The 121,896-nt window shown below is 45.4% G+C and overlaps 2 protein-coding genes across 3 annotated transcripts; both read left to right on the forward strand.

Moving 5' to 3' along the window:
- Positions 1-40,787: 40,787 nt before the first annotated feature.
- Positions 40,788-96,589, forward strand: MAPK4 (mitogen-activated protein kinase 4). 2 transcript variants are annotated; one of them, XM_033163833.1, is made up of 6 exons: positions 40,788-41,710; positions 67,264-67,429; positions 77,539-77,700; positions 78,459-78,660; positions 79,403-80,090; positions 96,572-96,589. In XM_033163833.1, exons 1-5 carry the CDS (start codon positions 41,165-41,167, stop codon positions 80,088-80,090), a joined length of 1,764 nt encoding a protein of 587 aa, XP_033019724.1. In that variant the 5' UTR covers positions 40,788-41,164; the 3' UTR covers positions 96,572-96,589. The 2 variants fall into 2 exon arrangements, with proteins under 2 accessions (XP_033019724.1, XP_033019725.1); XM_033163834.1 differs by having other exon boundaries at positions 40,789-41,710; positions 67,264-67,408.
- Positions 89,909-121,686, forward strand: ME2 (malic enzyme 2). The gene is made up of 16 exons (XM_033163835.1): positions 89,909-90,011; positions 101,551-101,672; positions 106,686-106,819; positions 108,138-108,287; positions 110,391-110,466; positions 111,233-111,394; positions 113,493-113,596; positions 113,840-113,949; positions 114,057-114,154; positions 115,059-115,172; positions 115,271-115,385; positions 116,998-117,140; positions 119,139-119,241; positions 119,885-119,955; positions 120,376-120,474; positions 121,267-121,686. Exons 2-16 carry the CDS (start codon positions 101,565-101,567, stop codon positions 121,429-121,431), a joined length of 1,752 nt encoding a protein of 583 aa, XP_033019726.1. The 5' UTR covers positions 89,909-90,011; positions 101,551-101,564; the 3' UTR covers positions 121,432-121,686.
- The last annotated feature ends 210 nt before the right edge of the window (positions 121,687-121,896 follow it).

The following is a 121,896-nucleotide window of genomic DNA, read 5'->3' on the forward strand; positions in this document are numbered from 1 at the left end:
GGTGAGAACTTCAATACATAACAGGACACGACTGAGTGACTGAACAACAACAACATCGATGCCATGAAGGCTGGTGATGGCAGTTGCCACCTGTCTGTCTCGAGAGACAATGAAGTGCGCCTCCGAGGGTGAAGTCAAACCGCTGTGTTAGCAGCACCAAAGTGACCTCCCCGGGGGTACAAGCCTGGGCAGTGTGTCTGGAGGTTCTGGGCTGCCCAGACGACAAGACCCCACCCTCTGGCCTTGCTGATGTGGTCCAAAGGAAAGCAGAGCAATATGTTTGGCACCAGCTTGGCTTGCAGGAGTTGCCAGAAGGAGGCGTACAAGGTGCCACCCAACTGCCTTAGGGACTCCACTCAGGATTTGTTGTAGGGTTTACTCCTTTGCCATTTCTTCTCCTGAAGATGTCTGGCAAGGCAGCACAGGTTTAGGACCAGAGTTTTCCTTCTAAATGGACTGCCTTCCCAGGTGGATGAGCCCCATCTGCCCCTCACTTCCCTCTACAGCACATGCAGAAACCACCCTCTTGACTGTTGGACCCACTATGGGTCTCCACTTCCAAGGCAAGAAGGTGACTAGCTGTATGTTTTCTTGGACACAACAATAGTGTATTGTAAGGACTGGGATACATGATAACAACCTGGTTCAAGAAAGACTGCTAATGCCTTGGGAGTTAACAGTGCAGCCCTAAACCATGTCTATTCAGAAGTTAATTCCCATCAAGTTCAATGGGGAAGTGGGTCTAGGGTTGCAACCTTAGAGCAATGTACGGGTGAACTGGGACTTTGCTGGCTCAACACTAAGCTCTTCACCGAGCATTTTTCCAGTGGTCTGGGGAATGAGCTGTCGGCCCCAGCAATTCATCTGCACTATGGAGGCAGTTTTGGGTTGCCTGACAGCAGCCTTCCCCAATCTGGGACTCTCCCTAGCCTGCAAAATTCACCAGTCCTTCTTCATGTCCTTCTTGAGTGGTTTTACCTGGCTGGAATGTGTCTTTGAATTTGGGCAATGCCTTTTGTTTGCCTGGATGGTGGATAGAGAGGTCTGTTTAGGAACCAGAGCAGCCTACTGTATGAAGATTACATTTACATTTGCTGCTGCACTCACTTCCACCTCTGCCCCTGCTCCCCACCGGCATATGCCCCCCTCCGAAGGTGCCAAGAAGGGAGTGGGTTCCTCGGTGTGAAAAAGGTCCCCCACTTGAGCCGTAGATTCAGGGGCAGTTTACCTCTGAGAGCAAGTTGCTAGGGAACAAGATCAGGAGCAGTCCCTCATGCCCTTATCTCAGTTTGCTTCTTGCAGATCAGTTCTCACACCCCAGTGCCTAAGCAAATGTGTTCAGCGAGGTAAAAAAAAAAAAAAGTTAAATAAATGCGCACCTGTATTTCACGGACCTGACAGGTATTGTACAGACATTAAACAAGAATCAAATTGCTTATGAAGTTGGCTGCAGACACACCAGACAGCAGTTTTAAAGAAGTGGAGTCACTGCTGCTTACCGGGAGGGAGAGTGGAAGAGGCGAGGTTGCAAGGAGAACCAGCACTGTGCATTTCCACAGCACCAGCCAGTCCTCTGCCTTGTCCGTCCCACTCTCTGTCTGGTACGCAGGAGCAACCTGCCTGCCTGGAGGTCAGGTGAGTGTCATTGCCCAGCTGCACCACCTGCCACTGTGTTTGGCTAGAGGTAGCCAACATGGGCGCTCGGTTGAACTGCAGCTCCCGTGTCACAAGGGTACCTTAGCAAGCAGAGAGAGGGTAGGCACCTGACAGAGTGGGCTCCGATCCATGAAAGCTTCTGCCACCACAAATCTTTCAGATGCCACAAAGGACTCCGTTGTTCTTGCTGCAACAGGCAAATAGGCACCACAGGGTTGCAAGGAATACTGGACTAGGTTCCTCCTCTCCTCTAGTCCAGTATTCCTTGCAACCCTGTTGTTCAGAGGATACTTGCAAAATTATGTTGAAAAGTGAAATCTCCTTTTATAATAAACAAGTTCCGTTATAACTATTGGATATTAAGCAAGTTAGACAACAAAGGGGAATTGTAAATAATTGTAAATAAACAAGAAATTGGAATAATAGTGTGTTAGAAGAAAGAAAAAGGAGAAACAGAAAGAAATTACAGCTGAGTTGATTGGAAGTCATGAACAGTGTGGGGTGTTGAAAGGTGGTGGGAAGAGGCAGTAGAGTATGATGATGATAAGGAAGAGTATGATGGAGTGTTTGGTTTTTAAGATGTCTGGAAAGAATGTTGGTATGTTGTGTATGTCTTGTCGGTAATATGTGAGTGTATTATAAATTGAAACAATAAAATAAAGTATTTATTTTCAAAAAAAAAAAAAAAAAAAAAGGAATACTGGACTAGGTTGACCTTACTGTGCTCTGGCAAGCACTTCAGAGGCCAGATTGTTTATGCATTGACTCCTGAATTTGGGACCTTCGCTTTATAAATGAAATATATATATATAAGCAGACCTCATGGGGATTCTGTTTCGTTTTTTAAAGCAGATAGCACAAGTCATCAACTAGTTTCAACATTGCTGTTGCATTGGCGGCCCCCAGACCACTCATGCCCCTGCCTCCATATATATATGATGTCTAATCCAGTCTCTCTCTCTCTCTCTCCCCCCCCCCCCCCCGCTCATGCTATAAGCCTGCTTTGCTTGCACATTGTTTTTCCTTTGCTGGCTCTCCTGCGCTTTAAAAGCCAGCGTTCCTACAAAACCAGACCTCATGCCTACAGCTTACGAATGCTTCTGTTGCAAATAACTGATTTACATTTGTATGAATGAATTCTGTTATGCTGTAAGTGCACGTAGCAGCTCGCCCATTGGCTGAGTGCATCCTTTGCTGCGCTCATGCTTTCAGATCTACAGAAGAATCCCTTTTTGGTAGTCACTGCACCTAGTGAGGTCTGTGCTGGAGGGGGCTGTGGGAGTGTGTTCTCTGTGGTTGCTCCACACCTGCGGAATGACCTTTTGTCTGAGGTATATCATGCTCCAACATCGCTGCTTTCATTTCACCAGTGGGTGAAAGACACAACTCTTTACCCAAGCCTTTGAGGAGTACCAGGACATGGAGAGTCTGTGACTGTTTTTTAGTGTGTTTCCACTGCAATTTGATGAATGTTGTGTTTAGTCTAGCTTATTATTATTATTATTATTATTATTATTATTATTATTATTGGCAATTGTTGGTTTTCAATGCCTATGCATTTACCTTCCTAGGACCTTTGGGCCAAAGGTGAATTATAAACGCTTGTAATAAAGATTCATAAACGACAGGTTTCCAAGGGAGCAACCTGTTTATTGAGTATTCATTCTGTTTGATTTGTGGGGAGATTTGACGATGCTGGCTGTTTAAGGAGCCTTCGTTCTTATTTGTTTCCGGGGAGGTTAGTCAACATGGTTTCAGACCATTTCCCCATGGCTGTCCTTACTGTAAACATTTGAGGAAGAGGGGTTGTCGCGCAAGGCCTCCCAATAAATCTTTGAGTTCGCACACCTGAATTTGCTGCTAGGTGACTGGAACCCACCTGAAAATAGTGAGTCTGGAACTGTGTGAGTGGACTGAGAACATGACACCACACTAACCAAGCCAGCACTCTTTGCATGCACCCAGGAGCATGGGAATTGGGTGCTGTTGCATGGCTATCAACGCACAAACTGTATTGATGTTGTTGTTGTTCAGTCGTTCAGTCGTGTCCGACTCTTCGTGACCCCATGGACCAGAGCACGCCAGGCACGCCTATCCTTCACTGCCTCTCGCAGTTTGGCCAAACTCATGTTAGTAGCTTCAAGAACACTGTCCAACCATCTCATCCTCTGTCGTCCCCTTCTCCTTGTGCCCTCCATCTTTCCCAACATCAGGGTCTTTTCTAGGGAGTCTTCTCTTCTCATGAGGTGGCCAAAGTACTGGAGCCTCAACTTCAGGATCTGTCCTTCTAGTGAGTACTCAGGGCTGATTTCTTTGAGAATGGATAGGTTTGATCTTCTTGCAGTCCATGGGACTCTCAAGAGTCTCCTCCAGCACCATAATTCAAAAGCATCAATTCTACGGCGATCAGCCTTCTTTATGGTCCAGCTCTCACTTCCGTACATTACTACTGGGAAAACCATAGCTTTAACTATACGGACCTTTGTCGGCAAGGTGATGTCTTTGCTTTTTAAGATGCTGTCTAGGTTTGTCATTGCTTTTCTCCCAAGAAGCAGGCGTCTTCTAATTTCGTGACTGCTGTCACCATCTGCAGTGATCATGGAACCCAAGAAAGTGAAATCTCTCACTGCCTCCATTTCTTCCCCTTCTATTTGCCAGGAGGTGATGGGACCAGTGGCCATGATCTTAGTTTTTTTGATGTTGAGCTTCAGACCATATTTTGCGCTCTCCTCTTTCACCCTCATTAAAAGGTTCTTTAATTCTTCCTCACTTTCTGCCATCAAGGTAGTATCATCAGCATATCTGAGGTTGTTGATATTTTTTCCGGCAATCTTAATTCCGGTTGGGGATTCATCCAGTCCAGCCTTTCGCATGATGAATTCTGCATATAAGTTAAATAAGCAGGGAGACAATATACAGCCTTGTCGTACGCCTTGCCCAATTTTGAACCAATCAGTTGTTCCATATCCAGTTCTAACTGTAGCTTCTTGTCCCACATAGAGATTTCTCAGGAGACAAATGAGGTGATCCGGCACTCCCATTTCTTTAAGAACTTGCCATAGTTTGCTGTGGTCGACTGTATTGATACTGGTGTTCATTGACAAGCTGCTGCATACAAATTTGCCACTTAAACTAATAAAGCAAAGGTAAAGGTAAAGGGACCCCTGAACATTAGGTCCAGTCATGTCCGACTTTGGGGTTGTGGTGCTCATTTCGCATTACTGGCTGAGGGAGCTGGCTTACAGCTTCCGGGTCATGTGGCCAGCATGACAAAGCCGCTTCTGTTGAACCAGAGCAGCGCACGGAAACGCCGTTTACCTTCCCGCCAGAGTGGTACCTATTTATCTACTTCCACTTTGACGTGCTTTTGAACTGCTAGGTTGGCAGCAGCAGGGACTGAGCGACGGGAGCTCACCCTGTCATGGGGATTCAAACTGCTGACCTTCTGATCAGCAAGTCCTAGGCTCTGTGGTTTAACCCACAGCGCCACCTGCGTCCCTAATAAAGCAGCAAGGTATTTATGTGCATCCCAAACTTAAAAGGAGCTTACTTGCAGCAGATGCATCCCATTTGTGGCACACAAATTTATGATAAATTCTGCAATAGCAACTGTGTTAGTCTGCCATGGCAAGAAGCAAAGAAGAAACTCGACCCCCCCCCCCCTAAAGACTGCGATTTCAGACTATAAGATCTAGTGTGGAGTAGTGGATAGCTTGTCACACCAGAATTTGGAAGACCAATTCAAATCCCCTCTTGACTATTGGGTATCCTTGGGCCTCTCTCTCTCTCTCTCTCTCTCTCTCTCTCTGCCTGACCTACTTCACAGGGTTGTTGTGATGTTTAAATTTTGGGGGTGTTGAGGAGAATTATATATGCTACCTTGAACTCCTTGGGGGAAACATGAGATGTAAAGGCAATAAATAATTGCTAGACACTTGTAACCAGAGAACGGGAAGCTTAGTTCAAACCAGCCTCTGAAATTTGGGCCCAGGTGCAGATTTCTGCTGCTTACTGCTTCTTAGAGGGACGCGGGTGGCGCTGTGGTCTAAACCACTGAGCCTAGGGCTTGCCGATCAGAAGGTCGGCGATTTGAATCCCCGCGACGGGGTGAGCTCCCGTTGCTCAGTCCCGGCTCCTGCCCACCTAGCAGTTTGAAAGCACATCAAAGTGCAAGTAGATAAATAGTTACCGCTCCAGTGGGAAGGTAAACAGTGTTTCCGTGCGCTGCTCTAGTTCGCCAGAAGTGGCTTTGTCATGCTGGCCACATGACCCGGAAGCTGTATGCCGGCTCCCTTGGCCTATAGAGCCCTTTAGCTTTACGTTTACTGCTTCTTAGTCCTTGTTGACAGATCACAGTGTGAAAGTGGCAGTGAAAAACATTAAGTGCAGGAGTTGCGCCAAACTTCAGTAGTACAGGTAGGTAGTTTTGTGCCTGGACTTAGTGGTCTTCATTGTGTCACCTTTAGGCAGGTGTAGGAAACATAGTCTGACTAAACTGTGGGAGGCAGTGGAAGACAGGAGTGCCTGGCGTGCTCTGGTCCATGGGGTCACGAAGAGTCGGACACGACTGAACGACTGAACAACAACAAAAATATTGGGCTGGATCCAGGAAATGGCTTGCTCTGCTGCTGAGCTGCTGTTCTTCTCTATACGTAACCCTTTGCTTGTGAAACATGCAAATAATAATATTTCTTCCCATGCTTTGCTACCCTATGGGAGTTCTTCTTGCGTTGCATTGAAAAATATTTAAAGAATTGCTTTTAGGATGGGTTTTTAATTTTTTTTAAAAAAGGTTAATTTTTTAAAAAGACGGGGGTACAACACCCCCTCTAAGGGTGATGAGAGGACAATTAATTTTGTTAACATGCCAGCATTTGAGACAGAAAAGTTCTGAGCACTAGTATAGCTCTTAGTACTATTGCCCCCAACAACCACACCACACAAAATTGCTCTCCTGTGTTGCGATTTGGAAGCTTTCTGAGTGTGCAAATGCCTAAAACGATCCCTGTTCCATGTGGTGTGAATAGCCAGCAAAATAGCAGATGAAATTGAAATTAATTGGCGTTCTAGTGTAAGCTGCCTAACTATGGTTTTGGGGTTTTGTTTTCGTTTGTTTGTTTTTTAAAGTGTGCTAATATTAAGCTGAGTTATCTGGCTTTGGCTTTCACTTGTTTGGCCTTTTTCTGGATATGCAAAGCTGGCGACCAAATCCTCTTAAATAAATCTTCATCAGTGTCTCTTAGAATGCGCAGCCCAGTTTGCAAGAAAGTCAATTACATCATCGCTCCTGTGAAGGAGTCCTCCTGGACGCTTATATATCAATGCTCAACGGCACGCCATGGGTTCAGAGCCCTGCACAAACATGGATCGCAACAAGGCCCCCGTGACAGCTGTCAGGGTTGCAAACCTTGTTTTACAGACATTTTGGAAGGTGAAATGTCTTGCCTGAGGCTATACTGGCGGGGGGGGGGGGGGTGGGAGAAAGCAAAATTTATGGAGGTTAACCTCCACCAGTGATTCTCAAGCAATAGGGCAGCCATGGCGGCATGAGGGGTTCAGCAGAGGTAGTTTTGATGTTCCAGGGAAGGAAGAGATCATCTGATGGGGCATGGCAATGCCAAATTTAGCATGCCCGCAGCTAGCTCCCACTTACCTCCTTACTTACAGCCAGTCCCAGAGGGAGGTGGCAATAGATGTCAGCTTTCTCCTCCTCCTCTCTGTCAGTATTGTCCTTGCAGAACTCAAGAGGGAGGAGGATAGGGAGAAAGCTAGAATTAGTTTTGAGTATATTAAAAAGCAGAGACATCACCTTGCCGACAAAGGTCCGTATAGTTAAAGCTATAGCTTTCCCAGTAGTGATGTATGGAAGTGAGAGCTGGACCACAAAGAAGGCTGATCGCCGAAGAATTGATGCTTCTGAATTATGGTGCTGGAGGAGACTCTTGAGAGTCCCGTGGACTGCAAGAAGTTCAAACCTATCCATTCTGAAGGAAATCAGCCCTGAGTGCTCACTGGAAGGACAGATCCTGAAGCTGAGGCTCCAATACATTGGCCACCTCATGAGAAGAGAAGACTCCCTGGAAAAGTCCCTGATGTTGTGAAAGTTGGAGGGCACAAGGAGAAGGGGACAACAGAGGACGAAGTGGTTGGACAGTGTTCTTGAAGCTACCAACATGAGTCTGACCAAACTGTGGGAGGCAGTGGAAGACAGGAGTGCCTGGCAACAACATATTGGACTCCATGACATTTATGTAGGAAAGCCCTGCCCAATAGGTGTTAAATGTTGAGAAGGCTTGAAGGAACGGAAGAAGGAAAAAAACATATAGGGACAGAACTACCTAAAATGTATAGAAACGTATTTATGGATTCTACTACAGTGGCAAGAATGTTACTTGCCCAAAAGTGGAAAGAAGCTGAAGTCTCAGCAAAGGAAGAATGAATATAAAAACTTATGGAATATGCAGAAATGGCAAAACTTACCAGAAGAATAAGAAATCAAGATAATTATATATATATATATATATATATATATATATATATATATATATATATATATATATATTTAATAAAAGAATGGAAATGGTCCGTTGAATATTTACAGATAAATTATAAACAGATAAAAACATTGGCAGGGTTATTGTAATAACCTGAAGTTTTATACGAGTGCAGTGGAATCTCGGTTGTCAAATGTAATCCATTCTGGAAGACCGTTCGACTTCCGAAACGTTTGACAACCAAGGCACAATTGCCGGCCGGCAAAATCCATTGAAAAAATGGAGAAATGCGCCTCGGAAGCGCGTTTGAAAATGGAAGCATTCACTTCTGGGTCAAAACATTTGGGTCAAAACATCTGGGTCAAAACACTTGACTTCCGAAGCGTTCGACAACCGAGGTTCCACTGTATATATTTAAAGAAGACGAACAAATGAGTAAATTAAGTTAATTTGGATATGCAGAAGATATTAAAAACAAATTTAAGGAACCACAGAAAGAGGGGGAAGGAAGTCAAGTTTTGAAATGTCAAAAGGATTGTAAAATTAGTGAAATGTGTAAAATTAGTGAAATGTATCTAGTCTAGTCCAGCATACTGTTCTCACAGTGGCTGACCTGATGCCTGTGGGAAACCTGCAAGCAAGACCTGAGCACAAGATCACTCTCCCCTCCTGCGGTTTCCAGCAACTGGTATTCAGTAAGATACTCCTGCTAATAGCAATTCATAGTCTTGTGCCCCATGGAGTTGTCTAATCCAACCCCCTTTTTAAAAAGCCATTCAAGTTGGTGGCCATCACTGCCTCCCTTGGGAGTGAGTGCCATAGTTTAACCATGCACTGCCTGAAGCTGCTATCCACATCAATCCTTGATATTTGCAGATGTTCATGTACCGTGCTTTTAAATTATATTCCTGTAGTAAGGGGGAGTTAATGGGAGGACACCAAAAGTGGACTTTGCAAGCCTTTCTTGTTGCTAACAGACTTTGCCCACCATCTGTTATGTAATGGTCTGAGGACCTCGCTGCCCTGGCTATATATGTAGGATGCATGTATACTGATAATATTATTATTCATACACTATTTTTATTTTCTTCTTCTCCTTCCCCTCCCTTCCCTTGTTAAATTTGCAAAAAATAAAATAATAATAATAATAATAAAAAGGTTGCACTGAATCCAGTGAGTCAGCCAGGGCTACACTATACCACACTGTGGAAGATAAGGCTATTGATGATTTCTAGCTTTGATAGCTGCGTAGGACCTCCAGTGTCAGGGACTGCATGCCCCTCTGACTATCAGCTGCTGGGGAACACAAGTGGGGAGAGAGCTGGCTTTGTGAGAGCAGGATGTTGGACCAGATGGGCCTTTGGGTCTGATGTAGCAAGGATCTTCTTATAGGTGGCTGCCCAACTACACTTCATACAGATGAATGACACAGTAAACACATGAAATGAATACGGCTAATATTCAACTTGAATCGGTTCTCACCACTCAAGTAACTTATCTTCCAAAACTCGATCAATCACATATGCCCGCTGAGAGGACACAATGAATTCCATTCCCCAAATTTATTTTCCACGTTGATATGCGTAGCAGAAACCAAAACCACAATTCCAGCTCGTTTCATGGTGGATTTTATCTTCTTCTCTTTCCCAACGGTGAAGTGCAGTAAATACAAAGCCTATCTTTCTAATCTCAGACTCAGTCTCTGTGTGTGCACATGGAGAGAGAGAGAGAGAGAGAGAGAGAGAGAGAGAGAGAGAGAGAAGGGTGGAATGCTGTTTTGGATAAGCACATAAGAAAATGCAGTCATGGATTTTTGAGCCCCACACTGGGCAAAAAAATTCCTGTATCGTAGCAGGTTCCACTAGATGATCCTTGTGGTCCCTTCCAACTTTAGAAATTCTATGAGTCTACATGAAGTGTAGGTGGGTTCCCATGAGACAAGACACAGTGACAGAACAGCAATAACCTTTATGGAACTAATAGAACTGGACAACAGTGGCAAAACAACTGCTTATATACATTTTTGAAGGCCTGGGCCGCTCCCAACTTGATTGGCTATCTAAACTTCCAAGCTGCGAATCATGACTCAGAGTTTAAGGGCCAATGGCAGAGGTCCAAATTCTGAAATGTTCTGTGATCGAACCAGAACACAGGGTCTCAGAATCTTTAGTCCAGACTCAAGCTCAGGCAAACACAGACTACTGAAGTATATAACACTTCGAGAAACTGCAAAGGTCCTCACCAGCACCCTTGTGGAGAAAAGTTGTGAGAAACCATAGAAACAGCTTGGTTCTTTGTGCTGCCCACTATACCGTACGTCACGTAGCCAAAGATTTATGCTATGGAATGACTACACAGAAGAAGCAACAGTTATTACTGATAGCTGACCCCGGTGGATGAGCCCCATCTGCTTCTCTCTTCCCTCTACAGCACATGAAGAAACGGCCTTCTTGATTGTTGGGTCCTCTCTTGGTCTTGCTCACTCAATCTGCCAGAGCCCGTGTTTACATGCAGGGGAAGTCCCTAACTCACCAAGGGTTTGAGACCCATCAGATCCCCTCACATGGTTTAACTGGCCAGATACAGTGCTATCCAGGGTGTGGCCACTGTCACATGCTGACAGCTTCTAGGAGCCACAGGTGAGAGTAGGTTGGGGACCAAAGGTGGGCAACCTGCCCCAAAGGTAGCACCTCTCCCCTAAAGCCCTATAAACCCCTGAGGCATCATAGCAGGAAAAATAACACTTCTCATACACCTCTACTAAAGAGGGTATTTGGAGCAGGGGTTTCTGTGGAAGATCTTAAGAAATGTAATTGCAATTATAAATGGCTTTAAAAAAAATCAAAAATCCCCTTTGTCTGCATGCCTGATGAACCCATGGTGAGCATTCTTTGCAAAACCAAGTATGCAAAGCAGATTGAAAATGAGGAAGGAGAAAAATGGTAGATAGTTCTGGATACTACTCCAGTAGGGAAAGTAATTTTTTTAGTACATTTGAGTTAATTATTATTGGAAACCTTTCTCGCCCCCGCCCCCCCCACTGTCCTTTTTGCTTGTACTCTGAGTTTTGTTTCATCTCCTTTTGCATGCCACCCACTGTGATTTTCACTACTCATTAAGTGAATTTCTCAGGCAGCTGGAATGCTAACTGGCATTTCTGAAGATTCCTTTCCCCCTTTGCACCCCCCCCCAAAAGCAACTGTTAATTCGTGGCATCAAAAAAGACAATGAATTAATGAGGGCAAGATGGGTGAATGAAGGTGAGGATCAAAGATACCGCAGAATGCAAAAGAAGAAAGAAAAAAGGGGGAAAGAAAGGTTATCAGGATTGATAACAGGACTACTAAGCATGTTATGGGCCATACCCAAACTCAATTACTTGCCTATTTTGGCTAGAGATAAATTAAAACAGGCTTTTAGAATATGGAAAGCTATACTAGTTGGTGACATATATTTTAAAATGAGTGTCGGGCTGCAAAGGAAGAACCAAACACTATGCCTTGTTTGTTTATATTTACTGCATTTATATCCCACCCTATTATCCAAGGAGGGGTGTGGGTGGTGCTGTGGGTTAAACCATAGAGCCTAGGGCGGGGGTCAGCAACCTGCGGCTCCAGAGCCGCATGCGGCTCTCTGACAGGTCTCCTGCGGCTCCGGCATGCCCCCTTTCAATGCCCTTTCAATAATAATTAAATGGTTATCGGCAAAAAAAAAAAGGGCCAAAAAAACCATGAATAATCCGCATCAACGTTGAACAGCTGGGCGGTCTTTCTCAGCCCTCTCGGGGTTCCCGAGGACAGACCCAAGATTGATGTCCACCTTGACCACTCCCAGAGAGAGGAAGCGACTTCTTCAAACCAATAAGCGTGTGGGGAGGGCTGAGCTTTTACCACCTCGGCGTGCCAATTGGCAGGACAGATCGCCTGCCTTGGCGCATAGGCTCGGAGCCGGGGCCTTACCGCCGAGGTAGCCACTGAGGATGAAGGCGGGAGGCGGGCACGGGAGAGCGACGCTTCATCCGGCCAATGAGCCGCCAGGATGCCTGTTCCTGTTTGAGGGGAACGTGCCAATGAGGGTGGCGTTAGGGCGGGGAGAAGAAGGAGCTGGGCTTTGCGAGTTATCGAGAGAGAGAGAGAGAGAGAGAGAGAGAGAGAGAGAAAAGAGTCGGGATAATAAAGGCGGCTGGAGGTGGCGGCGGCGATTGGAGCGGCCCCTGTTCTGAGCGGCCCCTGTCGGGCGGAATCCTTTTCAAAGCGGCCGCGCGGAGGGCGGAGCAGGCGTCGCCGTGACGGGAGGGCGGTGATGGTCACTGACAGGATGAAGTAGAGCTGCTTTGGGGTGGCGGCGGCGAAAACATCCGGGCTGCTTCTGAAACCTCCGCCAACCGGTGCTTCGCCAGCGCTTGCTGCGGGCGGTGTACATGCACAACAACGGCCCCAAGGGCGGATCGGGGGCCTGGAGCCCCGAGGCCGGTGCGCTGCAGTGCCTGGCGCGATTCCCCCCCCTCAAACCTGTTTTTTGCTTTTTGGCTTTTTGCCTTGCTCTCCCACCCCCCCTCTCTTTTTCTTCCTCCCCTCCTTTTTTAATCCAAGGGGAGAAATCCCATTTTTAAAACAAACAAACAAACGAAAAACAAACACCCCCCACAGCTGCTGCAGCCACTCTATTTGAATTTTTATTATTACCCTTTTCTCCCTCTATCCCCCCTTTTTCTTTTCTCTTCCCCTTTTGTTTTTGTTTTCAAAAAAAGGAAAAAGAAGAAAAAGATTTTCCCCCTTTATTTTTATTTTTTAAACTACTACATATTTTTAATAGATATCCTCCCCACCCCACCCCACCCCCAATTTATATTTTTCCACCCTACTTTTCCATTCCCACCCCCCTTTTTCTTTCTTTATTAGTTCGCTTGCCAACCTATCTTAGAGGGGGAAGCCCTCTCTCCCACCCACCACACCTCCCCCCAAAAACAACTTTGAGCTGAACCCCCCAAAACGGGGGTAGATCACTGCTGAAAGTAGATCACAGTTTCTTGGGTGTTGGCCACCCCTGGTATAAGACATGTAACTAGAATAAAAATTTTAAAAAACCAAGCAAATAATTGTAATAACTACTGTAATAAAGCACTGCTATAATTATATATAATTTCCCTAAAATTTTGGTTTCATTCGCCTTTCCGTGCTGAAATGTCACAACCTGAACGACCCTGGCTCCCCCCCCCCCCAGTTTTGATCCTGGGTACGCCCCTGAGTCAATGCAAAAAAGTAAGAACTTATTCTTGTTGTTTTTACTAATTATACTTTGCATTGGCTCCTATATGTTATTTATTATTATTGCATTAAGGTAAGAAACAATATATGCAGCGTTATATTTGTTTTAAATGTCACAATGGTTTTGCGGCTCCCAGTTGTTGTTTTTTCCTTTGGAAACGGGTCCAAGTGGCTCTTTGTGTCTTAAAGGTTGCAGACCCCTGGCCTAGGGCTTGCTGATCAGAAGGTCGGCGGTTCGAACCCCCACAACGGGGTGAGCTCCTGTTGTTCAGTCCCAGCCCCTTCCCACCTAGCAGTTCAAAAGCACGTCAAAAGTGCAAGTAGATAAATAGGTACCACTCCGGCAGGAAGGTAAACGGCATTTCCGTGCGCTGCTCTGGTTCGCCAGAAGCGGCTTTGTCATGCTGGCCACATGACCCGGAAGCTGTACGCCGGCTCCCTCGGCCAGTAACGCGAGATGAGTGCCGCAACCCCGGAGTCGGACACGACTGAACCTAATGGTCAGGGGTCCCTTTACCTTTATTATCCAAGGACCTCAAGGGGGTGTCCATGGTTCTCCCCTGTCCCACAACAACCCTGTGAAGTAGGTCAGCCTGAGAGGAAGTGACTGGCCAAAGGTCACCCAGTGAGCTTCATGGCTGAGTGGGGATTCGAACCCTGGTCTCCCAGGTCCTTGTCCTGCACTCAAACCACTGCACCACACTGGCTCCTTAAGTCTTGTGCCTTTCAAGAAGAGCCTTAGGGACGCAGGTCAGACCATTGGTTCATCTATATTAGTATCGTCTACACTGAATGGCAGCAATTATCCACTATTTTAGGCAGGAGCTCTTTCCAAGTTGCATTTCAAGATGACAGGAATTGAACCTGTTATTTTCTGCATGCAAGGCAGGTGCTCTCCCATTTTGCAGTGTCCTTTCCCTATTATGTCCATTGCACAAGTGGAAAACTGAGGGCGAGGCGTACTTTAAAAGAAGATTAGACAAATTCCTGGCTATTCATTAGCATGGTGGCTATTTCTCTGCTATATTGACTAGGGGAGGGTGGGTTATTGGTTTGTTTTTGTTCTTGTTTTTTATTGTGGATTTTGTGTTTTTTCTTTTAATCTTGCATTGCTTTGTTGTAAACTCCCCTGAAATCTACAGATGCATGCAAAGCACCTGCTCTGCCTGTGGACAATGGCCACTTCTTCCCTTTCCTAGCAAGTGAGGCCTTTACCCTTCATGTTTTTCTCTGGTTTCTGCTGCTTTTTGATGTTCCCTAGAAAAGGCTGTTGACACACTTATCTGAGATGCTTGTGCATTTATTTTCTGTTTGTGCAGAGAGCAATTTAGGGTGACAGAATAGAGCAAGGCTCCATGGCAGACTGGAGATGGAAAAAATACGTACCCCCCCCCCCCCCATGCATAATGCATACACAATTATCTATCCATAAGCCCTTCTGAAATGAGCTGTTTTATAGCTGGGTTAGAGCTTCCCCTCTTCATTGATCCACCAAAGGTGGGCAGTCCCATCATCAACACCCAATGTATTTAGAGCAAGCTCCAACTGTACGAAGGGACGCGGGTGGCGCTGTGGGTTAAACCACAGAGCCTAGGGCTTGCCGATCAGAAGGTTGGCGGTTCGAATCCCCGCAACGGGGTGAGCTCCTGTTGCTCGGTCTCTGTTCCTGCCAACCTAGCAGCGGATCTCAAGGCCCAGGAGGATTTGCATGGGTGCAGGCAGTACTTCACATAACCTGAAGCCCCACTTGAAAGCTCATTAACCCTCTACTCTTCAAACGAAGGAGGCAGATGCCTCCTGTAATATGCACAATGTCCTTTCATCCATCTCCAAAATGCCTCAAATTTCGCATGCTTCAGATTGTGCCTGGGAAATTAACATAACCAAAAAAGCCTGAGAGGCAGAAACAATAAAGAAAACGCCCTACCTCTGAATTCTTTCTTGAATGGGGAAAATGCTATTTTCAACTAAATGCACCCTATAGTGACAGTAATAACACAAACGACTTAGCTTTTCATCTGACGTACATTTTAAGGAAATTAGTCAAGTCTGCTTCACAGGATTTGTTTCATTTATCACAGAGAAATATATTGCATAAAAAAAAATCCTGTCCTTCCATGTACAAACCTAAGAAGAACAATGCTGGATTGGGCCAAAGGCCCACCTAGTCCAATAGCTTGTTTTTGCCATGACCAACTAGATGCCTCTAGGAAGCCCACAAGCTAATGCGTTTAGGGTGTTGTTCAGAGTCTCCCCCTCATATCCTCACATCGACCTTGTGAGGTAGACTAGGATGAGAGAGCATGACTTCCCAACTATGCTTCTTTAACAGACTGTTACATGCCACCCCAATCCCTAAGCCAAGTGGGTTCCATAATTGCTTCCTTGGAATGAAGGTCAGCAGACACTGACATCCTTAGAATATATGGTTTTATTTACACCTATATGCAACCTGAGTACAGAATGGAGGGGCTCACAGCATTAACACCCCACAGCATCAACAGCCCCAAAGATCTTCCTTCTCCATTAGTCAGTTTTGGGTCCAGCATGGAGCAAGCATGTCTCTGTGTCTCCAGCTTCTAGCCTGCATTCTGCTCAGCTCAACCCTGGCTGTTATTCTCCTACCCAGCAACTAGGTGAGGTGTGGTGGAGGAAAGACCCCCCCCCCAATTATCCTTAAGGGCACCATCACATAGTTGTAGCTCTTGCAACCTAGCTCATTTTTGGGTGGGGGGAACCTGATAAGGACACTTAAGTGGCCAGCTAAGGTCGTTGTTGTTATGTATTGAAGTTCTCACCCTAGGGGTGTGTGTGTATATAAAGTTCATTCTGCTGCAGTTCTCACTCAGGTCCGCACATGCAAATGTGGGATTGAAAGTGACGTTCAGGGATTGGGTAACTACAGAAAGTTGTTACTGTTGCTTGTAGCTGAGTTCTATATAAGCAGGCTGCTGAGCCTGAGAACAGTTCAGTTCTGTTCCAGCCTGAGAATAAACAAGAGCTGCTTGGAGGATCACTGTGTCATCTGCTATGTCCACCCACTATTTAATAGTTGTCTTACAAAGAAACTTGTCTGGCCGGTTCAGCAAACTTCCGTTAGGCTCTAACCCTCACAGGGTACATTGCCCTAAGATTGGAAGGAACTCAGGGTATCACCTAACCGACCCCCCCACAAACCTACAACAATATTTACACACCAATCTTTAGCAGAATCATTAATTAAATTTGTATACCGTTCCATATCTGTAGATCTCAGGGTGGTACACAACACAAAACTACTACTGTATATCATCTCTATCTCTATCATCTATCTATCTATCTATCTATCTATCTATCTATCTATCATCTATCTATAATACGTAATAAAAACAGAAACAACCCAATAATTGCCCTTCCACAACATTTAAAAGGGCATTGGCTGTCAATCAGCCAGAGGCCTGGCTGCAGAGGAACATTTTCAGCTAGATCCTAAGGGTGTATAATGAAGGCACCAGCCAAACCGCCCTGGGGAGAGCATTCTGCAGCTGGGGCTCACTGCAGAAAAGGCCCGTTCTTGTGTTGCCACCTTCTGGACCTCTCGAGGAGGAGGCACACAAATAAGGGCCTCAGAGGATGATCTCAGGGTCCAGGTAGGCTCATATGGAGAGAGGCAGTCCTTGAGGTATTGCAGTCCTTGAGTCGGGTAAGGTTTTTTAGGTCAAAAGCAGCACTTTGAACTGGGGCCAGAAACGAATTGGTAGCCAGTGCAGTTGGCTCAGGACCGGTGTAATATGCTCAACCCGCCTTTAACCCGGTGAGCAACCTGGCTGCTGAATTCTGCACCAGCTGAAGCTTCCGAACTGTCTTCAGAGACATCCCTATTATAGGGTTAGGCTATCCCTGTCGAGATAGGGGCATAGCTGGACCACCAGCCATAGCTGATGGGAGGCACTCTGCGCCACTGAGGCCACCTGAGCCTGGCACAGCTGAGAAGAAGAGTTCAGATGCTTCATTTTCTCTGTTTTGTTAATAGGGAGGCTGTGATTGGGAATGCTAGGAATATACCAGTGCAGAAATAGGACTGAATAAACCTTTGTGAGAGGTGACACTAACTCAAGCTGATTGACGCCAAGGGCCTGTCACTGGGACCACAGTAGACTGTTCTGCTGCTTGGAGGTCACTTCTTATCTGTCCACCTCGCACGTGTAAGACTATTTAGAGAGACTCTTCCTTAAGTACAGACAGCTGGCTGGAGTCCTCTTGTCTGCTTGGCTCACCATGTAGCACCAAAAATGCAGCACAGATGGGTTACCCGTTTTAGCGATGTTCCTTTTTAATTCCCCCTGCCTCCCTGCAAAGGATAATGCTCCTAATCTCATTATTGCTGTAGGTGATTGCTCTGGGTTCCTGCTAAAGCTGGTTCCTTGGTGCAACCTTTGATTCCCCACCAGTGTGTCATGGGAACGGCGAAAAAGTCACTGGGTATATACAGTGCGTTCCTGTGCTATTTTAGGATTTTGATTTATGATGCAGAGCTCTCCCTCTTTTCTTCTTATTCTTCTAAAAATTTAATTCCTATAAGGAGATTGTGCAGTATTATTTATTAAAATGCACACTGTATGGAGGAATCTGCTTGGGAAGATAATGTTTCATCTAAAGATGCATCTCTGTGTGTTGTTCCATGTTTGTGCCTTCTTGGAAACCCCCTTTTTCTAATCTCTCAAGTGTGAGGACTGTCTGTAGTTATTTAGGGAGGGGGATATATTCTGCATGTTCTCAGAGGCACCCTTGTCTCTTGTTCCACACACGTCAGCGCTGCTAAACTTTAGCCCCACAGATAGGAGCTGGCTGGGGCTGATGGAAGTTGGAAGGACTTGTCTTCATTTGAGGTTTTAAAGCAGGGGTTGGATGGCCACCTGTGAGGGATTCTTTAGTTGTTATTCCTGCAATGCAGGGGGTTGGACTAGATGACCCTTGGGAGACCCTTCCAACTCTTCTATGATTCTGAAGGCCACAGATCCCCTCCCTTCCTTGATTTAAACCCATTTCCCACCACCCACAAAGGGCAAAAAGCAGTCTGGTGCTATATTGCTTGGGGGAACAACCCAGGAGGATAGGATTAAGAACCTTTCTTCACCCGCTGTTTTAACTCAATATACTCCCAGCTGCAGTTCGGTGCTTTTAAAAGTTGGGAGATGGAATCTCGCGTTTTGTTCCTCTGAGTGGGTTAGGGTTAATGGCACATTCCGAGACACCGTCTTCCAGAAATATATCCAGATATAGACTCAACTGTTTCTGTAGAGGAACTTCAAAAGTTCCCATCGGTGAGCTGTTTTGGAGCAACGGCTCCAGTTATGTAAAAGTTTACGAGATTACGAAAGACAAAAGAGTGCCTGCTGGCTCAGGGAAAATGTATTTCTGAGACTCTATTGCAATTTAGGTTGAAAACTCGGTCAGGTTACTGGTGCCAGTTACCTTCTTACATAAGATGAGGGGTGGGCAGCAAGCATTTTTTCAGCAGCATGGGTGATCTGAACTGTACTTTTCCTCTTCTGAGTAGGTTGGCCATGTGTCTTACATTAGAGCAGACAGTCCTATCTCTGGTGGAAGGCTGTCCAGCACAGTATGTTTGTAGGATTGCCACATGTCCTCTTTTCCCAGGACACGTCCTCTTTCTCATGGGTAGAGTCATCAAGAGATCCATAGAAGTCAACAAATGTGCCCTCATTTTCCTCTTCAAAATATGGCAACCCTAGATGTGACAAGGGGAAACCTTTGGCCCTTTGGAGGTTGCTGAACTACAACTCCCATAACCCCTGGCCATTGGCCATGTTTGTTGGCAATGATGGGAGTTGTAGTTCAGCAACGTCTAAAGGCATAGGTGCGAATTCCCTGGGGCCCTGGGTGCCCAAGCACCCACAAAATTATTCATGAAGCGACCCACAACTTTCAGGGTCAGGGTCATGCATGCTGCATGGGACCCATGGCCCCGGACACTCATGGTTGTGGGGCCAAGCTGGCACTCCTTTCTCAAGGGTCAAAGATTCTCCACACCTGAAGTTCCCTCTCAGTCGCTGGAGCAATTTGTATTTAGTTAGTTAGTTAGTTAGTTAGTTAGTTAGTTAGTTTGTAGAATTATTGGATCATGAGGAATTGCCAAAGTTAACAGCCAAAATAAGGGAACCTAATTATTTTGTGGAAGAATGGAATGGATTTTTTTTAATTACTTAAATAAATAATATAGTATGAATTTTTGAGCGGGATTCGAACTATGAACAGAAGGGATTTGAGATTTTGTATTGTTGTTATGGTATAAGATATAGAAGACAGGGCGCAGCAAGGGGGGAGAAATGAAAAAAAAACCACCATGGAAAATGGGATGGGAAGTCGACAAAACAAAAGGAAAAAAATATTATGTATTGGAGTGTCTGTGTTAAACTTCGGAAAATTTAATCAAATATAACCGAGAAAGAAAGAAAGAAAGAAAGAAAGAAAGAAAGAAAGAAAGAAAAGAAAACCTAGACTCAGAAGGCTTGTTGGAAGGGGAGAGTTTTTTTTAATTTTATTTTTTTAAGAATCCTTTTAAACAAAAAAGAATACTTTGGCGGCTAAGGAATGGCTAATCGTATGAGTGTTCTTGGGGGGTGAGGGGCAATTTTGACTCCTGAGCCAATGTCTGATTTGCTGCTATAAGTGTCTGCCAGTATTGCCCCTTCCTTTTTCACCTGGAGAAGCTGATGAATGGAAAGCCCAGGTTGTTCACAGAAACATCACAGGCATCTTGACAACAGTGGGGGCCTCTGGGGATGGAAGGAAAGTTCTTATTTAGGCAATGACCCCCCCCCCCCGAAATCTGACTCAGGATTTCCCAGCATGTAACTTTGGTCAAGCCGTTTATGGGTATAGTTCTCCTGCCCATCACCTTCAGCCTGCGAAGCTCAGGTGACAGGACCTGTCTCACTGGCGCCATCTTGGCAGTTTCCTTACCTCACGAAGAGTGTGAAAAACTAGGGCAGCCGACTGACTGACTAAAAGACTTTTACAGCACGGTCCTAACCATTTCTACTCAGAAGCAAGCCCCCTTGAGTTCAGTTGGATTTTCTTCCAGGTAAACGAGTAGAGGATGACAGACAACTATAGTCAGCTTGTATCACTTTTTAACAGCTCGATCCTAATCATGTCTACTCAGAGAAGCAAGTCCTGTTGACTTAAATGAGGCTTGCTTTCAGGCAAGGGAGGATCGCAACCTCGCATACATGGTGTGACACGTCAGTAAAAGTGTTTCTGAGGATCCCGAACGAAGTCTGATAATAATAATAATACTTAAGGAGAAAATGCACCCTCCTTTGCTAAGGGAAATTAAAATCTCCCAGGCTCCATAAAAGTGACCTGGATGCCTGTTGCTTTGAGGTGCTTGAGTTAAAAAAAACCACCATGTGCGTGGGACCAAACTGCACTGAAACTGTGCTGCGATATATTCCATTTTATGTATGCTATATTACATAAATAGTATATGATAGCATCTAGGTCAAAACAGCATCTTTGATCAACAATTCATGGGTAATTGGCAAAAGGAACAGAGTACATTTACACTGGTGGGGGCGGCAGTGGTGAGAGGGAGACAGAAAAACCCAGAAAACTGCTGCTCTAGCTTCTACTGGGGAGCTTTTCTTGAAAACCATCTAGAATTTGGTTTGGGTATGGCTGCCATATGTCCAGATTTCCCTGGGAGGAATTTCTGAAAGGCAGCGCTTTGTCCTGGATCTTAGGCAACTCAATCAAAAAATCGTGTTTTGAAGGTGTGTGTGGGGGGGAGCTCAACAACTTTCGGGGTGTGTGTGTGATGACCTGGTTTTTTTACTTTTTGAAATATGGCAGCCCTGGGTTTGGGGAGAGGCCGTAGCTCAGGCAGCATGCATGATTTGCACACAGAATGTCTCCGGTTCAATCTCTGGCATCTCTCCACTGAAAAGCATAGGGTAAGGTGAGAGGAAATAAAGATTCCCCCCCCCCCGCCGCCTAGGACAGAAATGAGTTAAAAGGGGGGGGGAAGGGCACTACTTTTGGCTTTAGCTATATTTCCCCCCTGCACTTCTTTAAACCCAGCTGTGTGATCAAAATGGAACGGGACGGGGAAGAGAGGGTGGTTTCCTGTAGAAGGGCTGTAGCTCTTAATGAAAGAGCATAAGAATGTAAGAATAGTCTGCTGGATCAGGCCAATGGCCCCTCTAGTCTAGCATCCTGTTCTCACAGCGGCCAACCAGATCCTTCAAGCAGGATCCAAGCACAAGAGCAACTCCTGTGGTTTCCAGCAACTGGTATTTGAAAGTGTTGCTGCCTCCAACTGTGGAGGTGGCACATAGCCATTACGGCTTGTAGCCATTGATAGCCTGCCTCAGGAATTTGTCTAATCTTCTTGGATGCAATCCCTGGCCTCTCTAGTGGTGAATCTATATAAGGGGTGGGGACGACGCTATAAATAAGTCAGAAATTTAATCGTTATAACAAAAGGGTGAAAAAACACGCTATGGAAAATCACAAAGATTTTTCCCCCTGCTCTCCAGCACCATCTGGTGTTGCATGCTTATATTGCATTCAAAGCCCTGTTTTTTGTTTTTTTTACTAATGTAGCTGAGTCCAAGGAAGGAAGGGTTGGGAACACACACACACACACACACCCTGCCTGAAATTATGGGCAGCTGATGCTGGTCAGTGCACTGAACATTTAGAATAGAGCTAGATGTGCCACAATAAGTGTGGCTCAGTGGGGGGAATTTAGTGCAGTGCTAAAGAGATCGCCTCTACTTGCCTGATGGAACCACCTCTCCTCTTCTCCTACTAAGCATGATTCTGGGCAGTGGTGGTGGGGAGGTTCTCCTGACCCCCGCTGAGCCAGTTTGGGAGTGCAGTAGGAAAAGGAAAGGAAGCCCCATTGTTCTAGTGGACACCCCTGTGTGAGATTCTACTAGAATTGTGGAGTTGGAAGGGACCCCAAGGGTCATCTAGTCCAACGCCCTGCAATGCAGGAATTTCAACTAAAGTATTCGTGACAGATGGCCATCCAACCTCTGCTTAAAAACCTTCTGGCTGCCAGGACCACAGAATCATACAATTGTAGAGTAGGAAGGGATTCCAATCTTTTGCAATGCAAGAATCTCAGCTAAAACATCCATGACAGATGGCCATCCTACCTCTGCTTAAAAACATACAAGGAAGGAGAGTCCACCACCTTCTGAGGGAGCTCGTTCCACTGTCAAACAACTCTTACTGTCAGAAAGTTTTTTCCTGATGTTTAGTCGGAATCTCCTTACTTGTAACTTGAAGCCATTGGTTCGAGTTCTACCCTCCAGAGCAGGAGAAAACAAGCTTGCTCCCTCTTCCATGGGACAGCCCTTAAGAGGTTTGAAGATGGCTATCCTATCTCCTCCCGGTCTCCTCTTTTCCAGGCTAAACATACCCAGCTCTTTCAACCATTCCTCATAAGGCTTAGTTTCCAGGCTCTTGATCATCTTGGTCGCCCTCCTCTGCACACGTTCCAGCTTGACAACATCCTTCTTCAATTGTGGTGCCCAGAATTGGACACAGTATTCCAGATGTGGTCTGACCAAGGTAGAATAGAGTGGTACTATTACTTCCCTTGGTCTGGACCGGGGGTCAGCAACCCGCGGCTCCAGAGCCGCATGCGGCTCTTTTACATGGCTGCCGCGGCTCCGGAACTCCGGGGCAGATACGCCCGCCCACTTCTCCAGCTGGCCAGCGGCAGCGACCGCCCTCCAGCTGGCTGCCGGCCCGCCCTCCGGAGGGTGAGGGCGCTACTCATGGGCGTACCCAGGATCACCTGGCCTTGAACAGTGGGGCAGTGGGGCTCGGAGGCGGTGGGGACGCAGTAGAGGCGGCACAGCTCAGCCGAGGGCTCTGGCGGGGAGCGCGCCTGAGGCGCGCGTGCTCCTTCAGGAAGAGATGGAGCTGGGCGAGCGGGAGGGGGAACTTTGAAGACCCCGCCTCCGCCTCCGAAGCAGGCGCCCATGGGAGAAGCCGCCCCCCCGAGCCTGCCTGGCGGGACCAACCCTGCCCAGCTCCGGGAGTCTTCCTAGCGTGGGAGGCGGCCTCGGGGCGGACAGGGGAGCTCAGGGGTCGGTGGCTATGTGGGACCCCACGGCATCCAGAGGCAGCTGGGAGGCGGGACAGGATGGGGTCAGGAAGGGGGCCTTCAGATGCGTGCCTGCACGGGCACTGGAGGCCAGGACTCCTCGGCTGGGTCATGGGACCGCGGGGGCGGGCTGGCCGTGGTTCCTCTCGGAAGGCTGCTGGCTGCTGCATCGAGGCGACGAGGAGGTAGGCAGCTTTGGGCTGGGCCAGGGGCGGTGGGTGGAGGGTGAGGGGGGAAGCCCTCTTTTTAAAAATGGTCGAGGAAGCGGCGCCTGTTTCCCTGCTGCTGCCTCCTTCGCTCCTGGTTCCGCTCGCAGCCTCAGACCGCGTTCTCACGGGCGCGCGTCTCTCTCCGCCCCGGAGCAAGGCCGGGACATTTTGCAGTTTTTCCTCTGTCCTGAGTGTGTGTTAGGGGAGCCTTGAAAAAGCACCTGTTGGCGTGGAAGAGAGGAGTCCTAACTTGGATCTGTGTTCATGTGCAAAATCTATCGCCATTGTCATTAAGGGGGCAGGGAACTCCCCTAAAAAGGTTTGAACACTACGAACTACTACAGCCACCTGTATGCAAGTCAGCACAAACATCACAGGCTTCTCTGGTGCAATTCTGTGCTTTATTTAGCAAGAGAGGAGGTTGGAAGAGGTGAACATAGCCTCTGGTCTGGTATATTAAGGGTAAAAGACACTAAGATTATTGTAAAAGCCAGCAGTCTTCAATTAGACATGGGACAAACATTTAACACAAGTGTGCAGTTGAGGACTCATTTTTTTTAAAAAACAACAACAAATCAAATATTTGTATGCTGTTGCAACCCACCTTGGATCAGGCTGTGACCTGGTAGTGGTCCCCAGGTTGGATAAAAATGAATGATTTTTTTAATGGATTTTTTTTTATTTAAATCGGATTTTTTTTATTTAAATCGGATTTTTTTTTATTTAAATCGGATTTTTTTATTTAAATCGGATTTTTTAAAATTTAAATCGGATTTTTAAAAATAAAATGCAGTGTTATATTTGTTTTAAATGTCGCAATGGTTTTGCGGCTCCCATTTGTTTTTTTTTCCTTCGGAAACGGGTCCAAGTGGCTCTTTTGGTCTTAAAGGTTGCAGACCCCTGGTCTGGACAATACACTTCTCTTGATGCAGCCTAGAATAGCATTACCCTTTTTCCCCACTAGTGGGGCTGGTTGGTTGAATTTGGCAGTTTAAGATGTTGCTGGACTTCAGCTCCCATCACCCTTGACTTCAAACCATGCTGGCTGGAACTGATGGGAGTTGGAGTGCAACAACCTCTGGAGGGCCACATTCCCCCTACCCCTGCCATAGAAGGACCCAGGGGGTCTGACCCTGTATAAGGCAGCTTCCTGCACCAACACTAAAGCAAAAGAATCAGCTGTTGGTTACGTCTGTTCTGCTCGGCTGCTTGTTGCACTATTCTTGTTTGTTGCATGTTGACATGGCATATTGACTAGCTTAAATGGGTGTTGAGAAACAACCTGCCTCTTGGCAAATCTTGACGCTTTGCCTTGAGCAGAGGTCGGTAGTCGCTTACTCTTCCTGATGATTTGCAAGTGGTGATTTGTAGGTGCAATTGCTTTGAGCGGTAACTGATTGGATTGATTTTGCCGTTGCAGATGCCCAAGAGCCCCCCCCCACCCCCACCCCCATTCCCAAGTCCCTTTCTTGGACCACTCTGCTTTCCATGCAGTAACAGCAAAGCCTATTTTTATGGCCAGGATAACTAAGGCTGCCATAAATAGCCTCTGAGCATCACTCCCCCCCTTTTTTGCTGCTTGAAAGCAAATAGTTTTTGCAGGGCTCCTGTTGATGGATAGGGAGCCTTTTAAGTTAATTAAGGGTGCATCCATGAGGCTCTTACTTTCTCAGTTAGGGGCACTTAAGCAACTCAGATCATTGCTGCTTTTTCTGCTATCTACCCTGGGTGCAGGCCTTCTTCCCTGCACTGTGCTTGCCTGCATTGGTCCTGGAACTGCTTTATATGGTCAGGAAAAAAGCAGACAGTCTTGGACTATATACCAATTCAGAATGCAGGTGGGGATGAGGGTTGCATGACTGAGTATCCCCCAACTTTTTTTTTTAAAAAAGCCTCTTTTCCTCGGCAAAGCTAGCTAGCTTGCCTGGACAGTGATGATAGCATGCCTGCTTCCTGAGATGCTAGTTTTCAGCAGTGGGGGTGGGGGTGGGAGAGGAGAATTGTTTTCTTTTCTTCAACGTATCATAGCGTAGGGTTACATTCAACAAGATCATAACTTGGGCCTGAACTCACGAACAGCGTGGAGTGCTCGTTATTTTATTATTTATTCATTAACAGCATTTATCCGCCACCCCTAGCAGTTTCCCTGCTTACAGTAACATCCAACTGCAAACAAACAAACAAACAAAGTCCTAACTTAGCCCCTACAAGACAATAGAAAGAACTTTCTGGCAGTAAGTGCTGTTCGACAGTGGAATGGGTTCCCACGGTGAATGGTTGTAGACTCTCTTTCCTTGGAGGTTTTTAAGCAGAGCTTGCATAGCCCTCGGTCGTGGATACTTCAGCTGATATTCCTGCATTGCAGGGGGGGTTGGACTAGATGGCTCTCGGGTGTCCCTTCCAACTCTACGGTTCTGTGATTCTCTGTCCTCCATCCAGGGCATGATCAAAGTCCAGCCGGACAAAAACAGTCTACACAGATGTGAAACGAGGACAATGAGGTTCGGGAGAGCCTATGTGGTTGGGAAGGGGGAGGGCAAACTCCCAAGGGCCAAGTAGAGAAACCTGGGGGACACCTTTGGCCCTTGAGCTTGAGCTTCCCCAATCCTGTCCTAACACATCCCTTCCTGGCAATGTGCAAATCGGTCCTGAGCTTGCTGGATTTCGTTGTCTCTGCTCTGAGCTTCTGCGGGCTGCAGCTTCCCACTCACTTCTAGACATTGAAAGAGACACGGACCTTCCAGCGCTGCTGCTGCGCACATCAGCAGATCTTCACAGATTCTCCTTCCCACGCCTGACGGATATCGATCCAGGGAAGGCTGTTTGCTAACATCACCTTGTCGAGCCCTCGACTGTTGATGTTACGGCTGATTATTCCTCTCTGCCAGCGCTGGATTCAGCATGTGTGTTTTACTTCTCTCCAGAGGAAGCGGAGGACTTGCTTTGGAAAAATGCGACCTATTGCCCCCTCTGGGCTGGGCTTCGCCCTTTGAAAGCGCAACCAGCTATATCGCATGCTGCGTCCTTATAAATTGGAGAGAAAATCCTAAACTTCGCATTTGTTGTGGTATTCTCAACAATGCCGTTGGGTTGCCATAGAAACATATTTCCGAGCATGTTCTGGAGAGAAAAGTTGCCCAGGGAGAATAGGGGGGGGGGGAGGCAATGGGAAGAAGAAGACAGGTTTGGCTCAGGTCAGATCTGAAGGATGAACTTTGCAGGTCAGTTTCCCAAATCATACTTAGAGTAAACTCATTGAAATCAATTGACAATCTAATTTTAAGAACATTAAGGAGAGCCCGTTAGATCAGGCCAGTGGACCATCTAGTCTAGCATCCTGTTCTCAGTGTGGCTGTCTGTGGCAAACCCACAAGCAGGATCCGACCACAAGAGCACTCTCTCCTGTGGTTTCCAGCAAGTGGTATTTGGAAGCATTTCTCGGTAGGGGCGCCCGCCCTGTGGAACACCCTCCCATCAGATGTCAAGGTAATAAACAACTATCTGACTTTTAGAAGACATCTGAAGGCAACCTTGTTTAGGGAAGTTTTTAATGTTTATGTTTTATCGTGTTTTTAATATTCTGCTGGGAGCCACCCAGAATGGCTGGGGAAACCCAGCCAGATGGGCAGGGTATTAATAATAATAATAATAATAATAATAATAATAATAATAATAATAATTTTGGACCAGAGACCCACCTCTGATTCCCAGGCTGCAACATGGGACCCACTTTCACTTTTGTTTCATACTTAATACAGTGGTACCTCTGGTTATGAACTTAATTCGTTCTGGAGGTCCGTTCTCAACTCGAAACCGTTCTTAACCTGAGGTGCGCTTTCACTAATGGGGCCTCCTGCTGCGCACACGCCTCTGGCATGTGATTTCCACTCGTATCCCGGGGCAAAGTTCGCAACCAGGAGGTCCTACCTCTGGGTTAGCGGAGCTCATAATCCGAAGTATTCACAAGGAGGATGGTTCGTAACCAGAGGTATTACTGTAGTGCTAATAACACACATTATTCATCTTGAAAAGGCAATTCACAGAGCAGTATGCCTGGTGTTAGGTAAAGGCGATAAAGGGACCCCTGACCGTTAAGTCCAGTCACGAACGACTCTGGGGTTGTGGCGCTCATCTCACTTTATTGGCCGAGGGAGCCGGCATACAGCTTCCGAGTCATGTGGCCAGCATGACAAAGCCGCTTCTGGCGAACCAGAGCAGCGCACGGAAATGCCGTTTACCTTCCCACTGGAGCGGTACCTATTTATCTACTTGCACTTTGATGTGCTTTCAAACTGCTAGGTGGGCAGGAGCTCGGACCGAGCAATGAGAGCTCACCCCATTGCAGGGATTCGAACCGCCGACCTTCCAATCGGCAAGCGCTAGCCTCAGTGGTTTAGACCACAGCGCCACCTGCATCCCTATGCCTAGTGTTAGTTCAGCATTAATACTGAAGGAAAAGTAGTCCTGCAATGTGACAAGAGAAATACACAAGCATTTGGCCAGAAATGTGTATCTTATTAAAAAAAAAAAGCTCCTGCCTTTCTCCCATCATGTTGCAGCACTTGTGGAAATATATAAAATGAGTATCTCATCAAAATAATGTCTTCTAGTCCAGACACACATGTAGTGCTCCTTTGGTCTGGTCGGCCTAAGATGGAATCCAGCCTGGTAGCAACAGCTGTGTTGCGGCACATCTGAAGTGGCCTTGCGACCCACCCATGCATCCCCATAGGTTGAGGACCTATGCATTAGACCTGGCTACAAATTTCCAGCATATAAATGAGTTGTGCACATACCAAGAATACAAGAGTCAACAATCTCTGGTTTAAATAAGAAATGGAATGAATGAATGAGTCATAATAATGATACACTGCTTTAGGGTGTAGCTGTATTTTCCATTAAGGCCTTAATGCATTTCATAAACCCAGTTGCGGGATCAAAATGGAAGGGGAGGTGGAACGAGAGAGTGGGTGGAATTCAGTGTCGTGTCTCAGCTTGCCAGACGGATCGATCCCACCGTCCTCCCCACCCTAGTACTGTTCTGGGGCTTCATCTGCCCAATTTCAGGAAGCACACAGGGAGAAGAGAGGAAGGCGAAGTCCTATTGTGCAAGCTCAGTTTCCTTGACGGCACCAGGTCCATTGGCAGACCAACTCTGCATTGCAAAGATGTTTGCAGATGTGACATGAAGGCTGGCAACATCAACCCCGCCTTGTGGAAATCCCTTGTAGACGACTGCAGTGCCTAGGGACAGTCAGATCATGCAACCACAGCAATGACCAGAGGAGGAGGAGGAATGCAGGGAGAAGAAATTCCGTGGTGCATCTGCAGCAGTGCAACCGGACGCCTTCAGCTGCCCCAGCTGCAACAAAACATGTCTCTACCACATTGGTCTCTACAGCCATAACAAGTGCTGTAACCTTCCAGTGGTTTGACTTCACCCCCCAAAGGCACACTCCTCTGTTGTCTCCTGAGACAGACGGATGTCAACAGCTCTGCTGTCGGAGCTCATAGGGCGAATACTGACCAGTGTCTTTCTTGGGGAAGGCTTGCTTTGTGTGCAGGAGTCCTAAGGATAAATCAGCACCACATCCAAGAAGGGCTGGGAATGTCCCCAATGCTCCTACAAAATGATATTGTTTCTAGGAGTCTAAAGATTATGTGGGAGATGGATAATTCTCAGCCTTGCATTAGGGGAATTGAAAGCTGCGCATGGCGTGATGCTTTTAAAAGATTCTGTGAGATCATGGATGTTTGCAGAAATGTTTGTAAATCTGATAAAGAACATTTTCCCGGCAAAGCAGCTGCCGTTCCTGCCGAAGGCTGCTCTTTACCAATCTAATTTGTGCCGCACACTCTCTGCATAGGCGGGTGAGATATACACAAGCCAATATCTGTGCCAAACCCTCAGCGATAGAACAAGTCTGGGTGGGGAAACCCAACAGAATTATTTCAAGGAAAGCTTTGGCTTTGATACCAGTTCTCTTTCCATTGGTTATTACCAACAACAACAACAACAACAACAACAACAATTTATTATTTATACCCTGCCCATCTGGCTGCTTTCAGATGTCTCCTAAAAGTCTGGTAGTTGGTTTTCTCTTTGACACCTGGTGGGAGGGCGTTCCACAGGGCGGGTGCCACTACCGAGAAGGCCCTCTGCTTGGTTCCCTGTAACTTGGCTTCTCGCAGCGAGGGAACCGCCAGAAGGCCCTCAGCACTGGACCTCAGTGTCCGGGCAGAATGATGGGGGTGGAGACGCTCCTTCAGGTATACTGGACCGAGGCCGTTTAGGGCAGTGTTTTTCAACCACTGTTCCGCGGCACACTAGTGTGCCGCGAGATGTTGCCTGGTGTTCCGTGGGAAAACATGGGCAGGCGGTTGCGGCACTGGCGGGAGGTGGCGACGCTGCTGCTAGCGGCAGGTGGGCTGGGCGCGTCTCCCCCTCGGCCCACGGCGGCGGCGGGCGCCTTTGACTATGAGCTGCTCCTCCTGCGGCGGAGCCCGCGGAGCGCCTTCCTGCCCAGTGCTCACGTCTTCGCGGGCGGCGTGGCGGACGCGGCCGACTTCTCGTCCGACTGGCTGCAGCTGCTGGCAGGCGGGCCGCGCTGCGGACTGGGCTCAGTGCGGGGCGAGTGCCCGAGGGCGCCGCTCTTCGCTGCTGAGCGCCCGGAGCTGGGCTCGCCGCTGCCGGGAGACGTGGCCTTCCGCCTCTGCGCCATCCGCGAGGCCTTCGAAGAAGCCGGAGTCCTCTTGGTACTGCCCGGGCCGGTGGCTGATGCCGCCGCCGCCGCTACCACCGCGGGCCCGGCCCGCCTGCTGCCAGCCGAGCACCTCCCGCCGTCCTCGGGACTGGCTGAGTGGCGGCTGCGGGTGCAGCGGCAGCCCGGCAGCTTCTTGCAGCTGTGCCGACACCTGAGCTGCGTGCCCAACATCTGGGCACTGCGCGAGTGGAGCAACTGGCTGACCCCCGTGGGCCGTGCGGGGCGAGGCGGCCGCCGCTACGACACCGCCTCCTACCTCTGCTGCCTACCTAGCATTGGGGCATCTGCTGCTACCAATGCTATTTTTCTAGAAAAAGAGGTGCTGGAGCCTGGAACTCATCACGGACGCCTTCCCTCGTTCTCTTATAATGGCGAAGGCGCCCACCTGAGAGGTGCCAGAACTGAGTTCCTGTGGCTGGGGGGAGAGTCCTGACTAGTACTATAGTTGTTATTTATTATTATTAGCCTGGTGGGGCCGGGGCAAGGTGCGCCATCTTCACATGCTCAATTCAGACATGAGAAGAATTATCATTTTTATTATTACTACTACTACTATTATTGTTATCTAATGGTGGTGTGCCTCGTGATTTTTTTCATGAAACAAGTGTGCCTTTGCCCAAAAAAGGTTGAAAAACACTGGTTTAGGGCTTTAAAGGTCAGCACCAACACTTTGAATTGTGCTTGGATATATCCCAGTGCCATTCCAAGGCAGGGATGGGGACCTCCAGATGTTGATAGACTACAAGTCCCATCACCCTGGACCATTGGCCTTATGCTGGCTGCAGTCTAGTAACATCTGGAGGGTGGTGGGTTTTCAAGCCCTGCTGTAAGGAGCCGAAGGCAGCTCATAACACCACACATTCAAAGCACATTCCCCACTCCCCAGAAAAGAATCCGTGGGCTTTCTTTAGATTTGAAGGGTTGTATTCAACTAACTGTTATTCAGAGTAGACCAATTAAAATAAACGGCAGCAACTACGTAGTTAGGGCTATTAATTCCGGTGCGTCTGCTCTAAGTAAAAGTTAGTTGAATACAACCCGAAGTAATTGACATTCTCAGCCTTAGCAAAACACAGCCTCTTCCCGGAACCCTTTTTCTGCAAAGCCACCAGCCGTGACATCATTAGCAGCTCTGCCTCTGTTTCCTCTTTGTCTGCTTGGCCAGCCTGTCTTAGTAAGTAAGTAAGTAAGTAAGTAAGTAAGTAAGTAAGTAAGTAAGTAAGATAAAGTAAGTAAGTAGGTTAAAAAAATAAAAAAATAAATATCTGCATGATGTAATGGTTTGGCTTCCCTGACAAAGCCTGCAGGCTTGCAGCCAAGAGTCAGGCTGAAGCCCTGTGCTTTGGGATGATTTACTGCTGAACCTTGAATTCAGTGGAAGCTCTGCCCGGTTATTATGCCTTCGATGTATTAGGCCAGACACCCTTTTAAAAAGCTGTAGGGGGGGGGAAGCCCAGGATGGACAGCTCGTAATGCAGAGCCCATTAGCCAAGTGTGACAGGGCCTTTGGCTGGAGTGTTTAGGGATTCGGCAATCTCACAAGGCACAAGGACAGGAGATTTAAAAGGCAGCTGGACCTTCGTCAGTTCAACCTGATGGCTGCAGCCATAAATCTCCTCTGTAGGTGAAGAACTGGCCAGAGAGGTGGAAATGCTGGAAAGGAGATACATAATTGGGTTCCACTTGAGGAGATGGACCGTTCAGGGGCATAGCAAGGGGGGCAGGGGGCGGGCTGCCCCGGGTTCCATAATGGAGGGGGTGACAAATTATCAAGGAACATTTTTTTTTTTGAAAAAAAATATTGAATTTTTTTTTGATAATGCCTGCTCTGAAGGTCTTAGGGATCATATAGCTATATATGAAATTTCATGCATATTGGTTAATATCTTGACCCTCCTCCACCAAAATAGCTGTTCACTTGGAAGTTTTCCTATGTCATGAAGGCTGAAATTTCAGTTCAGAGAACACTTACTGTTCCCAACCCTAACCCTGTGGAAAGCCATCTAATTAGACTTTAATTTGATTTTGAGATGTTTTTAGGAGGTAATTTAATTATTGTTTGATTTTATACCAGTGTTATGTATCTGATGTTAGCCACCCTGAGCCCGACTTCAGCCGGGGAGGGTGGGATATAAATAAAAGTTTTTTATTATTATTACTTGTTATTATTCCTTTGTAAGAAAATATGAAATAACGTAAAACCATTTTTGCGGGGGGGGGGTGTCAATGGGGGGGTTGACAAGAAATTTTCCGCATCGGGTACCACCTGACCTTCCCATGCCGGGGGGGGGGTTCCACAATTTTTTTTTTTGCCCCTGGGTACCAATTTACTTTGCTACGCCCCTGGGACCATTGCCTCTATGGAACACTTTCCATCAGTTTCTGTCATTGTCAACAGGTTGCTGTTGTTGGCATCCATTTGTCTTGAGAGATAATGGAGTGTGCTTCTTGGGGTGAAGTCAAAATGGTGCATTAGCAACACCAAAGTGACTTCCCTGGGGTGCAAGCCAGAGCAATGTGTATGGAGGTCCTGGGCTGCCCAGATGACAGGATCAGCCTCACTGATGTGGTCCAAAGGAAAGCAGAGTGATACGTTTGGCACCAGCTTGGCTGCAGAAGTTGCCAGAAGGAGGCCAACAAGGCGCCACCCAACCGTCTTAGGGATTCCACTCCAGATTTACTCCTTAGCTGTCAGGATACGTTGCACGGATCCGCCATAGGATCCACATTTATTTATTTGTTTGATGAGGTTTTCGGGAACTACTTTTGGTATCGCTACGCGCAAAAGCGAAAGCGAAAGTAAGAATGAATAGTTTGGTTCACCAATGAGATTAATCCGCCTTTATTTTGTAGTCCCGGTCATGTTCAAAGTTATTAATGAGCGTTAAACTTGCTTCCCGCCTTTTTGGAGGGCAGCAACAGTAATTTTATTGGTTGAGGCATTGATCATGATGTCACGTTTGTTCCTAAATAAAAGGCTGAGGCTCCCCCGCTTAGGCACGTTTTTCCTATGTTCTTTTGGTTCAGTTAGACGACGTTCTGCCTTAGTTTAGTTTAAGGGTATTGGGAGCGGGCTGGATGGGTTGGATGGGTTTTTCCTTTAGTTAGAGTTAGATCGCGGAAGATCATTCGGTTTAGCTTTAGTTAGGTTTCTTTTAGGTTTAGCCTAGGGCTAGGCTTGCGGAAGATATTTCGGTTTTAGTATTATTTAGTTAGCCTCGCGGAAGATTGGGCGCGCAGGGACTTTGAGCTTAGGAGAATTTAGCTTAGGGGACGAGCCTACGCGGGTTCTGCCAAAGCCACTAAAGATATAACCGGTGTCTGTCTTTCTTTGGGGTAAAAAGGGGAGTAAAAGGTTTAAGGTAAATTTTTTAATTTCCTTGAGTTGATCTATCTATTCAGAGTCAGGGTATCCTCTATTTCTCGAGGCATTGTTTTAGTTAGAAGGCAATTAAGAACTCATGCACCTTCGGAGTCATCACCCGGCTTACTCAGCTTCCTTCGGATTGTGAGACTTGGCCGGCGCCCGTGCTCAAAAGCACGCGGAACGCTGGCCGCTTTCCCCGCTACTGGTACCTCGTGCATGAGCAGTCCAAGTTTGTGCACGAGGAGCTCCAGCACCCAAACCCCGACACTTAGCCTTTTCTTCCTCTGAAGATACTGTAAGTGTGATATAATTAAGTGTCCCTTGTGAAAACAGTACACCTCCTCAAGGGACTGAATCCAAAAGCCAGCCACAACCCGTTGACTATGCTCCCTGGGATTCTCATGTCCAGCCTCTGACTTATTGTTTGACCTTGGGGAAGTGATAAACAGCATGGAGTCCTATCTCCCAAATGGCTTCTACACTTAGAAGTGTGCTGAGTTCCAACAATTAAATCCAGGGCTTCCCTAGCACCAGACAACCAGCTGGTGGCTGGGCACTTGGGAACTGCAGCGCAAAGCTGGAATAGCTTGTCCAAAATGGTGTCGTGGGCCAAATGGGGAGCAGGCCTGAGGGATGGAGGTTCCCTCCTGTTGGTGTAATAACCCTGGTCTACTTTGCACCTTGTTGCCTTGCATACCTGCAGCGTTGGTGATATCTAATGAGAAGTGGGACACCGTAGATCTTCACCAACCTGCATGACTTACTGATGTGGGTCAGTGTAAGGTGGGAGAGCTATTTCAGCCCGAGGATGAATGTGGGCATGGCAAGAGCCTGAGGCGAAAAGTAGGTGGGGCCACAAAGGTAAATATTACCTGTGTGACGTAGGATAGCTTCTGAACTCACACGTCCGTCTCTGCTCTACATCCAGCCAAGCAAAAAGCGTTACCAGATCTCAAGGGCTGGATCTACTTTCCACAAGAAAGGAGATTCCAACTAGACATCAGGAAAAACTTTCTGATAGTAAGAGCTGTTTGACAGTGGAACAGTCTCCCTCAGAGGTTGTAGACTCTCCTTCTTTAGAGGTTTAGAAGCAGAGGTTAGATGGTCATCTGCCATGGATGCTTTAGCTGAGATTCCTGCATTGCAAGAGATTGGAATCCCTTCCTACTCTACAATTGTATGATTGTATGATTCTGTGGTCCTTGTGGGAATGTTGAGGGATGTGGGAGAGGATATATTGTTTTAGATATCCTATCCCAACTTGCGTTTACAAGCTCGATAATATCAGCAGAGCTAACACTCCCTTTTTACTTCATATGCGCAGCAGATATTTTGCATAGACTCGCTAGAGTCATTAAAAATATTGTCCTGGTGTCTTCCCCTTTTTATCCCTCTTTCAATAAGACACTTCACAGTGTTTGGTAAAGTGTATAACGTTTACTTACAAGTAATCATCTAGTCACACAAGGATCCTAGAGGCAGGCTTAAAAGTTACTAAATAATATACATATGGTGACTTTCTCCTTTTGAGAGAAAGTCCCTATTTTTACTTTTGGCCTAGTGCCAACGGTGCATTTTAATAATGCTACTTTTAAACTGTCTTAGAGATCAACACGACAACTGACCAGCGACATGGAGACTCGGCATATACTACAGTTGGCAGCTCCCAACTGTAGAGTTCATTCCCAACTGTAGAGTTCCATATAAGGAAGTTGGGTTTGACTGCCCCTGTCCTTTTACATCCCACAGTCCTGACATCCACAAGCACTCAAGGGGCGTGTGAAGCAGGACTATCAGGGTGCGCTCATGGGTAGGCAGTGTGCCCTGAAGAGAGTCTCAAGGGCCAGATAGAAAGCCTTGGTGGGCCACATGCAGCACCTTGGCCTGAACTTCACAAGCAAGGGCTTGTGTGGCACCTAAAGACTGGCGACAGTGCCCAGCACGCGCCTCTCTTACCGTTCTGCTTGGGCCTGCTAAAATAGCTGTTGCATTTTTCACCCCCTCTGGTTGGCCTCTGTTCATTTGGCACGGGAATGGGTTGCTAAACATAGCCTGCGATCAGTCAGCGCTGCAGAAATGCAGAGATCATTATCAGAGGCAGACTTCTAGTTGCATTCGCTTGAGAGGCACACGCCAGAGCGACCTGGCTGTGCCGAGCTTTGGGAGAGCACTTCAAGATGCGGGCGTTTGAATCGATATATTTTGTAATTCAGCTCCTGTTCCAGTTCAGCTATGGTAAAAAAAAAAAAAAACACCAAAAAAACCCAAAACAAAACCCCAAGGCTTTGCTTCCGTTCCACTTCATGTCGCCTGCACTTCTGCTTCAACTTTTTCTCATTACAAGATTCTGTTATGAAACTGGATTGGGCTGGGATGCCCTGAAGTCAGGTTTTATCAGCCTGCTGTCCTGCAAGGATGTGTGTGTGTGTGTTTGTGAGTAGATTTGGGACTTAGCCAGTGCTATCTCCAACACAGGATTGAAGCCTTAATGAGAGAGGTGGAGATGTTGTGAAGATATAAACCAAACTAAACTAAACTCAAATTCAAAAAATCGGGGTGAGGGCCCCTAAACAGCTATATATGGAATTAAACAAAAATATATCCCTACAGTCTCTATAATTAATTTCCCTCTGAGGAAACAGACTACATCCAGTGAAACGAGAAAAGAGCCGGCATCTCGTTAGGGTTTTCGTTCTGAAGGTTTTTCATTTAGTTGGATATATTTTTGTTTAATTCCATATATAGCAGTTTAGGGGCCCTCACCCTGATTTTTTGAATTTGAGTTTAGTTTAGTTTGGTTTATATCTTCACAACATCTCCATCTCGTTTCAGGGATTGTCACGGCCGAGTTTTTATACTTTTGTTCTTTGGTTACTATATCCCGTGACTGTCTTTTTGTCTTTGTTCTATTAATGAGAGAGGTGGCATTTCTTGATTCGTTTTGATAAATCCAAGGCCTGGCCTGGCACTCTGAGGAGAAGGAAGAACTGCTGTTGGCACAGGGTGCCCAAATGGAGTCTAATTCTAGGTGGCTGACATTTTTAGAACAAAACCTTAGGGTGATTAATCTTCCGTCAAAATCTGCAGGAAATGCCTCTCAGTTTCTAATTTAGTATAATTAAAAACAAACAAACAAACACCTTCGTGCAACCTGAACAAACAGGGAGCATCAGACCCTCCTAAATATACCTAAATCTTAAAAAGTTTTACACACAGCTTTGCAAAATATCCAGAGACTTTCAAATACATCTTACCATTACAGTCCCTTTTATGGTGCTGATAGGGAGGGGAAGTGGATTTCTGCTCCTTTTTCCTAACATGCTCCTGCTTCTCATTGCTCACTTCGCTCACCTCAAGCACAGTCCTCCAGAGAGGCAGTAATCTCTGAAAAAACTGGAGAGATGCTAGCAGGCAGTGTACACAATATTGAGGTAGATGGACCAGTGGTCTGGCTTGGTGTAAGGCAGCTTCTTATCTTTCTTTTATTTTATTTCCACACTTCAGAGGGAGCCACAGAGAGCCTTGAAGAGCAGGCCCAATCCGTTTTGCTAGCTGAGGTAAAGAGCAAATACTATCCCCCCTCCCAAGTCAAGGTGCAGAGATCAGATTATTTTGGCACCTGAACACAGGAAACCTCACAGATTCCTCTCCCCTTCCCTGCCAGTAAGAATACAACCATAAAAAACTAAATAAACAACAATTTGCTGCTCCTTCAGTGCAGGGGGGTGGGGCTTGTTATTGAAGACATGGTGTCTTCAATTAGTTAGAAGTTCTGTTGTAACATGGGGATCGTGATTCAGCAAGTGATTTCAGCTCTGACATAGCAGGCAGGAGACAGCTTCTTCATGTAACATTCAGACAAACAAGACTGGGGAACTGAGGAGAGGGATGCTACATTTATAGGGACAGAAAGACTGGCTAGAAAGGATACATTTTGGAGGGAACAATCTCAAGCAATCACAAAGCTGCCTTTTGGTGGGAACCAATAAGACTGAGGATCCAAATGCAGCAACTTGAATGAACCAATAGTACAGTGGTGCCCCGCTAGACGAAAATAATTCGTTCTGCGAAAATTTTCGTCTAGCGGGTTTTTCGTCTTGCGGAGCGGCAATGACAGCCGCGCTCCGCAAAACGAAAAAAAAAAGACGAAAATTTTTCGTCTTGCGAGGCAGCCCCATAGACTTTTTCGTCTTGCGGGGCAGCCTTCCGCTAGACGAATGCCTTCGTCTAGCGAGTTTTTCGTCTTGCGAGGCATTCGTCTAGCGGGGTACCACTGTAGCTGTTACTTCTGGAACAGGAAGGCAGTTACTTTCCCCTAATGTGAATGCAGACAATAGTAATACAGATATTATAACCCTTGAATCAATACACAACAAGTTCTTTCTTTCTTTCTTTCTTTCTTTCTTTCTTTCTTTCTTTCTTTTCATCCTGATCATAGAATCATACAATTGTAGAGTTGCATGTACAGGAATCTCGACTAAACCATTCATGATCGATGGCCTTCCAACCTCTGCTTAAAAACCTCAATTGAAGGGGAGTCCACAACTACCTGAGGGAGTCCAGTCCACTGTCAAACCACTCTTAATGTCAGAAAGTCTTTCCTGAAGTTTGCTTGGGATTTCCTTTCTTGTAACTGAAATCCATTGGTTCGAGTCCTGCCCTCCAGACCAGGAGAAAACAAACTTGCTCTATCTTCCATTTGACAGCCCTTGAGATACCGTACTTTTCCATGTATAAGACAAGGTTTTTTGTTTTTTGTTTTTGTGCTAAAAATTATGTTTAAAATAGGGGGGCATCTTATACATGGATAGTGCATAGCGGGGACGTGGGATTGGTTGATGCCATGAACTGGAGATTGTCAGCAGTGTGTTATTGGTGGCTGTTGCAAGGGGTGGTGTTGATTGGGCAGGCAATTGGCTGTTTCTGCCAGCGAGGGGACAGACTTTAGGAGGCTCAACAACTCTGGGCAATCCTCCCCCAAAATAGCTCAACAACTTTGGGCAATCTCCCCCCATTTTCTTCATTTTTAGTCCCCCAAAATAGGTGACGTCTTATATACGGGGGCATCTTATACACAGAAAAGTACGGTATCTGAAGATGGTTACCATGCCTCCTCTTAGTCTCCTCTTCTCCAAGCTAAACATACCCAGCTCCCTCAACCATTCCTTATGAGGCTTGGTTTCCAGACCATCTTGGTTGCCCTCCTGAATTACAAAACATACGGATTCAAACACCCACATCTTGAAGTGCTTTTCCAAAGTACAATGCTTAAGTGGAGCTTAAATTATACGTGGTCATTATTCAGCATTTGTTCTGATTTGCTTGTGGGGTGTTTACGCATCTTCCCATCAATCGTTAATTCAGCTCCACTCCTTTGACCGTCACTTTCCTAACTGCAAAAATGTCTTTTTAAAAAGCAGATTTGTTGCACTAAGGCAACAGAGCACTATTAATCTGCTTTAATTGTATGAATCACACCAACCTAAATTTTCCCCAGAATACTGACTGTTAGGTGGGCATGTCTACAGGAGCATGGCTCTCATGCAGAAAACCTGCTGTTCAGAATTTACTGCTATACCAGTGGAGTAGAGAGATAGAACTTAGAGGTGACCCCAGGGATGAGAAAGAAATTCGGTTCCTCTATCCCATTGCGAAGCTCTTTCCAAACCAAGTCTATCCTTGGTCAGCAGTCATGCATCCAATCAGTAGCAGCACAGGAACATAGCTGTCAACTTTTCCCTTTTCTTGCGAGGAATCCTATTCGGAATAAAGGAATTTCCCTTTTAAAAACGGAAAAGTTGACAGCTATGCACAGGAAGGATCCTTCCTAGGAAGGGGGAGAAATATGTTTCAGTTCATGTTTAAAGTCTAGCCTATCTAATTCTCACTTTCCAAACCAATTCGCAAACCGAGACATAGCTACCCATCGAAAATTGTACTTCTGCAATTTTTGTAAATCGCTTCTCCAGCCAAGGTTACAGATACAATGCATTTTTGCATGTCCTTTTCATTAAATGCATGTATATTAGTGAAAGGAACATACAGAAATACATTAAATTGCAGAAATGTGTATATCAGGAAAATTGCACACAAATGTGTATATTAGGAGAATTTTGCAGTAAAGTGCTGATGAATTTTAATTATTAGTATTATTGGTATTTATTAAATGTATATACCAACCTGTACCCTATACCTGCAGGTCTCAGAGTGGTTCACAGGATAAAATGAGGACCACAGGATTTTAATGAGGACCTCTTTTAAAAACATCACAAACTATGTGGAAATGAAGAGAATTGAACTTAAGATGGGAAAAAATGAGAAACAGAAAACCCCAATTTGACAGATTCGTCCACCCCTAGGTGACCGTAATGATGTATTTTCTAATCCTGCATACCGGGTAACTAAATTTGTATTTTCTTTAGGTGTGTTAATGTTTGAGAATGTAGGGTATGGATAAAAGAAACTGCAGTAGCAAACTACTTCATTATCTATTTTTCACTTTCAGGAGGAGGGGCTATAACAAGTGAGGAGTTGACAGACACAATGAAGACTGAATGGTGATGAAGGAAGCATATGGGAAGAATTGAACATGGCTGTTTGTGGCAGCCAGTTGATGGGGAGCGAGATTCATTGGGAAAGCACTCCTGTCTTTTATCACGTCTTGTGACGGCGAAATGGAAAAATCCACCCTGCATTTAAGAATGTGTGGCAGAAGATTCACCAAAGCCTTGCAGAACTAGAAAAAAAATTTCTGAGTCCACCTCATGGAGAATAAAGGTTTCTGGAGAACCTCTCCACCATTTGCTGTCTGAAGGTCCATGTTTACGTAGCCAACTGAATATTAAAAGCATGTATATGTTGAAGCTTCACTGGGTCACTTTCCCAAACTTAAAACAAAATAAGAAGGGTGATATTCAATAACTCTTGGAGCCCATTAGCTTATCAGCATATTGCAACGAAAACCATTTGCTAGATTGGCAACTTTTCACCTCTCCCCTGCTTGCTTACCCGAACCGAAGAGAGTCAATATTTCAAGTTTGCAAGCTTGCTTCCAAGACTATTCTCGAATCCATTTTATGTACTTGTGTCTATTTTTCTTTTTAACCTCTGACCATTTGAACCTTCTCCTGTACGATTATGGGCTCCAAGCGAGGAAATGCACAGATTCTCATTCGTGGTAGCGATGTACTGTTTTCTATTAAACCGCATTGGTGACCTGGAGGCTGGGCTCCTCCGCTACCGTTTCATTGCAGAGACAAAGGCGGATCTGACCCCACCATGGCAGAGAAGTGCAATTACATCGCGAGTGTGTACGGTTATGACTTGGGCTGCCGTTTCATCAACTTCAAGCCCCTGGGCTTCGGAGTGAACGGGCTTGTCCTCTCGGCAGTCGACAGCAAGAGCTGCCGCAAGGTGGCCGTGAAGAAGATCGCGGTGAGCGATGCTCAGAGCATGAAGCACGCCTTCCGGGAGATCAAGATAATCCGCCGGCTGGACCACGACAACATCGTAAAGGTCTACGAGGTGTTGGGGCCCAAAGGAGCTGATCTCCAAGGGGATCTGTTCAAATTTAACATGGTGTACATCATCCAGGAATATATGGAGACGGACCTGGCCCGTCTTCTGGAGCAAGGGCCTCTCTCTGAGGAACATGCCAAACTTTTCATGTACCAGTTGCTCAGAGGCCTGAAGTACATCCATTCAGCTAATGTCTTGCATAGGGACTTGAAGCCCGCCAACATCTTCATCAACACAGAGGATCTAGTGCTGAAGATCGGTGACTTTGGATTAGCTAGGGTCGTGGACCAACATTACTCACACAAGGTGCGTCCCTCGATTTGTTTGGCCTGATAAAAGCTGAGTGTTCTTTAAAATAACAGCATGCAGAAGTTTAAACAGATACTGTGGCATCTTCACGAGCGGTTCAAAAAAAAAAAAAGTTTCTCATAGAATGAAAGAGCAATATTGATGAGGCTGTGCATTCATGCTAAAGTGGCTGGCTTCCCCTTGGAGGACAAAAGGCATTGCCTATGAAATCTCATTGCATTAATTGGATTACAAACAACCCAGTTATGTTGGAGGGAGTCCAGCCACATTACTTTCCAGGTGTCAAGTAGCAAAAGACTTCAACCTAGAAACTAATTTGCAAGGTATGTACAGTGGTACCTTGGTTCTCAAACTTAATCTGTTCCGGAAGTCCGTTCCAAAACTAAGGGACGCTTTCCGATAGAACAGGTACCCCCAAACTCCGCCCTCCAGATGTTTTGGGACTACAATTCCCATCATCCCTGACCACTGGTCCTGTTAGCTAGGGATGATGGGAGTTGTAGTCCCAAAACATCTGGAGGGCCGAGTTTGGGGATGCCTGCCGTAGAAAGTAATGCAAAATGGATTAATCCGTTCCAGCAATTTAACATGAATTTTACTATCTAACGAGACCATTGATCCATAAAATGAAAGCAATAAACAATGAACTGCAGTAGCACAATCAATCAATCAGTAGCTGAACTGGGTTCCACACAGTCACAAAAAGAAAACAAAAAGAGCTGCAAAAACAAAAATGCAAAATAAATAGCAAAAACAGGCAGACCTCAGCGTGATACTCAAAACGGAAGTGTGGCACTCAAAACGGAACATGTTTGGCTGCCGAAAAAAGTTCGCAAACCGGAACACTTACTTCCGGGTTTGCAGTGTTTGGGTTCCAAGTTGTTTGAGTACCAAGGCGTTTGAGAACCAAGGTACCACTGTATTCCATATCCGTGTTAGACCAGGAATGAGCAGCTGGTTACTTCATTTTCCAGATCCAGCCTTGCAACACATCTGGGAAACGCAGCTGAAAAGTTCACACAGAAATAAGTCCCACCAAATTGTAAGAGTCCTGCTTCCTGGTAGGTCTGCCTAGGATGGACCCTTAGAATGCATTCCGGCCCTAATTTGAAAGTACATTTAGGCTGCAATGCAATCCATGCTTTGAATTAGATCCGCCCAAATTCACTGAAATTTTCATCTGAGTATGTGCATCTGGGATGTGCATCCCTTTGAATTCTTCAAGTTAGCGTGGAGAAGCTTGTCACTTTCAGAACTTTTAAGCTGCAGCTGAACTGCCCTCAAAGGCTAGAATCCAAACAAGCTTGTGTTGTGTTGCTTTCATTGGAAGGTATGGCCGAGAAAGCTCGCAGGAAGAAGAGGAGAAGGAGTCGGCCACTGGAGCCACACAGTGCTTGGTTCGGTTCTGCACTCGGCTCCGTGCTCAGCCTCCTCTGCCCCCTCAACATTGGGGGGGGGGGAGAGGGCTGGCCCCATCCCAAAAGATATTGAGGGGGCCCAAAACAGCTCGGATTCCCAGGAGCTGGTGCCCCTGGGTAGAGTATTTCACCTGCAGCATGGAAAATTCCGCCGTGAAAAAGCCTGTTCAGAAAGAATGTCCTGTTTCAGAAAACTTTGACCACCCCATAAAAGAGAGTTGTGTCCAAAGCGTGGGCTTGGCTCATATGCATGATTTCCCCAGATAAAAGGAACAGATGGACAGAAGGAGGAATTCAAAGTATGCTCAGCAATTTCGCTGCTGCATTCCACCCCCTTCCAGCAGCCCGCCTGCCAGCTAGGGGCTTATATGGGAATTTTTGTATGACATGCCCTTCCTTTGCCAATGAATAGTAAGAGAGATGCTTGTCCCCCTGTCCCCACCCCACCTTACTAATTATGGGATACACATGACTACTGCTTAGCTTACTTTAGTAAGAAAACAATGTGAAACCTTGGGCTCTTAAGGGGAAACTATTCATTTTTGAATAAGCGTTTGCAGCGTCTGAAAATTAGGCACTGCTCTACCCCCCCCCCAGCTAGTGCAGCTCACAAAATTTTGAGAATATTATTAAAGCGGTTGGAGTACTTATCCTCTCCTGTGCAAGTAGCTCACGGAAACATAAGCAGGGCTTCCTATTCCCTCTCCCCCCGCTAATATTTTTTATTCTGACGACAACACTGCAAGGTAGGCTACAGGCAGAGAAAAAGAAAGGGAGAGAGTGGCTAGCTTAAGGATACCCAAACATCATTTTAGGGGCAAACCCCAATACAGTGGTACCTCGGGTTACATACGCTTCAGGTAACATACTCTGCTAACCCAGAAATAAGAAGTTCTGAAGAAGTGTGCATGCACACGAAGGCTCATACCAAGAACAAACTCAGTTGGTCTCTAAGGTGCTACTGGAAAGAATTTTCTATTTTGTTTCCAGAAATAACGCTTCAGGTCAGGATAAGAATAGAAATCGTACTCTGGTGGCACAGCAGCAGTGGGAGGCCCCATTAGCTAAAGTGGTGCTTCGGGTTAAGAACAGTTTCAGGTTAAGAACGGACCTCCGGAACGAATTAAGTACATAACCAGAAGTACCACTGTACAGTTTTTGTTTTGTGCTGTGTGTTTGCTTGTGTTTTCAGAAGCATCCATGGAGACAAGATGCTTAACTCTGAAGTCTGCTCGTTTCCTCACTCCCTATCATTTTGGCAACACAGGAAAGTTCCCAACAGGCGTTTGAAGGTTAAAGCGGAAAGCTCCTGTCGAATTCTCTGTCGGCAGAGCATTCCACAGGACTGGGCTGATGACACTAAAAGCTTGGTATCTTCTTGCTGTCCTGTGAGCCTCGCCAACTTGGGCAACCATCAACAATGCTCATGCAGATGATCTCAGAGACTCAGCTGGGATGTAAGGGATCAGGCTGTTCCTAATGAACACTGGACCTAAGCTGTTCAGGGCTTTGTAAATTAATACAAGGCTACATCTAGCTTGGTAATAGATGTAGTAGCCAGTGCAGGTGTTTTAACAATGGTGTCACATGTTGTTGGCCATGTGACCCCAGCAGCAGTCTGGTTGATGCATTCTGCACCTGCTGGAGCTACCAAGCCAGACTCAAGGGCAGCCCCACACAGAGCGCATTGCAGTAATCCAGCCCTGAGGATAGCAACGCATCAACTACAGTAGTCAGGCTACTAATAGGAACAATCATTTCCAACCAGAAAGAAGACACCCAACTTTCTTTTGTTCTGCAGCATAATTATAAGAGGCAGGGAGGTGGCAGTGTTAATTTTGGTTGCTCCTGTTATTAAAGAATTAGGAGCTGAAATGTTTGCCGATCGACTGTAAACCACCCAGTGGATCCAGATTGAGTTTCTGTCCACTCTGGCCCAACTCAGTTATTTGACAAATTTAGGTCTGAGCCAAAGACTTTGGGGGAAGTTGGCTTTTGACAAGGGATTTGAAGGATGTCATATGTTATTCTTCCCTCTCACTTGTTTAAATGAAGATTCTGGATAACTATTCAGTTCTATGCAGAGCATAGCTGTCAAGTTTCGGATTTGAAAATAAGGGATCAGCAGCCTCACCTATCCCAGGGACAGTCACATGGCAGTGGTGGGGGAGAGCCAGAAGCAAAAGTGGGCAGCACTGGTGTGAACGTGCGCAGTAGGCTTACTGTATTTTGGAAACGCTGCCCGTGGGCTACGGGCTACGATGCCTGTAAGCGCGGGAAATGGCTCCCGCTTGCTTTGAGGCTGCAAGGAGGCAAGGTCTTCCCAGTCCCTGGCCAGCAGGGGGAGGGAGAGGAGCTGCTTCCTTTGAAAAAATGGGAAATTAAAGGGATATAAAAAACAAGGGATAGCAGCGGGAAACTGCTTGAAATAAGGGAGATTCCCGGGGAAAACAGGATACTTGACAGCACTGATGCAGAGATTTGTGTAAATGTATGTCTGAGCCGCTTGCAGAACCGTAGCCATTAATTCTAGCCTGAAACGGCCATAATCTTAGTTCATTTTGACTCTGGAAAATCGTTTTTTTTCCCGGCTCCAGGTTGTTGTTGTTTTTTTGTATTGTTTGGCCAGGACTAAAATGATGTTTATACACTGTGGTGAGGAATGATGTCTCTCTCAAACTACTTTCAGCTCTGTCTGAAACTAATGTCTCTCTCCAGACAGAGTCATCTGTTGCCTCTCTGTTGTGATGCAACTGCAGAGAGGCTTGTGGTCAAGGGCTAAGTGACATTTAAAACCTTCCATTCCTGTCCCCCCCCCCCATGCTATAGAATCAGATAAAGGTTACCCATTCCGCACTGCATTATAGTGCCCTGCAGGTGAATGGAGGGAGAGTTAATTCCACCTGGGCAGCTGAGTATCATTTCTCTGGCACAGTGGCATAAATCACCTACCTCTATTGTTACTGGTTTAAGAGAAACTGGAGAAGCCTCAACCAGACCTTCACCATTCAGGATGAGATTAAGGTGGAAAGACAAAAAGGTTGTCACCCTCGGTCCCATCCTACAGGGCGGACTCAAGAGCTGGTTGCAATAGGAACAGGGCAAAATTAGAGGCTACAGTTTCCAACATTTTTATTTCGAAAAGTTGTACTTGGACAGGGTCAAGGAATATACTGAGGGTTCCTGCAGAACGGTTTACTGAGCATTCATCCTGATATGCTTGCGCAAAGCTTACGCAGAGGTTAGATTGTGTTTGGTCTTCATTCTGATTTGTTGTTGGGTTGCTCATCTTGGCTGTGAGTCCTGGAAGACCTGTCCCCTGCCTTGCAAGCCTTTTCCCACCTGGCCTGGGAGGGAGGGGCCCTGACTGACTCCAGCTACAAAAGCTGAGGCTGCTGGACAGACTCTTGGGCTGGGGTATTGTTTAGTGGTGTGGGCTTTTGGTTTTAACTGGAAAAGCCTTAAAACCAGTTTAGCACTTGGAGTGGTGTCCAGCAACGCTCCCTTCTGCGTTCTCCTGCCTCTCCAGTGCTGTAGCAGAGTGTTTCTTCAAACTTCTAAGAAGAACTTCTTCTTCTTCGTGCGCAACAGTGTGTGTACCTTTCGTGCCAGCAATTAAACTCCCACAAAGTCTGGCTTGATTAAAGCAAGTAAGCTTTATTTACAAGCATATAAATCACAGAGCTTTCCCTGGAGATTGGGAAGCCATCTCCGGTCTCTCCGATCCTCTCAAAAGTGAAAGTAGGACTGAACAAGAAATAAATGGTGCGTCACATAAATCACAAGGGCATTGCATACAGCAGATAACCCGGATGTTGTGACACATCCTCCCTGTGGGATAGATAGATAGATAGATAGATAGATATTCTTTATTCGGCTATAAGCCCTGTGGGAGGAGCGAACTGTTGAGCTTCTTTAACCATGAACGCTCCAAACATCCTCACAAGTGGGGTTTGTTGTTACTAATGTTAAATTGTTGCATCTTTATTTTAGATCCAGTTATGATTTATGTGGCAATTATTCAATTTGGTTGTGGTTTTGTTTTGTTTTTTATTGCGAGTCGATGACCCGCCACCCGCGTAGAGTTAAATGAAACACAAGGACACATGAATTAAGGTTAATGGGCAAAATAAACATGATTACAGCATGTGAGAAGTATTGGCTTAGGCATTGGATAAAACCAGGTAAGCATGACTGCACCCCACACAGCGGGGGACAATTTGGGGTTAACAACCAGTGGGAGGAGCTTGTTGATGCACATACAACTAGAAGCTTCCCCTGACATCACCGGGGATCGTGCCATGGTCCTAGCCACCAGCAAGGAATCAGACAGGATCCATGACTGCTGGATCCCTTTAACAGGATACCCAAAAGAGGAAGGGTAGGTGATGGCCACAACCTGCCCTCCAACACACAACACATATTATATATTCCAATGCCTAACCGCCACCCAAGCCAAAAAGAGGCTCGCCGCCAGTATCCTCACAGCTGCAACCAATTCCTAATGCTTTGGGTGATATCTGCCAACCACACATCGTTTCCCAGATCAGAAAGATGAACCACCATCATTGCGAAACAGAGCCACCTCGCTGAACCTGATGTCAGGGTGGTCGATCACATTCATGTAACGCCGTTTGTGTGCAACCACCCGATTCACGAGTTTCCTCTGCAAGGAGGAGAGGTCTAAACGTAAGAATAGCCTGCTGGATGAGGCCAATGGCCCATCTAGTCTAGCATCGTGTTCTCACAGTGGCTGACTTGATGCCTGTGGGAAACCTACAAGCAGGATTTGAGCACAAGATCAACTCTCCCCTCTTGTGGTTTCCAGCAGCTGGCCTTCAGATTGCCACCGATAGCCTTCTCTAGGAATTTGTCTAATCCACTTTTAAAACCAGCAGTCAGCGAGCATCATTGAATGTCTTCTAACATTCAGCTTCACGGAACGTCCATAAGTTCTAGGGTTATGAGAGAGAATGGGTAACTTTTCTCTGTCCACTTTCTCGATGCCGTACGTAATTTTATAAACTTCTGTCATGCCTCCTGTTACTCATCTTTTCTCTATACTAAAAAGTCCCGAATGCTGCAACCTCTCTTCAAAAGGGAGTCACTCCGTCCCCTTGATCATTTCGGTTGCCCTTTTCTGCACAATTCTTTTCTTCTGGCTCAAAAAGCACAGCGGTTTGGTTTTTCTTTTCTTGCAAAGAAAAAATGCATTGCTGAAGGCACCCTTTCCATTTACACACACACACAAAAATGTTTTACAGTTAGCCGTTATAACTTTAATTTAAGGTAACTGAAGCTCATTCCGTATTTGGGCAAAAAATGCAGCGATGGTGTAAGGCAAGGCTGTGTTTCTGCTTTGGGCAGGCTTTATTTAGCCTGGCAGTATCTTGGCAGGTAAACTGTCCCACTGGGTAGTGATCCTGCACCCTGTGCTTTGCTGCAAAAGGACAATTATATCCTTCAGTTTGTCAAAGCATTGGTGCATTTACCCCCCTCAAGGATCTGTGGAAAGAAATAGTACTCAAGAAGGATTCCCCCTCCCCATGGTTGTCTCTTGTATATGACGCTGGCATATTTTGAGCCCCTCTCACACTTTTGTGCCATGTGCAAATAATGTTGGAGGGAACTCAGAAGAAAAAAGCTCAAATGGAACCGTTATTAATGCTGTCTGCAGTAGGAGCCATTTTGAAACAAAGTGGACTTTGCTCTAGGAATAGGGTGGCCCTATGTCTTCCTTTGGAAGGGACGCAGGTGGCGCTGTGGGTTAAACCACAGAGCCTAGGGCTTGCCAATCAGAAAGTCGGCGGTTCGAATCCCTGCGACGGGGTGAGCTCCCGTTGCTCGGTCCCTGTTCCTGCCCACCTAGCAGTTCAAAAGCACGTCAAAGTGCAAGTAGATAAATAGGTACCACTCCAGCAGGAAGGTAAATGGTGTTTCTGTGTGCTGCTCTGGTTTGCTGGAGCGGCTAAAGTCATGCTGGCCACATGACCCGGAAGCTCTCCGCCGACTCCCTCGGCCAGTAAAGCGAGATGAGCGCCGCAACCCCAGAGTTGTCTGCGACTGGACCTAATGGTCAGGGGTCCCTTTACCTTTACCTTTATGTCTTCCTTTACAGAGGACACTCCTCCATTTGAAGTGCTTCCTCTGTGTGAAGGAGTCCTCTAGCAGAAGGGTATTGTAGTTCATTTGGGGTTTAAAGATACCTAAGGAAGGTGAGCAGGAGAGGTCTTGAAGTTGCCCGTTTGGAGTGAGCAGTACCCATTAGGCACACAGATCACCAGGTCTTTTGCCCCCCCCCCCACCGGTGGTATTTCTGCTGAAATAATAGTCTTCGTAAACTTTCTAAAGTTCCATCTATATGTATAAGTTAATATGCATAAATCTGTGCCTTTTTCATTCTCTCTTTCTTTGTGTCCTCTCAGAGAGCAGTGTTGATGGCTTGACAAGAAATGACACAATTTTCTTGTGGGTTTCTCTCTCTCCTGAAAAAGGGAAATATATTTGCTTTTGGAATAACGTTCCAAAACATACAACGCTTCATGTTGCGGCTTTTCGAGTTGCGAATGCGGCAAACCCTGAAGTGTATACTTCTGGGTTTCGCCACGCACGTATGCGCAGAAAAGTTCTGCGCGCTTCGCACATATGCAGGAGCGCTCTATCACACTCTGCCCTTGCGCAGAAGTGTCGCTCTAGTTGCGGACTTTTCGAGGTGTGAACAGCGCCCTGGAACGGATCGTGTCCGCAACTAGAGGTACTACTGTACTACAGTTTTGCGTTTGGGCTTCAGTATATGCTACTAAAAACAACCATAACAAACCAAAGCAGATTTTCCTTTTTTTCATTTTTATCGCAATCTCACCTTTCCTCCAAGGAGCTCAATGTGGTGTACATGGTTCTCTTCTTCCCCATTTTATCCTCACAACAACCCTGTGAGGTATGTTAGGCTGAGAGACAGTAACTGGCCCAGGGTCACCCAGTGGGTTTCATGGATGAGCAGGGAATTTTAACCTTGACCATATTTCTTTAAACTTCCAATTTTCTTTAAACTTCTTGAAGCATCCGATTTGCTTGCAGAGGGCTTTCAGATAGCTCCATGCTGCACTCTGAAGACTCAAAGAGGTAGGCCAGCATCCAGATGCATTGGCAAATCCTCACAGTTGCATTGGTGCAATTCCCCTGGCATAGTGTGACTAACCCGTGGCCCTCCAGATATTGCTGGTTTACAACCCCCATCACCCCAGACCATTGGCCATGATGAATGGAGCTGATGGGAACAACATCCAGATGGCCACAGGTTAGACGCCCCTGCTTTTGCTTCCTAGCTGGTATCTATCAAGTAAAAGAATGCTCCCTAAAATTAATACTGCTACAGGCAAGCACATTAAAGTGTGGAGTGCAGTTATAATAAGCAGGAGAACTTAAAAAACACAGCTGCTGATTCAGTGTACATCCTTTGACGTACACTTAGATATCTCTGCACCTAATGCTGTTAAAGTGCAATTCTAAAAAGGTATAAATATCATTCAATATCGAATATTACAAATATTATTGCACCTGGTGCTACTAAAATAAAATACAGACCACCACATGGTTCTGTGTGCCTCGCTGGGCGATTTACAGCTCCTTGCGACCAATCAAACCCTGGCATCTGTTTTCTAATTAAGGCTCATCTTCCCTTTTGTACAGAGTGCTGAGAGCTTCCTGGAATCGAATGCAAACATGAGGCATTTGCTATAGCGATGTGGTACTCGGCAGTGCTAATTAATTTCAGCGGGAGCTCGATCTGCTTTGGTGTCTTCGTACCAGCTCAGACTTCTGAGACTGTTGTTCTTACAGTGAAGCCTAATTAACAATCCCCTTTCTGAAACCAATGCTGCTGTGATGCTCTCAGATTTTTTTGGTGCCTGAATGCAGCTAATATTGCATTGGTTTTTACAACCGACACTCTCCCGTTAGTAGATCAGAATGTGCTGTCCATTTATTTTATGGAGAGAGGGGGGGGGAACCCCGTCTTTGGGAACAAATTTCCGTTCTTTTACTTCGTTGCTTTCTCTGCGAGGGCAGTCAAGAATTCTTCTGAGCACCAGTCAAACCGGTGCGCTCCGATGCATCTAGTGCACTTCCTTGAGGAGGCATTGCAGGGATGGCAGGCCTTGGCAGAGGTCTTGCAGAGGCAGTGCCATAAGAAAGGGGACATCACAGATTGACATAAGAAGCCAAGGAACTATTTTCACATGTGTTATATGCTAGGTTTGCCATACGCCTGGAATTTCCCAGACATTGTCAGGATCTGGCCGTTGGAAAGAGTGTAAGGGGGGGGAAGCTCAACAACTTTGGGCGACAACTTCTTTTTTGTCCGAATTTTCACTTCTTGAAATATGGCAACCCTATAATATGCTCAAGCCATCTTGCCTCAGTTTGCAATTTGGCTCCCGAATTCTGCACCAGCTGAAGTCTCCAAACTGTCTTCAAAGACAACCCCAATTATGATGTGTTGGATTTCTGTTTCATGCATGGGGTGAGTAATCTAGCATCCGTAGTTTCTGCTTGTGTTTGTTGTTGGAGTCCTCCGGCATCTCTCGTCAGGGTCTGCAGCTCCTGAAGTTCCTCTTCTTCAGATGTGGAGGCCACAGAAGTAATGACTTGGTCTCAGAGTAGGCTGCTTGATGTGTGAGTCAGTGTTCTGGGTGTAAGAGTACAGTGCACACTCTGATCCTAAATCAGAAAGTAAATTTGCATGGCTTAGACTAGCCTTAGACTAGCCTTTCCCCAACCACGTGACCTTCAAGTGTTTGGGGCTAGCATACCCATCAGCTAGCATGGCGGTGGATGATGAGAGTTGGTCCAAAACATCTGGAAGGCACCAGGTTGGCAAAGGCTGTCTCAGACCCCGGTGGCCATTGGGACAGGTAGAGCGGAAAGCAGAGTATCCTACTGGAGATGGAGGCAGAGCTAATGACAGGCAGAGCCAATGAATTCTAGTTTGTCCCCATACTCTTCCCCGCTGGGTCCTGCAAGGGCAACACTAAGACTACAAAGGAGGAAGCATTATTAGCTGTAAGTAAGAAAGCAGATCAGTGGGGCAGATTGGACTTGGTGGGGTAAAGCCCCATTTGCACTAATAGACAAGCCTCCACTGGCCTCAGACCATTTCAAATGAGGAGGTTGAATTCTGTCCTTCCCTTTCTAACCCAAGGCATCTTTCCCTCCACTTGGGTTCTGTCCTAGCACAGGCTTGGGAGATTTGAGGTAGAGCTGCCTCCCGATTCGGAAACACTTGCTAGTTTTGAGTGGGCTTAGAATCACAGAATCATAGAATTGGAAAGAAGAAGAAGAAGAGTTTGGATTTGATATCCCGCTTTATCACTATCCGAAGGAGTCTCAAAGCGGCTAACATTCTCCTTTCCTTTCCTCACCCACAACAAACACTCTGTGAGGTGAGTGGGGCTGAGAGACTTCAAAGAAGTGTGACTAGCCCAAGGTCACCCAGCAGCTGCATGTGGAGGAGCGGAAACGCGAACCCAGTTCACCAGATTACGAATCTACCGCTCTTAACCACTACACCACACTGGCTCTCATCTAGTCCAATCCCCTGTGATGCAGGAATCTTTTGCCCAACGTGGGATTCGAACCCACGACCCTGAGATGATGATGATGATGATGATGAAGAAGAAGAAGAGTTTGGATTTGATATCCCACTTTATCACTACCTGAAGGAATCTCATAGCGGCTAACAATCTCCTTTCCCTTCCTCCCCCACAACAAACACTCTGTGAGGTGAGTGGGGCTGAGAAACTTCAAAGAAGTGTGACTAGCCGAAGGTCACCCAGCAGCTGCGTGTGGAGGAGCGGGGAAGTGAACCCGGTTCACCAGATTACAAGTCTACCACTCTTAACCACTACACCACACCGGCTCTCAATATAAGAGTCTTATATTCTACTGACAGAGCTATCCTTCTTAAGGAAGCCGTCAGAAGAGCAAAAAGTTTTTTTTTTTTATTAAACGCAACCAATCGTAATAATAATCCCAATTTTGCTGCAGGGGCACAAAAAGCAATGGCATTGAAGGATATCATTATCTCATCAGGGAGCGAAGATGATGATAGGAAATGTCTACACACTCCTGCTGGTAAACTGCTGCTATTTCCAGGGCACTCGTCCATTGGATTAGTAGCCAGCAGCACTGCCAGGGAGATGTCCGATCGGAATAGTCGGGAATGGCTGCCATTCTGTTGTGAGGGCACCTTTAGCAGAAGGCCACAGGATGCTCTCTGGCCCACCCACCTGCACCTTCTGCTGGAAAAGGTTCCGAAAAGGACGGCCCTTTGCACAGTGCACACTGTGGAATTGATAATGTAGTTGAGGCCTCCAACTTAGTTGGCTTTAGAAGGGGGTTGTTGTTTTTTTGAGGAAATTCATGTAGGATGAGGCCAACAGTGACTACTAGCCATGATGGAAGTGCATGGCCTCCACTGACAGAGACACTATGCCTCCAAATACCAGTTGCTGGGGATTCACGAGTGGGAAGTGTGCTGCTGCTCTCAAGTCCTGCTTGCAGCCTTCCCATGAGTATCTGGTTGGCCACTGTGAGAACAGGATGCTGGATTAGACCAGACGCTCCCAAGTGTCCCTATTTTCCAGGGACGGGCCTGAATTTACAGAAGCCGTCCCAGTTTCTGTTTTGATCCCGAAATGTCCGGCTTTTCCTTAGGACGTCCCTATTTTCATCGGAGAGGTGTTGGAGTTACCCGACCCCTGAGCCATCTGAAAGCAGCCCTGTATAGGGAAGTTTCTTTTAATGTTTTATTATGTTTTTAGATATGTTGGAAGCTGCCCAGAGTGGCTGGGGCAACCCAGGCAGATGGGCTGTGCATAAATACATTGGTACCCCTGGTTACGAACTTAATTCGTTCCGGAGGTCCGTTCTTAACCTGAGGTAACACTTTAGCTAATGGGGCCTCCCTCTGCCGCTGCCATGCGATTTCTCTTCTCATCCTGAGGTAAAGTTCTTAGCCTGAGATACCACTTCCGGGTTAGCAGAGTCTGTAACCCAAGGTGTTTGTAACCCGAGGTACCACTGTAGCAACATTATTATTGTTGTTATGATGGAATAGGTCATCTCTATTTTCATTGGAGAAATGTTGGAGTGTGTGCTAGACTGTGAGGATAACCAACTTCTGGGATAACCAGTAATTCTGGAGTGCCTGCTCCCACTGGTTATGATTTGGTCCGCTGGTTATGAAGCTGAAGGTCGTGAGAAGTTGTTTGGAGTTCTAAAGGTTGTTACGAAGGTTTCTGAAGGTTCCAGAGAGGAAAGGATAGGCAGAGCAAAAGGTGCAGCCAAAAGGTAAAGAAGCGGCCAAATAAAAATAAAGAAATAAGAGACTAAGAGACTGCAGTCAATGGTGGAGTTGCGCTCTCCCGATTACTACTCTGTGCGGCTCTTTCGCTTTCTCTCTTGCTTGTCTCGCACACTTGTTCTCTCTTGGCTTGTCTTGTGCACTCTACACACCGTTACAGAGAGCAGGGGGCATTTATTGATAAACTGAACAATGTCATAATATTTACATAAACCAATCACAACATTGCATTTGGCTGTGTTTCCGGGCGGGAAACTGCTTTCGGCCGTTACCAAAAAGCTTCCTGCCATGCTCTTTTGCAAGCGCGGAGTAATCCAGGCAGCAAACCTTGGCCGGATCTCTTTGCCTTCCGTGCATTGCGCGGAAGGTTTTTGTGTTGCGGCAAAGTGCGGGAAGTCCACAAAAACGTATTCCCACACTAGACAGACCTTTGGCCTGATCCATCTTCTTACACTGATGTTTTCCATTGCACATTTATTGGGAAAGGTTGTGGTTCCTATTAAATTGGGGATGAACAGCCTTTTGGGCCCTTGGTTGGTCACAGGCAGGGGTGATTTTGTGGGAATGTTCAGGGTGGCTGGAGAGGATATATTGTTTATTAATATCCTTCCTAACTTGCATTAGCAAGTTTCTTTTCTTAGCAGAGTTTACATTCCCCTTCTCACGCACAGCAGAAATCTGGTTTCAAGCTCATTAGAACCTCTTACTATTATGCAATTCAATCTCCCTCCGATTGAATTGTATTTTTCGGGTAAGACCCTCTTTTTAAATCCCTCCTAAAAGAATAAAGACACCACAGTATTATTCATAAGCAATAAAAGGAAAGTTACTCATGATCAGGCAGAGCACAGTGTGATCCCTGAAGGCAGGCTTAAGGCTTAAAGTTACAAGCATATACAAACAGGTTTACCCCGTATGTGGGTTGACCCAGTGACTTCAGTTAGCAGTCCGGGAAGTTCGCAGGACGAAAGGAATATGGAAAAGAGAAGGCAGTTGCAGCATGCTTTGTCCTTTTACCAGGTCTGGAAAGGTCACACCCACCCACTAGTCACATGCAAGGAAGGCTGCTCCAGGCCAGGAGGAACAGGAAGTTCGACTGGCTGGACCAAACATTCCCTTGCATGTCCACTCTAGCAAAACAAGGAATGTTGTACTTGACTGCTCTCAGTGGATTACATCCCACAGATTGGTTGGCGGGGCATGTTCCAGTAGGTGTGGCCAGAGCTAGCCACTTCCACAAAAGCACACATTAACACACACAGTGTGTGTGGAGCGACTGACTTTTCTCCCCTTTGTGGCCAAGCCATTATGAGGTGAGTTTTCTTGAGGGCACTTGTCAGGCTTCAGGGAATCAGATCCCTCCCACAGTGGCAGCCAAGAAGCAGAGAAACAAAAAAAAAGTTCTTACCAAGCAATGTATTCAATGATTCACAGAGAGCGACGAAGGAATGCAGTCTTCCCTAAATAACGGCGTTGCTCCACCTACGTCTCCCCTATTTGACGTCACGCCTGTGTTGGTTAATCTTGTGGGGATGATTAGGGAGGCAGGAGAGGATATATTATTTAATGATATCCTTCCTAACTTGCACTAGCAAGTTCCATATTCCAGCAGAGTTCCAAACATCCCCCTTTTTAAATTACGCAGATATCAGCTTGTTGCTGACTCATCTGAGTCTTACTATGTTGGAGCTTTTGTTTTAAATGGAAAGCCTCAAAACCAGTTTAGCACTTGCGTTCTCCTGCTTCTCCAGTGCTTTTGCAGAGTTGTTCAAACTTCAAACCTCATCTTGCGCAACGGTATGTGTGCCTTGTGCCTCAGAGCCTGCCAGCAATAAATTCCACAAAGTCTGGCTTGTTTCAAGTCAAGCAAGCTTTATTTAAAGGTAAAGGGACCCCTGACCATTAGGTCCAGTCGTGTCCGACTCTGGGGTTGTGGCGCTCATCTTGCTCTATAGGCCGAGGGAGCCGGCGTTTGTCCGCAGACAGCTTCCGGGTCATGTGGCCAGCATGACAAAGCCACTTCTGGCAAACCAGAGCAGCGCACGGAAACGCCATTTACCTTCCCGCTGGAGCGGTCCCTATTTATCTACTTGCACTTTGATGTGCTTTCGAACCGCTAGGTGGGCAGGAGCTGGGACAAAGCAACGGGAGCTCACCCCGTGGCAGGGATTTGAACCGCCAACCTTCTGATCAGCAAGCCCTAGACTCTGTGGTTTAACCCACAGCGCCACCTGGGTCCCAAGCTTTATTTACAGACATATAAATCACAGAGCTTCTCTCCCGGGCTTATGGACGACATGTCCGCTCCGGTTCAAAACCGAAAGTAGGACTGACCAGGAAATAAACAGTGTGTCACATAAATCACATAGACATCCTGTATACAGCAGATACCCCGGATGTTGTGACAGATCTTCCCTGTGGGAGGGGCGTACTGTTGAGCTTATTTAACCTTAAAAGCTCCAAACCTCACATACTATTAAAGATTCCTTCCTGGTAAAATCCCTTCTAATCCCTCTTAAAAAGAATAAACACAAGAATCTGATTAAGGTGAATATAAAAGTAGTTTACTTACAGATTCATTCAATGTTCATAGACATATCCCTGAAGGCAGGCTTAGGTTATATAACAACTAGAACTATTCCATAAAGAAGTTAGTCGCAAGTGACTGCGACTAAGCAGTCACTTCTCCAAACACACAGCAACGTACAAAATGGAGAACATTGCAGGCCGTGTGCTCCTCCATGCTAGTACAACAGACCATACCCTCTTCAAGTCACACGTAGTGGAAGTCTGTCCCAGCTCAAGAGGAAACCGGAAGTCTTCTCCTGAGTGGTACAAAACATCCCCTAACATGTCCACTGTAGGGATGTTGTACTTGAGTGCAGTTTTACATCCCACAAATCTGAGCTTTCTGCCTCTGAGCTCTCTGTTCTACTACCCTCAATGCACGCCTGGTCCTGGGAGAGGAGGGGGGGGGATAAGGAATGCTTTCCAAGGACACTGAGTCTGTCAGCTGTCTCTCCCCGGTGCTGCTTCTTCCTGCTGTTCCTTTCTCAATATTCCCCAGCTTCTGCCTTCTGTGGCCTCTGAACTGTGCCCTTCTGCAAACCCCTGTTCTAAATCTATACTGCCCTCCTGTTCTCGGGAAGGTTCAGGAGAGGGGGTGGTGGTTGTGCATAGTTTGCGGCTCACAGCCTGCTGTGTGGAGGAGGCCCCCGAGCCCACCCTGAGAAGAAATGATGCACCCCGGGAACAAGCATTCATGACTATAGCCGTGCAGAATGCTACCACAACACCCACCAGAGAGTCACCAACAACTACCTTTCAGCCTTCCGCCACCCACTGAGTGTATGGGATATAGCCGTGAGTAATGGGTGCAGGTAGGCAGAAATAATGGAATCATATGATTGTTGGAAGGGACCCAAAGGGTTCCTCTGTGTGTCTCTATGCACCCAAGAGAAGGAATGAGAGCGAGTGGTTGTTACTGTACACTTGATGCAGTGGGCGGGGTGATTGGACCATGTGGTGCCATTTTACAGCAGCTCCGTATACAACTCTTGCCATATGGCACGGGAGTTCCCAGCTCACAAGTCCTGCTTCTTTCCCTCCTACGGCCAGATGTCCTAAGCTAGCAGGAGGGTGCTCCATCTTTTGCCTCGTCTAATTTGAAGGAAGACGCGTCATCGGTAGCAGGCACCGTTCCCAGCGTTGGCTCAGCAATGGCTCAGATCCCCTTGTCTGTTTTCTGTTGAAAAGCGCGGAGTGAAAACAAGGGTGTTTAATTGAGACCTACAAGTAATGCTGTCATAGATCTATGGTGCTAAATGTTTAGGTTAGTAAACATTAGGATTTAATCAGAACTTGCATGTTATGAGACAGTCTCAAATGTATATTTATGTAACGGGTTTGAGGTGTTTAAGTAGCGTTTATGTGTAAAGGCTGTGTATCAGACCGTGAGAATGTAATCAAGATCCATGTGTATTAGAATATGTGCGTGGACCTACTTCTGAGCATCACCTATTAATTAATTAATCAATTAATTAACACCTGGTCTGGAGATCTGATTAGGCTCACCAAGTCTCCCCATTTGGTCTGCGAAGCCGTTTTGACCAATTCCATGCCCACCAACTGATGCTATATATGACATCAGGTGTGATGGTGAACAGCTGATTGCTGAGAACTTGTAAAGCACTGTGTATGTGCAGTTGTCATTTGATTTCAAACTGTGCAGGCAAAAGCAGGTCACCTGGCACCAGATGACTGACAGGTGGGTAGCCCTGCCTACTTGTCAAACCTGGCCTGGGGAGGTCCGCTTCTCTATCCCTGACTTAGTGGTATGAATGAACCTTGTGTGGTGTTTTAACTATGGTTTGTTTACGGCCACCAAGCCCAGTGGCGGAGGTATTCTCTTTGCCGCCCTGGGCAGCGGAGCAGAGGCACCCCCCTGGGGGCGGGGTGTCACGAGCAGCCCCAACGCACGTCGGATGCCCTGCGCATGGCTGGGATTTCCGGGCATGCGTAGTGCATACGGGCCAGCGCTGCTGCTCCCGCAGCGAGCCGGCGAGCAAGCGGCGGGTCGTGGGGCTGCCCCAGCCATGCTGCTTTATGGATGGGGTAGCCCCACGAGCCGCTGCTCACTTGCCACAAGAGCAGCAGCGCCGACTCAGATGCAATACGCATGCCCGGAATTTTCGGGCATGCGTAGTGCATCCGGGCCGGCGCTGCTGCTTCTGCGGCGAGCTGGTGAGTGAGTGGTGGCTCGTGGGGCTGCCCTGTCTGTCCGTAAAGAAGCACAGATGGGGTGCCGGGAGGCGGTGGAGTGGCGGGAGGGGAGTGTCACACCCCCCTCCCCTGGAACCAGGGGCGGACCACCCCCTATTCCCCGCCCTTCCTACGCCACTGACCATCCCACAATCTGAATCCATGGTTTGCCGTTAGCTTGCAAAGCCTGGTTTGTTTTAACTGTACTTTGTGCAACCAACACACTTCCCCGCCTTAACCTGTTGGATTTTGAAACAACTTTGAAACGACAATTGCTTGACCTGATATCACATAATCTACCCGCAAACAAATCAGAATGAATGCTCAATAGTCTCTTGGAAGCAACCGGTGTTGGGGTGGGGTGTTGAGGAAACATTCATGGGTGATAGAATTAGCCGCCATGTTTTAGGTTCACTCTCCTTAGTGTAGAGATCGAAGTACACATCTGTGCATTGTTTGTTTGTTTTTAAATAAGTTTTTTTAATTTGATATTTAAAAATGTAAACATACAACAAACAACAATTCGCAATCTAAAGAATGAGATTACTCTGAATCTCCTGGCTTCCCCCAATCCCTTGCATGGGTCCCAATGAAAGTATTTACAACTGCATATCAATATTTATCCAAGTATATTTCCTTCTGAATTATCCATAGTATCTGTGGTTAAAATCCTGCCAATATTTTAACCTGCTTGCAGTGGTCTCTTATGTCAATTATAAACCTTCCCCATTCTTTTTTAAAGTGCTTGTCTTCTTGATTTCTGAGCTTCCCAGTTAGTTTTGCCATTTCGGCATAGTCCATCATCTTGATTTTCCATTCTTCTCTGTTCGGGGTTGGCTCTTCCTTCCATCACCGGGCCAGTAGTATCCCTGCGGCCATCTGTGCATTGTTTTAATTCTTCTGTCACAATTATATTCTTAGTCTGAGATTCCTTAGTCTTAACGCTTTATCTGCAAAACCTTGGAACTGAAAAGCTTTGGCTCAGGCTGAGGGTGCCGGTGCCATTTTTTCTTTCTTGTTTAAAAAAAGAAAAAGCAATATTAAACAGTCTTAATAACAGGCATTTCCCACCCTGCCTATTGTTGATATGTATAAGCTACAGGGAGCAGCCACCTAATTAAGATAATTGTACTTTGGCAAGGAGATTCTTGATTTATGCTGGATACTCACTCCCCATGCTCATTACTGAAAACCATGTGGGTGCTTTCCTAGCTGAACAAATCAGAGCAGGGACAGCAAGCCAGATTAACCCCCCCACACACACACACGCACACATTGGGATGAATCTACAGAATATGCATCCCCAGTATGAAACTTAGATGGATCCTTGGGCTCCTCTGAGCAACCTATCCGTTGAGCATTCATCCTGATTTGCTTGCACGAAGCTTATGCAGTAGTCAGACTACAGGGCCCTCTATAAACACTCTCCCCCACCTCCTTTTTGGTACACATTTTTATTTATTTTAATACAGACAGAACAAAGAAACATATTACAAAGCTGCACTGTGGATCCATGTCAGATATAAAGCTTTTAACTTAAAAGGGGGGGGGGAATGAAAAAAAGGCAATACCACAAGATACAGATTAGGAAACACAGGTATCTCCAGTATCAAAAGGATTACAGTTCTGAGCGCTAATTTATTTAATCTGTTAGGGGGAATGGGAAAGAGACATCAAGAGTCCTGCATTGCATTGCATCTATTGAATCAACCAGGTGGAGGAGAATGTCCATGTGTCATTGACAAGTGTAACAAAACTGTGCCTCACTGAAGGAAATCTGTTTCTCTTGCTTTGACCTTTAACAACTCACAATTTATATGCTAATTTTTCTAAGAAGGCTATCTCCCAAACTTTCAAATACCATGCTTGGAGGACGGGACCAGCAAGGTCTTTTCCCAGCAGACATCCTTTTTATTGTGCATCGACGCTGGTTTGCGCTTATAATGGTATTTGGGAAGTGACACGTGACCCCACTTTCAATACTGTTTGCGGCTGCAAATGTTCCAGGGCGGACATACTACTTCCTTTCCGATCAGTGCACATCCCATAACTTCCTGAACTTCCGCAACCTCTCATTTCACAATTGTTCCAGGGCTTGTTTGCTTACTCCCAGTTTTGTTGCTGCTCCAAACGGCAATGTTGCAAATAATATGCTCTCCCAAGCCCACATTCCCAGCGAGTTCACACTCCCGGCTTTGTCATGTCCACAGAATGGAAGATGGCAGGATTCCTAAGGATGTGCTCTATGGGGAGCTGGCTTCAGGCACCAGGCCCGTTGGCAAACCAACTCTGTGTTACAAAGATGTCTGCAAATGTGGCACGAAGGCTGGCAACATCAACCTTTCTCTTTCCCCACAACACAACAAAATAGAAAATTCTTTCCAGTAGCACCTTAGAGACCAACTGAGTTTGTTCTTGGTATGAGCTTTCGTGTGCATGCACACTTCTTCAGATGCCAGATGCACACGAAAGCTCATACCAAGAAAAAACTCAGTTGGTCTCTAAGGTGCTACTGGAAAGAATTTTCTATTTTGTTTCGACTATGGCAGACCAACACGGCTACCCACCTGTAACCCACAACACAACAGTAGCGATGGGTGAATCTCTCTATTTCAATTTCTCATTTGTCCCATCTTAAGTTAAGTTCTCCAAAATTTCCACATTACAGTGGTACCTTGGTTGTCGAACGTAACCCGTTCGGGAAGACCATTCGACTTCCAAAACGTTTGACAACTGTGGAGCAAAGGGTGGTCTCCAAAGTCAACGGAGAAAATTGAAAAACATGCAGAGGAAGCCATTCGACTTCCGAGGCGCGTTTGAAAACGGAAGCAAGTACTTCCAGGTTTTCGGCATTCGAAAACTGAAACATTTGGCTTCCGAGGTGCTCGAAAACCGAGGTACCACTGTAGTTTGTGGTTGTTGTTGTTGTTTTAAAAGCCCTCAAGAAAACACACCAGCATTTTAGTGTGACTTTCTCCTACTACATACATGTTGTTTGTGTGCAGTTTCCCCTAATATATAGATTTTTTTGAAAAGCAATTCCCCCCCCCAAGGTAATGTGTTATTGTTTCCGTTAATATATGCACTTTAATGTACACTTCACCCTAGCGCATGGGTAGGCAAACTAAGGTCCAGGGGCCGGATCCGGCTCAATCGTCTTCTAAATCCAGCCTGCGGATGGTCCGGGAATCAGCATGTTTTTACATGAGTAGAATGTGTCCTTTTACTTAAAATGCATCTCTGGGTTATTTGTGGGTCATAGGAATTCGTATGACCCACAAAATTCGTATGAGCGCAAAATATGGTCTGAACCTCAACATCAAAAAAACTAAGATCATGGCCACTGGTCCCATCACCTCCTGGCAAATAGAAGGGGAAGAAATGGAGGCAGTGAGAGATTTCACTTTCTTGGGTTCCATGATCACTGCAGATGGTGACAGCAGTCACGAAATTAGAAGACGCCTGCTTCTTGGGAGAAAAGCAATGACAAACCTAGACAGCATCTTAAAAAGCAAAGACATCACCTTGCCGACAAAAGTCCGTATAGTTAAAGCTATGGTTTTCCCAGTAGTAATGTACGGAAGTGAGAGCTGGACCATAAAGAAGGCTGATCGCCGTAGAATTGATGCTTTTGAATTATGGTGCTGGAGGAGACTCTTGAGAGTCCCGTGGACTGCAAGAAGATCAAACCTATCCATTCTCAAAGAAATCAGCCCTGAGAGCTCACTGGAAGGACAGATCCTGAAGTTGAGGCTCCAGTACTTTGGCCACCTCATGAGAAGAGAAGAATCCCTAGAAAAGACCCTGATGTTGGGAAAGATGGAGGGCACAAGGAGAAGGGGACGACAGAGGATGAGATGGTTGGACAGTGTTCTTGAAGCTACTAACATGAGTTTGGCCAAACTGCGAGAGGCAGTGAAGGATAGGCGTGCCTGGCGTGCTCTGGTCCATGGGGTCACGAAGAGTCGGACACGACTGAACGACTGAACAACAAGGAATTCGTCCCCCCCTTCAAAATATAGTCCGCCCCCCCAAGGTCTGAGGGACAGTGGACTGGCCCCCTGCTGAAAAAGTTTGCTGACCCCTGCCTAGCATATGCATTTTTGTAAACATTACTTGACTGGGGAACAGCGCAGCAAAATTATGAGAAGCGCAAATTTTGAGAGATGGCTGTTTTGGGAAAATGTGAATTAGGCAGGTTCACCTTTAAATGCAAACTGAATCCAGTTTCCACCCATCCTTACTTGACAGGGCTTCGGTTCATTCTCGTTCGCAAAGCCCAGACTGCAAGAATCAGACTTCTTGTGCCATAGCAATGTCTGGAATCTGGCAGGGTGATCAGAGACCAAATTATCTAGAGGAAGGTTACATAAATGTGCAGCAGCTGAATGTTTTCATTTTACTGCATCACCTCGGTTCCTAGGATGGGACTACCCTGCGGGGCTGGATGCAGATCCTGGAAAAGTACAGACAGAGTGATGAGGAAGTCAGCGGTATTCTTGCCCCCCCCCTTCTAAGGGTACTGGCTGGGTCACGAAGCAACTGTCACATTGCATTAGCCTGGGAACTGCTTCTCTCCACACATGCCAGGGAAGGCAACTGCAGCGCCGTTTATGAGCAGTGAGAGACCGGTGCCTGTTTGTTCATCAGGCAATGCTCCCTCCCCACGAGACCCCGCACGCTCGCTTCTTTCGCATGCAGAACGAGGTTCTCTTGCACAGCAACCATCCGGTCCCTTGTGGGTTTGCGATCTGTGCAAAGAGATTCTAGAACACGTGCAGCAACTGCGCATTGAATTACCCTAAATCCAGGCTGTTTCTGCGTCTACATTTCAGGAAGGTCTCCCTGCTGCTTGCATATTGAGAGGCAGTGCGGTGTAATGGTCAGAGAATCAGACTAATGTTGGGGAGGAATGGGTTCAAATGCTCACTCAGGGAGGGGTGCCAACTTGAATAAAATACAGGGTGGGGGAAGGTAAGTCCCGCCCTGCATAATCGACCACAAGATGTGGCCGCAAACACCATTTGAATGGCAATGCCCATCATAGCTGTCAACTTTTCCCTTTTTTAAAGGGAATTCCCTTATTCCAAATAGGATTCCTTGCAAGAAAAGGGAAAAGTTGACAGCTATGATGCCCATCAACTTGGGGGAGGGGCTCAAATATTTTATTGGGGAGGGGAAAGGGGACCTTGGCCGCTAGGAATTGGCTCCTGTGCACTCAGGGCACTTCCAGGCTGTCGACATTTTCAGCTGGGATACTATCACCTTCCAGCAAATTACAACTGATGGGATGATTGTGCACAACAAACCCACTTTCCAGAAAGTTTTTTGCAACAAGGAAAGTGACGGGAAAATATACCTGGGAAAATACGAAATAACACTTGCTTGGATGCAGCCTCATCTAACCTCCCCACAAACAAATCAGAATGAATGGTCATTAAATAGCCAGTCTCATCTAATCTCCTTGCAAGCAGCCAGGATGCTCAATAAACAGGTCAGCTGATGTCCCAGGACAAAAATGAATCTACTATTGCATTATGTGTTTGACACAGTCACTAGCAGCTGTGTGACAAGAAGCATTCCTACCAAAACACATTACTAGTCTGCCCAGAGTGCACATTGGGAGAGATGGAGGAGCATGCAGCCCTGAAGGCAATGGTGACTTTTGGGCTTTGTATTCATTCCCCTCCCCCAATACTCATTGATAGCCTCTTAGCGACAACCCCAGAAGATCCTATGTCAAGACCTAGGCAATAAGTCCTGCTTGGTTGGTTGGTTGGTTGGTTGGTTGGTTGGTTGGTTGGTTCCTTCCTTCCTTCCTTCCTTCCTTCCTTCCTTCCTTCCTTCCTTCCTTCCCTGTGTTTTATTCTCAACAAAGGAGAGAAGCTCCATGGAAATGAATTAATTGTAGAGTCTGTCTGGAAAAGGACCGTCTCTGATGGAGTCTTCATAATAGTCAGCAGCGTTAGCAATAAGACAAAAGCTGTAAACAAGCTGGCTTGCAAAGGAGCTCAGCAAATTGGTCTCAATTACTTGCCTATCTTGGGGAGAGAAAAATTAAAGCGGCCTTTTAAGAGCAGAGAGACGTGTTGAATGGAAATCCATAGTTATAAATTAGAACAGCAGTACATGGTCGCAGAGAGAAAGCAAAGAGGTGTCGGTTGCATTGCTTAATAGAGCCTGTAGCAAATTGCGTTCCATTCTACAGGTAAATGGTGTTTCTCCCCCCCCCCCTTCCTATTTTTGCTCGCAAGCATTGGAGCCACTTTCAGACTGTTGCTACTTTGTGGGTGGGAATTAGTAATGTAGCGACAAATATAGGTTGCTCAATTGAAGTGGCTTTGGCGCTCTTGCATATCAGACCCCCCCTCCCCAAGGACATTTTGCAATAAGTAAGGGGGCGAAAAAATGCACTAGAAAGTGAGGTATAACCGTCCCTTGATGCCATGTCGTATAACCTTTGCTGATGGTTATCTTCAACAATGATGCAATTAGTCATCTTAGTACTACTAGTGGCAGCACCAGAAAAAAATGGGGGTGGGGCAAAGAAGCGGCAAAGTTGGAAGGGACCACAAGGATAATCTAGTCCAATCCCCTGCCATGCAGGAATCTTTCGAACCCACAGCCCTGACATTAAGAGTCTCATGCTCTACCAACTACCAGTAAGCTATGATATCCTTTCTCCTACCTCTCTCGTGTCATATTAGGTTTTGCAGCTGAGCTCTGGGAAGTGCTGCTTTCACTTTGGGGTAGAGTTTCTAATCAGCAAAGAGCAGTACGAATTTCCCAGGGTCGCCATCCCACTGGTCCAGTGACCGAGCCAGCCTGAGGCTCATTATCTTACAGCCGGCTCTCTTGGGTTCCAGTTTTCCTGCATTTAGAGCTGTGTAAGTGTCCCTTTTAAGGACCTGCTATCTAGTACAAGCTGGAAGCTGGAGTGTACCTGCTCCTTTCGTGAACGCATCGGTGCATGAAAGAGGATGCCTCCAGCCAGCTGTTGAGATGGATTAAGTTATTCATCCCTAAGACGTCAGATAGGCAGGCTGTTTAGCAATTAATAATGAAAAGGCATTGCGTGCATTAGAATAACCGCTATGGTTCTGCAAGGGAAAAGAAAGATGCAAGAAGTATTATCTTAGCAAATGCCCTACAGCATTTGTGGAAGAGCAGGAAGAGAGAATCTTCCTGGAGCTCTCAAATCAATACCCACAGCAACAATGGCAGGTTGTGCTCTTTGACTGTTCAGAGTTGCTCACTTCTGAATTCTGCAGTTCAATACAGAGGAGATATTCTGAGCACCCATCTGGTCCAGTTTCGTTGGATGCGTTTCAGTTATTGGGGTTTGGGGGAAAGGTATTTGGTCAAAGCCAGATCTCAATCTTTGACGGCAACTAGCAGTGAAAGGGCAGTTGGCTGTGCCCAGGAGGCTGTAAATGTCTCCGTAAAGAATCAGTTCTTAGAGACCTGTACTCAAAAGATGTTGACAACTACAGTCTGGCGGCTAAGGGCTTCTCTAGATGTCCTCCATATTGTGCTTTCATGATGATTTGTTCTCATGATGCTGTAGGGACATTCAAACACGATGACACTTTCAATACTGTGTGAGCCCCTGGCCCCTTTGCCCCTCCAAAAAATATTTAGGTCCTAGAGCCACCGTGCCAAGGGGACCTTGCCTGTGAAGCAAGGCTGAGAGCTTAAAAGCTATCTTTGCGCCGGGTAACCCCAAGTGGATGAATGCTTGGCCTTGCTCCAGTGCACCAGTTCTGGCCTCCCTCTCATCGTCTGCCTTATTGAAGGCAGGCTGGCTAGCTGTGGGGTGGCTCCAAGAGTAATGTGATCCTGAGCAGATGCGAATTTTGTGTGTCCTTGTTACCCGTGGAACCAAACCCCCATGTAAGATGCCGGTGTGCTGTGCAACGTGCCTGTATTTAGGTACGTTAGGCCAAAGCATTGTTTCCATGATGATTTACATACGTGTGGGCGTAACAGAATATTTCTTTCTCTTGCAGGGTTACCTCTCAGAAGGGCTGGTGACAAAATGGTATCGATCTCCTCGCCTGCTGCTTTCACCAAACAACTACACCAAAGCAATTGACATGTGGGCAGCTGGTTGCATTCTAGCAGAGATGCTGACAGGGAAGATGCTTTTTGCTGGTAGGTCTTCAGTTCTTGCTGGTAGGTCTCAAATTTTCTTTCTTTCTTTCTTTCCTAGGTGGAAAGACGCTTGTTTAAAAGCAGTAGCTCAGCCGTGGACACCCATTCAGGTTGAGAGTAAAATGCTGAGCGTTTCAGTTGACTTTCAGATTGCCAGGTATTTTGCAGGTATGATTCAGTTGTACACAGTCATACCTTGGTTGTCAAACGGAATCAGTTCCGGAAGTCTGTTCGACTTCCAATACGTTCGCAAACCAAGGCGCGGCTTCTGATTGGCACCAGAAACAATGCCGACAGCTGAAACAGACGTTCAACTTCCAAAAAACGTTCGCTAACTGGAACACTTACTTCCGGGTTTGCGGCATTCAGGAGCCCAAACATCCGAGTGCCAAGGTGTTTGACAACCAAGGTACACCTGTATTGGTGAATTTAGGTTGCGCAATTGAATTCGGCAGTCTTGTGCAACAAACCACTTAAAAAACCAAAACGCCCTGGATTTATTTTATTTTATTTTTTGCAGATTAGGAAAGTGATGGCAAAATATACAGGAAAGTGTGGGATAATGGTAAAAAGAAAATTGAAAGAGGGATTGCTAATAACTGCCTGGATAGCATCACGAGCACAAATAATCAAGAATGCACAATAGGAAAGATGCCTGGAGGGGTCCAAAGAACTTATAAAAAAATAACCTGGCGAGAACAAGAAGTTTCCCCACCTGCTGGAAGGCTGCTGTCCGAGTCCATCGCCAGCAGCTGGAAACGGGGCCATCCATATTTGTTCAGGAATCGAGTGCACCCCCTGATGCTACTTAACAAATAAACATCCCTCCTTTTCGGTTTCACCCAACAGCCTTCCTTTCATCTCTGCTTTCATGATGGTTATTATTATCCTATCCTTGCCCATTATTTGTTTTGCAAGACTGCAGGATTTTGACACTCTGGGTAAGCTGGCCGCATGCAGCTTTCTCTAAATAAATAACAAGGTTCATTAATAATGGATTCTAATGCTTGGCCTTCCAAAATATTTCTGCTCTGAAGACCTGGTTGGCTGTGCATAGACTAAGGCCTCGTCCACACTTCTGTTTGCCCTGCACCTCAGGGTTTTCCGCTGGTCCTGTGCTTTCTAAGCATGGGTCTGAGAGGTTTTGCCTTTCCCTCACCACTCCCCCCCCCAAAAAAACCCCCACTTTTACAATGATAGGTCCATATCTTCCAAGTTCCCTGTTTTAAGAGGGATGGTCCCACTTTCTTTGAAGATGCCCTGGGCTCTGCCTTTGTCCTAGGGTTCCCAGGTTTTTGCATGGTAGGTGGGCTTTATTACTTGTTCTGGGATATGCCTTTTGAGTACAGGTTAGGTAATTATGACATGACAGTGTGGGAATGTTCAGGGAGGCAGGAGAGGATATATATTTTATTAATATCTGTGGCGGTTCGCTCAACCTGCACAGGTCCCCCAGACGTTTAATGGTCCGTTGATACCTGCGCTCACCACTTTGTTAATTAACCGCTACCACCAACCAGTTTGTCTGGTATTTACCTCACTCAGTTCAGTCAAGGAGAATATTGGAACAAACTTTTTTTATTGAAGTTTAGTACATAAGCATGTGGTTTCTGAATAAACAGTTCTTTCTTGGTTGTGTTCTTGTTAACAACAGTGCCCAACGATTTCTCCTGCCCTTGTACCTACTCCTTCCCTTGCCGCCCTCCTTCCAACCTCTCAATACCCACAACAAGCCCCAAGACAAAGACAAAACACAAAGACCAAGACCAAGACCCTCTTCCTTCACCGGGAGGGGTTTATATAGCCCACTTAACTCCGCCCCCCTTAAGGTTCTTACTGGTTAATCCTTTTAACTCCTTCTATGCCATTCCTAAGTTTGGGTGATCGCCACAATATCATTCCTAACTTGCGTTAGCAAGTTCCTTTACTTAGCAGAGTTTACATTCCCCTTTTGCATGCACAGCAGATAGCTGGCTGCAGGCTTGTGTAAGCCTCTCACTATTATACAATTCAATTTGTTTGAGATTGAATTGTACATTCCTGGTAAATTCCCTTGAACCCCCCTTAAGAGAATAAAGACGCCACAATCTTATTTAAAGTCAATAAAAGAAGTTTACATACATCAGGAAGAGCACAGTGTAATCCCTGAAGGTAGACTTACTTACAAATAAGTACATGTGGATCTACCCCATATGGGGGAATAATCCCAGTGCTTCTGCTAGCTTTTCAGCTAGCAGAGCATTCCTAGCTAAGAAGCTGGTCCAACGAGGAAGGAAGTGAAGAAGAGAGAGGTGTGCTACATGACTCGTCCTTTTGTTACCTGGACAGGTTAGGTCACGCCCACCTTCTATCACATCCAAAGGAAGGATGTTCCAGCCAGGGGGAACAGGAAGTTTTGACTGGCTGGACCAAACATTTCCCTGCATGTCTTCTGTAGCATTACAAGGAATGTTGTATTTGGACTGCTCTCAGTGGGATACATCCCACAGAGAGAAGAAATAACGTCCTTTTAATTTCAGTCTTATTTCATGTAATCTCACCTGGCACGTTGATCTCATTTTCAAAAGGCACCACTGAGCGGCGTAAACCACTCATGAGAGAAAACAAAACCGATAGCTGAGTGCTGAATCCAGCGTTAGTAATATTCAGAGCAGACTTATTGAAACGAGTGGACATGACTAGCTAATTTCCATTAATTTCAGTGGATCTACTCTGGGTAAAACTATGTTGTATACAACCCTGAGTATAAAAGAAAAGGAAAAGAAAACATAGAGATAAATAAAAACGTAACTTTTGTAAAAACAAACAAAAAACAAAAAAACCTAGAAGCTTTTCTCTTGGGAATTATAGGGATGTAACTACCTCAGATATGCTGATGACACAACCTTGATGGCAGAAAGTGAGGAGGAATTAAAGAACCTTTTAATGAGGGTGAAAGAGGAGAGCGCAAAATATGGTCTGACGCTCAACATAAAAAAAAGTAAGATCATGGCCACTGGTCCCATCACCTCCTGGCAAATAGAAGGGGAAGAAATGGAGGCAGTGAGAGATTTTACTTTCTTGGGCTCCATGATCACTGCAGATAGTGACAGCAGTCACGAAATTAGAAGACGCCTGCTTCTTGGGAGGAAAGCAGTGACAAACCTAGACAGCATCTTAAAAAGCAGAGACATCACCTTGCCAACAAAGGTCTGTGTAGTTAAAGCTATGGTTTTCCCAGTAGTTTTGTATGGAAGTGAGAGCTGGACCATAAAGAAGGCTGATTGCCGAAGAATTGATGCTTTGGAATTATGGTGCTGGAGGAGACTCTTGAGAGTCCCATGGACTGCAAGAAGATCAAGCTTATCCATTCTTAAAGAAATCAGCCCTGAGTGCTCACTGGAAGGACAGATCCTGAAGTTGAGGCTCCAATACTTTGGCCACCTCATGAGAAGAGAAGACTCCCTAGAAAAAACCCTGATGTTGGGAAAGATGGAGGGCACAAGGAGAAGGGGACGACAGAGGATGAGATGGTGGGACAGTGTTCTCGAAGCGACTGGCATGAGTTTGGCCAAACTGCGGGAGGCAGTGGAGGATAGGGGTGCCTGGCGTGCTCTGGTCCATGGGGTCACGAAGAGTCGAACACGACTGAACGACTGAACAACAACAAAACTACCTAAATTGTATAGAAATTTATTTGTGTATTTTACTTGCTCAAAAAGTCCCAGCAAATGATGAATGGATACAAAAACTTACGGGATATGCAGAAAAGGCAAAACTTACCTGAAGAATAAGAAATCGAGATAACACACTTTTTAGAAAAGAATGGAAATGGTTTATTGAATATTTACAGATAAATTGTAAACAGATAAAAACACTGGCAGGATTATTGTAATAACCTGCAGCTACATAAGAGTATATATATAAAGAAGATAAATAAATGAGTACCAAGTTAAGTTAATTTGGATATGCAGAAAATATTAAAAATAAATTTAAGGAACCACAGAGAGGGAAAGAAGTCAAGTTTTAAAACAACAACCATAAATACAAATTCCAGCAGTGTCATTAACAATAGGCTTCTGAATAAGGAGACTTATCATCTGATGGTGGAAGTTTAAAATGAGCAGGTGCTGAGTAGAATCCTAGTACTGTAGAATGAGAGGGAGCCTCAGCGATCATCTAGTCCAGCCCACTGCAATGCAGGAATCGCAGCTAAACAGCTGAGGTCCATGAGTGGCCAGGGCCACCCAGAATGCGCTGCCCAGGCTCCTGGACTGAAGGTTGATCGTATGATCACATAGTTCTCCATGCAAATATTCCCTGTACCTAGAAAAGTAGCTTGCCATGCTAGTCTAGACTCTGTCTCTGACACCTACTTTTGTATGTGCAGGGATTTTGTGGAGGAGCATTTGATCTTGTGAGCCACCGCTTTTGACGTGCCTTAAGTGGCGCAGTCCAAACGCACTGCCGGGAACAGCGAGTGCAAAACTCGGGTGATGTTGATGGCTTCTGGAGTGGTAGATCAGAGTTGTCACTGGTCTGCCGCTTCATAATTTGGCTAGAACTGTTGCAGAGAGAGTTGTTTTGAGCTAAGGGATAAAAGAAGAAGAAGAAAGTACTGCTAAATCTATTCTGGGCGGGGTTTGGTTTGTTTGGGGCCCGGGGAGAGGGAGACAGCATGTCCACACATTCTTCAGCACCCCTCCTTGCAACCCCCAGCTAGGACATGTACAATTAGAGCAGTTGTTTTAAAATAAATAGTCAAGTGCTCTCCAGTCATGCTGAGGGTGTGCTTCTCCACCCAATTAAGCTATGGGAAGCAAGATAAGAGGGGTAGGGATGGAAAATGAGTCAACTGAATCTTTGATCACAACATTGGTTCCCTCCTGTGAAAGAGCGGGGGGTGGGGGGTGGGTTGGAGAATGCAGGACATAGCAAGGCAACGCATTGACCTGTGTATCAAAATACTGACCTGGCCAGACTCCGGGATGTCAGTGCAAATCTGCAAAATATTCTTATGCAAGAACTGATTTGCGCCCAGCAGTTTCTTCAGACGATAAATGATGGTGAAAATGCACAAGTGTGGCCACGGCACAGATTTGTCCAAAGTTCTCCAGACTTACTAGTGTCTGAAGATATATGTAAATAGTAGACACGTTTCTCTTCTAAAGGGCACATCCAAATTAGGTACATGTTATGAGCATTCCCACCAGGGACGCAGGTAGCGCTGTGGTCTAAACCAGTGTTCCCCAACCTTGGGCCTCCAGCTGTTTTTGGAATACAGCTCCCATCATCCCTAGCTAGCAAGGCCAGTGGTCAGGGATGATGGGAGTTGTAGGCCAAAAACAGCTGGAGGCCCAAGGTTGGGGAACACTGGTCTAAACCACTGAGCCTAGGGCTTGCTGATCGGAAGGTCGGCGGTTCGAATCCCCGCGACGGGTTGAGCTCCCATTGCTCAGTCCCAGCTCCTGCCAACCTAGCAGTTCGAAAGCATGTCAAAGTGCAAGTAGATAAATAGGTACCGCTCCGGTGGGAAGGTAAACAGTGTTGCCGTGCGCTGCTCTGGTTTTGCCAGAAGCGGCTTAGTCATGCTGGCCACATGACCCGGAAAAACTGTCTGTGGACAAACGTCGGCTCCCTTGGCCAGTAAAGCAAGATGAGAGCTGCAACCCCAGAGTCGTTCGTAACTGGACTTAACTGTCAGGGGTCCTTTACCTTTACCTTTTATGAGCATTCCCACCTTTATAGCACCTTGCCTTCTGTGGCTGGTGTGGGCATATGTGTACCTTTCAAATGAACAGTGCAAGGGGGTTTCTAGATGACCTGTTCAGAAGGCATTCATTCCGACTCATTTGCACCAAGTTTGTGGAAGATTATACAACATCACATCAGGCAGTTATTACCCTAACCTTCCTAGTGCGTTTCCCAGTCACTTTCTTTAGAGCAGAAAGTCTGATTGTTTTTGGAAGCAAGTTTCTTGCATGTCAAATCCATTTCAGTTGGGAAACCCGAATTTGCTGGCGTGCAGCTGAAATTCCACCGGCAAATTAGCCTTGATGTGGCCCAAGAGGCTATTGTCATGGTGTTCAGTGGCAGAGTGTGTACTTTGAATGCAGACAACCACAGATTTAACCCCTGGTATCTCCAGTAAATGATCTCTAGGAGGAAAGTCAGGACAATGTCTCTAATGGCTTTCAAACACATGCACAGGTTCCATAATTTTCACAGATGACTTTACACGTGTACCGCTCCCTCACCTGATATATTGGAGTCAGACCTATTGGGTGATCAAGCTCAGCATTTTCTACACCTATGGGTAGTGGCTCTCTGGGATTTTAGGCAAGGGGATTTCCCAGCCCTATGTGGAGATGTCAGGAACCTGGGACCTCCTGCCTTGAGATCTACTGCCAATCTGTCTTGTCCATACTGGGCTAGATGGATCAGGTATTGACCCCAGCAAAAGATGGCATCATTTGTTCAGAAATTCAATATATCAGCACATACATGGGTCCCTAACATTGTGCTTACTTTTACCAGGGATAACTATTGGCCCTTATTCCATATGCATAATTGCTGCTGCGTATGTGTCATGGTTAAAGGGTCTTAATAAAGCTGGTCCGTTTTAGCCTGTCCTCATGAAATCATAGAGCTTGAAGAGACTAGGAGACTATCAAACTAGGAGACTATCAACCCCTTCTTCATGCTTCATTCCCCCCATCTTCAATTAACTCACATAATCCACTTTTTTTTTTTAAGAGGGCGACCTCATTCGCTAGCATGCAAGAGCGGTGAGCCACTTTCAAGAGATGAGACCCCAGCCTAATTCCTGCGTGGCTGTTGGAAGTAGGCAATTTCAGCTGCTAAAATAATCATGAACGCAGATCTGGAGTTTGTTAATTATTCAGGCAATGTTAATGAGACTCCAACAATTAAAAAAAAAAAAAAAACCTCTGTTGTGGTAGTTATGCTCTCAGTCTTACCTGGACACCTCTGGCTAATGGTCCTCAGAAATAAACACACAAAGTGATCTAATAAAATGCACCCTATGTTAAATTATTTTATTTTGCTGTAAACCTCCTTGCTTTACTTTTTGTCCTTTTTGTCCAGCTATTACTTTTATTAAGTTGCACTGATAGCCAATTCTGAAGATTTGGTGGGAGAGAACATGCATAGATGGTGCTTCTTCGCAGCAGGTGATTGTGGACTGCGCAGTGTCCACACAGTGTCACCTTCATCAAAATGCCATCCTATTGGAAGTCTTTTTAATTGGAAGTCTTTTTATTTAACATCAAGAATGTTTTATTTTGTGGAAATTATGTTACAAACTTTGTTTTGGGTTTTTTGTATTGGATTGTTTTCTTAGCAATATTGTAAATATCTTTCTTCTTCTTCTTCTTCTTCTTCTTCTTCTTCTTCTTCTTCTTCTTCTTCCTCTTCTTCTTCTTCTTCTTTCTTTTTGTTATGTCTTAATGTATTTTATTTTTAATGTTGCTGTGTTTGTTAGTTGTCTGAATGTTTTTTTAAAATAATAAAGTTTATTTTTAAAAAAAACTTAACAAAAAACAAAATGCCATCCTATGTGATTTCCCCATCTAATCTGGATTTATCATTTCTTCAGAAAATCCAGTAAATCAAACAAACAAACAAACAAACAAACAAACAAGCCTGGGCAACGTTAAATCCAGATAAAAGGAGTGGGAATGGAATGGCATTTTTATGAGGATGATGTTGTGTGGATGATGTGGGAAACTTGCAGGCATGGCCAGGACCAAATCCATAACAAGCTGCTTTCTGGAAGCACCCAAAGGACCTTCCCCCCTCCCCCCATTTGTTATCTCCCTTAACAAAGCCTCTTTTCTGTACCACCAGTGGTGACTGGTGCCCATTGCAACTTGTAGGGCAGATGGGAGGGAATCAACAATAGGCAGAGCCACAACTGTCCTGCTTAGAGGTGCAAGGAACACAAACAAGCTATTCATTGAATTGTTATGGAAGTTGCACAGCCAATCGGTGGACTGTGCATAGATCTCTTGGCTGTTTATTGTGGCACAAAAAACTGTTGTCTTCTCCCACCTAGTGGCAAAAAAGAACCACGAGCTTATAGTCCTTGTCTCTGAGAGTTCTTATAGTATAGACGAGCATTTATCCACATTTATTTTCATTAAGTTTGTGGGGAGGTTATATGATCCCTGCTGTTTACTGAGCGTTCATCTGATTTGCGCATAGGTTTTAAGTCACAGCATCAAGAGATTGTTATGTCACACATTATAGTATATTTTTCTGCCACTTTCTTTACCTCAAAAGAACATAAGGAGCAACAACAATTTTGGGAGGCGTGAGTTTCTTGTGAAAGAGCACCAAACCCACTTTAATCGTGCAACTGAACTCTGCTGGTATAGACCTGAATCTTGAGGGCATAGCTACTGTAAGGACGTTCAGTGGTTGCTAATGAGTAATCAGCCAAACGCAGAACTTCTAAAAACTAAGTTCTTTATTGTGCAGATATTTACAGTGGAGCAAAAGTTCAAACGTCCATCTCATCCCTCCGCAGAGTTCGGGAATGACCTCTTCCGGTTCTTGGTCCAGCAAAAGAGGTGTGGGATTCTAAACCCCCGCCTCCCCCTTCCACGTCTTTCCTGTCTGCAAACGCGGGGCGCGGGAAACTGTCACTGTTCCCCGCTTCCCCCTTGGTGCTCAGGCTCTGCGATCCCTTCACAGCCCCTGCGCCGACTTCCTGCCTCCAACTCCCCCTCCCCACTGAAGGAATGGTCACTTCCTCCTGAGGAGGGGGATGACGAACTGCTGAACAAAGGGGGTGGTTCCCTGTACTGCAAAGGATCCTGGGATGCTACCAGCCGTGGGGAGGGGGGTTTCCTGACAGCTACACTCCAAGTTTTGTATTGGATTAATCTCCTCCTGACTCCTGCTTCCAAGGAAGCTGAATATTGGAGGATTTCAAAACAGATTTTTTTTTAAAAAAGCACACATTCATGCAACACATAGTTAAATTGTGGAACTCACTCTGAAAGGAGATAGTAATGGCCACCAACTTGGATGGCTCTAAAAGAGGATAAGAAAGTAATGGGGGAGATGGGCTATTGATGGCTACTAACAGTTATGGCTAGACTTCACCTCCACAGCTGGAGACAGTAATGCTTCTGAATATCAGTTGCTGAAGACCATAGGAGGGGAGACTGGCCATGTGCTCAGGTCCTGCTCATGGGTTTCCACCGGCATCTGGCTGGCCACCATGAGAACAGGATGCTGGACTAGATGGGCCATTAGCCTCGTCCATCAGGTTCATCGAAGGTTCTTATAGTATACCTGAAGGAGTGTCTTCACCCCCATTGTTCAGCTCGGACACTGAGGTCCAGCTCAGAGGACCTTCTGGCGGTTCCCTCTCTGCGAGAAGTGAAGCTACAGGGAACCAGGCAGAGGGCCTTCTCGGTAGTGGCGCCTGCCCTGTGTAACGCTCTCCCATCAGATGTCAAGGAAATAAACAACTACCTGACTTTCAGAAGACATCTGAAGGCAGCCCTGTTTAGGGAAGTTTTTAATGTCTGATGTTTTATTGTATTTTTAATATTTTGTTGGAAGCTGCCTACAGCGGCTGGGGAATCCCAGCCAGATGGGTGGGGGTATAAATTATTATTATTATTATTATTATTATTATTATTATTATTATTATTAGTGCTGGCCTGGGTGGTAAACATGCTGGCTAAGCAGACACATGCAGTCAGCTGGACTGAAACCTCCGCTCATCAGTTGGTTCCCTGTGGAAAATGAACTAGTGAAGCAGATCCGTCCACCCACCCACCCAGTTTGACTTTGAGAGGTGGGCAGGACCGCCCTCTTCTCAGTCACCAGTCCACCTATTAAAGTTGGCCCATGAGGAGGGGGCGATAAAGATCTGACATGCCAGCTCCCAAAAATTCTGTACTTCTCCTGTAGCGCTAAATTTCTGTTCAGCATTGCATTCTACCCAGCCCCTGGTGTTTTGAAGTGATATGAATACATCATGTTTATGCTCTGTGGTGGCTCATTAGCACATGCCAAAGCTATCAAGTGATGGAATGCAAGCATGAGCAAGGCCAAAGGCCCCAGAGGTCACAAAGCCACCCTTATGAGCAACGTTGCTTTTGTTCATTTAGGAAGCCACGAGCTGGAGCAGATGCAGCTCATTTTGGAGACCATCCCTGTTTTCCACGAAGAGGACAAGGAGGAACTGCTCAAAGTGATGCCGACATTCGTCAACAGCACCTGGGAAGTGAAGAAGCCATTGCGGAAGCTCCTTCCTGAAGTGAACAGCAAAGGTAAGAGACTCGGTTCCACATCTGCTCGGATCCAAGGTTGGGCTCCTTTGCTGGAAAGCATTTGGTTCCTAGTGGGGCTGTCCCAGAAAATAATGGGGCATTTTCTCCTGTGAGAGACCACGGCAGCCATTTTGGGCACTGTGCTCTTGCGTGATTTCAGGCTGAGCTCTTGCCCTGAAGAAAGCACTTTTTCTTGTACAGCATCCCAAAATGTGTTTTTTTGGGGTGCCGTGCTGGGAAAAAGTGTTTGGGGGGGGCACACTCTCATGAGGGTCACGTGACTCGTGTGGGACTGCAGCCCTGGAAGATGGCATCCTTTTTTGTGTGTGGCAAAAGCCTTGGAGGATATGTATTCTCAAGATTCCAAATGTTCCCACTGGCTCAAAAAAAAAAAGGTCAACCTCTGGGTTAGGGACGTTAGGGCTTACTTCTGAGTCGACATGAATAGGATTTCTTTCTCTCATGCTTGTTAGACCTGACTCTCTTCAGCTGTGATTCCTGTCCTATTTTTAAATAAGTAACATCCCCAAGACTCACCGTCCTTCCAAAGCTTGCAGAACACTCCCATTAAATATAATCAAGAGCTTTACTTCTGAATCAAGGACAATTACATTCAATAATTAAATACAAATGGAGCTTAAAGGTGAAGTCTTTATCTGATTTCAGGGTGACTGTTCTTATTATGTAAGTGGTCCCAGGTGACTCTATCTTGGGGACTAAGAACCGCTAACCTGATTGTATTAACTTGCCCCGCACAGCCATCGATTTTCTGGAGAAGATTCTGACATTCAATCCCATGGACCGGCTGACCGCAGAGATGGGTTTGCAACACCCTTATATGAGTCCTTATTACTGTCCCGAAGACGAGCCCGTTTCTCAGCACCCATTCCGGATCGAAGACGAGATTGACGACATTTTGCTGATGGAAGCGAACCAAAGCCAGATGTCCAACTGGGACAGGTACATTTATTCACATGTTATTCACGTGTTCTGCTGCTGAGATGCTTCTTTCAACCTTTTGAGACCAGTTCCCCAGATTCTCAGGTTGCAATCCCGTACTGAGCTTCCTGGGAGAGTAGGGTTGCTGCAGAATTCTGATGGAAATGGTAGCAGAACCATTACCTGGTGAAGTTTGGGGTAGCGGTGGCAATTTGCTCTTGCAAGGATAGTAGGCCTGTTTGGGTGACCAGCTCTTGGAGACTGATGGAAACTGAGGGGTTCCTGATGCTCTGGGGATCTTCCAGTGGAGAAAGTTGATGGTTCTGGTGAAGATGGAGAAGGTGGTTGATAGAACCACTTCTGAGTGTCCTCTCTGGCATTGTGGAGCCCGGATAGCTTCTCAGTATTCTGGAGAGCTGCAGGCTATGAAGCAAGCTGGACAAAAACTAGTGTACCAGGGATGCAAGTCTCACTCCAAAGCTAATAGAACGCTGCTTAGTGTACATTACTGTCTGAATAGAAGGCTCATTTTGCAGCTTGCATTGTATTCTCTAGTAGCTGGCCATTTGGAGTTATTTCAGATGGTCCAAAGGTTACTGACTCCCAATGAGGGACAAAGCAAAGCAGGGAGCTAGGGCCCTTCCCAATTTCTGGGAAATATATTCAGTGAAATTAAAGAAATAATTTCTAAATTTGCTTGAATGGGAATATGCACCTGACTCTTAGTTGTGCGTCTAACATTGTTGTCACTTCGAACAAACAGGTACCAAGTGAGCTTATCCTCGGATTTGGAATGGCGGCAAGAGAAGTGCCACGATTTGGACGAGGTGCAACGAGATCCCAGAGCGGGATCGGAATCCATTGCTGAGGAGGCTCAGGTGGACCCGCGCAAATATTCCCAGAGCAGCTCCGAGAGATTCCTGGAGCAGTCGCATTCCTCGATGGACCGAGCGTTTGAGGGAGATTACGGGCGGTCGTGTGATTACAAAGTGGGGTCGCCTTCCTATTTGGACAAGCTGTTGTGGAGGGACAACAAGCTCCACCATTATTCAGAGCCCAAGCTCATCTTAGACTTGTCACACTGGAAAAGGGCATCTATTGCACCCACGGCGGAGATCGCCTTGGAGGAGGAACCATCCAACCTATTCCTAGAGATAGCGCAGTGGGTTACGAGTACCCAGACGGGACTTGAATGCCCAAATCCTCTCCCAGAGATCCAGGAGAGGAGCTTACCATCTTCTCCTCACCATCTCCACAAAGAACCCAAGGAGGTCGGCAGTGAAAGCGACCCCCAGTTTGACTTGGACGTCTTCATTTCCAGGGCATTAAAACTTTGCACAAAGCCAGAAGATCTGCCTGACAACAAGCTCAAAGACATCAACGGTGCATGCCTAGCAGAACACCCTAGTGAGATTGTACAGACGGAGGTGTACCATAAAGAGAGGTGGTAAAATAACAACAACAACAACAACAACAACAACAACAACAATAATTAAACATTGCTGCTGGTCTTCGTGACTGATTCCTTACAAATTCTTCTAGTCTTCGCGCTAATTACCCAATGCTGAACAGTAACCAAGGTTTGATCGCACATGCTCAGTACCCAATGTTACGGAAATGCCTTTTTTTTTGTTTTGTTAAGGGCAGGTACAGAACCAGGTCCCCTTCTGATGCCTTGAAAGGAAAAGGAATCCAGAGGTGTGAATGAAATTTTAGGGGTTTTACGCTGCCTTAACAATCTTGCCTTGTACCTCCAGGGGTGTGTTTTGGACACGAGTCCCCCATTGCGGAGGTGTTCTGGATGTTAAACTCTTGATCTTACAGAGAGAGAGGCTGAATTGGCATTATTTTGAGAGTCGTAGGACTTGAAGCCACTGCTCCTTCGATAACCGGGCAGCCCGGTTTTTAGTGACCTCATGCTTTGCATTGGTATGACACTTTTCCCGAGAGCCCAGAGCATTTAAGGGAAGGGCTTGTAGCTCAGTGGTAGGACACCTGCTATGCATGCAGAAGGTCCCAGGTTCAATCTCCGGCACCACCAGGTAGGGCTAGGAATGTCCCCCTTTAGACAATACTGAGCTAGATTGACTTGGCAGCTTCCAAGGTTCCTCTGTTCCACAAGGTTCCTCTCGTTCTAGCTTGGCCATGTAGGCTGGTAGTACTCTCCTGATATTACAGCTAGAGGCCGTGGTTGAGAGACTCTGCTTCCTAGTTAATTGATGACTGAGCTGAGAGTCGGAATGGAGATCTCTGGCTTGTAGTTCATGCTTGCAACCACCACACTAGCGTACCCTCTTTGTCACACTCAACGAGTGGAAAGGTAGGGCTTCTCCCGAGACATATTTTACCGTCATTCCTTGGAAACAAGACCGCCGTATAGCTAAATCAGTCTGAACATCTCAGCCTTAAGAACTTTAGGGCACGACGTTTATTTGCTTATGCGTTACTCTTTGTCGGATCAGGGCAAAGGTGTCAGGATGCTTGTCAGGTCTCTTAACCTCCACTTTCCCTTAATATAGTACCCTTAAGTCCTCTGTTCTTCCCAGCTCTCTCTGTGTGTTTGCTTTTTGCTTTTTTTGCAGTGTGTGTGTGTGTGTGTTTGTTTTGGGAGATGTGTCTGTGTTCTGCCTGGGCTTTTGTGTGTGTGTGCGCGCAGGGGTTGAGCGTTGCCGGTTTGGATTCTGGGTCTTTTATAGTGCCCACGACACTTTCCAAATGTGCCCCTGGACCTCAAAAAGTTGAGGAACCCGCACCTAGGCTATCAGTTTCCAGACTGTCAGTATGCATGTTTCAGAAGCAGGTGTATCACCCCAAACAAGCAGGGTGTCCAGGCTGAACACAGCAGTAAGAGAAAGGGACTAGGTGCTTAGGAGGATATCGCTGCACACAGTGGCATTCTGGCATTGAGGCCTTTATGGCATCCCTGAAGCATAGAACCGAGTCTATCAGGCTTGCCCTAGTGTTTCTTAGGAGGCATGGCAGTGGAGCCTGGCTGTTGGGAACCCCAGTTCAAGACCCCCTCCCCAAGCGCCTTACAAGCATAGTGAATTTATTATGCTGTTGCCTTAAAGCCCACCAGGAAGAGTTAATGCCAAAGTCAGATTTCAAAAGCGAAGCAAGGAAAAGACTAGAAATCCTGAAAGTTGAATTTGAATTCTGAGGTGCCGTCAAATGTTGGAACTCCTGTGAAATTTAGTTTCGGGTGGTCTTTTGTGCACAGACTCTCCCGCAGAAACAAACAAACAAACCCCCAAACAAAACCCCACCCTGAAAAAGAATGCCATTGCTAACAAATCTGGGTGGTATTCAGTTAAATAATTGCTCAAGCAGAATTCCTTGCACTTGTGCAATGGGACTCCCACACCATATGTTCTGGGTTTTGCCCTAACCCCCTGGAGCAGATCTGGGGATGTGTAGGGTGCAGGCAGGGGGAGGAAGGGGGAAGACCTATTACACAAACGGAAGTTGTTGAGGCCAAGGGTTGTAGGCCTTACATCTTGAAAATGACACTCACAAAAGTTTCCTGGGATTAGCCAAGACTGAACTTCAGCTCTTCTGCCACAGTTGTATTTGCACTGAAGTGTCCTTGGAAGGAAAAGGAGTCAAGTGAAAACTCAAAGAAGTTTTGTAAATAAATAAAAATTACCCACCATGGATGTGCTGTAGGCTCTATTTTCATTCACATTTCTGAGCACCTTATTAATGAATCGGTTGAGTTTGGTTTGTATATTGAAGAAACGTTATGAACTTCTATGTAATCTGCCTGATCATTTTTTTAAAAAAAGGAAATACTGAAAATGTGTAATTAGCATGCGCTTTTCTAAAAAAACAACAACAAGAATTACCTTCTTTGCACCATTTTGTTCACTGGATTATGTAAAGTTCTTATGGAAAATTCATCCTGCTGATTATTTAACACTTGGAAAGCTGGTATATTACTTCTGCTGAGATAGTTATTTTTATTAGTGGCATTCAGAACGTGTGCAAGCTTTTGAGTTCCACAGAGATCTTTTAAAATGTGCATTGCATTTTCAGCTGACAGATCTCAATAAAAGGCACCTTCTATCTTGCTTGCTCTGTGGTTCGACCCTCCCACTTACCGTGGGGCCAACGCTTCCACCAAGAGTTTGCGTCCTAAAAAGCTAATTCTGCCATTTAGTAGCCAAGTTAGTAAACAAATGCCTACATGTTGTGGGGGAGGGGAGAGATGGAAGATCATTCCGTCTGGCGAGCAGAATGCTTACGCTAATGATTGTTTGCATTAACATGATGCTGACGTTTCTGGCAATGATGGGATTGGAATTTGGCTACAAGCTTAACTCCAAAGCAGAGGTTGCAGCAGACCTCAGCATTTACTTCTGCAAAACTCAGAACGCTGGAATTCACAGGTGTGCGGCATATTCAGAAAAGAAATGCAACGTAGTGCAGTCTTTCGTGAAGGAAAGTGCTCCCCCTGCACACTCCTCCACTTCCCTGTACTTAGAAAACTAGCATGTCAAGAAGGCTAAGCTAGAGAAATCTTCCTGACCTGCTTGTTTCCTGTAAGTAGGGAGTTTTTCTATGGCAGTAAAAAAATATTTAAAAAATTTAAAGGTATTTTCAGGTGAGTCTTTTTCTACAATGAACAAAATGAAAGAACCAGGAGCAGAGGGGTTACAAGATGATAAGATAAGATAGATAAGATAAGATTTCTTTATTGTCATTGTACAAGTACAACGAAATTGAATGCCATCCCATAAAAGCAAAACAAAACAAACAAAACGAAGCCAAAAAAAAAAAAAAAAACCAATTTCAGCCACACATACACATACACACACACCCATCACAACTCTCCAAGGTCATATTATCTAGTTACAGCATTTAAGATGGTTATTACAAGGAATTGATATACCACAAACAAACAAACAAACAAACAAACAAACAAACAAGATATGTCCTCTAGCCCAATTTAATCATTGATGTAACAGGCCCAGTTGTTTTCAGTGAGGTTATAACTACGTTGACCTTAGGTATAGTATGAATTTTACGTTGCCCCACCAAATTGGTACAAATATTATTTATGTATTTATGTAGGCTGCAATGAGTTCGTAGTTTTTTCTGGTAACAGGCCCAGTTACAGTAGTTCCCCCCACTTTGGGATGAGGGTGATCATGCAACTGCTTTCTTGATACACCTGCTTTGCTTCTTTGCCATTTCCTGCTCCCCTACTCACCTGGTGGTTCTGGTTTGTCAGAGCTGGCGCCAGGGTTTGGCGTTGTGGAGCACCTGTGAAGGCCCCGCAGCTTTGCAGGGGACCCATTGCAGATGCACACACCCAAATGTTTAGTACTGTACAGCAGAGCATCGTATCTTGCCAGGAGTTTATTATTATTATTATTATCTTCCTTTCAGGTTTTATGCAACCCTTTAACATATGGACAAATCAAAAGCTGATGAACATTTGAAGCGTCATAACCATAAGGGAATGAACTAGATATTTTATGTATTTATGTGTTTATTTATTTGGAGAATTTGCCCCGCTGTTCCATTGAAATAAATGCTCAAAACAAACTATAGCTTTAATATTTATTCTTTCTGTAGATGTAACTGTAGTATCCCACATAACTTTTATGCCAGCTTCACTGCTGTGGCTTCCTCCGAAGAACACTAGGAATTTTAGATTGCTGAGAGTTTTGAGACTTCCTTGTTAGAGATTCCTATCTTTGCCCCCTGAGAATCGCCTTGCTCCAGGGGAATGACTACTATCCAAGTTTGTAGCATAGATTTTGCTTCGTTCGCTCACTGTGCGTTGGATCTGACACCACACCAGCGGCAAGCTTGAGAAAAATAAGCAGTTCCACATGAGTTCATGTCTCTGATCTTCAGCTGTTCACCTGCGTAAGACAGTTTGTGTGGACTGAGTTTGTTTTCAATAGCTTATAGTTGGCAACTGCTGCATCACTAGAGCTTATGTTCCTGTATGAGCACACACTGGAAGCTGAGAAACAGAGAATCCCCTATGGTCAACTCACATAACAATGTACCAGTTGAAAAAGTATCCATGGTGAGGTGCACGTTCTACTCAGGCACATCCAACTCCCAAGAAACCGTGATCTACTCCCAGTATAAAAAAACTGGCAGTGATCCACCCATTGACGTTGGAGGGAGGAGGAGCGTGATTGCCCAGAACTGTTGAGCTTTCTTTAGGAGGGAAGTGCCCAGAGCTTTTTGGGGAGGAGTTTTTTTTTTTTTTTTGGCCTTTCCCCCATAACTTTTTGTACACGATAAGGATCCCGTGATCTACCAGGATCAGCTAGGGATCTACCGGTAGATCACAATCTACTGGTTGGACATCCCTGTATCTAGCTGAAAGCTAAACACTTGTAAGTCTCTACCACTTAAATCAGTGGGACTTAAAAAGGACTTAACTGTGGCCAAACCATACCCGTTGTGGTGGTCACTGGTGTAACCCTTATAAGACACAAGTTTCAAAAGCAGTTTTTTAAAACGTTTCCTTTCGTGTCAAAGAATGGTCCTGATTCACCCTGTTGAAGCTAAGTGGATCTGGTCAGTTCCTAGATTGGCAGGCTGTGTACCACACTTTGAGTTCCTCCAATGTAGAAAGGTAGGGTGACAAATGAAGGCCAAAAAGGAAGCACTTTTTTCACACAGCACTCCCAGAAGCAATGATAGTCAGCAAGGCTTTTAAATGCCAGTTTCTGGAAACTGTAGCAGGAGGAGAGTGTTCTTGTTCCTGGGTCCTGCTTGCAAGTTTCCCACAAATATCTGGTTGGCCATTGTGAGAACAAGATGATGAACTACTGTAGTTGGGCCACCAGCCTGATCCACCAGGGTTTTCTTACTTTCTTAATCTCAGTGGGTTTTGGCATGAGCAATGAAATATTGTCATCAGCCCCATCCTGTGACCAGTATCTGGTATTTGCAGTTGCATCGAAAACTTTCTTGCTAAGATTCAAGATCTGAGCAACTGATCTTACATTTTAAATGTTTACAATGTTTGCACCTGGAAAACTGATGTTCGAATATTGGGTATTACCTCTTTTGTACCCTTTTGTACCCTTTTGATGGATGAAAGACAGTGCGCTCCCATCGCATGAAACTTGATGTTGCTATACACTACAACATGAACAGCTTCAACAATAAGTCACAAGTAATTATCTTTATTTATATGCATTTCCTTTTAAACATACGGTCTGAATGTCATCATACATCTTGAAATTTATCACCGTGGATATGAATGTCAGTAAGATAATTCTGTTTCTTTGAAATGGCCATTGTGATGAGGAAGCCATTGAAAGATCAGGGAAAACCCCCACACCACTCTTGTTTCTTAGTACTTTATCATTTTCTCTGGATCTCCACTGGTACACAATCAGTTCAAACTGTTTCAAATACCAGTATTATCAAACCACTTTTTAAAAAGAACAGAGCGCTCTTAAACTTACCACATGATTGTTTTCAGCCAGCCATGAGCCAAGACTTTCTCATGTATGTAACCAACAACAATAAAGGAAATTTAACAATGCTTTCTGTTTGGAGATGTATATCTTTGGTATGAAGCAGGGCTTTCAAATGGTTTTCCAGAGGAACCTGCACTTCTTTGTAAGCTTATTGGGATACCTCAGTTAGAAGATCAGAAATGGCAGGTAGGTATGCTTTTCTTCAAGACAACATTGCCTTTAACTACTGATGTTCCCCAATAAAGTGCAGTGCATGGTCTGAAGACACGTGATGCAGCAATCTTGCTGATGCTAAGAAGGTCAGGATCTCTTTGGTGCCTCAATGGGAGATAAGAACCCCAAAGATACTGTCTTGTGTTCCATAACAGAAGAAAGGTGGAACAAAAAAAAGGAACCAGTAAATAAAATAGGGTGGGTTTTTTTTGTTTGTTTTTTAGAATGCACTCTCGGTTTATGTGGTCACAGTGAGACCCAAAAGGTTTAGTCAAGGACCAGAACTGAGTGTGCACACTTGAATATTCTTCAGATGGTCTGGAATGTCCAGAGGTTATGTGACATATACCGGTACTTGAGGCAGTGCTGTAACTAGGGGGGCGGGCTAGTTGGGTCCCCCCCCCCCGGTGAATCCTCCAGAGGGGTGCCATTGAGGCTCCCAGCCTCTCTCTCTCTCTCTCTCTCTCTCTCTGTGTGTGTGCAAATGTGCGTGGCAAGGGTGCCAAACTGGGTTTTTCACCTGGGTGAAATAAAGCCTAGTTTCACCTCCCTGGCAGATGAACTGACATAGAAAAAAGTGGTACTGGTCTCTGAAGGAAAAGCACAACTGTGGCTAAATATTTGTGGACTGGGCACTCCAAATGAGAAACATATTAAGGTTACATTTGGAGGGGGGATATTGTGCCCAAAATCCCTTATGTGCTGCTCTTAGAAAGCATAGTTCCATCCATTTTCTGTTTACATTGTTTCTGACCAGAATCAGGAATACTGTATGTATGTATGTGTGTGTGTGTTGTGTGTGTGTGTATTGCTTGATCAAGAATTTAGGCTGCTATTCTAAACTCCTGGCCGGCAGTGGTGGGGCTTGAAGGAACGGCATAGCCAGCACCGCATCCGTAGCCCCAGCGGTTGTGTGGTCCATTACAAGGTGTTGCAAGCTGGGTAGGCTTCAAGGGGCAGCATAGAAAGGCACGTGGCTGGGGCCCCAAGTCCGGCTCAATGAGGAGTTCTGTGGAAGCTGGATTCAAACAAAGGCATCATTTATTCTTTACTGTCCTATCTGTCTTAACTGGCACAATGGAATGAGACAAGTGTATTGGTGGTGAAACTGTATTTGGTTACAACTCCCAAGAGTTACAAGGTGATGTCCTCACCCCCCCCCAATGGTCCACAGTTTATTAGGGCCAATGCTAAAAATAAAGAATAACCTGTGAGGTGGAAATCCTTGGTTTGCTTCTCAGGTCTGCCATGAATTCACTGGGTATGAACACCTGGTAAAATAAAAACAAAAAGAATATGGGAGCCAGTTGAATTAAAATCACAGTGCCGGTGAAGTAGTTTATTTCACTAAGATTAGCCACTGTTCAAAATGCAATATGCGAGCTTTTGAATAACACAGGGCCCTTCCTTGTGTTTAATGTCCAGGAAAAGAACACATCTTTACGGAGAACACAACACAGAAATATTTGAAACTATACCATTAAACAGAGGCTGATGAGTGCCCTCTTCTGGTTATCTGCTGTAGGCTACTATTCCAAACCATCATTTGGTTTGTGAACACTCCCTGGTTATTTCTGAAGTCAGACCCCAGATTTCAGGCATGATCTGTAATATTCACTACCATCAAATGAGATTCCATTCTGTGCTGAAGGCTATAAAGAAAGTGGAAGTATTTAACCTGTGGTGTGTGTGTCTTGATGTGTTGTGCATTTCCTTTCATGTGCCCACATGCACAGTGAGAAGCTCAACCTATGGATTTCACACTAACTCCTACATGGAAATGCTTCCCATCAGAATAAGCCCCAAGAGATGGTGCTGCTTGTGTAGCTTTCCAGCAGTTCTCCGTACACCTCCACAATCTGCAATCCATGTTTCCCAAAGGGGTTATTGTTAAAAACAGCTTGGTTTTGCAAGGGGAGTAGGGTTTGAAAACAAGCAGGGTTGACGCTACCATTGGAGCGAAGCGACTGCTTCACATCGCTGCTGATAAGAGAGCTTTTGTGAAACTGATGCCTGGAGACGGACAGTCAGGTCATGTAGCCATAGCAGAGACCAGAGGAGGAATGACTGCTGGGTGCAGAGAGAAGAAACACCATGGTTTATCTGCAGCAGCACAACTGGACACCACCATCTGCCCCAGATGCAATACAATATGTACCTCCTGTATATGTCTCTATACCCAACCTTTCAACAATTTGACTTCATCCGCCGGAGGTGCACTCTTCCATTGTCTCCCAAGACAGTCAGCCCTGTCCCTCACAGAACTTAAATTTCACTGTGACGCAGGATTGATAGTTAAACCACTCTGGAAATTGTATCTGTGGAGGAAATAAGGGCCTCCTAGCAATTCTCAGCACCCTTAACAAACTGCAGCAGCTCCCAATATTCTTTGGGGGAAGCTATGACTGTTCAAAGTGATATCATAGTGCTTTAAATGGTGTGAATATGGCCAGAGTCACACATCTCAACGTGCCCTCAGTCAATCCCAAGCTATCTCTCTCTGCTGCTGCCTCTTACGCAACTACTGTTTTGTCATACCCTTTACACCCACCTCCTCTCTATTCACCTGGAGAGGTTCCCTATTTACCAAGCTCTGGTGCATACGAGCATGTAAGGTTGGAAAGATAAACCTTCCTTTCTACGTTTGGACATGTATCTTAACCATGGTCATTCTTTTTTGGCTATCGGTTTGGACATTTGGCAGCTTATGTTAATAAATGTGTCTTATGTGTGTTATTGTTTTGTTTTTCATTATGTTATGTATCTTTGTGTTTCTACATTGTAAACTGTCCTGTATTCCTCGGATGAAGGGTGGTGCACAAATGTAATAAAATAAAATTACCTACCTCACAGAGTTGTTGTGGGGATCAAATGAGGAGAAGTGTAAACATACTGAGCTCCTTGGAGAAAAATGTGGGATATAAATGTAATAAATCAACAATCTGTGCTATTTTTCTGGAAAAAGAGGTGCTGGAACTCAAAATGAAAGCCTCCCTTATTCTCTTATACGGTAACGGCAATGGTGCCCATCTGAGAGGTGCCGGAACTGAGTTCTGGCGAGTTCCAGCTGAAAAAAGCCCTGTGAACAAAAATATGTATTTGCTTGGCTACAGGTGGCCAGCAACACGTGGAGGAATTTCAGGTGACCGCCAAATGCTCGTGCGAACTCTCCCATGGACTTTTCCTTTTAAATCAGCGCCGGCTGGCCAAGCCGCACCCACCAACCTCGCGTTGCTTCCATTGCCTCCCAAGTCCGCCATCATCTCCCCAGCCAGATGTTTTCCTCTGCATCCCCGCACGGTGGTCCTTCTGAAGATGCTTATCCTTACGAGAGCGCTCTGATTGGCTGCTCCGGACAGCTTATCAGCATAATTCAAATACGCCCCCCCCCGGCATCCCCTCCCTTCCGCCTTCCGTGGTTCCAAGGCGAGAGCGGCGGGACCAGGCTGCGGAAGCACCATTGGCTGGAGGCCGCTCCCGGCTGTCTACTCGCCTGCGCCTTTCATTGGCCGGGCTGCGATGTCGCTCAGCGAGGGAAGACCCGCCCCTCGGGGTGTCCCTCCCTGACTCCGGCTTGCGTGCTTCATTCACTCCCGGGGCCTGGAGGAAGATCGTGGGCTTAGCAGAGGGCTTGGATGGTGGAATAGCATCACATAGCGTTGCGACAAAGACCAGAAGGTGTCGGCAGCTACTTGCCTGGTAAAACTATTTCGCCCTTTTATTAAAATCTACAACCTGCGTTTCTTATGGTTGCCCTTTGTAGTTATATTCATTTTATTTTCTTCCTGGTTCCTTTTCAGTTCAGTCCCTTTCCCTCCCGGGACCTGTCTTTTTGACTCTTAATGTACCTTTACATATATAGGCTACATATACTCTTCATGTATGTGTATGCTATGGGCAAATTCATAATTAAACTGCAGCTCAAGCTGGTATTAATAATAATAATAATAATAATAATAATAATAATAATAATAATAATATTCATAGCAGGGGCCGCTGGATGGGTCACCCTGTTTAAAATGGCATTTTGAAACTTGCTTGGTAAACAGTGCTTCTCCGCAGGCCCTCTGTTGACTGATTTAAGATGCTGGTAGGATTGTGTGTCTTTAGGTAGACAGTTAAGCATCCATGCTGTGGGGTGGTGATCGCCTCAAAATTATTTGTCTTTAGAAATTAGATCAAACGGATGTTTCGCTTGGGCAGGACGATCCATATCCGATTAATTTTTTCGCAGTCCTCTGTTTGCAAATCATTACTTCCAACAGTGGGGACGGTTTGCATTCCTGCAGGCTGCTTACTGGTATCTGGCAAGGTTCCTTGGCACAGCACAATCTGCTTGGGACAGTGTTTACGGTTTTATTTTGAAGGAAACAAGCTGTCTGAAATGAAGTGCGTGTGTTATAAAAAAGCAAGTGAGAGTATATTTGCAAAAAAAAACCTTCTCTTTAATGAAGACTTGTTGATAAAGCTGTGTGGGGAAGGAAACTTATCCTGTTTCACAAAAGCGAAGGGTAGCTAAGCCTTCAAGGTAAAATCTGATGGTAGTTGAGCTTTAAAACTAGCCATCCTTATTGCTGCACGTCCAGCCCTTAGAGCAAAGCCATTTTGTGTGTCAGCACTTGGCCTGAAGTGAACCTTCTCTTTTCTCAACCGTAAAAGTCAGGAAGTGAAGATTTCAGACTCGGAAGCAAACATTTTCACTCAGCTAATCTGGGTTTGATCGCATATTTCTTTTGCAGTGACTTTGACATATGTAGAGCCAAAATGTCACTTAGAGCTTGCAGCAGCAAAGAGAGAGAGAAAGAAAAATTCCGTCCTAATGGGCCATAGAAAGGGGACCAGGGTAGTAATAATGAAATGTTCCTCGGAAGTTTATCACATACACTGCAAAAATAGCAACAACTAATTGATGGCTAATTCTTGACTTTTACCCCCCTGATCCTTCGCTTGTGGTTCACTAGAATATTATTTTCAATTCCACCTTTAATTGCTGCAAATAAAGACCACTTAGCTTGGAGGGACTTACACAGAACATAGGAATGTCTCCCCATAGCAGGTGGGCTGGTGGTTGTGGTACTTTCTATAGTGTTCAGTCTGTTCCTTGTAATATGCTCAGTGGCTCACTTGCTGGAGCCACCTGCCATGTGTGCATCTTTGCATGTAGAGTACTTTGGCTTCTGCTACCTGCTTATGTACTCCAGAGCATTGTAAATGTCCTGTGAGATACTGCTGCGTGGAAAATTCTCTGTTGTAGTATTGGGCTTTGACCAGTCAATCTTACTGCATTTTATTTTGTGGTGCAGGGGTGTAGCAAACATACCCACAGTGACAAGTGCCTTCTCTTCAATTTCTTTGGTAAGTCCCTGAAAATTAGCGCAATGGGGGAAGAATAGCCATGAGGACTTAGTTGTGTGTTGTCTGCCCTCATCCTTTTCTGTTCTGTGTTATAAAATGCAAAGGTTCTTTCACAGGCCAAATTTTAGCAGCAGGGGTGTGACGCATTGGTCTTCCACTTTCCTTTGCAGGTTATTGTTTATTTATTTAAAATATGCATAATCTGCCTTTCAGGTTCAAAAAATCAATAGCAGAACTGCAGCGGGCCTGTTAAGAGCCTTAATCACAAGAAAGCAGCAGTGAATCGATAAGTTTTTAGGGCCTTGCGTATCACGACAAAAGCAGAGTTCCACACATCTGGAAAATTGTTCCATTTCCACAATTTGTAAAACGAAGCACACAAAAAAAGCAAAGACAAACTAGGTGTGATATGTGGTCTTTAAATTCCCCTGTTGTTGGGAATGGAGTGCAGCTTTCTTGTCATGGGATGAGAGACTGGTAGGTTCTCTTTTTTTTTTAGCATTAGGAAACCCTAAGATTTACCATTAGCAGGAAATGAAGTAGAGAGACAATGTTAGAGAGTCCCTTCTTAGACAATTGCATCACATACTTACATACTCCTTCATCCCTGAAAGGAGCAAACCTAAAACTTGCTTCTAGTTTGAACAAGCTTTCCTCCCTGGCTGCCTGTAGATGTCTTTTGCTTGCCACAGAAGTACCACTTTGAAGTTTCTTTTCTGTGTCTCTGTGATGCTCTCCATTTCATACACAGGCAAAGGAATTACATACTGTATGCCTTCTTTTACTATTTATGCTTTTAGGAGGCTTTAACTACAGGTCTAGAGACACACTATTAAAAATGGGCATTAACGTGTTTCCAATTTTGCTGCTCTGTCTATAAAGTCAAGAAGTCCAAAGTAGATTATTTAAGACCACCTGAAAATATGTGGTTGCTCACTGCACTCCAGTGTGTGTGTGTGTATATATATATATATATATATATGTATATATATATATATATATATATATATGTGTGTGTGTGTGTGTGTGTGTATATATATATATATATATATTAATGTAGCCATCTTGAGCAAGATAATTGCATTAATATGTCTGTAACATCTAACGTAAATGTCTTCACTTTTTTGCTGCGGGACAAAAATGTGAAAAATTAACTGATTCTGAAATCTAATATGCAGAGGGAGTGTCCCTGTGTGTTTGAAGCAGAGCCATAATGCATTGATCAATTTGTACCTGGAACTTGCCCAGCTTAATGAATTATAGCCTGTTTTATCTCTGCTAAGGTGGTGAGCCAATCTAGCGTGAACTGTTCCGTCTCAAGCTTATAAAAAGGTCTGGCTATTTCCACAAAAAGAGAGGACGCTTAGTACTGTGATTCATCTTGCTCGTTCTAACGAGCATAAAGTCCTTCTTTTTAATGGTCCGCATGCCTTTGGATGAGGTCTAATCCTGTACAAGGTCCCTGCTCTGTATTACTTTGTACTGCAGATTGGAGGCCCATGTGATCCGACAATTTTTTTTAAAAAAAGAAAACAATCCTCCCCATAGAAAGCTAGCAAGTCAGGGAGAAAGGCTCCCCTATCTCCTAGTTTTCAGAATGCAGGGAGTTCAGTATGCTGTAGGAAATGGGTTCCCCTTCTCCTGACATGCTAGGTTTCTATATGCAAGGAAGGATTTGCATGGAGGGGTGTTCCGTTTTGTGAGCCCCCACACGGAGCCTGAAGTGGTTTGGCCAATACATGGATTTACCATCTTAGTGAAGCACTTTCCCCTCTCCTTCCAAATGGTGCCTTTCCCCCTAATAGTTCTGGTGCTGGAAGTTAGTTGGGCTAAGGGAGGAGAAGGAGAAGTCTAGGGAGGGCTTTCCTTCTGCTGAGGCCCAATGGAACGCTCCCTCTCAGCATAGACTTCTCTGCTTATCCTATTTATATGTTTAGGTGGTGTGCATTCTCCTCCCCCCTCCCCATTTTATCCTCCTAACAGCAACCCTGTGAGGTAGGCTAGGCTGGGAGTCAGGGACCACCCCAAGTTCACCCAGTGAACTTCATGGCTGAGTGTGGATTTGGACCCTGTTCTCCCAGTTCCTAGCCTAGCACTCGAACTTCTCTCCCCATTGCACACCCGCTTCCCAGCCCGTGCGTTTCGCTGGCCTGACTTCGCACCCTCCTGGAGTGTTTTTGCCTGGCTGGAATTTGCCTCTCGCTTGTCTTGATGGAGGGCATTTGTGAATGTGTGTAGGAACTAGCCAAGCTCAGAAAGATAAAATTTACACCCTTGAGCCTTCCGCTTTCCCCCATGTTTAGTGTAAGCTGCTTTCGAATAACTTTTTTTTTTTTTTAAATTCAGAAGAAATGTACTTTCCCAGATGATGCGGCTACTGCAGTGTAACATATTCTCTTGCCTTCCTTCCCCCCCTTCATTTTTTTTGAAAAAAATGTTAATGATAACTCACCCAGAGTATTAGGGGATGGCTGGGAATGAATAATGTAAATGCACCTGCTGGCTCTAATATTTATTTATTTCATGGAATTTATACACTGCTTGACTGTAAAAAAATAAAAATAAACCTGTAAGCGGTTTACAGAAAATATAAAACAATGATTTTATCAATAAGAAATAATACTACAAAAATAGAATATATTTATCTATAACCTGCCTCCCCCCCCCTGACAGGGACTCAACGCGGCCTGCAGATAAAATAAGAACAGAACAAGAATTAACAACAATAATTTGGAGAAGCTGAACTAACAATAAACCAAAAACAGATTGAAACTGGGTCCCACTGATGGAAAACATTTGCTCCTAGATAAGCGCCTTTGTACAGTGCTAACGATTAGTTTGAACTGGCCGGCTGCCCTTCTGATAAGAGCATGGGTAGGCAAACTAAGGTCCGGGGGGCCGAATCTGGCCCAATCGCCTTCTTAATACGGCCCGCGAATGGTTCGGGAATCAGTGTGTTTTTACATGAGTAGAATGTGTCCTTTTATTTAAAATTCATCTCTGGGTTATTTGTGGGGCATAGGAATTCGTTCTTTTTTTCCCTTCTTCTTCCCCAAAATATAGTCCGGCCCTCCACAAAGTCTGAGGGATAGTGGACTGGCCCCCCCTGCTGAAAAAGTTTGCTGACCCCTGGATAAGAGGTTTCCCCTCAGAAACCAGCATTCATCCGTGACTCAGAGAAATGCCGTCTTCTAGATACCAAAAATTATTGGCTCCGTGAAGTAAAGATGGGTAACGCAATTAGGAGGGGGGAAATCCATTGGTGCCTCTGGACTGATTGAACGGAAATCACATCTGTCAAGGAAAAAAATGGGTGTGAGAACTTTTCTACATAAAATCAGGCATGCCCACCTCTGACTTAGCGGACCTGGGGTTGTATTCAACCAAGCCCTGCTCAGAGTAATCCCGTTGAAATTAATGCACCTACGTTGTAACCTATGGGTATACTCTGAGTAGAACTAGCATCCCAGGGTGCAGGTCCCCACTCAGCCATCAAGATTACGGGGCGACCTTGGGCCAGCCACTCTCTCTGAGCTACCCTACCTCTTTTTTTAAAAAAATTATATTTATTAGATATTTTATACACAAACATTAACCAATCTACAAATACATAAACAACACAAACTGACAACTGCAAACATATAAATATACATAATATACATAAATCTATTTCTTATCTAATACTCTTTCCTCACAATGTAGTAGGACTTCCTCTTATCCCCTCTTCCTGCGTCCCTTGTCCAATCATCTTTAGTAACTTCTAATTATATTAAATTTCTAAATATTCATTATATTTTCTAAACACATTATATTTCTAAACCTTTTAATCATATTTTATAACATAGTAACTGAGTTATTTAATCTTATCTATTTTTGAACTTATTCATCATCTAACTTAACCACTTATCTTTAACTCTACAGCCTCTCTTTCCTTCTAGTTATATCTAACCTTCAATCATACAATAATTTTTTTAATACAATTTAAATTCTGTCCATTCTCCTTCCACTGCGTCGTCCCTCCCGGTCATTTCTGCGAGCTCCATATAGTCCATCTGAGCTACCCTACCTCACAGGGTTGTTGTGAAGATGAAATGGGAAGTCCTGAGGAGAATCGTGTCTGTCCACCTTGAGCTCCCTATCGAGGAAAGACAGGGGTGTAAATTTAACAAAAGCAAAAGTAGTAATTCCAGAAGAAACAAAATAAATAAATAAATTCCTTCCAGTAGCACCTTAGAGACCAACTAAGTTTGTTCTTGGTATGAGCTTTCGTGTGCCAAGAACAAACATAGTTGGTCTCTAAGGTGCTACTGGAATTTATTTATTTATTTATTTATTTATTTATTTTGTTTTGTTTTGACCGTGGCAGACCAACAAGGCTACCTACCTGTTTCCAGAAGAAAGGTAGCCTATGCAATCCCATTTTATTTATCTTTTAATATCAGCATGATTTTTGTGACTCCGGGGTGGGGGTGGGGCAATATGGGTGGATGTGATTTGCTTTTTGGTGTGTGGAGAGGAGGGCGAATTGCATTAATTTTCATTACAGGCAGTGGGCTTGCTATAATAATGCAAGGCAGCAGAGAGGGATTTCAAGTCTTTTTTCTTTTGAAAAAAGAAGAAAAGCTTTGCCCATTGGAGCTTGCCAATGTTTTCCCCTGCCGTACAATAACAGCCCCGTGGGAATCCTGCTGCCTTGTGATGCAGCTCTTTCCCTTCCTTCTCCAAATACTGATGGAATAAGAAAGAACCATACCCTCATTTGCACATGTTGCTTGTAAATGTTTTTTAGATCAGGGCTGTAATTAAATATCTCTGTGTCCGGTGCATCTCTTCCCCCTCCATCCTTCAACACGACAGAGAATGCCAGCATCAAAGTTAGCGCTGAAGTTAATATTCTGAATAATAATAATAATAATAATAATGTATTACTTATACCCCACCCATCTGGCCAGACATCCCCAGCCACTCTAGGCGGCTCCCAACAGTATATTAAAAGCACGATAAAACTTCCCTAAACCCGGACTGCCTTCAGATGTCTTCTAAAAGTCAGATAGTTGTTTCTTTCCTTGACATCTGATGGGAGGGCGTTCCACAGGGCGGGTGCCACTACTGAGAAGGCCCTCTGCCTGATTCCCTGTAACCTCACTTCTCGAAGCAAGGGAACCGCCAGAAGGCCCTCGGAGCTGGACCTCAGTGTCCGGGTGCAGCTCTCTCTGTTCTAGTCATGTCCAGTAGGAGCCTTAGCACTTGGAATGCAAGGGGACAAGATGTTGGGAAGATGGAGGTCCAACGTCCTGCTTCTTTTTAAAAAGGGTAGGTGGAGATGTGGTTAACCATTTTCCTCTGGGGAGTTCCCCCAGTAAAAACCCTCCCCTGCCTTTCCCCACTGCAATCATAGAATTGTAGAGTTGGAAGGGACCCCAAGAGTCATCTAGTCCAACCCCCTGCAGTGCAGGAATCTCAGATAAAGCATCTGTGTGTGCCATTCTGCTTCTTCTAGTATATTGCAGTTCAAAATGTGCAGGTACCATAGTGAGATGGGTGATTGGGATCAGAAAAACAACGTAGGAGGTTAACTTCCTTGGTCAGACCACACCTGGAATACTGTGTCCAATTCTGGGCACCGCAATTTAAGAAGGATATTGACAAGGATATTGACAAGTGCTCACTAGAAGGACAGATCCTGAAGTTGAGGCTCCAGTACTTTGGCCACCTCATGAGAAGAGAAGACTCCCTAGAAAAGACCCTGATGTTGGGAAAGATGGAGGGCACAAGGAGAAGGGGACGACAGAGGATGAGATGGTTGGACAGTGTTCTCGAAGCTACTAACATGAGTTTGGCCAAACTGCGAGAGGCAGTGAAGGATAGGCGTGCCTGGCGTGCTCTGGTCCATGGGGTCACGAAGAGTTGGACACGACTGAACGACTGAACAACAACAATTGACAAGATGGAATATGTGCAGATGAGGGCAGTTGGTTTTTCTGTGGATTGCAGTTTGTTCTGTTTCAGTGGTAAACAATGGGTTTCCTTAAGAGAAAATCGTGGGACAAACGAAAAACTGCTTGGACTCATGCGTAGACAGCACAGGGCAAGTGTGTGTGTGGGGAATTTTCTTGGGCTTTGTGGACGAGCCCTAAGCCTGAAACCACTGCAAGACATCCTTATTTTGCCAAGCTGGTATTTGGCACACTTGACTCAACCTTGCACACTCATATTCACACACACACACACCAGGGGCGATTAGCAGTGGCAAGTTCCCCGCCCCATTTTCCCCACCCTATCCCATTCCCCCAACTCCTGCTTGCCCCATGGTTTAAAGTCCCCGGGCAACTTTTCTTACCCATTGCAAAAAGAAAATTTAAAAAACAAACCCTAATGCGTGTGTTCTCCTTGTGTTGAAAAACTAAATTAAGAAATTGATTTGAAGGACAAGTAGAAAGTCCGAATTCATTATGGTTTAAACGGCATTTATTTTAAATTATGAGTTCAAGGACAGAGTTCGGGAGAGAATAAGTAATGGCTAATTAGATTGTACTGGAGCCAGATGACACTTGCATCATATTTCATTTGTTCCTCCTCCTGCAACGGGAGAGCGATCCTGTTCCACAGGTTGCTCATTAACTGGAGACAGGTAAATTAATTTGTTGGGAGGAGTACCTTCTGTTGGCTTTATATCGTGGCTAAATATATTTGAAGGTGTTTAGCCTCCTCTAATGGGTGCCTGTCAGTAATGCAAAGCAGAACCTAGTGGTAATTGCTGTCAGATTGGGATCTAAGGACCAGCGTTATTTAGGATGCTTGGGCGATGGGAAGTGCAACCCCGGAGCAATTGATGAATCTGTCTAGAGTTGCGTTTCAGGGAAACCACCTTTCAGGGGGTTTAATTGGAGAACTCCGGCTGATTCACAGCTTCTTCACTGAGGCATTGCAGTGCATAACTTCAAAGCATTAGTTAATCAGTTAAATTAAAAGCCGAGTGGCAAATAAGCTCCGAAATCTTTTTGTCGGTTGACAGGTTCTAAAAACCTTAATCCTAGCTCAAAGTTCTCATGTTTGAATTGTCTACGTACTGATGGCATCTCTTCAATAAATTGGATTTGATACAGATTTCTGCTATGGATCTTTCTCGACCGATTGATTCCAGCAGGCCAGCTGGGTTTTGTCCCCAGCCACCTTGCCGAGCTAGGGGAAAGCAGCTTGTGTTTCTGTTAGCGACAAAGTTTCGGTTGCTCCTGCTGCCAAGCTGTAAATGAATAAACTCGGCCACAGGTCCCTCTGAACTAGCGTGATTAAAAAACAACTTCTTACTCGTATTCTTTTTAATTTGATTTGTTTTTAAAGAGCGCTACACAGCAAAGGTTTGCAGATGTGCACCAAATTCGTGATTTAGAAAACAAAGTTTGCTCCTCTCTCCCATAATACCCACATCTTAAAGCTTGCAGCTAAGAGAGATGGAACTCAAGGCAGACTAAAAATAAAAAGGCACAATTGGTTCCCACGTTGCTGTCGGAACTTTCCAAAGGACATTTGGAGGTTTTTACATTCCTGGCAAAGGATTAAAAAAAGAGAGAGAGAAATTTATGGCAGTAACCTCACCTTGTATAATAGGGACCTGAATCTGATTTCAAAACTGTACTTTATAACCACTTCCCCAGCTCACTAGTTTATAATTGATTAACATAATGTTGTGCCTAGAACTTTGACTGCTCCCCTTGCTAATGAATCAATAACTTGAGACCATAGCTGTCAACTTTTCCCTCTTCTTGCGAGGAATCCTATTTGGAATAAGGGAATTTCCCTTTAAAAAAAGGGAAAAGTTGACAGCTATGCTTGAGACATGGAAGAGTATGCTATTCCAAAGAGGCCTCCACCACAATTTCATTTCATTGGTGTTTTAAATATGTCGGCCTATGAGCCTGTGCATCTCGCTCCTTCCCCCGCCACATTTAATATTCTATAAAATGACATTAGAAAACCAGATAAAATTATTTTGGGGCCAAATGTGGCCAATGAAACACCGCTTTGCCATCCCTGCTATGGCATATCAAAGAAAGCCCCATCCCACCCCTTTCCCCCTATTGAAAAGTTCAGTATTTATAGGCATGGCCTTTGCTTCAAACCATGAAATGTAGGTTGTGCCCAAGCTTGCAAAACAAATACTTAGACTCATAGATGCTGCTGTTGCCTGGGTGGCTCAGTTGGTTAGCGCGTGGTGCTGATAATGCCAAGGTTGCAGGTTCGATCCCCGTATGGGGCAGCTGCAAGTTATATATTGCAGGAGGTTGGACGAGATAATCCTTAGGGTACCTTCCAACTCTATGATTCTATTTATACTGTGCCATGTATATGATGCTTTACTGAAGTCCCTCCTGCAAAGGGCTAGCAATCTTAAAATATACCCAGGGAAGCAAACAGAGGAAGAATGGTAGAATGTACCCTATGTACCCTTTCCCTGAGATGGGATTGTTTCAGTTACAGGTACTTTGTTTTAGGAACAGTAAGAACATAGTAAGAGCCCTGCTGCATCAGGCCAGTGGCCCACCTGGTCCAGCATCCTGTGGCCAACCAGATTCCTGTGGGAAGCCTACCAGCAGGGCCTGAGCGCAACATCCCTCTCCCCTTCTGTGCTTTCTATCATCTGGCCTTCAGAAGCATTACTGCCTCTGACCATGGAGGCTGAGCAAAGCCATCATGGCTCGTAGCCATGGATTAGCCCTTGTCCTCTGTGGATTTTCCTAAGCTGTCCAAGTTGGTGTCAATCACTACATCTTGTGCGAATGAATTCCACAGGTTAGCTGTGCAGAGAAATGCCTTCTTTTGTCTATTCTGAATCTTCCAGCATTCAGCTTCAATGGACGGCTCTGAGCCTCTAGGGTTATGAGAATTTGCGATTTCTGCAACTCGGCAAGCGATGGCACACGGTGGACACGGGTGGCGCTGTGGTCTAAACCACTGAGCCTCTTGGGCTTGCCGATCGGAAGGTCGGCGGTTTGAATGCCCGCGACGGAGTGAGCTTCCGTTGCTCTGTCTCAGCTCCTGCCAACCTAGCAGTTCGAAAGCACGCCATTGCGAGTAGATAACTAGGTACTGTTTCTGTGCGCTCTGGTTTCCATCACGGTGTCCCGTTGCGCCAGAAGTGGTTTAGTCATGCTGGCCACATGACGTGGAAAACTGTCTGTGGATAAACGCCACCTCCCTCGGCCTGAAAAGTGAGATGAGCGCCACATGTGTTTGACTGGACTTAAGCATCCAGGGGTCCTTTACCGTTACCTGGTTTTTTTTACTGTAGTCGTGCTGCACCCTCATATACACAGCCACAAAGTGCCAGGAGTAAAGCAAAGCCAGTGTGGTGTTTTGGTTAAGAGCGGTAGACTCGTAATCTGGTGAACCGGGTTCGCATCTCTGCTCCTCCACATGCAGCTGCTGGGTGACCTTGGGCTAGTCACACTTCTCTGAAGTCTCTCTCTCAGCCCCACTCACCTCACAGAGTGTTTGTTGTTGGGGAGGAAGGGAAAGGAGAATGTTAGCCGCTTTGAGACTCCTTCGGGTAGTGAAAAGCGGGATATCAAATCCAAACTCTTCTTCTTCTTCTTCTTCTTCTTCATCTTCATCTTCATCTTCATCTTCATCTTCTTCTTTTCTTCTTCTTCTAATGTTACTTCCCCCCCCCCTCTTCTCTTAGCTCTTTTTCATTCCTCCAAATGGTGTCCCTGCCTTGCTTGTAGGCCGAGTTGCTGTTGTTTTGAAAGGCTATAGGTGTTATCTAGCCAGAATGAGAAAAGCTTAACTATCCGTAAAGGGTTTTCTTGTACCTCTGTGTGTTGCCAGCGTGAAACAAGACTGCCCTCTTTGTAATGTGTAACGTAATGTTTTCTTTCTCCAGGCAAACCATACAGAATGTTCTCCAGATTAAGAATAGCTTCCGCTCCCTGCGTGTTGGCATGTCGCAGAGTACATACAAAAGAAAAAGGCAAGGTCTTGATGCTGAACCCGAGAACAAATAAGGTCGGTTGCATGAAATGTATTTCACATCTGATCTTGAATTGCTATCTGTGCTGTGGATCTTACCCAGAGCTAAATGTTTCTGCAAGAGCTGGGGGCTTGTTGTGCTGAGACTCGGAGCCTACACCCTCAAAAGAAAAGACTAAGGCTGGTGCAACTCTTACCCACACTTACCTGGGAGTAAACTCCATTGAATTCAATAGGTTTGACTTCTGAGTAGGTGTGGTTCAGATTGTGTTGTAAATGAGATAGGAGCCTTACTTTAAGCAAAGCCAGAATGGCCACATTTAATTTTGCATATCTTTATTAGTTTGAATGGAGGGGGGACAATGTAGAGAATCGCAGCAAATCCTCCTCTTTCAATAGGAGTACAGTCGTACCATCGCTCCCAAACGCCTTAGGAGTCGGAAGTTCTGGCTCCCAAACAATCAAAAACCGGAAGTGAGTGTTCTGGTTGTTGACCTTTTTTTGGAAGCTGAATGTCCGGCACGGCTTCTGCTATTGTTTCTGGTGTGTCCACGCAATTGGGAACCAATTGGAAGCCGCACCTTGGTTTCCGAACTTTTCAGAAGTCGAATGGACTTCTGGAAGGGATTCCATTCGACTTCCTAGGTACGTCTGTATACCAGTATAATACTGGTGGTGGTAGTGTGTTGTGCTTTGTGTTGGTGCAGTGTCATGGAATTCTTAGCTGATCGGGAAACACAATGGTTTGCAGTCCTTCTTCCATAAGGGAAGGAGACATTGTCAGTGTGGCTGGGATCAAAATTTTTCATGTGGCAGGTGCAGGGCTGGGAGGGAAAGCACAGGGAACTGGTTAGCTAGATGATAAAGTGACAAGGAATGGCACAGGGAGAATTGAGAGAAGAAGAAGCTGTGGGAATTATGAGAATGAATCTTGAGAGAAAGAGTAGAGAAGAGGAAAAGTTTGCACCAGAGAAGAGGTTCATTCAATTTGGTTTAAGATTAGCACTTACCAGGAGGGAGGAAATTGGGTTATTTAAGGTAAGGTAACTTTTAAAGCAGGGCTTTTTCTCAACAACGCTCTCCAGATATTTTGGTCTACTGCAAAGTTCCTAACTAGTGAATGGAAAGTGACAAGAAGTGGGGTGGGTGCTGGGTGCTGGGTGCCTGCTAAATATGGGGCTCATTTCCTTGAAAACTCTCAGGATTATCTTCAGTGGTTCTTGGCTAAGTTTGACCTTCAGAAGAATGTCACCTGGCTGCCTTAATTGCCAGCCAAGAGAGGAGTGACGGGTACGGCAATAGGTTTGGGTGTCAGCTGCCCCAACTGACCTACTGTCCCCTTTCCAAAGTGTCTTACCACAAAACCTGTTGCCCTCTAGTTAGCTGGTCTTCAGCCTATAGCCTGCCCTACAATGGTTCACAGCCGCAACACTGCAATGGTACAAGTATATGGTGTTTGTGAAAAAGTGGTTCCCCAAATGCCTGTTTGATCTAAAGGTGGGTCTCACTTCCAAAAAAATGTTGGGGGCTATTGCTCAAGATGTCATTGGGACTGCAGTTCCCATCATCCTTGACCATTGGCTGTGCTCGCTGAGGCTCATGGGAGTTGGAGTCCAACGACATTTGGAGGGTCACAGGGGAGGTAGGGCAGGATGGAGCTCTGACAGACTGACCTCTTCCCCCCATGCCAAAAAAAGAGTTATGATTCTGTTGACAGGAAAAATAAGAAGCAATTCTGTGTGACAAAACGATAGCAGTGGTGAACCCCGAGGTCACTGCTGGGTTTATTGTTCAATCTGGCAGTTTTTATTGAGGCTGAGTCATAAGAGGATTAAGAATGAAGTCGAGACAGATAGATGTCAAAAGGGGTAGCTGGAGTTGCTGAGAGGGAATGGGCTCTGGCGGGAAAAAAGTGCTAAATAATGGCTGCCTGGTTCTCTTCTGCCCCCTCCCCTGAAAAAAAAAAAGAATCCTTGCCCATTTCAACAATAATATTTCAATATGTATTATTTCTTAAACAGATGTTTGTTGAGCATCTGGATAAGCCCTAAGTAGGCCATATTGAAGCTCAATCTTCTGAAAAAGGAGGGCCTCTGAACACTATTCAAATCTCTGAAGAGTCTGAACAAGATGCCATCTGAGATTAGTGACCCCTACTTTCCTCCAAAATAACAATATCCTTCTTTACTTTCCAAGCCTCCTCATCCCTGGCAGATTAAAACTGAGGGAACTATGGGCCCTGTCAGCTAAATAAGATTTCACGCTCACTGAGATTCAGCTTTGCTAAAAAAAAAAAAAAAAAAAAAAAACCAACTAGATGTTACTGAGAATTGCCAAGAGTTGTTTGGGCTTGTTGAATTAGATTAGTATTGGTAACTAGAACAGGGGCACTTGTTTTTATTTTCCTTCGCATTCCTACAATGAAGCAAATCTTAACAGTAGGGCCGTGGATACTGGTTGCTAGGGAACAAGAGTGAGAGGGCCCTGTTTCTCTCATGTCCTGCTTGTGGTCTCCTGTACTAAATAGAATCCTGGACTAGCGCTAGGCGAGATCAGCCTTTCAACATCACGATGTCTCACCAGCCAAACATCGCAATATGTATCACCAGCCAATACATTGCAGTTGTCAGGGAACTGCCACCTGGCCCGCTGAGGGGACCCGAGGGACTGTTGGGAAATAGGGAGCCCCAACGCCAACTGAGCAGCAGTACCGTATTTTTCGCTCCATAAGACACACTTTTTCCCTCCTAAAAAGTAAGGGGAAATATCTGTGCGTCTTATGGAGCGAATGGTGGTCCCTGGAGCTGAATTGCCCAGGGGCCAAAAGAGGATCATGCTTTTTATTTTACAAAGAGAAAAGGGGGTGTTGAAAGGACCCCGCTCAGCAGCTGATCAGCAAGAGATCGGGAGAGAGATAAGAGTCCCCGGCTCCCTTTCAGCCCCGCCCTCCTTTGTTGAATGTGCTGCAGAGGGAGGTTGTTTGTTTCCCCAGCGACATGTGACTGGCTGATTAGATTATCTGTCTGGAAACTGTAGATAAGGCTCCCTTTCCTTTAGAAGCTGCAGAAATGTGAGTTGAACCCCATAAAAATGGGGCTTTTCCTCTTTGGTTTTCCCCCATTGCAAAAGGAGCCTTGCTTTTCTCCCTTTGCAAAAAAAGCTGCAAAACTTTTAGCTGATCCTCAAAAAAACAGGGCTTTTCCCTTTGCAAAAAAAGCTGCAAAACTTTTAGCTGATCCTCAAAAAAACAGGGCTTTTAGAGGAGGAAAACCAGAAATTTTTTTTTTCTTGTTTTCTCCTCTAAAAACGAGGTGCGCCCTATGGTCCGGTGCGCCCTATGGAGCAAAAAATACGGTACCTCTTCCAGCGGAGGAGAGGGCTTGGGGATGCTACGGAGAGCCCCAGCACCTCCTCCAGCCAGGAGCGGCAAACAGGAAGCCTGGCAGGGAAATGGCTTGGGGGATGCTACAGAGACCCTGCACCAGGGTGGATTTGATTTAAATCAAACTGACTTAAATCACTAGTCAGTAAGGCTTCATTTAAATCACAGTTTTCTACATAAAGACTAATTCTTGCTGGTATAACTTTAATATGCAAGTTGATGAAGATTTTTAGAATAACAACTTTTCATATTAGTTTTTTTTTTATCCCCAGTTTAATAGGTTAATCATTCATATTTTGGACATCTTTTCTGTTGTACTTAGGAAGGAGAAAAATAATCATTACCTTAATAATAGCAATTTAAGTAGATTTATTAGATCCATTCCACTCCAAACAATCAGAAAAATATTGTTTCTATTCTATTCACTGAACTTCTTGAAACTTAACACTGAAGGGGTTGATTCTGTATTCATAGGTTTGTAGAACAATAGTATTAAGGTCTTTTTCACAACTCTGTTCATGTTATAACATTTTTGCTGTGAAGAAGAGGCATGTGATCTCTGTCGAGTCAAATTCAGTTTTGAGAACTGCAAAAGTAAACCAAGCATATGTGATAATATCTTGTAGGCAGAGAAACTGCCCAATAATTTTACAAAAACCTCTGGAAGAGCATAAATGACATTGTGAATGGATTAATGGAATTTATTTACCCAAAAAATTAAACATATACAGCCTTATTCTACATAATTAAAAAACTAATCTTTATTTCATGATTAAATAACCTTTGGATGGTAATATATTTTCCCCAAAAAAGCATTTTATTTAAAAAAATCCAATTTAAATCAAAAAAATCCGATTGAAATAAAAAAATCCCATTTAAATCAAAAAAAATTATTTCATTGATTTTTATCCACCCTGCCCTGCGCTCACCTCGCTCGGCTGGTCAGGAGGGAGGCACGCTATTTCCGTCGCCCCAATTGCTCAGAGGGGTGAAACGCAAAGAGGGTAGGAGGAGACTTGGGGTGCCGAAGTTCTTATGCTGGAGAAGGAGCCGGAAGGGGCCACTCCCGGATTCTGCAAGTGACTGAGACAGACATGTATTTTGTAGCTCTGCACTGTAAATAGTTTTCACAATAAACCTGTAAACAGACAGGTTGGGCTCCTGCCTTGTTACTTGTGAGACACCACCACATGGACCTTACAGCAGTGAGGGAGGAATGAGCTGCGTAGGCCCTGGCCCTGCAAGGCGCCAGGGTGCCAGGGTGAAACCACCTCAGCTCCCCTGGCGGGTGCTGGTGGCAAAGGGAGTTCCTCTACTGCCAGCTGCCAGCAAGCCGAAGGAAAAACAAGTTGCATTGGCTCCATCCCTGGCAGATGGCCATTGAAACTCTGCTCTAAAACCTCCAAGGAAGGAGAGTCCACCACACCTTTCACGGGAGTCCGTTCCATTGCAGAACATCTCTTCCAGATGTTGAGTCAGAATGTCCTCTCTTGTAACTTGAATCCATTGGTTCAAATCCTGCCCTCCAGGGCAGGAGAAAACAAGCCTTTCCCCTCTTCCGTGTGACAGCCCTTGAGATATTTGAAGATGGCTATCATATCTCCTCTCAGTCTCCTCTTTCCCAGGCTGAACAGCGTCTAACTTCTGTTGTTCCTCTCTGTCTCCAGGGCATGGCTTTTACGTTAAAAGAACGGCAAATGCTTGGCCTCCAGGGACTTCTGCCTCCAAAGTTTGAGACGCAAGATATCCAAGCCTTACGGTTTCACAGGAACGTGGCAAAAATGACCGACCCTTTGGAAAAGTAAGTGTGTGTTGGCAGGAACTTAGTCTTGTATCATCCATTCTCTTGTTTTTATTGCTGTTGCTGTTGTAGCTTGGACATATGTCAGGGCTCCAGATTCACGGGAGATAGACTCATGACATGCAAAGTGAGATATGTCAAGCCTTTATTTGTTAAAATTGTGATGGTTATGGCGTACAGCTGATGAGAACCCCAAATTCACAATTTCAGCTTGGGGGTTTTCATCAGCTGTACACCATAATCATCACAATTATAACAAGCAAAGGCTTGACATATCTCGCTTTGCATGTCATGAGTCTATCTCATATATTAAACTCCAGTAGCTAATGAAAACAATTGCCTACATAAATGGACTTTTCCACGATATTCTAATTTTTCGAGTTTCACCTGTATTTACTAGTAAACCAACCTGGTTTCTTTTCTCCATTTCTTTTTCTGAGATTCCCAGCCCTACTTGGACCTGGGACCTTCAGATGCTCTGCCATTGAACTAGAGCCCTTGCCCCATCCCTGATATAAATCTAAGAGTAATTACTGACTTGAGTGTTAATGTGTAGACACTTAGGATCTGCGCAGTAACAGAAAGATAGATAACGTGCCCATAAAGCAGTGTTCTGCCTAATAAAACAGCTCTCTTATCAAGGGAGTGCCATGTCCATTGAGCAAACGATGATTTACACCGGATCACGTTCATTTCCACCGCCCCTTAAGTAGGTTTTCCCATAAGCCTCATCCAGTGCGTGTTTCTTGGAAGAAACTATCACTTGGTTCACAGAGGTTACTTTGCATTCAGCGAATGCAACTGTTCAATGCAAAATAAAAACAAAAAGTTTAGTGTCGGTTGTAAAAACAACCTTGAACTGGAGTCCAAAATCCTGCATGAGTTTTAACTGGAAGTAACCACCATGAACAAAGTGTCCAGAGGTTTTCAACCTTTTTGAGTCCATGGCTCCCTTGACCAACTGCGTTCTTTCTGAGGCACCCCTGTGGGGCTCTCCTCCTCCACCCTTCTCTCCTCCACCACCCTTTTGCTGCCCTGCTGCTGAAATCTAATGCCGCTTGTGTGGTTTTTTGTTTTGTTTTGTTTGTTTTTTAAAAAGAGAAGAGATACTCTTCTAAGTGAAATGAATAGTTTCTCCCCGAGAAGGATAGCACGGGAGAACCACAAATTCTAAAAGCAAAAAAAAAAAGGGGGGGGGGAGAGAAGAGAGATTTTTGTTATTGTCCTCCGTCTTTCATTTCAGCTTCAGAGTATTCCTCATTAGTGGGAAAGCTATATAAATAAATCTAATCTTGCATCTCCACTGTTTCATTTACAGATACATCTATGTGATGGGCATGCAGGAAAGAAACGAGAAGCTATTCTACAGGGTATTGCAAGATGATATTGAGCAATTAATGCCAATTGTTTATACACCAACAGTAGGCTTAGCGTGTTCCCAGTATGGACATATCTTCAGGAGGCCAAAGTAAGAACATTTTTATATTGTGTTTTTTATGCCTCAATCATTGAAGCTTGTCAGAATTTACAGTTGCCGTACCATGGTGACTCAAGAGCAGATATGCTGCTGTCTGTTTGCTTGCTTATGTTACTTGATAAAGCACCGTGTACATGTGCTATAAAAATAAACCAGGAGCCTGCAGCCAAATAATGGACTAATTTTGTCCAAATTGACACCTTAAATTTATCTACTATAACTTGCTGCCATTCTTTATCTGTTTACCCTTTTCCTCAAGCCTTCCTCTCTCCTTCATCTATCTTTCCTTTAGATTTGTGTTTGGTAGTCCATTGCCTAATCTGTTTCACAGTGGCAGTTGTTGAATTCAGAGGTAATAATAATAATAATAATAATAATAATAATAATAATAATAATAATAATAATTTTGTTATTTATACATTTCCCACCTGGCTGTGTTTCTCCAGCTACTCTGGGCGACTTACAGCACATAAAAAATTGTAAAACATTAGACATTAAAAATTTCCCGATACAGGGTTGCCTTCAGATGTCTTGTAAAGGTTGTATACAGTGGTGCCCCACTAGACGAAAATAATTCGTTCTGCGAAAATTTTCGTCTAGCGGGTTTTTCGTCTTGCGGAGCAGCAATGACAGCCGCGCTCTGCAAAATGAAAAAAAGACGAAAATTTTTCGTCTTGCGAGGCAGCCCCATAGACTTTTTCGTCTAGCGGGGCAGCCTTCTGCTAGATGAATGCCTTCGTCTAGCGAGTTTTTCGTCTAGCGAGTTTTTCGTCTAGTGGGGCACCACTGTAGTTACTTATTTCCTTAATATCTGATGGGCGGGCATTCCACAGGGCGGGTGCCACTACTGAGAAGGCCCTCTGCCTGGTTCCCTGTAACCTCACTTCTCGCAGTGAGAGAACCACCAGAAGGTCCTCAGAGCTGGACCTCAGTGTCTGGGTTAAACGATTAGGGTGGAGACACTCCTTCAGGTATACTGGGCCGAGGCCGTTTAGAGCTTTAAAGGTCAGCAACAGCACTTTGAATTGTGCTCAGAAACATACCAGGAGCCAATGTAGGTCTTTCAGGACCAGTGTTATGTGGTCTCGGCGGCCGCTCCCAGTCACTAGGCTAGCTGCTGCATTCTGGATTAGTTGTAGTTTCCGAGTCCCCTTCAAAAGCAGGCATAGGCAAACACAGCCCTCCAGATGTTTTGGGATTCCAACTCCCATCATCCCTGACCCCTGGTCCTGTTAGTTGGGGATCATGGGAGTTGTAAGTCAAAAACATCTGGAGGGCTGAGTTGGCCTATGCCTGTTCAAAAGTAACCCCACGTAGAGCGCCTTGCAGTAGTCCAAGCGGGAGATAACCAGAGCATGCACCACTCTGGCAAGACAGTCTGTGGGCAGGTAGGGCAAGCAAATATTCTACACGATAACTTCTCTGCACCCATTCCTTCAGCCCCATCCTTTTGATCTTTCCCACCTACTTGATTTGATTTCCAGTCCTCAACCTGCCCCACCAAGAGCCTCATCCTCCTGTTTCTTTGGGGCTAATGTGAGTTTTTCAACCCAGCAAAACAGACAGCTTTGCCTTCCCTCACAGGTGACAAACTTCTGCTTTGCTAACCCAGAAATAACGCTTCAGGTTAAGAACTTTGCTTCAGGATAAGAACAGAAATCGTGCTCTGGCGGCGCAGTGGCAGCGGGAGGCCCCATTAGCTAAAGTGGTGCTTCAGGTTAAGAACAGTTTCAGGTTAAGAACGGACCTCCGGAACGAATTAAGTATTTAACCCGAGGTACCACTGTACTTGATCTAAACCCTAAGTATTTCTGTCAGCTTAGTTTGCTGATTTATGAAGTTCTGTCTAATTTTATTTCATGTGACAGATTGAAGTTGGGGTGGATTAATTTCACATTCCCCAAACTCCATAACCTTTAAATAATACATTCCAAAATTCCAATCTAATATTCATTGTGTCTTCTTCTTTTTTTAAAAAGCACTATCTTTAGCTTGATTTATTAATTGAGAGGGTGCCCTTTGCTAAGCTCACACTGCAAAGAAAAGGAATGATTTGAATGCATCAGTGAGTAATGTGTTTCTATTTTCTTGCAGAGGATTATTCATTGCCATAACAGATAAGGGCCATATCAGATCAGTTGTGAATAACTGGCCAGAAAACGATGTGAAGGTACGATGCATCCTCTTCCTCATATCTGTGTATCTCTCTTAATTCCAGCTTTGCTTTTTCAGCAATGGGGAAGCTGCATAGATAAATACCAGGGGTTATTTGTCTTGCAGTCAGGGATTTGTGTCATGCAAGAACTATGAATGCTGCACAGCCACCTCGTCCCATGTCTAGACAAACATGTGCTCCGCTTCTGGGTTTCTGAGTATGAAACTTAGGAACGCATGAAAACAGGACCCTTTTTGTGAGACCCACTGTGCTCACTCTTTGAGCCAAACAACAGCTAGACGGCACCAGGTTGGGGAAGGCTGATTTGGGCAACTGTTTGCATCTCCTCGCTTCTCTACCATTGACAGAGAATGTGTGTGCATGTCCACCTTTTCCCCAATCCAAGGCAATCCAAGTATATTCTTTTTTTCCTTGTGCAACCCCCAACTCTTTGCAATCTCAAAGTGACATCTCATGGTCCCCTCTTTTGCCTGTGGTTTAGTCAGGGTGCTGAGAAGTTTCTTGGTTGCTCCTCCTCACCCCTGATCTAAGGGTTTCAGGATTCTCCGGGAAAAGGGAACAAACTGATTTAATAGTTAAGTCTATAGCGCAGCAGTGTGCCGGATACTCCTAGTTGCCCTATCCTAATTAGGAAAATAATTGCTTCTTCAACCTAAACATTCTTACCTACCAGAAAAGAAAGACTCTAGAGATTTATACTGTACTGCTTCCATCTTTTTACTCATGTCCCTGAAGTTAATTTCCCCCTTGTGCCTTCAAGGCTGTTGTCGTCACAGATGGAGAACGGATATTGGGTCTTGGTGATCTGGGTGTGTATGGGATGGGGATTCCTGTTGGCAAGCTCTGCTTATATACAGCATGTGCTGGAATACAACCCGACAAGTGCCTGCCCGTGTGTATTGATGTCGGCACAGACAATCAGGTAAGTTACAACATTGCCACCCCCCCTCTCCCGATACCAGTTATGTATCGCTACGTTGCCCAGGCGCAGTGGGAGGTTTGGCTTTCCCTTTGTTTATGGAGTGTGGTTATTTAGATTTCCACATTTTGGTTTGCCACTTGGTGGACACAAAAAGCCCTAGATTTTTCCAGTCAGGGATGCTCAGTCTAAATCACTGAGCCTCTTGGGCTTGCTGATTGGAAGGTCGGCGGTTGAAACCTCCACGACGGGGTGAGCTCCTGTTGCTCTGTCCCAGCTCCTGCCAACCTGGCAGTTTGAAAGCATGCCAGTGCAAGTAGATAAATAGGTCCCGCTGTGGCAGGAAGGCAAACGTTGTTTCCACGCACTCTGGCACTTGTCACAGTCCTCTGTGCACCAGTAGCGGTTTAGTCATGCTGGCCACATGAGCTGGAAAACTGTCTGTGGACAAACGCTGGCTCCCTTGGCCTGAAAGCAAGATGAGCGCCGCAACCCCACTGGACTTAACCGTCCAGGGGTCCTTTACTTTTTACCTTTATAGCCTTTTCCAGAGCCGTGGAACGGCAGAGGAGAGTAGGGATCCTCTCGAGAATTTCATGGCAGGTTTGATTTTGATTTATTGATTTGATTTCTCTGCAAGATGAAAGCTAGACGTAGGACAGCCTGGTTCTAGCATTCGCCTTGGCTGGTTTTCTCTCTGCAGCGGGAGTTTCATGTAGAGTAGCATTTGAAAACAATGTTGTCCTCTCCATTTTACAGTCTGAAGTGGTGCGGGCCATTCATTCATTCCACCATCCCATTCTGCTGCCTGGGTAGATGCTCTTTTCTTGCAGAATGGTTGATTGATTTGATTGATTGCATTTCTATGCCAATTTTTGTTCGAACAAATCCCAAAGTGGCTTGCAAACAATAAATAACAGTCATGTAATAAAACATAATAGGACATCACAAATACAGCATAAATCATATAAAATAGTTAGCAAATCATAAAACAGTTACAATCTATAAAACAATATTAACAAAGCAGCAACTTTAAAAAGTCATGATTACAGGAAATGTCGTATTACAGCGGTACCTCTAGATACGAACGGGATCCATTCCGGAGCCCCGTTCGTATCCTGAGAAGTCCGCAACCCACAGCGCTGCTTCAGCGCTCATGCGGGTCGCGATTTGGCGCATCTGCGCATGCACGTGAAGTCACTGTGTGCGTCTGTGCATGCGCGACCCGCCGAACCCGGAACTACTCCGTTCTGTTACTTCCAGTTTCTGCGTGTTCGTATCCCGTGCCGTTCGCAACCCGCAGCGAACGCAACACGAGGTACGACTGTATATGATTAACAAATCAAAATGATATTTATAATTGGTTTAAACCACAGAGCCTAGGGCTTGCCGATTGGAAGGTTGGCGGTTCGAATCCCTGTGACGGGGTGAGCTCCCGTTGCTCGGTCCCAGCTCCTGCCCACCTAGCAGTTCGAAAGCACGAAGTGCAAGTAGATAAATAGGTTAACGGCGTTTCCATGTGCTGCTCTGGTTCACCAGAAGCGGCTTAGTCATGCTGGCCACATGACCCGGAAGCTGTACGCCGGCTCCCTCGGCCAGTAAAGCGAGATGAGCTCTGCAATCCCAGAGTCGTACGCGATTGGACCTAATGGTCAGGGGTGCCTTTACATTTACCTAAACAATATTAACAACATTAACAAAATAGCAAGTAAAAGAAAATAAGCTAAGCAGTGTTAAATTCATAACACACACTCCACAGCCCATGACTCATAATCATTAACACTGTTCAGTTCATTAAAATAAACATAATGCTCATTATTAAGCCAGCACAGCCAGATGTTTTTCTTTCTGGGGTCCTTGGGTAGTAGGACATGGTGGAGACGGTGGTCCTGGTCTGGGAGTGTAGTATTCTTAATTTTATTTTTAAAGAGATGGTGAAGCATTTAAAATTTGACTAAAGTGTGAAAGGCTACTTGATATCTGCTGCTAAAGTCCACACTTCCTGGGAATGGCACAAAGTAAGTAAGTCCTCTGTGGAGCAGGGTGCTGCAGAATGATCTGAGCGCTTCCTTTAATGGCTTTTGTTCTTCGTTTCCCACAGACGCTTCTGCATGACCCGTTTTATATGGGGCTCTACCAGAATCGAGACCGCTCTCAGCTGTACGATGAACTCATCGATGAGTTCATGGAAGCCATCATAGACAGGTATGCGTTCCAATAATCCCAAACATAGTTGGCTAGATGGACCAACCAACTCACTATAAAGTAACTAAGTTAAGAAGAGAATCAGCAGCTTAGATTTACAAAAGTTTTCTTGCCAGGTTTCCTTACATGGCAAGATTATTGCATGGCTGTTTCCAAGTCATGCATGAACATACACAAAGTATTAAAACATTGTGCCCTTTGCAGCACAGCTATTGACTCCTTATCTCTCACTCTGCCCTCTAGGTATGGCCAAAACACCCTCATTCAGTTTGAAGACTTTGGAAACCACAACGCTTTCCGCTTTTTGAGGAAATACAGAGAGAAATATTGTACCTTCAATGATGATATACAGGGTAAATCATCCCCTCTTGGCTATCTGTTTTGATGATATTTTGCTGGCTGTATTTGTGGACGCCTCTTTTATTCCAGCCCTTTTCAGCAAGGTCTGTTCCTTTCATAGGGACAGCTTCGGTGGCCTTAGCTGGGTTGTTGGCAGCGCAGAAAGTTCTTCGTAAACCAATAACAGAGCACCAGATCTTGTTCCTTGGTGCAGGAGAGGTGAGTGCTGCTTTTGAGCGAGGCATGTAGTTCTTTCCCAGCTGGAAAAAGTTGGCGACTGACCTTTTACAGCTTGTTGCAATGACCAAATGCAGTAAGGGATTACAGAGAGCTTTGCACATATACTGTAATATTGGCCTGTTTCACAGGACACACCAAGCCCAAACCGTGGCTTAGCACACGCTTGCAAGTATTCCTGGAGAAGCGATCGCTGCTGTCTCGCTCCTGGTCCTCCTGCTGATGCGTTGCCTTGAGCTCAGCCATGCTTTGGCTAAGTGCATCATCTGTACCGGGCTCATGGTTTGCCTTGCTCCAGACTACAGGTGAAACTCGAAAAATTAGAATATCGTGGAAAGGTTCTTTTCTTTCAGTAATTCAACTTAAAAGGTGAAACTAATATATGAGATAGACACATGACATGCAAAGCGAGATATGTCAAGCCTTTATTTGTTATCATTGTGATGATTATGGCGTACAGCTGATGAGAACCCCAAATTAACAATTTCAACTTTGGGGTTTTCATCAGCTGTGCGCCAAAATCATCACAGTTATAACAAGCAAAGGCTTGACGTATCTCGCTTTGCGTGTCATGAGTCTATCTCATATATTAAAATCCAGTAGCTAATGAAAACAATTGCTTACATAAATGGACTTTTCCACGATATTTTAATTTTTCGAGTTTCACCTGTGCTTACCTAATTTATTGAAAGGCAGTTGGTCAGCAGCTCTACAGAGTAACATACCCTACTTTTCCGTGTATAAGACTGTTCAAAATCGGGGCTCATCTTATACATGGATACATCTCCCCCCATTTTCTTAAATCAGAGCCCCCCAAAATAGGGGGTGTCTTATACTGTACATGGACAGATACAGTATTTTGCCAGCATTTCTCTTTATTTATCAGGCTGCCCTTGGAATTGCAAATCTCATCGTCATGGCTATGGTGGAAAGAGGTCTTTCTATGGAAGAAGCGTATAAGAAAATATGGATGTTCGACAAATACGGCTTATTGGTTGAGGTGAGGCTTGGGGTTTGGTTGGGCACAATCTTATTGCTCTACTTTTCCTGCCCCCGTCCTGCCAACTCTCAATAATTCTTTATTTTTAAAATGTCCAGGGTCGGGAACAAGCAGTTGATGCCAACCAAGAGTCCTTTACTCACGCAGCCCCAGACCAGGTGCCAAAGACCTTCTTAGAAGCAGTGAATCTGCTTCAGCCTTCAGCTATCATTGGTGAGTGTTGCAGGCTCTTTTCCTATCGGGTTAGCAGCCCAGTAATAATAATACTGATGCTTTCAGGAAAGGCTTTTAATGTCAAGTGGATTCCCAAAGGAGGCTATGTGGTTACTGAGCACCAGACCTGCAAGAATTACATTTTCCACGGTGACTGGCTTGTGTGTGCTTGTACTGTCAACAGGCCTGAGTGCGACATGGACACCTGTGTGAACACTTATTAAGGTAAAAGGTAAAGGACCCCCGGACAGTTAAGTCCAGTCAAAGGCGACTGTGGGGTTGCGGCACTCATCTTGCTTTCAGATCAAGGGAACTGGCATTTGTCCACAGACAGCTTTCTGGGTCATGTCGCCAGCAGGACTAAATGCTTCTGGCTCAATGGGACACCGTGACGGAAACCAGAGCGCATGGAAATGCTGTTTACCTTCCCGCCGGAGCGGTACCTATTTATCTACCTGCACTGGCATGCTTTCGAACTGCTAGGTTGGCAGGAGCTAGGACAGAGCAACAGGAGCTCACTCCGTCACAAGGATTCAAACCACCGACCTTCTGATCGGCAAGCCCAAGAGGCTCAGTGGTTTAGACCACAGAGCCACCCGCGTCCCAACTGAAAACTCACTATGGGTGTGTTGGTCATCCTGTGCCATGCTAGTCCTGATAAAGCAGAACTGAGCCTCATCCTCCATAAATTTATCAGTGGCTGCTAGTACTAGGGGCTAGATACTGCCTCCAGGATCAGAGGTGGCATGCCCTGCTTAATGGCTTCTCGTAGGCATTTGGTTGAATATTTCTGGGCCCAAATCATGTTGGTGCTTAAAGCCCTAAGAGGTGTAGGCCACAAATATCTGAAAGACCGCTTCCTTCCCTACAGTCTCTCTTGCATATTAAGATCAACAGAGGGGGGCCCTCTTGGTACTTCCTCCACCCTCAAAGGTTTGCCAGGACGGGCATTCTCTGTTGCAGCCCCTACGTTGTGCAACTTCCCACAGAGGTGTAGCTCAGGACCTCAATATCTCAAGGACAGCCCCTTCCCATATAAACCATCCCAGACTCTGCATTCATCATCTGAGGCATGACAAGTGCCAGAGCACACAGAAACACAATTTACCTTCCCGCCACAGCAGTACCTGTTTATTACTTGCACTGGTGTGCTTTTGAACTGCTAGGTTGGCAGGAGCTGGGGCAGAGCAACGGGAGCTCACTCTGTTGTAGGGATTCGAACCGCCGACCTTCCGATCGGCAAGCCCAAGAGGCTCAGTGTTTTAGACCACAGCGCCACCCGTGTCCCGGTCAGTTGTGTGTGGAGATAAGGGAATATATGAACTTGCCATGAGACAAGACCTTGCCGAGTCTGTGTGTTGCCTGTCCTGCATTAACTGCTTTCATATCCCGGTGCCGTTGAGGCAAGTAGGAGCATGAGAAATAATTTTGCTTTAGCAGGAACGTGTGCCGTCACATCCCCAGAGTGGCCGTGCTGTGTCCAGCCCAGTTGGCACAGAAATACTTGCTGTGTTCCAGTGTCTTATTGCTACCATTATTCAAAAAACTGCATGTGAGCCTTTTTTTGGCAGGAGAGCAGGGGGAAAGGCATCATGTTATTTGCCTCTTCCAGGGGTTGCAGGTGCAGGCCGACTCTTCTCCCACGACGTTCTCAAAGCGATGGGCTCCATCAACCAGAGACCGATCATATTTGCACTGAGTAACCCTACTGCGAAAGCCGAGTGCACTGCTGAGGAGGCATACACGTTAACAGAGGTGAGCCACATCTTTTTAAGCATCGCTGGTCACCACAGCCTTTCTCCTGGACCGTTCAGCTTGACTTGCTCGACTGAGCTGCCTGAAGCTTGATCAGGAAGCACCTTCTGTGCTGAAGACATTCTGTGCTTGTGACTCGTGCGCTAGTGTGGCTGATCAGCTGACCTTCAGAGAACTGGTATCAATGGTCCTCACCCTCTCTCACGAGGACCTCCAGACACACTGCCCAGGTTTGCGCCCCAGGGAGCGGTTTGATTTCTTCTTCTTCTTCTCTGATCACATGTAGAAGAAGAAGAAGAAGAAGAAGAAGAAGAAGAGTCTGGATTTGATATCCCGCTTTATCACTACCCGAAGGAGTCTCAAAGGGGCTAACATTCTCCTTTCCCTTCCTCCCCCACAACAAGCACTCTGTGAGGTGAGTGTGGCTGAGAGACTTCAAAGAAGTGTGAATAGCCCAAGCTGCGTGTGGAGGATCGGAGACACGAACCCAGTTCACCAGATTACCAAGTCTACCGCTCTTAACCACTACACCACACTGGCTCTCAGTTCAAGTGTCTTCACAGCCCATGACTCCTTTGGTAAAGGCTGTTCTCCAGTTGGAGCGCTCGCAGGCCAGTGTTTCCCAGTTGTCAGTGTTTATACTACATTTTTTTATAGATTTGCCTTGAGAGAGTCTTTAAACCTCTTTTGTTGACCACCAGCATTACGCTTTCCATTTTTAGGTTCGGAATAGGGTAGTTGCTTTGGAAGATGATAATCCCCAGAGGTGCAGATGGATTCCAGCAACAACAACTTCTGATTAGGCTCTAACTAGATATGGAATTGGCATGGTGGAGTAGAATCTCAGCTGCCCACCAGGAGTATCTGCCCTACCTCTGGGTGTACTAGACACCCACACATTGGATGTTATATTCACTTACGATCCACACACACTGGATCCAAAACACACAGACTGAATACATCAATATTATCCCTTTTTTATTTCTGCAAAAGTTAACTGTCGTATTGTTGGGCTTACACACTTCCAAAGGCCCTATGGAAACATGGGTCCAGCGCACCGATATCTGGTAGGTTTGCTAAGGGGTCAGATTCTGCTGTAATGCAGTTTGCAGGGTGGATAAAAATCAATGATTTTTTTAAAAAAGAATTTTAAAAAATCAGATTTTTAAAAATTTAAATAGGATTTTTTTAGTTAAATTGATGTTTTTTATTTAAATTGGATTTTTAAAATAAAATGTTTTTGTAAAAAATAAAAATAAAAAATAAAATAAAATGTTTTTGTAGGAAAAAATCTTTCTAAATATAGTTTTCTATTTAAGTTACATTGTAGCCCAAAGGCCATCAGGAAATAAGGATTTGTTTTAAGTTTTTCATGTGTGCTGAAACTCAGTCTAATTTCCCCCCCCCCAAAATGTTTAACCACATCAGTTAACAAACATGGATACATATGCTATAATGTCATTGTTTTAGTTTAATCATTTCCTTAATAACAATTTAAACAATTTATTTTTTTCTCCTTCCAATAAAGTACTGTACTGCAGAAAAGTTGTCCAGATATAAAAACAGTTAACTTATTAAACCTTACAATAATTTCATAATTATCTCTGTGTGTATTTCTAATAGTATAACCAAATCAGTAATTTTTGATACAACTGTAAAAACTACTCTGAAAATTTATTATTCCAGAAATGAAACCTTCATCTGGTTGTAAATATGAAGATTATACAGTACCAGCAGGAATGTCTTTCTGTAAAAAAGAAAAAAGATTTTAAATCAAGTCTTACTGCCTTAAATCAAATCCACCCTAGCAATTTGTAATATTATTTGGCTGGAGACATGCGTGAGCACATCTTGGCTTAGCGAAAAGTGTTGTGTCTGTCCAGTGTACAAATACCCACATGTATAAAATTGCAGTGGAACTTCATCTGTACTGTATTGCCCTTATTCTTGCAGAAGTGGCTTCCTGATGAATCGTTTCCTCTTTTTTCTATTCGGCAGGGGCGTTGTCTGTTCGCAAGCGGCAGCCCTTTTGAGCCAGTGCAGCTAAGTGATGGGCGATCCTTCAAACCGGGACAAGGAAACAATGCATACATATTTCCAGGTAAAGCAGTTTGTTAAGAAACAATTTTGGCTTGTAAGAATCCAAAGGCCTCTTGCATTACGAGATGGGCTTTGTGATGGCAGGTTACAAGTTCATTTCCCCCCCCCCCCACAAGGGCATCAGGGAATTCTGTGCTGCCCCTCCTTCAGTTCCCTTCATGCTGTTGGCTTTCATTGCTGAGCATTGTTGGTAACTGTAAAGGGACCCCTGACAGTTACGTCCAGTCACGAACGACTCTGGGGTAGCGGCGCTCATCTCGCTTTACTGGCCGAGGGAGCCAGCGTACAGCTTACAGGTCATGTGGCTGGCATGACTAAGCCGCTTCTGGCGAAACCAGAGCAGCGCACGGAAACACCATTTACCTTCCCACCGGAGCGGTCCCTTTTTATCTACTTGCACTTTGACGTGCTTTCGAACTGCTAGGTTGTCAGGAGCAGGGACCGAGCAACGGGAGCTCACCCCTGTTGCGGGGATTCGAACTGCCGACCTTTTGATCGGTAAGCGTCCCTGAGCATTGCTGGTAGCAACGCTTATAAAAATAATCACTGCTGTAAGCTTCTACGCAAACAGCGGCATAAAAGCCTTTCAGTTCCGCAAATCAAGACGATTTTGCAAAACGACCTTGAATGTCTCTGTATTTTAGGCGTTGCTCTTGCTGTTATTCTCAGTGGGGTTCGGCACATCAGCGATCACGTTTTCCTGGAGGCTGCGAAGGTAAGTGGTCTGAAGGTGAAACGCCTGGTGGGTGAAATAGTATGCGCATCGCAGTTTCTGCATGTGTGAAGGGAAACTGACCTGTGCTTTGGTTAGCTTAAGAGGGTAGAATCGAGGAGGTTGCACCACGACGGCAGATGCCTTGGTTAGATCAAGGCAACCGCAATGTGCTCTACATGGGGCTGCCTTGGAAGATGGTTTAGAAACGTCCTCTGGTTCAAAAACGTAGCAGCAAGGGTGTAGACCAGAGCCATTGCATGGCTCCCATTATTGCAGCAATTTCACTGGCTTGAGAGCCATTTTCAGGCTTCAGACAAAGTGTTGGTTATCATCTCTAAAGCCTTAAATGGCCCAGGACCAGCGTAATCCCAGATGTTGGTTCGTTCCTGTGTAATATTTTTCTCTTTGTATTAAAAAAAGGCGTTAACAGATCAGCTGACCGAAGAAGAACTTGCCGAGGGACGGCTTTATCCTCCTCTTGCAAACATCCGGGAGGTTTCCATTAATATTGCCGTTAAAGTAAGTGCCATTTTGGGGGGTGGCAGGAGGAGCGTTTGGATAGATGTACAGCCCACCTTAATTCTTCTGAATATCGCAGGGTGGAGCAGGTGGGGACATTCAATGGCATTCTAGGGGCTAGAATTGATTGCGTGGGGTGAACCTAAACTGCCCATTCTAGGTGTTCGAACAAGGTTTGGATAATGACGGTCATCATTAAATGGAAACCTTGAAGGACAAAGGTAGCACACATCTGGGCCCAAAATGCCAAGGCCATCTTCAAGCCTTGCTGGTGAGCTTCCAGAAGCAATTGGCTGCTCGTGGTTGGAAACAAAATATTGCAATAGGAAGACACCAGTGATGGGGAATCTGTGGCTCTCCACAGATGTTGCTTCCATCGTCCCTGACTGTTGGCCTTGCTGGCTGAGGCTGATGGGAGCTGGAAGGTCCAACAGCAAGCTAGAGGACCAGAAGGAGGACTGTAGCTCAGTGGCAGAACATCTTCTTTGCATGTGGACAGTCCCAGATCCAATTGCAGGCAGGGTTGAGAGAGACCCATGTGAAACCACAGAGAGGCACCCTCTAGATGTTGCCTGACTCCAAGTCCCATTAGCCCCAGCCATCATGGCCCAATGGTCATGGATGATGGGTTTTGTATTCCAGCAACATCTGAAGGGCACCAGGTTGGCTAGCCAGGGTGTAGACAATACTGAATGAGATGGACCAGTATAAGGCAGCTTTCTGTGTTCTCCATCTCTGAGATAGATCGTGGGAATCCTGCAGATCAATAACCTGATCTTCCCCCCTCTCCAGGTTATGGAGTTTTTGTATGCCAACAACATGGCGTTCCATTACCCTGAGCCTGCAGACAAGAACAAGCACATACGGTCGAGGGTCTGGAACTACAAGTACGAATCGTTTCTGCCGGATATGTATGATTGGCCAGAATCTACGGCATATCCACCCCAAACACCCTGACTCGCCCAAGGGGGCATGTTCCTCAGGTGACACCTGAAATTTTGCAGGGAATCTCTTTCCGGAACAGATTTAAAACCAGGAATGTTTTGAGACTTTTATTTTTTCCAACAACGACAAAAGTATTTTTAAGCCTTGCCCCATAACAATCGCCCGGATTGCCCCTGGTGTATATTTTCCCTCTGACAATTTGCATTCCAGTGGATGGAAGTGACTTATCTGGAACCAAGATACAAAAACTTACATCGATTTTTTTTTAATTCACTTTTACAGTCCTCAGGGTGACTTAACCACATACAGGAAATCCTTAATGATCTTGTCATTCCTGTTATATAGACCCAGTATATATATATTTAGTGGTAAAGCTTCTTCTGAGCTGCCCCTCTTCAGACTGTAAGTGATCTTTATCTATATTGGAAAAGAATAAACTCACTGAGTGTAGAAAAATTAGCATGTCAGGAAGATTCG

Source organism: Lacerta agilis, chromosome 11 (genome assembly GCF_009819535.1).
Source record: "Lacerta agilis isolate rLacAgi1 chromosome 11, rLacAgi1.pri, whole genome shotgun sequence".
In the NCBI taxonomy this organism is placed as follows: Eukaryota; Metazoa; Chordata; class Lepidosauria; order Squamata; family Lacertidae; genus Lacerta; species Lacerta agilis.

Coding starts and splice junctions, on each gene's coding strand:
- MAPK4 (XM_033163833.1), top strand. CDS start 41,165: ATGGCAGAGAAGTGCAATTACATCGCGAGTGTGTACGGTTATGACTTG. Junction 77,701..78,458: donor TCCTGAAGTGAACAGCAAAG/GTAAGAGACTCG, acceptor TGCCCCGCACAG/CCATCGATTTTCTGGAGAAG. Junction 78,661..79,402: donor CAGATGTCCAACTGGGACAG/GTACATTTATTC, acceptor TCGAACAAACAG/GTACCAAGTGAGCTTATCCT.
- ME2 (XM_033163835.1), top strand. CDS start 101,565: ATGTTCTCCAGATTAAGAATAGCTTCCGCTCCCTGCGTGTTGGCATGT. Junction 106,820..108,137: donor ATGACCGACCCTTTGGAAAA/GTAAGTGTGTGT, acceptor TTTCATTTACAG/ATACATCTATGTGATGGGCA. Junction 119,242..119,884: donor CAATGCATACATATTTCCAG/GTAAAGCAGTTT, acceptor TCTGTATTTTAG/GCGTTGCTCTTGCTGTTATT.